We start from the raw sequence: 144,179 nt of genomic DNA on the forward strand, positions 1-144,179 counted from the left end.
CATTGTGAGGTACAGTTACAAACTTATGAACTTTCGTGTTTGCATTTCAGTCATACAGTGATCATTTTCCTATCCCTCCACCAGTGCCCATTCTCCTCCACCAATATTCCCAGTATCCTTCCCACCACCCCCACACTATCCCAAACACCCCACCCTGCCTATGTAGCAGGCCATTTCCTTTTGTTCTCTCTCTTTTTGGGTGTTGTAGTTTGTAATGGAGGTATTGAGTGGCCATGTTTTGTCTATAGCCTACTTTCAGCACACATCTTTCAACCTGAATGGGTCCTCCCAGCATCCTATACTTGGTGTTCCCTTCTCCATCTCACCTGCCTTTTCTCCTGGCATGTGAGTCCAGTTTCCAAGATGTGGGGCAGACCCCCTGGTCCTTATCTCTACTACTCTTGGGTGTTATTCTCCCATTCTGTTAGATTCCACAGATGAGTGCCATTTTTCTATGCCTGGCTCTCTCTGACTCATTTCACTTAACATGATACTTTCCATGTGGATCCACTAATATGCAAATTCCATGACTTCATCTTTCCTAACAGCTGCATAGTATTCCATTTGGTACATAAATGTACCAAAATTTCTTTAACCAGTCATTTGTTTTTGGGCATTCCATCTTTTTTCCCAGATTTTGGCTATTGTAAACAGTGCTGCGATGAACATACAAATGCAGATGTCATTTCTACTATACCTTTTTGCCTCTCTGGGATATATTGCCAGGAGTCGTATTGCTGGGTCAAATGAGAGCTCAATTTCTAATTTTTTGAAGATTGCCCATATTTTTTCTTAAAAGGGCTGAACCAATAGGCCTTCCCAACAACAGTGAAGGAGAGTCCCTTTCTCCCCACATCTGTGCAAGCACCAGTTGCTTTTGTTCTTTTAGATGTGGTCCAGTCTCTGTGGTATGAACTGATATCCTATAGTTGTTTTAATCTGCATCTCTCTGATGATTAGTGATGCAGAGCATTTTATCATGTGTTTTTTATCCATTTGGATTTCTTCTTTGAGAAAATTTCTGTTTATTTCCACCTCCATTTTCTTTTTTTAATTTTTAATTTATTTTATTAGTGAATCACCGTGAGGGTACAGTTATAGATTTACATATTTTCATGCTTGTGTTTTAGTCATACAATGTTTGAGAACCCATCCCTCCACCAGTGCCCATTCTCCACCACTGATGATCCCAGTATCCCTCCCATCCCCCAGCCCCATCTCCCCCACTCCACCCCGCCTCTGTGGCAGGGCATTCCCTTTTGTTCTCTCTCTCCTTTTGATTCACGTCTCATTTTCTGATGGGGTTGGATATTTTCTTCTTGTACAGTTCAACCAGTGCCTTGTATATCCTAATATCAACCCCTTATCAGATGGGTATTGAATGAATATCCTTTCCCATTCTGTAGACTGCCTTTGTATTTTGGTCACTGTTTCCTTTGAGGTAAGAAGCTTCTTAGTTAAAGATAGTCCCATTTGTTTATCTCTGTTTCCACTTGCTTGGCCAGTGTCGTGTCATCTTAGAAAATACTTTTAGCTACAATATCATGGAGGGTTTTGCCAATCTTGGATTCCTTGTACGTTATGGATTCTGGTCTGATGTTGAGATCATTAATCCACTTTGACATGACTTTTGTACATGGTATTAGGTAGCGATCTGAGCCCATTTTTTTCCATGTATCTGTCCAGTTTTGCCGGCACCATTTCTTAAAGAGGCTTTGCTTGCTCCACTTCACATTTCTTGCTCTCTTATCAAAGATTATATGATCATATATTTGAGGGTGTGTTTCAAGTTATTCAACCCTGTTCCATTGATCTGTGACTCTGCCTTTGTTCCAGTACCATGCTGTTTTAATTATTACCACTTTGTAGTAGAGATTGAGGTTGGGGAGGGTGATTCCTCCCATCTTTTTCCCAAGAATTGCTTTAGCTATTCATGAGGGCTTATTGTTCCATATGGACTTTAGGAGTGTTTGCTCCATTTCTTTGAAGAATGTCTGGGTATCCCTATAGGCATCACATTGGATTTGTACAATGCTTTGGGGAGTATTGCCATTTTGACAATGTTAATTCTCCCAATCCATGAGCAGGTGATATCTTTCCATTTCCTTGTGTCCTCTTTTATTTCTTGAAGTAGCGTTTTGTAGTTTTCCTTGTACAAGTCCTTTACCTCCTTAGTTAAGCTGATTCCAATGTACTTGATTTTCTGAGGCACGATTGTGAACAGGATTGCTTTTTTCATGTCACTTTCTTCTCTCTTATTTGCATATAGAAAAGCCATGGACTTTTGGGTATTGATTTTATAGTCTGCAACTTTACTACACATGTCTGTTGTTTTTAAGAGTTTCTTGGTAGGGGTTTTAGGGTTCTCTAAATATAGTATCATATAATCTGCATATAGTGAGAGCTTGATTTCTTTCTTTCCTACCTGAATGCCCTTAAGATCCTTTTCTTGCCTAACCGCTATTGCAAGTACTTCCAGTGCTATATTGAACCAAAGTGGTGAGAATGGGCATTCTTTTTGTCATCCCTGATCTTAGAAAGAAGGCTCTTAGTTTTTCCCCATTGAGGATGATACTGCCATAGGCTTGTGGTAGATGGATTTGACTATATTGAGGAAAGTCCCTCCTATACCCATTTTGACAAGAGTTTTCATTATAAACGGGTGCTGGATCTTGTCAAATACTTTCTCTCCATCTATTATATGGCCATATGGTTTTTATCTTTTCTTTTCCATAATATAAGCTTCTCATACAGACTTTCAAAGTAGTCTGATGATCTTTTGAATTTCTTTGGTTTCTGTTATAATATCCCCCTTTTAATTTCTGATTTGGTTTATTAGGGTTCTCTTTCTCTTTCTTTGTGAGCCTTGCTAGTGGTTTATCAATCTTGTTTATTTTCTCAAAGAACAGCTCTTGGTTTCATTGATCTTTCGGATTGTCTTTTGGGTTTCCATGTCATTGATTTCTGCTCTTAGTTTTATTATCTCTTTCCTTTTGCCTGGTTTGGGCTCCTTTTATTGGTACTTTTCTAAAATCTTGAGCTGTGAAGTCAAGTTATTTATGTGGGCCTTTTCTTCCTTCCTGAGAATTGGTTGCAGGGCTATAAATTTTCCCATAACATGGCTTTAGCTGCGTCCCGCAGGTTCTTGTAGCTTTTGCCTTCATTCTCATTTGTTTCCAGGTACCTTTGATTGCTTCCTTGATTTCCTTCCTGACCCACTCATTGTTCAACATTGAGTTGTTTAATTTCCAGGTGTTTCACTTGGTTTTCTGCATCTGTACATGATTAACTTCTATCTTCAGTGTATCATGGTCTGAAAGATAGCTGATACAATGTCTATCTTCCTGATTCTGTTGAGGAATGTTTTGTGGCCCAGCATGTGGTCTATTTTGAAAAATGCTCCATGCACTGGAAAAGAATGTGTATTCTTTGTTTGGGGGGTGTATATACAGTCCTGTATAGATCTATTAGCCCTTTCTCTTCTATTAGCCCTTTCTCTTCTATTTCTTCCTTCAAATTCAGTATTTCCTTGCTGGGTTTTAATCTTCTTGATCTATCCAAAGATGATAGGGTGGTGCTGAATTGTCCAACTACTATTGTTTTGCTTTCAATGTCCTTTTTAAGGTCTGTTAGCAGTTGTTGTAGGTATTTAGCTGGATTGGGTGCATACACATTTAGGAGTGTGATCTTCCTGCTCTACATATCCCTTCTTTAATAAAAAATGTCTTTCACTGTCCCTTCTAATCTCTTTCAACCTGAAAACTATGTTGTCAAATACTAGTAAGGGCACCCCTGCTTTTTTTGAGAGAGTTGTTTGCTTGCAGGATTGTTTTCCATCCTTTGACTTTGAGTCTGTGTTTGTTCTGACTGTTAAGATGTGTTTCTCGTAGGCAGCAGAATGTTGGACTTAGTCTCTGAATCTATATTGCCACTCTGTGTCTCTTAATTTGTGAATTTAGACCACTGGCATTGAGAGAGATTATTGTTATGGGGTTTTGCGCCATCTTTCTGTAAGGGTATGTTGTGCTTGTAGGTGTTTGTCTTATCTTACAGTAGCCCATTTAGTCCGTCCTTCTTTTAGGTTTGGTTTTGAGTCTATGAAGTTCCTGAGCTGTTGTTTATCCACAAAATAGTTATGGTTCCTTCGAGTTTGAATGAGAGTTTAGCCGGATAAACTATTCTTGGTCAAGTGTTCATTTCATTGAGTTTTTTCACTATATCCCGTCATTGCAATCGGGCTTGGAGGGTTTCCTCTGATAGATCTACTATCTACTATGAATCTAAGGGGTGCTCTTTTGTATGTAAATTTCCTTCTTTGACCTTGCTGCTTGTAGTATTGTGTCTCTATCTGTGACACCCATCATTCTATGATATGTCTTGGAGTTTTTTTTTTGTTAGGGTCTCTTTTAGCTGGCACCCTTCGGGCTTCTTGAATCTGGATGCCTGCATTCTCCAGCTCTGGGAACTTTACAGTAATGATTTCTTTGATGGTGGCTTTTTTATTGGGGTTGCTTCCCTGTCCTTCTGGTACTCTGATGATTCTAATGTTGATCCTCTTGAAATCATCCCCTGTAGGATGACATTACTTTGTCCTTTCCCTCCTTGCCACAAGTAGCTTGTCCCGGTTTTCCCTGGAGTTTAGGCTTACCCCAGTCACACCCATCAAGGTGTTCCCGAATCTCTCCCATCCCTTTGTTTAGCTATAATCACTTCTCCATGCTCTCTTCCCCAAAAGAGTTAATCTGCGGTTTTCCCTTAATCTGACTTTGCTAATTTGTAAGGTCAGAGCTTCCTAGGATACTGAATTTATATTATATAAGTTAATATTGCCTTTCTATTCTTCTTGTGCCTTTTGAATAATTTACTTTAAAGCTATGTCTGTTTTGTATAGACACAAGAAGACAATATTATGTTTTTATAACTTGGGAATTAATTGGCCTCGAATATTATTCCCTCCCGGTCATCTGCTTTCTCCACTTAAGCCTCAGTTGCCCTCAGTTCCTAGCACCCCAAAGTAGGGTCCCCGACGTGAGACGGGAAGGATCCAGGGCAAGCGGTGAGTTATGTGCTACCCTGGCATCGAGATGGGCCTGGCCAAAGTGCCTAATTCTTAACTATAAGTTAAGAGCTTGATCATAGACAAATGCTGTCATGATCCAATAGGAATTATGAGACTGGGACCCTGCCAGGGATAGGAAAGACTGATCTGGCCTGAGCACTGTAGTCTGAGATTGAGATGGCCCCAGGAGAGCAATTCTACAAGCTTTAATGCATCTCTTATTGTGTCCATACAAAATAATTAATATTATGAATTCTTATATGTTTGCTGGCTGAGGAGAAGAGAAACACATTCATGGGACTCCACTCTTGGGTGGATCCTCCTGCTGAAAAAGAATTAAGTCCTAGGAGAAGCATCCCCTAGGGAAAGGAACCTTACCCTATTGATGGTGACCACACCTATGCGTAAGCCCCAACCCCCTCATGCTGGGGAGATTTAATTAGGCTGTAAGAGTGGGTTGGGGAGCCAGATCCATGGGCCAGGTCCACGAGAGCCAGATCCACAGATCCAGAGAGAGACCGAGAGCCGGGAGAGAAGCAGGGAGAGAGAATGAAATAAACGGATCGAGCAACCAATTTGGCCTTCTTCCTTCTTCCTTCCGTCGCCTGCCTTTGACTGACAGCACACACAGTGGTTCCGGGGCACCAGACGTGGGCGGTGAGAGAGCCGCCTGGAGAGCCCGAGAGTGCTCGCACCCCTCTGTGAGCCTTAGCTTTTTACAATCCCCTAGGACTCTGATATGCCCTGAGCTATTTTGAGGTCTCTTTCCATTGTTTGTTGTTGCCTGTAAGCTTCCTCCAGCTCATCTTCAAGCTCACTGATTCTGTCTAATGCTGTAGCATTCTATTGTTGAGGGCACCCACTGAGTTCTTCTTTTTTTTTTTTTTTTTGCTTTTTGGGTCACACCCAGCGATGCTCAGGGGTTACTCCTGGCTTTGCACTCAGGAATTACTCCTGGCAGTGCTTGGGGGACCATATGGGATGCCGGGGATCGAACCTGGGTCGGCCGCATGCAAGGCAAACGCCCTACCCGCTGTGCTATTGCTCCGCCCCCCCCCACTGAGTTTTTTATTTCATCTAGCAACTCCTTTATTCATGACATTTCTTTTTGTAGCTTTTTTATTTCTGCTCATTTCTTCCTGTATTACTTGGCTGTCAGTTCCATTATTTCTTTCATGTTCTCCTTTAATTTAATGGATATCTGTTCCACTGTTTCTTTGAGTTCATTGAACATCTTCAGCACTTTATCTCTAAATTCTTTATTGGAGAGCTCAAGTTTGTGGAAAATGCCTATTGAGGCTCTGGACTCTTTTCATCATCCTCTCCTTGTAGTGGGGATTTGTGCTGTTTCTTCATGTTTTGGTGGTGGTATGGAGGAGTGACCCTCAAGTTCACTATCCCTATTCCCTCTTGTTTCGAACAAGGATTCTGAATGGGCTTGGTCAATGGTGGTTGCCTTTGTTTCTTTCCCCTTATAGAACATTTCCTTCTTCTCAGATGTTCCTCTGTTCCTTATGTGAGGCCTCCAGTGATGCTTTCGGAAAATGTGCTCTTTAATATTGGGCTTGTACAGCTGTTTGTATTGATTGGTATTTGGTGAAATTGGGATAGACTAGCAGCCTATTGGCCTTCTGTCTTTGGGATAGCGAGGATGTTACTCATGGACTTCGGTAATGAAGACTGAAATATAACAACAGATTGCTAGGTTTGAGGAAAATAAGTGCGGCTGTGTGAGCAGCCTGCGAACTCAAAAAGAGGCCATACCCACTTCAGCAGAGACCACGCCCCCTGCAACATAGGCTACGCCCCCTGCCGGGATGTAGCTGGGTTCCAGATGCTGGCCTGGACTTTGGAAGGTTGGGTTGGGGGAGGTCACAGACTTGGGCCAGAAGAGAAAACCATCATGGTACTGGGGAATGGTGTGTCACAGGCCAGGGTGGCAGTCTGGGCCCGGGTGCTGAGACAGTCTGGGTCCTAGACGCTGGCTGGTATGCGAAAGGGTGGATCGGGGGAGAATTTTTTTGTTGTTGTTGTTACTCTCACTTCTTAGTGGTCACCAGAGTGATTTGGAGTCAATTATGTTTCTCACATGTTTCTGAATTTTACTTTTAGGAATAGATAGAAGTGGAAGGATTGGGCTCCATTTTTTAAGAGCTAGTTATCATTAATTCTTTTTGACTTGTCTTCTTACAATTCAAGTTACATAAAACTGTTCCATGCTTCTCTTGAGTGTTTTAACTTTTTTCCATTTATCATTCTGGAGAATGTTCACTAGATGTGTTTTATTTCACAGAGGAAAATAATCCTTTAGGCTATTTTAAAAAATAACACATTCTCGTTCTCGTTTGACTCGAAGTCAGCTTTCTTCACCTGACTTATGCTGAAAACCCTTCTTTTAGAGTTCTCAGCACAAGGAATCAGCTATATCCTGATTGATTCCTTGCATAGCGGGTCAGTAACTGGACTCTCACCCAAAACTCCTCATTTCTAGGGCCTGAGGGATTACCCTGATTATTCAACACACTATTTTAATGCAGACAACAAGATAGAACTACTTTCTTTACTATGTTTTACAAGTTCTTTAGACAATATGCCTGAACTACCAGTGTACTTTAAACAGATGCATCATAAAGTTAGCTAAAAAGCAAACTCAGTCATCTTTAGGAGTTTTTGTGCCTTTTATCCTTATTATTGTCAGGTTAAAGACTGTGTCTCCTTTTCCCACCCACTTAAGATATTTTCATTTCCACAAAGATGCAAATGCAGGCTTTTGTGTATGTGCATATTTTTGAAGAGGGGGCATTGATGATATTGTTAGCTAGTGGTAACCAGTGACTCCTCTAAGAAAGGTTTCTCTTGGGATCAGAGTTCTAATACAGCTGATAAGACCTTTGCCTTGCACATGGCCATTCCAGGTTCAATCCCAGGCACCATATGCTCCCCTGAGCCACAGATCCAGTAGTAAGCCCTGAGCACCATCATATGCGGCCCCCAAACAAAACAAAATCAAACAAACAAAAACCAGACAGTTAAAACCAACAAACTAAGGTTTTCAGGACTGTGCACTATTTTCCCCAGTGTTTTTTTTTTTTTTTTTTTTTTTTTGCTTTTTGGGTCACACCTGGCGATGCACAAGGGGTTACTCCTGGCTCTGCACTCAGGAATTACTCCTGGCGGTGCTCAGGGGACCATATGGGATGCTGGGAATTGAACCTGGGTCAGCCTGGGTCGGCCACGTGCAAGGCAAGCGCCCTACCTGCTGTGCTATTGCTCCAGCCCCTTTCCCCAGTGTTTTATGAAAGGATCATGAGCTCATGTTCATGTGCCACACAGAATCACAGTCCAATATGTATCACCCACATCTAGGAACGTGATGTCCTGCTGACACTCCTTGGGCCAAAGGTGGGAATAAATTCAAATCAGTAGAAAAAAACATTTATGTATATTAGTTCTTTGGAATCAATGTGGCAGTGACAGGGACTACAAAAGTGTGATTCACTGAGTTCTATGGAAAAATCAATTGTGCCAAATAATTTTGTGGTGTGATGGAAAACATCACAAGCATAAGTCAATTCAGTGTTAGTTTAGTCATTTTTGACACTGCACTATCAGGACTTCTTGCCTCATGAAACAGGTATGATGAGCAATATTAAGCACTTCCTACAGATCTGTCTTCTACCACTCCCACCACCACCACCAACACCATAAACTGTTTCTACTACTTTTGGAGCTAGCAGGTAACTTTCAGTAAGGTGCTCAGTGTGTGACAGATTCTTTTCTGAGCATTTTCATTTAATGCTCACAACAGAGTTTTCCAATTAATAACATAAGATTCCGATTCTCTCTTTAGTATTCTCTTTGAGATCTTCCCTCCTTACTCTCTAGCTGTCCAGAAACAAAAACACTCATCTTAGTCCCAGAGGGTTCATCTTCCAAGTATCTGCTTGACAGTCGGGTTATCTGTTCAGTCAGTGCCCCTCCTGCTTACCTCTTGGTGCCAGCTGGGGATGCACTTACAACTGCTCCCATTATCCCATGGAGCTCATCTTCTGGTAATTACATTTACTGGTTCTTTTGTTCAGCACATGATTTCAGTGATCATAAATTATCATTGTGCTGTATTACCTACTATAATACAAAGATGATCGAGAGAGACAAATATCCTCCTTATGGAACTTAAATCTGTGAGACAGTTTGGCAATAAACAAGAATCCAATAACCAAGTAAAATAATCACAGATCATTATCATTTCTTTAAAAAGATAAGAAGATGGTCATGTAGACCTGTTAAATATAATTAGGATGTAATCTGTAAGGAGATGCCATTTATTTTTATTTGTTTTTATTTTTAGGACTTCCCAAACAGGGCTCTAGGGACCTGGGGGCCATTCCTGATGATACTGAGCCAACCAAACTTGTGTTTCAATGTGAGGGCTTTAGGATACAGAGGTGCTTGGACCACTGAGGTGCTGGGCCACCAGTAGGGCCACCTGAGTGGCATTCTGGTGGGTGGGGGTTGGGGAGAGCGCCCTATGGTACTGGAGCTCAAACACATCACTATGTGTCCCTGACCACTAACATATCTCTTCAGCCCCCAACAATGGTGTCCTACAGTTGTAAATGTGTACTTACGATTTATAAATTTATAAATTAGTGCATTATGTATTGTGTGTTGCTACAGCTTTTACTTTTTTTTATAAGAAGGAATGATAGCACAGCAGGTAGGGTATTTGCCTTGCACGCAGCTGACCTGGGCTCTATTCCTCCATCCCTCTTGGAGAGCCTGGAAAGCTACTGAGAATATATTGCCTGCATGGCAGAGCCTGGCAAGCTAACTGTGACATATTCGATATGCCAAAACAAGTAACAATAAGTCTCACGATGGAGACATTACTGATACCTGCTTGAGCAAATCGATGAGCAACGGGATGACAGTGACAGTGACAGGGATAAAAAGGAGCATATATTAACATGAAACATACTTGTGACCAAAAGGAGACTGTTCAATAATTTCTTCCTTGTGACTTTCAAGGATTTTATGTATACTTTTGGTAAATTCTTAGTTTTTTTCTATTAATTTGAAATTTGACTTTTCTTGAGCAGATTATCATTTTTTTCACCTGAGGCAAAATTTTCTTACTTAAAGCAGTGTTTTCTCTTTGTTGTTCCCTTATATCCTTAAAAATATTTTTGTTATGGTTTCAGTGAAGTTCTGCAGAAAGGAAAATTAGATGTGTTTATTCAGTCTGTAATCTTAGCTAAGATCTTTCATTGTATTTTCTCAATGGTTTATATATATACATATACACATACACATATGTATGTGTGTATGTGTGTATGTATATATATGTGTTTTGTAGATGGACCACATACTCTATTTTCTCATTACTCCTATCAGTATTTTAGTTTTCTTGGGTTTTGGGGAAAAGCACATATCATACCTGTGCCTATATATTGCAATTATTTGTTTTATTTCTCATGGCAATAGCAATGGCTAGTACGTTTAGAAAGAGTGAAGGAATAATTTTGATAGTAGGCATCTTTGATTTGATTTCCAGAATACGAATCGTAATGCTTTGCAGACTTCATCATAAATCGCGGTGATTTGGTTTGATAATCATCTTTACAGAATCAATATAATAGAAAATATGAATGATGGCTGGAGCAATAGCACAGCAGTTGGGTGTTCGCCTTTCACGTGGCCGACCTAAGTTCGATTCCTCTGCCCATTTTGGAGAGCCCGGCAAGCTACTGAGAATATCCAGCCCGTGCAGCAGAGCCTGGCAAACTACCCATGCGTATTGGATATGCAAAAAAACAGTAACTATAAGTCTCTCAATGAGAGATTTTACTGGTGCCCGCTCGAACAAATCGATGAGCAACGGGATGACAATGATAAATGATGGGTGAAGCCAGCCAAGAGGTTTGGGAAGATCCTTTATTTCAGGCTGCCCAGTCAGCCAGAGAAGAGAGGGCACTGCAGATATAGGCAAGCTCTCCCTAATAGTGATCAGTGGAACTCAAAATCCAGGTCAGCACTGCTGAAGGGATTGGTGTTGAAACAATATACATCTGAAATTCTGTGATAATGTCTTTGTAACTTGTAGTTCATGGCGATTCAATGAAAAAAAAAACAAGAAAATTAAAAAAATTAAAAATAAATTATAATAAAAGTGGAATTCTAGATCTATGGAGAAAAATATTATTTCATACATTTTAGTTAAGGAAACAAATATATTTAATTAATTTATTTAAATATGTTTTAAAATAAAGCTCCCGGAAGAGAGCGATTCAATACTTCCTGGAGCATGCGGCCACATTCGCAGCCACATGATATCATTATTTTTTTTTATAATAAATTTATTTATTTTTAATTAATGAATCACCATGAGGGTACAGTTACGGATTTATACACATCTGTGCTTATGCTTCCCCCATACAAAGTTCGGGAACCCATCCCTTCACCAGTGCCCATGCTCCACCACCAGTAAACCCAGCATCCCTCCCATCCTCCCCAATCTCATCTCCCCCCACCCCACACTGTCACTGTGGCAGGGCATTCCCTTCTGTTCTCTCCCTCTAATTAGCTATTGTGGTTTTCAATAAAGGTGTTGAGTGGCCACTGTGCTCAGTCTCTAGCCCTCATTCAGCCCGCAACTCTCTTCTCCTACATGGCCTTCGACTACATTATAGTTGGTGATCCCTTCTCTGAGTTGCCCTTTCCCCAGAATGTGAGGCCAGCCTCCTAGCCATGGAGTCAACCTCCTGGTAGTTGTTTCTACAATTCTTGGGAGTTAGTCTCCCACTCTGTTATTCTATATGTCATAGATGAGTGCAATCTTTCTATGTCTGTCTCTCTCTTTCTGACTCATTTCACTTAGCATGAAACTTTTCATGCCGATCCACTTACATAAAAAATTTGTGACCTCCTTTTTTTCTAACAGCTGCATAGTATTCCATTGTATAGATGTACCAAAGTTTCCTCAACCAGTCATCCGTTCTAGGGCATTCGGGTTTTTTCCAGATTGTGGCTATTGTAAACAGTGCTGCGATGAACATACATGTGCATATGCCATTTCGATTATACTTTTTTGCCTCTCTGGGATATATTCCCAGCAGTGGTATTGCTGGGTCAAATGGGAGCTCAATTTCTAATTTTTTGAGAATCGTCCATATTGTTTTCCAGAAGGGCTGAACCAGTCGGCATTCCCACCAGCAGTGTAGAAGGGTCCCTTTCTCGCCACATCCTCTCCAACAGCGGTTGCTTTTGTTCTTTTGGATGTGTGCTAGTCTCTGTGGTGTGAGGTGGTATCTTGTGGTTGTTTTGATCTGCATCTCTCTGATGATTAGTGATGTAGAGCACTTTTTCATGTGCCTTTTGGCCATTTGTATTTCTTCTTTGGTAAAGTTTCTGTTCATTTCTTTGCCCCATTTTTTGATGGGGTTGGATGTTTTCTTCTTGTAGAGTTCAACCAGTGCTTTATATACCATTGATATCAACCCCTTATCTGATGGGTATTGTGTAAATATCCTTTCCCATTCTGTGGATAGTCTTTGGATTCTGGTCACTGTATCTTTTGCGGTGCAGAAGCTTTTTAGTTTAATGTAGTCCCATTTGTTAATCTCTGTTTTTACTAGATTGCTTAGTTCTGTGTCATCTTTGAAGATACCTTTATCTTCAATATCGTGGAGGGTTTCGCCGACCTTGTCTTCAATGTACCTTATGGTTTGTGGTCTAATGTTGAGGTCTTTAATCCATTTTGATCTGACTTTTGTGCATGGTGTCAGGTCAAGGTATACGCCCATTTTTTTGCATGTGGTTGTCCAGTTGTGCCAGCACCATTTGTTAAAGAGGCTTTCCTTGCTCCACCTCACATCTCTTGCTCCCTTATCAAAGATTAGATGATCATACATTTGGGGTTGTGTGTAAGGGTATTCCACCCTGTTCCATTGGTCTACGGCTCTGCCTTTGTTCCAGTACCATGCTGTTTTAATTGTTACTGCTTCGTAGTAAAGATTGAGGTTGGGGAGGGTGATCCCTCCCATCGTCTTTTTCCCAAGAATTGTTTTAGCTATCCTTGGACGTTTGTTGTTCCATATGAATTTTAAGATTGCTTGATCCATTTCTTTGAAGAATGTCATGGGTATACTTATAGGGATCGCGTTGAATCTGTATAATGCTTTGGGGAGTATTGCCATTTTGACAACATTGATTCTCCCTATCCACGAGCAGGGTATATGTTTCCATTTCCTCATGTCCTCTTTGATTTCATGGAGTAGCGTTTTGTAGTTTTCTTTGTAGAGGTCTTTTACTTCCTTGGTTAAGCTGATTCCGAGGTACTTGATTTTCTGGGGCACGATTGTGAATGGGATTGCTTTTTTTATGTCCCTTTCCTCTGCCTCATTGTTTGCATATATGAAGGCCATGGATTTTTGGGTATTGATTTTGTAGCCTGCAACTTTTCTGTATAAGTCTATTGTTTCTAAGAGTTTCTTAGTAGAGGTTTTAGGCTTCTCTAGATATAGTATCATATCGTCTGCAAATAATGAGAGTTTGATTTCTTCCTTTCCTATCTGGATGCCCTTAATCTCTTTTTCTTGTCTAATAGCTATCGCAAGTACTTCCAGTACTATATTGAAGAGGAGTGGTGAGAGTGGGCATCCTTGTCTTGTGCCTGATCTCAGAGGAAAGGCCCTTAGTTTTTCCCCGTTGAGGATAATGCTTGCCGTAGGCTTGTGATAGATGGCTTCGGATGTCATTATTTTTAATTTAATTTAATTAATTTATTTTTTCCCTGCATAGCAGAGCCTGGCAAGCTACCTCTGATGTATTTGATATGCCAAAAACAGTAACAACAATGTGTTCTTTTTGTTTCTGAAGAGAGCAGATGTCACTGGGCTACACTAGCACGTGACAGGGACAAATGAAGACATTATTGGCGCCCTCTCAAGCAAATTGATGAACAACGGGATGACAGTGATACAGTGATACGATGAAATATGTTTTAGAACCCCTTAAAATAAATAGGTTAGGAAACTTGACAATTCCTTGTCATATCTGGTGTATAATATTAATTTGAACTTGGACTTATCACGTTTGCTTCTAACTTTCTGTTCTGCAATCTCTGTTGCTCATCACTGCTACCTGGATGGAATGGATTCTCTCCACAGTGGAATAGCCATAGGGTCATGAAGGGGGCAAGGCTATTTCTCTTGGAGATCTGCCTGTATTTTGGGGAGTGGGGGCTAACAAAGCAGTGCTCAAGAGGCCAGATAACCATTTTCAGCCAAAGAGATTGTAATTCAATGTAAAGACCAGAGGATAAAGTGCTATTCAGACCTTTCAGGGCTAGGGATTTACTGGGCCACACTTGGGGGACTCTGAGGATGCACCCATGATGCTCAGGGGACCTTGTGGTGCTGGATGTCAAAATTCTTTTGGCCACATGGAAGACATGCACCTTAAACACTGTACTACTTGTCAGTCTCTCAACGTGATCAGTCTATTGTACTTCGTTCTGCACTTCCCCAAGGCACTTGATGTTTCTTTAAGTTGTTCATCAGGGTGGAATACAAGTTCCTCTTAAAAACCAAGTGTTGTTTTTATTCCCCAGTATTTCTTCATTGTTTTGACATCACCATCCCAAATTTCCAACCTGGGTTGTTGACAATCCCTCTCCCTTTTGCTCTCATTACTTCAGGCCCCGACTTTTGTTCTAGTCAAGGAGGTCTCTTAGACCAGCAGCTCTGAAAACTTTTTTGTGAGTAAGGTGAATTAGGTGAAACAGTTCAGAGTCAAGGAGGTCCTGCAAATAGCAGAAAAGAGAGGAAATGAGCCCGGGCTGACTTTTGAGCCCGGGCTGACTTTTGAGATCGCCCCTATCTCTGAGTTTATTAAGTTAATACAGTTCCTAATCGCTTAAACTTATTGGAGACAGTATTTTATTTTCAAGCTCAGATCTTTTAGCTACATAAATGGGTAGGAAGGGGTAGTACAAATATTTGGGCCAGAGTTTGTTTATTGTTTGTTTTCAAGCCACATCTGGCATTGCTCAGGGGTTACTCTTGGCTTTGCAGTCAGTACTTTCATCACTGCTGGTGCTGCGCTGGAGACATATAGGACTTCTGAGATGGAACCTGGTTTGCCATGTGCAGGGCACATGTCTTACGCACTGTGCTGTCTCTCCTGCTCCCAGGCAAGACTATTTTCATCTCTCCCTGCATGAATTAGGAAGCTAGACAAGACAATTCTGGGGGGGAGGCCAGACTGGGGGGAGTACAGAATGGCCCAGGATCTCAAGTATTTTGCAATAGTCTGTTTGGTGTTTCATAGGTGTTTGGGGCGGGAAAAGGCAGATATATATTGTGCTTTGGTTATAAAATGGGAAGGACTTAGACTGTTATCACTGATTATCAGTTTAGATCATGAGCACATTTTTGCCTCTCAAGATTGAAATCCTTAGAACTAGAAACCCCAGTCTCAGTGCTATTAAGTAATATTCTCATGATTCCAATCCAAGGCCATCCACCACCTCAGGGTATTCAGAGTCCCCCACCATCTACATCCTGGCTTCAGGACATAAGAAGACAAGAAAGTAAAAAATCTAGATTTAAATGTGGCAGGTCGAAAGGAATGTTGTCGGGATGTTATTTATAGAAAATATGAATAGAAGAGGTCTGTCACCTCTAAGGAGCTGGTGCAAATAGAGTTAATTATTTTCTTATGGTTTTGTGTTATGCTAATTGCTTCCATGGTCTGAGAACAGAGTACTTTGGGCTTTTAAATACTTACTTTAGGACTGACAAAAAAGTCAGATACTTGAAAGATGGATAAATTCTAATGCCTGGAAACCACAGGAAGTCCTCTTATCTTTCTTATGCTGCTCCACATCCAATGCCAACCAGAAAATGTTCCTTGTGGCCTAATATTTTATCTGTTCCTCCAAATTTTGCTGAAATTACTGATAACAATGGGTGAAACAGGATGATTTGGACGATATTAATTACATTTTTCCTTAATGAAACTCTTGAGTTTCCTCATATATGGGAATGCACAAAAGGCATCTTTTAAATTTACATTTGTTTAAAGTTTTAGTTTCTTTCTTCTAAGAGCTTATGTTAAAGATCTAGATATTCTGGAGGTATAGTTTGACATGAAATTACTCCATTATTTATTAGATTTAACTTGATAGTTTAGAAAGAGACCCTATAAGTATCATAGTTATTAGGAACATTGGAAATAATGGGATTAAAAATATAAATGTCTTTTTTTTTGCTTTTGCTTTTGTGTTTTAGAAGGTAATTTGAGGTGAGTTGCTTGAAATTTACATTTGCATAAGTGAAAAAATTTTGTTTTCTATCCTTGTGTTCTATTTTGAAGAGCATCTTATTTTTTCTTTCAAAGATTTCATGGTGCAGTTGCATGATAAACTCACATAAAAAGTAAAATATTTAACTTTGATGTTATTTATAGGGAACATGAATATAATTAAACTTTGAATGCACTGCAAAATAGCCCAATTAAAGCAGAGTAAATATTTTATTGCTTGCATGTGGAAATACCTCTTTCTTTATTTAAAATTACGTTCTTGAACTCAACTAAAAGTAAATAACGTGGCCTATTAAGGGAGAAAAGGGGTACTATTTCAAAATAAAATAACTACAAACAAGATTTTAATTCTGAATGTAAACATGTTAACCTTACAATAATTGCTGAGAGTAGGTACATCATAAAAAAAAAAATCAGCCCTCCAGAAATATAGAACGTTTAATTGCACTCTAGCTTTTCAGAGGGCCAGCAAATACAAAGCACTTGGAATCAATAAGCTTTACTTACAATTTTGGTTCTTTGTAAGTACTTAAGGTTTAAGACATTACTATTCCTAATTACTATTCCCAATGATTAAAACAGATTTCATTATCACCCTGATATCGATTGGGTTGGTGAAAATAGCTAGAGTGTTTCCTAGGTTACTGAAAATGAGGCAGTAACAAGGAACACCTGCTCCCAAAGGTTACAGACCCTTGAACAGTCCCCCAGGCCTGCACTGTGTACATATTGATCTGTCAGAAGGCTGCTTCCACCCCGCCAGCATCTGGGTTTTTTCTGTTTGGGGCTTCTCTTTCATCTTCCCCTTGCAGATTCCTGGTCACTCCGTCTGGAGGGCACGTGCACTGCCGTGGACAGCATGCTAACAGGGCTATGTTGAGAACGCAGATTCAACTGTGAGGCTCCTTTGCTGTATTGCAAAGGCAGGTTCTAATAGCAGCCATCTTTTCATTTTCCTTTGTTCTCTTTTTATTTTTGTTTCTCTTCTTCTTCTTGCTTTTCCTAGTCCTTTTCCTTTATTTCACTTTCCCAAAACCCCTCCCTACTCCACCCTCAATACAAATTTACCTTTTTTAAAAAATTACTTGGTAAACAGGAATGTATTTTATAATAAAATAATATTATAAATGAGGACTCATTTCAGTGTAATTCTTAAACTTTCATTATTAGTGTTATAAAATATTGAACTTTTATTTTAATGTATTGGGTTTGGACTACACCTGGTAGCACTTGGAGCTACTCCCAACACTGTGCTCAGGAGACATCCCACCTGCTGGTGTCAGGGATCAAACTGGGGTTGACCACTGACCACTTGTAAGTAAACATCATAACCCCTGGACTATCTCTCTGGACATCACTAAAATTTTAAAGTAGCTTTTATTAATTTGTAATTAAACAAAATAGTAAATTTGAAGCAGGCATTTTGTTTATAAAGATAATTTTGAATTTCTGCCAAATCCTATATTATTTGTCTCATTTTAACTTAATTTTAGGTTCACCATGATTTCTCATTAAACTCAGATACTTTCTAATTTATTTAATCATGTCATGCACTTAATTTTTTTAACTTAATTTAGAGAAAATGTCCATAATCAAAATCTATTCAATTATCATTGATTAAGAAATGAAATTAAGTAGAGTAACTTTTTAATGTGATTCTCATCACTATTATTAATTAAATGAGGCAGAATTTTAAGCCATGGAGTTAGGAGTTAGGCCATGTGTTACCTGTCATCACTGGTATTATTACTTTTCTTCCATAGAGATTTCAGAAGCATTTTCTAATGATCTGCTGTTGCCACTCCTAAAACACACACAAGTAAGCAATAGTGATTTAACTTTTTTCCACAATTAAAAAAATTCTCTTTTGAGCAATTGTTTCATTTGTGTGGTGGGAAATTGTTCTGATTAACATTTCTGTCACTTTTTCTGCTGACTTGAATCTTCTGTGTAGAAGGCTTCCCTAATGTCATAGTACTAGAAGCAGAGTGCATCTCTCTGGCAAACTATACCATGTGGCAGTGATGGTCCCTGGTCACTGGAACAAGCAAATAACCTACCACACAGTCCCTTGCCTTGTCCACCACTTTTCTTTGCTACATCCCATGCTCTTTGCTCTTTGGGAGTCATTTAGCTCCTCTATCCTTGCTAAGTCAAGACGAATTTATGCAGCTGACTAAGGGCTTATTGAATCAGGCTATCATTTCTTCCTTTTTTTTTTTTTTGCTTTTTGAGTCACACCTGTCGATGCACAGAGGTCACTCCTGGCTCTGCACTCAGGAATTACCCCTGACAGTGCTCAGGGGACCATACGGGATGCGGGGAAACCCAGGTCGGCTGCATGCAAGGCAGATGCCCTACCCGCTGTGCTATCGCTCCAGCCCCTTGTTTCTTATCTGAGCAGTTTCTGCATTCTTCTGCCTGTTAAAGGATCTCTCAACTCCCAGCTCTGACAAAATTTCTGAATTCTGAGGATAGTCACAGTGCAGAGGCCCATTTCTCAATCACTAGTCAGTGCCAGGGTTGATGAATATACTAAACTTCTCCTGTTCTGACTAAGGGTGATTTGGTGTTTTTGTATCAGAAAATACAGTCATATTGTGGTTCTATCCTGCTACCCTCATTCTGATTTTCTGATTTATTCCAAATGGATTTCATTTTCTTACCAAAGACTTGGGAAAAGAATAACTTGGCTTAACGAGGAGGTTAAAGATACAAAAGGATTAAGAGAGGATCGAAAATGAGGCAGAGACCAACATTTATTCAAAAAGTATTACACCTTGTTTCATTAATTCTTTTGTCTCACTAACTATATCTAGTCAAGAGCCAGTCTCACATATCATACAGAATGAACTCTTACATTTCTCAGAATAACATTTAGATATCTCCAAAATGGAATCTCAATGATGAATTTCTTTTTTCTCCACTTGCTACCCACCCATTCTATTTATTTTTTTGAAATGTCATTCAGATTTCCATCTGTTTATCTTTAGTGATGCTAATCTCTTTATCTAGAATCTCATTTTCTTCCTTTTGAAAGACTTTTCATTTTTATTTCTCAGGACCTGTGTGTTTCCTCAAACACCCCCCTCCATGCACACACACACACACACACACACACGCAATTATATACAAACACTTGTTTTTAGACCCCCTCTCAGCAGCTTTCTTTTAACATTTCCATTGGTTATTTTACGTTTAAGTTTTTTTTTAACATGTCCAAAGTCTTGCTAGTTTTTAGATATCTTGGAAAAAATAGTGATTTTATTCTAAAATGCTAGTAACATCTTGGATTATATTCCATTACTTTTGTATTGTTTTCCACTTTTTTTTTTGGTTTTTGGGTCACACCCGGCGATGCACAGGGGTTACTCCTGGCCCTTCACTCAGGAAGAACCCCTGGCGGTGCTCAGGGGACCATATGGGATGCTGGGATTAGAACCCGGGTCGGCCGCGTTCAAGGCAAACGCCCTACGCTGAGCTATCGCTCCAGCCCGTTTTCCACTTTAGCTACTAACAAAGCTCCAAATAGCAGTGACTTCTTCTGTTTTGTAGGTCACCCTCGATGCATTTTCCTCAGAATTATCTGAGGTTAGAATAGACTCAAGAATCTGGGATAATAAGAGTGAATGTGAGTGTACTGGGTAAGGCAGGTCACCTTATCTGTGCTGGCTGCTCTCTTTAAAGGGAAGAGAGGGAGGGAGGAATGGAATGGGCAAAAGAGGATAAAATTACCCTAAGTTACCACATTTTAATTTTTTCTTTTTAAAGTAATTTTAATGTTCACTTATCACTTGTCATCCCATTGATCTTTGATTTGCTCAAGCGGGCGCCAGTAACGTCTCCATTCGTTCCTTGTAGAGTGCTGGTGTAGCCCAATGTATCTGCTTGCTCCAGGAACACGAAGAGCCTCAAATCATTTGATCAGGGCTTTGACGAATAAGTCTGACCATCTCATAGGTGGGTGGCCATTCGGTCTTTTGACATCTTGCGGAATCCAGTCGGTAACAGCTCTAGTCCAGCGGTCGTCTCTAAATCGCATTACACGTCCGCCCATCTGATTTTCGACGCCTTGGCAAACGAGACAGTGTCCCTGATTCTTGATCATCAATGGAGGTCGGAAATTTTAATGTTAACACAATTATTTACCAAGTTGTTCATTATACAGTTGTTTGAGGCCTTAAATGTAGCAACATCAGTCTTATCTCCAGTGTGCCCTTCTCTCCACCAACGTCCTCAGTTTTCCACCCACCACCTCTGCCTTTTCCCTTACAGCCACAAACGGATTTACTTCATTTTATTTGTTGCAACACAAACACACATGAAATTATTAAACCTTAGATCAATAGTAATCACCTTGTGACAATATATCGCATACTAAGTAGATGTGACTAAAGTCATGTTCTGAAGATCTACTGTGCTTGTTGGTGCTAGTTGAGCCTTCTGTGTTAGGCTCATTGAACTCAGTGGTCCTCTATGCAACTTTCCCATCAGATTTTCTGTGATCCCACTGGATTGACTATGAAATTATTATGAAATTTTGTTGTGTTGTGTGACCATGTATGAAGCGGTATTGTACAAGATCTAGAGATCTGGAATAATTTGGTGGCTTGGCAGTGTGATGAAGTTTAGTTGGGTCATTCATGCAAACTGCTGTGTTTTCAGGCAGAAAGAAAATCTGCCTGCCCCTAATCAGGAAAGGCCCCCAAGTCTTCAGCCCAGAGTAGTCTACCTGGGAAGATTTTTGGTATCATACTCTTTTGTACACATGGCACTGGGTTGTTTCTTTGCTTGAAAGATGGTGAACATGCATGGGGGCTGCTGGCTTTTCCAGTGGTGGGGTGAGGGTGGGGTGTACTCATTTTCCTGATGTACAGAAGAAAGACCACAGTCATCATAACTGAAAAGGAAGTTGGGAATGGGGTTGGGCGTTGTATTCCCTGTTAAACTCAGTTAATCAGAAAAGACTTCAAATAGTTTCTATCACACACACTGAAGACGAACTTTCCCCTTTAAGTCATATAGAATGATTAGTGAAATTTGTATGTCGTTTTGGAGATAATTATCTTCTTGTAGAGAGTTGGGAAATATAGGGATTTATCTCTACCGGTTAGTAAGTAGAGTCAGTCTCTCTCGAGACAAGTATGTAATAAAAATCTCTGGGGAAATATTTTTTAAGAGCAGACCAAGAAATGCAGCACATATCTTTCATATTTTTTTGTTGATCATTTTGGTTTGTTTGCTTGTTTTTTTTTTTAATGGGATTAACTGTAAGTAAATGCTCAATAAGCTGTTCTAGCAAATATAGTGTAGAGGGTAATTACCATCTTAGTCTTTCTACTCTGTTCTGCTTTGGGTAGTTTGTAATTTCCTCCTGGCTTTACATACAGTGAGATTGGGTCTTTTGCTTCATTTCCCAGTTAAACATACCATCCTGTGGGCAAAACCCATTTAGAGGGATTTTTACCATGGGCACCCCGGTGTGTCCACAGCATGAAAGGGTAGGTCAGTGCATCTCCAAGTGGTTTCTGTGAGAATTCCAGAGGAGGTTGAAAGGCTCCCTTGCAGAGATATTATTGTGACCTCAATATGTCACCCTACATTTTTTAAAGGAATCAGATTTGCAACTACTCTTCCTTAAATTTGAATGTATATTTTCTTCTCTCTCACTTCAACCCCCAATTTTGCTATCAGTCATGGTTGCTAATATCCCTTCTGTCTTCAGCCTAGCTGCCAACTCTGTCAGTTACTAAAATATTGTTTATGCAGGAGCAATTTATTTTTTAGAGAGATGAATAGCAGATTGCAAAAACAGGCTATTGCCAACTTGTTGGAATATATTCCAGTTCAGAACACTGCAGTGTAATTTCTGAGCTATTATTTATTTTATGTTGATCAGTAGAGTGGTTCTCAAATAATTGATTCATAAGAAATTTATGCTGTGCTTGAAATAATTGCCAGTGTCTCATTATTTGTGTTTGTATGATATTTAATTACATATTCTAAAATATATTGGATATTGAAGGACATTTCAATGTGATATCTTTTTCTCATATAAATGTTCTATCTGCTTATTAATCATATTTAATTTTTTATATTACCAAGAAAAAGTTTATATAGATTATAACACACATTTGCCATTTTTTCTCAATAGCATTTTATTTTTTTTGTAATTTTAAAATAAGGCTCTGAGAAGTCACATATGGCAGAATACCTTTTGTATTATTCAGTGGTCTCATGTCTTTGGAAATAGAATAAATATTTCTACTTAAGGAATATGTAATTTATAGCAAGAAATGGCATTTTCTGCATATCATTTAATTACATTTCATTTTCTTTGTTTTCCGCCATCTTTTATATTGCTTTCTATTTTCTTTCTTTTTTGCTTTTTGGGTCACACCTGGCGAAGCACAGGGGTTGCTCTTGGCTCATGCACTCAGGAATTACTCCTGGCGGTGCTTGGTGGACCATATGGGATGCTGGGAATGGAACCGGGTCAGCCCTATGCAAGGCAAAATGCTCTACCCACTGTGCTATGGCTCCAGCCCCTATTGTTTTCTTTTCAATCTCTGTCCCTTTCATCCTTCTCAACCTTTTGATCATTTTTCTCTCTTTTTATGTACTCCTTGGGGGTAGGGACCTTCTTCTCTTATTTGTATTTGTCTCTTTATGTAGGATTTGGGAGGTTCGAAATTTTAACACATTACTATATCTCCCTGGATTTAGTAAATACAATGTTTTATTTTTATTCAGGAAGAATACTGAAAAGGGCGACTTTCTAGCTCTTTAATTTCTGTTTTTGTGTTCCACATTTTTTCTTTTAATAATATTTTATATTTCTCTGAATATTATTCAGATTATTATTAAGTTTTTAAAAAGATAATAAGGACAATTTATTGTATTTCATAGCATTCAGAATCTTGTCCTTTTTAATAGCATTTTTTATGCTTCCAGTAACGATTGTTCAGTTTGACTATATGTAGTTCTGGGAATTAATGGGATCAACTAGAAACAATGCAAGTGTCTTAACCTTCTATTATCTTTCCTGCCCTTATCGTTTATTTTTCCATCTCATATATCATGCTTAACATGAGGGAACAGTTATCTTTAGAATTAGAAGAAAATCTTTTGGGATGATTTATCATTTATAATTAGTTATTTATTTATTCCCCTTTCCATTGTTACTCTTGCTGCAGTACCAGGTCATACATGGTTGTGATGTTTGCTCACACTTTTCAGTTGCTCCACACTTGAGCACACTTTTGTTATAGTGCTAGCTGAGGGTCAAAACCTTGGGTGTGATGCTTGTGCACTTTAGTTGTGATAACACACATTTGTTTGTAGTGTGCTGGAGGTATCACACTTTTGTTGAGGCCTCAGGCATCACAAATGACAGAGCCTCTGAGATCACATTTGGCATGTGGGGTGATGCCAGGAATTGAACTTGTGGCCTTATGTTCGCAGGGCAGACAGTCAACCCCTGAGCCATCCCTGAACCCCAGAAACACTTTGAAAAATTGTTTTGAGAATAATAACTAAAAGAATGAAATAGTTTCCTAAATGAAAAGTATAATAAATATTTCAGAAGCTCAGTTATCAAATTTAGTGTTTGCTGCACATTTTTCCAGCATTTTATGGCAGTTACACATTTGGAACCTAGGCTATGATAGGCTCTATGTGGTTGTAATTTTTATGGTTGTTTAACATCATTATAATATTATTTCTCATGTATACTGAGAAATTTATGTGCTACATAAAAAGCTATCTTGTACTGTTTACTATTTAACTTTTATTGCTTTAAAATATCTCATATTAGGAAGAAATACCTACATCAATGGTATGCAGATTGCCACATTAGATAGCCTATAGTATAGTTTACTCTGAATTGTTTAGGAATCAAGTAAATGCTTTAAAAGCTATTAAAGAAATTGTATGATTTTCCTGACAATGTGTAAGTTTGCAAATCATGATTTGGAGTATTTGAAAATTGATAATATCTTCTGCTAAATAGAGCTAAACAATCTTAGCATTATATATGTATATTTACATACATATATTACACACAGACACACAGATACATATTCCCTCAAATAGTGCATCTTTATTTCTAGTAATAATAATAACAATCTATTATTATTAATAATAATCATCTATTACTACTCTGAAATAATATTTTGGGTGGATGATAATAAGATTGCAATAAAATGTATATTAGAGTGGTGAACATGCTTTTGTGAAGGTGAAACTTATTTCAGCTTAAAACTTGATTTTGTGCATATATATATCTCAGCTACTGGGTATATTTAGGTGTCTGGATATCTCAGAACACAGAAATCACATGGTGCCATAAGTATATTTGGTCAGATAGCTTTGTCAATCCTCCTAGACAAGGGAGAGAAGAAATTACGGAGAAATCCTACAAATGAAATGTGATAACACTTTTTTTTTTATATTAACTACGTGTTTGCAGGGGATATTGGCTGAGGTCCTCAGGTACATATGGTCATAATATGCCCTAATTTAGCATCCTTTATTGGTGAATTTCACCCATGGGATAGTCTATGCTCTTCAGTTCGGTACTCAAAGTCTGGTCCTGGTTAACATTATCTTCAGTGTGGCTTTTAATGCATCTCTTCTTCCACCGCAAACTCTGCCATGGCACTTACTGGACTTAGCTCAGTAGCAGCATTTCTGGGAATTTATCCATAATACTTAACATTTGAATTTCTAGGCTAGAGCATCCTCAACCTTTCTATAAGCTTTTTGAATGTTATCTTCTCACACATCTACTTAGACATTTCATTACTAGTTTGTTTAACTGAATATATGTAATAACTGTCATCAAAAAGCACTTTAAGACTGCAGTGAAATGAGCTTCTTTCTCCAAATGCCTGGTAGCTCTCTGTTTTTCCTAGTCTCTGAGACCTTCACCTGGCTGTATTTTAGTATGCGAGTGGGTTACCAACATTTCTCTGAATCACCCTTTCAGTCATTTCAAGGAAAAACTATAGATATTTTCACATACATATATTTTATTCTATTTCATGTAGAAAGAAGTAACAGCTACAAACTGGTCAAAGAAAACATTTATTCTCTTTATAACAAAAGAACGAGGAAGTACTTGACTCTCATCATTAGGGATTTATAAAAATTGCATTAATTCAAATAGCCAATCCTCTGAGAAACATATTCATTTGGACTTGAACATATAAAGATTAAGGTCAGTTGTAGCGATACTTTTAAAGTTGATTCAATAATTTAGTTAATTTTATTCGTTTGTCATGCATTCATTAGTTGCTTGCTATAGCCTGGTAGCTGTGTTAAGTGACAAATCATGACCCCTGTACTTGTAGTTTTTAGACCATGTAGAATGTTCTACAAACTACAAGTTTGTAGAGCTTGTAGTTATAATTCAGGAAGCCACTTTATTACCCCTTCAGAGGACTCAAATATAATTCAAATAGATCTGATGAGGCTCTGAAAAAGTGTTTTAAACATTTTTTTTTCTGTAAAAAATCCAACTCTGCAAAGACATTAAATGAAATTAAAAGGAAAAGTTAATAAATCCAATTTTAAAACAAAATTCAGGGTAATAAGTCATCGATGCATAATTTAGTGCACTCATTTTCATTACTTGATGGCAAAAGTATTCTATTGATCATTGAAAATAACACCTTGAAATAGAGGACTTCTGTGAAATAAAAACAAAGTTTCTCACTTGATTATTTGTTAATAGCTTCATATTTCACTTCATGCTAGAGGATATTACTGTGGTGACATTCAGCAAATCTAAGGCAGCAATAGAAATAATTAATAATCTATTCATAGAAATAATGATAAAATATCTGGAAAAAAATCTGATCGTGGTAGTAATAGAAAATAATGTGTCACAGTATTAAAACAGTGACAAAAGGAATAAATAGTTATATATGCCTTTGTGCCTCCATTGTTTATTTTAAAGTAGCTAATCTTTGAATGGTTGGCTTTAGTTTTAGAAAAAAATATTTATAAGATTTTAAAGTCTTGGTTAAAAACATCTGGCTTTCTGTTCATCAAATTTTAGAGTATGAATGCCTTATAATGAACTCTGTTCACTATGCAAAGTTTCTACACTTTGGATTAGAATTTAGGACTCATCTTTAAAATATGGGCTTTATTCGCATGGTATTAGTTATCTTGTAATTTGGCAAAATATTTTTAGCTTGCATGTTTTTGTTTCTCCACTTTTATATGGTGATAGCCCTGTTTTGAAACTACAGGAAGGATGGGGAGGTGGGGGCGGTGGGAACAAGAGGGCACAGAGTGGGAAGAGGTTGGAACTGGGGTTAAGGGCATGATTCAGGGATCCGAGTGTTTTCTCATTCCCTGCTTAACAAGAACTCAAGAAGGACATTGTGTTATTTTGGCAAAAAGTGCAGATTGATGTCTTCCTGTGAATGCTGGGCTTTGTAATGGGTCTTGATGGTCAGTAAAAGGTATGTGGGTTTCTGGAGAGACCCTTTGATTTGAGGCCAGCTTAGCCATGGGAGTGGATGGTAGTCGCCACCTCTTCTGTATAGGCTGGGAAGAAACTTGGTTCCCAGGATTCTGCAGCCTGACTTGGTTGCCTGTGAAAAATTTCCTGAGTACATTCAAATGGTCTCTGTCAAAGGAATTGGGCCCTGTGGATCTGTTAACAGAAAACTGCACAGTTGTGTGGTGATTTGGGTAGATGGATATATAAAGGAAAGTGAAAAGAATCACAGGCACTTCTAAGAACAAGATTATTATACAATCTTTGTTTCCACAGCTGTGTCAGCTGACATCAGGTTTCTTATTATCTCTGACGCTAAGGAGCCTCCCAAGAGGATTGTGGAACAATCTGTTCTGCAAGTAGCTTCTCTTCTGTAAAGGAAGAAAAATCTCATAGAGAAATGTGTGGAAGCTATATACCAAACCTTTCTCACTAATTACTTTGTGAGTAGGGTGATATAGTGGGAATAAAAAGTGAGAGTGTGATGACAGAAAGATCCTAAACTTTTATTCCTACATTTCTTATTGTTTAAATACCACAAATTCAATTACAGTAAAGTAAATTTAATAGCAGACTTAAATTGTCTTCCAGGAAGTTTAGTTACTATGTTTATTTTTAATATCCTAGTACATAAACTCTCTTAACTTGAAAAAAGTTGAACAGCGAAATGTGTGAACACAAAATTACAATTTAAAAAAATCTGAAGAGTGACAATCATTTCAAGGAACGGACAGAGTCATCTCCACATGCTTGCCTTCCAGCATTTAATAAGTGTTTTATTGTCTTATCTGTGGGGTGGCTGTTACATTTTTACATTTTTCAGCAGAGAGAATGGGATGGGTAAACTTGTCTCCACGTCAACTCTATTTCTTTGGCCATCCCAGCAATGCTCAAGGCTTACTCCTGGCTCTCACTCAGGTATTACTCCTGGCAGTGGTTCTTGGGGGACCATATGGAATGATGAGGGTTCAGCCATGCAAGGCAAACTGCATGAAAGACAAGTACCCTACCTGTTGTACTATCTCTCCAGCCCCTTCTTTCCACTTCATAAGGAGTGACATTTTAGGATGGAATTTACCAATGGAGAATAGTTAAATAAATTGGGAAACGTTTGTACAATGCATCAAAAGAGGGGGGTATAGTTTAACTTTGGAAAATGTCCACAATATGTTGCTAAATCAGAAAAGTAAAGTGAGAACTGTCAAAAATTTCACATAAAACACCAACATACATAGAAGCACTGTGGGTTAAGAGTATACATTATTTTTATTTTTTGTTTGAATTTTTTTGTGAAATATAAACATAAAAGTAACAAAAGTATAATATACACAGATGATCACCTAGTTACATATGAACAGATGTTCATATTTTATATGTACATGTATACATAGCTATATAAGCACATAGACTTATCATATATGTATATTTACCCTACATATACCTATATTGTAACAGAGAACAGTTGCTCACTCAGACTACCAGAACTTTATTCTTTTTTTTTTTTTAATTGAATCACCATGTGGAAAGTTACAAAGCATTCAGGCTTAAGTCTTAGTTATACAATGATCAAACACCCATCCCTTCACCAGTGCACATATTCCACCACCAAGAACCCTAGTATACTTCCCCTCCCACCCTCGCTCCCTGCCTGTATAGCTGATAACTTTCAATTTACTTTCTCTTTACTTTGATTACATTCACTATTTCCACAAAAACTCACTATTATTGCTTGGAGTTTCCCCCCAAAATCAGACCTGCAGAAAAGGAAGCATTTAATAATTTGTTTTCCATTGCTGAGAATGAAGAGATATGAGGTCATCGTGGCCACGTGGTTTTGGATTTCTGCATTTTTGTATTTTAGTAACTAAGTCCAGGGAAATTTCTGCCTGAAATTGCATCATTGCAAGCTTGTACCTATCTTTAGTGGTCCTTATAAGATGGTGGTCGCCATGCCTTCTCCCCTGGAAAGGAAAAGCCGAGAGAGAGAAACCTTTCCCCCTCCTGGGATGGCATGGGGCCGTGGCTTAGTTCAGTCTAGAGACATTTCTGCAAGGAGCTGCTGGTACCAAAAGTAGTTTAGCTGGCCTCCGGGATCATGGTCGTCCAGCAATGAAGGGGCCGCACATGTGCGGCCACTCGGGTCACATCTCGGCGGAGAGCCAAACTTTATTCTTTGATCACACACTGGCATACACATTTGTGGTATTGGAGATATGTGTAAGGCAAGTTTCCTGCTGCTGAGCAGCGTCTCTAATGCTGTCCTTTCTTGTATTCTACTTTAAGTGCATGTTCTCATTTTTCCATTTCTTTTCCAGTAAGCCACTGTTTGTCTTTGCCTGACTCACTACCTTGTTTTAAAAGAAGATTTAGGGGAGAAATGGAGTAAGAGAGGGCTTTACTTCTGTTGCTGGGGAGATAGTTCAGAGGATTGTAGTGCATGCATGAAACCCTGAGCTCGATTGTCACATACCTCTAGTATCAGCACTACTGGATGTAGGTCCCGGCTGTTTCCAGAAATAAGCACTTGCACCAAGAACCACTGGAAAAGCACTTCAAAAATTTTTCTTTTTATATATTTTCTCTAATCAATACATTGCCTCATTTTACGTATATTTTTTCTAATTAATACATTGCCTGGTTTTAAAAAGCTGAATAGCATACTTAAATCTGTTATATTTGAATGAAGACTCCTGGAGAAGATAAACCATCTGTTTAATTGAATTTACATCCATTTTGTTTTTTTCGGGGGAGCCACATCTGGTGGCACTCAAGGTTTACCTCTTGCTCTGAGTTCAGGGATCAGTTCAAGTTGGGCTTTCAGGACCAGGTTGTGCCAGGTCAGCTGTGTGCAATGCAAGCAGCTTACCAACAGGAGCTGGACTTACCAACTTATCCTTCTGGACTTTACTTCATTTTTATATTTTCCAAAAATTCTAAGAAACAAAATTCCTCAAAGTTCTGATGGAATCTTGAAGACAATGCACCTCCCACACTAATTTAGATATCTTATAGAACTAAATACTGAGTACCCAACAAAAAAGCAAGTGCTTTGATTGCTACAGGGTTTGGAGTATATAGAGGAAAAAACAAAAGCATGAGGTTTGGCAGCACAGTCAAGATGAACATAACATACAAGTTCTCTGTACCTGCCTTCCTGTCATCAGGTGAATAGAGCAATGTGACTAAAGCAATTAACGACACATGTTTGAACAGAAGATACTGCAGTCAGGCCTGGGGGCCATCTGCCATTTGTGCACAACGTTCTGAGAATCTCTGTCTCGTCCTGAGGAATCCTTTTGCCTCTTTACCTTTCCTCGAGGTTGGGTCCCTTAATTTCCTTTAGCATGCCTTTCTTTTCTTGTTTTATTAACATGTCTCACTTTTGATGTAGGGAGCAAGAGGCATTTTATATATACAGTGGAATACTATATAATCATAGGGAAAAAAGTTATGAAGCTTTCATGAATTTGGATGGAATTGAGGGTCTTAAGTTGAAAAAAATAACCAGAGGCCAAGTGATATGATGATGATATTTCTTATCTATGATATATAGAGAAACAAGTCAGGGTATGGATAATATGAATTAATAATAAATCCTGGGAATTGTATTACAGATCTGATAATACCAAGTTTGGAGGGTGAGGGTCAAGAGCACAGTGAGGGAGATTGGAAGTAACACAAGGATATGGGTGGAGGGTCTAGAGCACATTGGTTAGCATGTAAAAGTTAGAGAAGAGTATGCACCAAAACCACACTCTTCAATCAATAAACACTGCAAGGATATGAGTACGGGGATGAAGACCAGACTAGAGGTCATATCAGGACAGAAGTGGAGGGTCACAAAAACTTTGGTGGTGGTGGTGTACATCAATGTTATAAAACTTTGGGCATTAATATTATAAATATTAATATTATAAATGTAAACATTGTCAAAACAATATTACATAAACTATAATAATTCATACTAAAATTCACAATTATAACTGAAAGTAAAGTCTTTCTTTTTTTTTAATCACACTCGGCAATGCTCAGGGGCTAATCCTGGCTCTGCATTCAGGAATTATTCCTGGCACTACTCGGAGGAACAAATGGGATGCCAGGGATCTCGAACCCAGGTTGACTGCATGCAAGAAAAATGTCCTCTCAATTCTACTATCTCTCTGGTCCAAGTAAAGTCTTTTTTTTATCATCAGACTTGCTTGATAATTTATTTGGGTATAGAATTGTTTTGCCAGCCATTTTTTTTTCAGAATTTGGAGGCACTTCTTCACTGTCTTCTTCTTCCAGGGTTGCTCTTGAAAAATGCAAAGTCATTTATTTCCTCCTACTATCTATTGCTATATTACATATTGGTTTTACCTAAGTTATCCAGAAATATGGAGAATTTTTTTGCTGCCAGTTTTCTGAAAATTCAAGTTATGACTTGTTATAACTAATCTTTGGTCTTTAGTGGTAAGCACTCAATTGTAGTATAGTAATTCAAGTTGATTGCATTTAATGATAATTTTTCTTCATGTTCTTTATTATATTTTGGAATACCTATTATTTGGAAGCTATTTTATGTTTTAACTTTTAATATATTGGTCTTTCATTGTTCTTGAAAGTCACAGGCAAACTAATAATGTGGTAAGATAGTCATTCACAGAGCTTGCCTTTATTTTTTAATATTAATAAAACTTGTGTGGATAATTTCAAACATTCCCAGAAGTAGATCCCATGGTAAATACATCATGTAAACATATTATGCTATCTCAGCAATGATTATAATTGGCCAACCTTATTTATCTCTACTAACATTCACTACAACCCAGTTCCACCAGATAATGAAAAGTGAAACCTAGTTTATAACAATTCCATTTTGAACTGTTTTATCCTATCTTTTAAAGATATGATACTCTAAAAATATAGAAGATAGAGTAATGGTTGTAGCAAAGACAAGTTTGATTTGTGTTCAATATTTTTCTGTTACATTCATCACGTAAAATTTGAAAATATTTCTTTTGTCTTAATGTTTCCATTTTACCGTGAATCAGAATAATGCATTTGTCTTGTTTTTGTTTTTTGGTAGAGGGGCAGATTGGGCCACACCTGGTGATACAGCAGGTAGGGCGCTTGACTTGCACACAGCTTACCTGTGTTTAAGCCTCAGAAACCCGTGTGTTACTCTGAGGGGTGCCAGAGGTGCCAGAGGGATCCTTGAGGCCAAAGCCAGGAGTAAGCCCTGAGCACTTGGATCTGCAGAACCAGGCTGATGAGTAAACTTTGCAGCTGCTTATTGGGTGTGGGATGTGGGCATGGCTGTCAGGTCTTCTGGAAATATAGGGAGTTGGGGAGAGGCTGTTCACCCCCACTCCAAAAAGACCTAAAGTTCTCAGGCTGAAAATGAGAATCAAAGTGGAAAATTCTGGTGTTTTCATTGATTTTGTATATCTGCAGAGATTAGTTGTGAAGCCGTGGAGTTGGGCTGTTGACATGCTGGCAGCTGGGAGTATGGGTGCGGCTGCTGGGGTTGCAGGCAGGGCGAACTCAGTTATTCCCCTCCAGAGGGCTCCCCACAGTTTTCAGTCTGGAGATTTGTGTAACCATTAATTTTTGTGGCTTGGATTCCATCTTCTCAGAGATTTAGTCTCTGGATGAGTTTACATGGCAGTGACTTGGGATGTAGGTCAGCAATACCAGTTTTTGGCATCTAATCCCCAAAGACAATAACATTAACTTGAAAGGATATGTGCATACTCGTGTTCATCACAGCAGTTAGTACAATTAGCCAAGCCATGGAAATAACCCAAATGCCCAACTATAGATAAATAGATCAAGAAGTTGTGGTAAATATATACTTAGTGGAATACTATGCAGCTCTAAGGAAGAGCAAAACCAGCGAAACAGCCGTTTTCTGAAACATAGATGAAACTAGAGGATATCATGCTGAGAGATATCAGAAGAAAGGCGCCAGATACAGATACTGAAAGGGGCCACTCCTATATGGGACTTAAAGACACACTGAAAGGTAGTAATAAAGGGGTGAAGACAACACAATGGAAGAACTGAGACATGTGACTGAGTTGTTGTTGGTGGTGGCTGTGAGATTTGACAAGAATAGGCTCTAGAAATCTTAGAGGAGAGACACTGGTGGTGGGTGTGATTCTGGGATTATGTGTACTGAAACCATTATAGCAATATTGTAAATCACAGAACCTCGATCAATTAAAAATAAAAGAATCAAAAATTATAATAAAAAATCACAATCTTAGAGATTTATTTTTGTTTTTATTGTTTGCACAAAATTTACTGAAGGTCAAGGCATCACTGTGGAGTAAGTTGTACCCTTCATATGTTGGTAGAATTACATTTGGTCCTATTTTTTTTTGTTTGTTTTGTTTTGGAGCCAAACCTGTCTGTGCCCAGGGCTTTACTTCTGGCTCTGCACCCAGAAATTATTCTGGCCATGCTCTGTGGATCATATAGGATGCAAGGAATCTGACCCGGTTGACCATGTGCAAGGCAAGTCTCTTAGTTGCTGTACTATCTCTCCAGCCCACAGACCTATATTTCACTATTACTGAAGTCTATGGTAATTGTTTTTATAAAGAGACAAAAAAAATGCCTATCATTTTCTGTTTCCTTCTTTTTCCCTCAAATCTCTCAAACTCCATGTCAGCACTCACTGTTTATACAAACCTTAGTAACAGAAGGAAAAACACAGAGAATGGGCAATGGTCCCCTCTTCCTAAATGTTAACCTCTGAAAGAGGCCTGTATTATCTCCACTCACATTTCATTGTCCAGTACTGACCTCTGGTCACACCCAAATGTAAGGAGGCATGGAGAGGTAGTCCTTCCATGTACCTAGGAGAGAACTGGAAATCCAAATGGACCTCACAGATCTTTTTCACCCTATACTTTTTATGGCTTTTTTGAGCGTTACTAGAACTCATCATTTGGTTGAGACAAAAATCAGGACACCATAAAGTTTTTAGGAATTTATATTGAGATTCTCTGGTTTATAATATTATTATGATTCCAACACCACACCTATCGTCAGTAAACTCATCCCTCCTTCAAGGACCCCAACACCTCTTTCTTTCCTCCATAACTCCACTGTGTGAAACAGTTTTTCCATTATGTTGCCTTTGCCCCTTTGTTGCTACATTTCTGCCTATCTTTAAGCTCCACATATGAGACAGATCATTCTGTATTTGCTCCTTTCCTTCTGACTGACTTCATCCAGCATGATATCCTCTAGTACCACCCATGTTTCAGCATATTGAATGCTTTTGTTTTTCTCTTATAGCTGCGTAGTACTCTACAGTGTATATGTGCTACAACTTCTTAGTCTACTCATTTATAGTTGGACATTTGGGTTGTTTCTATATCTTGGCTACTAAACTAAGTGCAGTGATGAACACAGGTGTTCATTTTTTTTAATTCAACTATTAACTAGAAAGATCTTTTCCCAGAGCCATATTATTACTATGGATACTCTGGTGGCTTTAGATAAATATTTATCAAGTTTTAAAGAGCATAAAAAATTTCTAGGACATTGCTGAAGTAGGTCTTGCGTGCTACCCCCAATTCTGCAGTATTAAAGATTCCTACCTACAATGTGGCTGACCTACCAAGCACATCTTGAATATACAGCAAGTATGTCAGTCCATTTAGAGAGGAAGAATTGGAAGCAAAAAATTTTCTCCTTTTTACATCCAAAATTAAGGGCAATATCTCAGTGATAGTTATCAAACATGCATGAAGACTGTCAATACCACTTCAAAGCATACTTCTAATAGATGATTGGCTTTGTGTTAATTAATATTAAAATAGGGCTTCTAGGAAGCAAACAGACCTAATTGAAGACTCAAAGCATCCCACTAAGATTCAGCTTATAATGATAGTGGGGTCCACATAGAAAGGATTTTGAAGGAAAGAGGAGATACCAGAAACACTTTGCTCTAAAGAACACTGCCTAAGATCAAATGCAATTTGTGCTAAGGAGGGAGTGACTGACAAGTTTTTTCATCCCCAGCAAGCATCTCAGAGACAGACACTTGAGCATTTGTCATCATGCTCCCATCTTGCCTAATTATTAATAGAAACTTTTTTCTTTTCTAAAATAGTTCATTTAGTAATTGAGACTCTTGCATGATTTAAACCTTTCATTCAGCACTCAGGATTCCAGATGAGTTGCCATTTGGCTCCAAGATGCAGATCAGCTTCTGAGGGCCGGGATTAGAATCCTGTGGGTGTGCATGCACTTGAGTGGAAATGAGACTGAATGGGAGAGAACACTCATAGGCATTTATTTTATCCAGAGGCTGGTTGGCTTTATTCTTCTGCTTTGCTCATTTGTATTGCTAGCCCACCATGGTGGAATGGGTGTGTTGCTGTAAATTAACAACCACGTCTCATACTTCTTATTCTGAAAATGTAATTCAAAGAACTGTCACAAGGAATCGTGAAGCTATATATTCTTCTTTATAGCAACTATCATAAAAAATCTCAATTACTTTAAATTGCCACAAATGACTTTAAAACCCATGCTATGTGTCTTACCTTTGATTTCCTTGCAATTAGTTCAAGGGGCAGGAAATAGGAGTAGTAAGTTTTGGGATGTGTGTAGCATTACATTTTTTATGTTTAAGGAACTTTTGATTTATAGTCTTTGTCCTTTGAAGTAATTCATTGAAGGAGACAATAATTCTAGATCCACTTTCTTATCCTGCTGACACTCAATTTTAGAAAGTTGGGCATATTTCACTTTCCTTTTAACATTCAAATATTCAAAACTATAATTTAAAATCTTAACCTATAATTTTTTTGTTATAAAAGGAAGCTCATTGGTATTAGCTCAAAGAATTCAATAAAACCCATATCATGTCTGGACAAAGCCATTTACTTAAGAAAGCCCTGGTGAAGGTGGATGCACAATGGACAATTGCAAAGTAAAATTTCTCAGTGAGAAATATTTTGACACTCTTATTGCATGTGGGGTGCACGGTTCCCATATATTTTTGTACCTTTAGAGAAAATTGAATTATGCTCTGTACAATGCTCTTTATTACTTACTAATTACAAGTGAAGATTTTCCAAGTTCTGGTACAAAGGCAGACATTTTATCCGTGGGTCCATTGATTATACCATCACTCCCCTTTCCAAACACGCATTTACTCATTCACCCATTCATCATTGCATTGATCTATCCATCCATCGATCCATCCATCCACCTATCCGTTTTCCAGAAAATGTCAGGAAATGAAAGTGTCTTTTTTTTCCCTTGGCTGAAGTCTCCATTCTAGTATATTTTCCAATACTCTTGTGTATCAATTGCAATAGCAATTAAAATGAGTACTTTAAATATATTATAGTGGGAGACAGGATAGTTATTTTGATAAAGAGTAGTGAGTTACATAAATACACTCAAAGGCCAGGTATCCCCAAGCTTCAAATTATTTTATTTCTTCCAATATTTAGAACTTGGGGTATATTTCTTATGGATCTAATTATTATTATTTTTTAAATTTATTTTATTGAATCACCATGTGGAAAGTTACAAAGTTTTCAGGCTTATGTCTCAGTTATACAATGCTCAAACACCCGTCCTTTCACCAGTACCCATATTCCACCACCAAAAAAACCCCAGTATACCTCCCACCCCTCGCCCCCCCACCTCCACCTGCATAACTGATAAATTTCACTTCATTTTCTCTTTACCTTGTGGATCTAATTATTAATAGTCATTTTCACTTTTTATTACTCTCTATACATGGAATAAAAACTTGTGGACGTTATAAAAAATTAAGGCATTTTCCTTATTAATGCAACAATTTTAGAGAAACTTAAAGGTGTTAGGTGTTATAGGATACCTAACTAATACAAGTTTTTCTTAGAATAGGTAGCTTTTTGCTACCACTTTTTGGGGGTTTCCTTGGTCATTTTGTTAGCCACCATTTTGTGTCTCAAAGCATTTTAAAAAACCTCCTTCTGTGAGAATAGTTTTAACACTGACATTACTCAGAGCTGACTTTTTCAGGAAACTTTCATGTTTGATTATATCTTTTCTCAATGGCAGGTAGCTTCTCCTTTTCAACTGAATGCTTCTCTTTTGTCTATGTCACTTCTCCATTATTCCCATCTAGGCACCGTGCTATTTTTCATTTCCACTTTCCTGTATGCAATACTTCCACTTATCATTTACTGCTCACTTAATTTTACCTGGTTTCTGCGTCTAGCACTCTACTCAAAGTTTCTAAACTCACTAAAAATTTTATGTTCCTAAATGTTGTGGGTATATTTCTGTTATTTTTGCACCAGACTTTTCAGTTGCATTTACTCAATCATAGTTTTCCTACTTCTAGTATTTCCCATGATACATAACTTTCATTTTTGCATCTATGTTTCTCCTCTTCATGCTTTTTGTGTATGCCTATGTGTGTGTGATTATAGAGCTTCTCTAAATTTGGTCCTACATCTGTTCACTTCTTATCTACTGTCTTTTAGAACACTATTGCACTGTTTTTGTGGAGGGTTTTCATGACTTACTTTTGGCTCTCTGCTCAGGAATCACTCTAGTGGGGCTCAGGAGATTTGAACCTTGGCTGTCTATATGCAGGGCAAGCACCCTAACCACTATACTCTCTCGCTAACACCTCTGTTTTCTCTTCATCAGCATTTGTACCTAAGATTTATATCACCTTCTATAAATAAGACAAATTTTTATATCTGTGGATAAGACTGCTTCTCTTAAATCCAGGTTGTTCAATATTCTTGCTTTCTTGAATTTTCTGAGATGTTTTACAATCATCTAAAAACAAATCAGATGAAATATAAACTCATGCTTACCAACAACTTGGCTTTCATGTGTGTTCTCTGCATGGCATTACCATTCAACTAGCAAATGCCATCGAGAATCTTAGTAAACATCATTGACAACTCATTTCTCTCATGATTGTATATAGTCATTCAGCATTTATTCTCCAATTAATTATTTGGTACATTTTGTATTATGCACTGCTTTTAGTTCCATATCTATCTATCTATCTATCTATCTATCTATCTATCTATCTATCTATCTATCTATCTATCTATCTCTCTCTCTATCTATCTCTCTGTCTCTGTCTGTCTGTCTGTCTGTCTATCTATATCTATCATCTATCTGTAGCACTGTAGCACTGTTGTCCCATTGTTCATTTATTTGCTTGAGTGGGCACCAGTAATATCTCCATTGTGAGAATTGTTAGTAATGTCTCCATTGTGAGACTGTTTTTAGCATATCGAATATGCCACAGGTAGCTTGCCAGGCTCTGCCGTGTAGGTGGGATACTGTTGGTAGCTTGCCGGGCTCTCCAAGTGGGATAGAGGTTGGCTGCATGCAAGGCAAACACCCTACCCGCTGTGCTATTGCTCCAGTCCTGTCATCTGTCTATCTATACTAAATAAGTACACATGCAGTTTTTCACACAGTCCTACAACTTTAGCTCTTTTTTTTCAAACTTTTTTTTATTGAATCACTGTGAGATAGACCTTTACAAAGCTATTCATGATTGGCTTTCAGTCACACAGTATTCCAACACTCATCCCTCCACCAGTGTACATTTCCCAGCACCAGTGTCCCAGGTTCCCTCCCATCACCCCCACCCCACCCCCTGCCTGCCTCTATAGCAGGCACTTCATCTCTCTGTCTCTGTCTGTCTGTCTGTCTGTCTCTCCCTCTCTCTCTCTCTTTCTCTAGTTCACTGTGGCTGCCTGCTCAGCTCACTGCCCTGGAGAAAGGTTTACATCTTTTATTAATATTTAATTTTTATAAAGTACTTCATAATATTTGATAGTATATTTAATATTCAAAAACTAATCCTACCACCATACACCTTCCCACCACCATATCTAATATGTTTCCATCCTGACCCCCAACTCCTGCCCCAAAGCAGAACCAAAATAATTCATTTTGTATTGTTTCTTATGAATAAACCACTGAAAGTGATCCAAAAAGTTTCCTTAGAGGGAAGTTTAATATTCCAAGAGTAGTGCATCATATTTGGTGGGACTTAAAGTTGAAAGCTTTTCCTCTTATATAAAGCTTTCCCCTCTATTTCATCCTGTTTACTCTCAGTTGTCATCACCTCTCATTCACTTGGCTTTTAAAAATCTATCTACTCTGTCTACCCACTTGCTGAACAAATTTTCCAAAGGCTGATAATGTCATCTCCCACCCCTACCTCCTGTTCTTATTTAAAATCCCTAATGCTTTTGAAATAAAAAAAATCATTAGAGTTGGCCATATCAATCATTGGACAATAGATGCTCCTATTTCTGCTCTCTCTAATTCATGTCATTACGTTTCCACTTCCACCTTGTATTCAAAATACTTCCTCTCTCATTGTTGAATGTTCTTTAAATATTGATTTCTTCAGTTTTTGCATAATTTCATTTCATAGCTAAGAATAATATTAATTTCAGTGTATTCTTCAGATATACGCTGCCTTCAGACTGGATCAAATGCTATTATTATACATCTAATGGAGTAGAACCAAAGTCTTCATTTTTTTCTCCAAGGAGTCTGCAATATTTAGTATAGTTCCTGGTACAGAGAAAAGATTCATTAATTTTTATAAACAAATAATAACCACCTTTCTAATTTTTATGAAAAGAGTTTCTTAGGCTTGCTCACTTATTACTCATCAAAATGAAACTATTTGGACTGTCTGATACTTTGCTGACATTTTTCTTAGGCTCTACTTAGACTATTTGTCTCTGTCCTTAAGTAACCTTCTACCTGGTTCCAAGTAGGCACTTTATCGTATCTGATTATTTAAGATGAGGCAGACAGCTTCAGACTGTTTACCCTAAACCAAAGATAATCATTGGGGAATATGTAAATTAACATCAATTACTTTGCATACATAAAAATTTTCATTTAAACTCATAGTTGAGCTGTACATAGTTGCATAAATTATTTTAAAAACATATTCATAGAAGAAAACTTGTAATTATGCTGGAGTGGAAAGATGACTGACAGAAAGGAAGATGGAACTATTTATGCTCCATAAAGTTATTTAGAAAAGTGCCCAGCTACTTCAGTTATAGTCTTGTGACTCTGCCAAAGTCAGATGCTGAAACTTGGCACGTTTGAATTCATATTTCATCTATTTTTCCTTATCCTGCCTGTTCCCTGCAGTGCCTGTGAGAAGAGGAGAAAAATAGTGGGTTGAGCAAGAGTGATAAGAGGACATCAAATTAAAAAATGTACCTGAGTAGCCAGAGAAATTGTACAGTTGATAAAACACTTGTTTTTCAAGTGGTCCCCTGAGTCTCTTCAGGAGTGATCCCTGAGTGCAAACCCAGAAGTAATCCCTGAGCAATGCGTGGTATTGCTCTCAAATAAAAAAGAGCAAAAACTAAAAATGTATTTGAAAATTGATAAAAAATGGAGCACTAACAACATTGTGGCTGTTGTGAAAGTAGGTGGGGTTTATGTGTGACAAGATTTGCCTATGATATACTGGGACATCCTCTTCATCATAAAATGGAATCTACTACATGTTTTCAGAAGGATTAAATGGTTGGTCTGAAAGATTTTCAGGAAATACATATGAATGTCCTACAGTTATGCTCCACAAATGTTTTATATTATTATTATTTTTTTGTTAATGACCAGGACTCCTTACTCCTTCTTAGGATTCTTTTTCATTTTTAACTTTTTATATGAAAATATAGATATATGCATACTTATTTGTGTATTTTGTTGAGATTTTTCAGTAGTACACAAAATTTAGCAGCACACACTCACCTCTCTTGAAAGGTATGTTACTATAGCCATGTCCTGACCTTCTACAATACTTTAGATTCCCCCAGTCCTTTGCTTTTACTCTTGTTATCTCCTCACCTCCTAGTATTTTTTTAATTTTTTATATTGAATCATAGTAATAAACACATTTACAAAGTTGTTCATGATTGGATTTCAGTCATATAATGTCTTAACACCCACCCCTTTGCCAGTGTATGTTTCTGTCTACCAATAGTCCCCATATCCCTCCTGCCCTCCGCCACCTCTGCCTGCCACTAAGGCAGGCACTTTTCTCCTCTTTCTCTCTTTACTTTTCTGCCTATGGTTTGCAGTACAGGTAATTAAAGATAATCATGTATATCCCTTAACCTATTTTCAACACTCAGATGCTGTTCAAAACGATCATTTCTAACTATTATTGTCATGCTGATCCCTTCTCTAGTCTAACTGCCCTTTACCCCCCAACCACACCCTCTTGTGGCAAGCTTCCAACCATTGACAAGTCCTCCTGGCCCCTGTTTACACTCACCTTGGATATTAGTCATGTATATATATAAATTTATACCCCACAAATGAATGCAGTCATTCTATACCTGTCCCTCTCCTTCGACTCACTTCACTCAGCATGATGCTATTCATGTCTAGCCATTTATAATCAAATTTCATGACTTCATTCTTCCTAACAGTTTTGTAATATTCCATTGTGTACATGTATAATAATTTCTTTATCCAGTCATCTGTCCTCGGGCACTTGGGTTGTTTCTAGATTCTGGCTATTGTGAATAGTGCTGCAATGAACATTTCTATGTTTTGGGGATAGCAAGCTTGCCAAAAGTGCAGCTGGTGTTTCTGCTGTTTTTTTTTTGAGCCCCCAGAGTATATTCCCAGAACCCACCTAGTTATGTTGTTGAATTTAAGTGTTTCTTTTGGCTTTGTCTCTTCCTTCGCTTTGTTTATTCATAGTCCATTATGAGTGAGATCATCTAATATTAGTCTTCTCCTTCTGACTTGTCTCACTCAACTTAACATCCTCAACTTCATTCATGGTTTGCAAGTGACAATATTTAATTTTTTAAAAAATAGTTTTGTAGTATTGCATTGATATACTACATCTTCTTTATCTACACATCATCATTGTGTACTTAGATTTTTTCCATATCTAATGTATTGTAAATAGTTCTGCAGGGAACATAATAGTGCAGACACTTCTGAATTAACATTTCCATATTTTTGGATAAAAGTCTAAATCTCAAATTTTTGGGTCATATGCTAGTTCAATTTTTAACCTTTTTGAAGAGTCTCCCTACTATTTTCAAAAATGATAAAACAGTTTACATTCCAACCAACTATGTAGCCTGTTTCAGGATTCCTGTTGGACAGCTGTATGTCTTTAAAGATTCAAATTTTCTGCCCATTTTTATTGATGCTATTTTTAAACTTTTGAGTTGTAGAATTATCATATATTTTAATAGTAACACCTTGTTTAATGTGATATGTTGTGTACATCATATCCCATTCAGTGGGGTCCTTTTATTTTCAAGATAATTTCTTTCACTGTGTTTTTTATGTCCAAGACTTCTTGGGATAGCAAAAATTATTTAGTGTATTCTGTGCGACAGACACGAATCTAAGCATGTTATAAATATTCATTCAATTCTTATCATGTTTATTAAGAAATAAATTATTGGTACCATTACTTATTGATTGAAAAACAGAGGCAAAGAAAGTAACTGCCAGTAGGTTTTGTGTTTTGTGACTGAGACTGAGATTTTCTAAAAGAGATTATCTTTTTTCCCCTTTAACTTGAGGGTTTCCTTAGCTTTGCTTCATATCTCAGGTTTTTAAGTCAAGACGGGATTTACTGTTTTACTCTTATTTTTCTTTCAGTATTCCATGCTAGCATGCTTTCGCAAGTTTGTTATTGTCTGCATCAGTGATTTGTCCTTTGAAATAGAGAAATAGCATTTGTTATCCTGGCATGTGGGGATCTAGATGGTGCCTTTGTCCCTTAGACTTGTTATTGTTAGTAAATTAGGTAAGGTTTTGGGGTTCCTTGCTTGAAGGCGAGATTTTTTAAAGAGTTGTTTGGTATCTGTATATCGTGCGTACCAGATTGGGGAATGTTTTATTTGGGAGAGGAAGACAAGGGCTTCCAAACAGTCTTCAGGACTTCTAAGGAACCCTCCCAGGGATTCTTACCCACTAGGACCAACATTGCAGTGCTAGGACTTAAGAATATACTGGTGTTTAAGTTCTGTGGCTCTAAGATTATCTTGATGGTTCTTAAGGGCTTCCAGAGCCACATTCACTCATGGCATCATGTGTTATTAAGGAGAAAATTGAAATTTGCTGCATGCAAAGCATTAATCTCACTGGCCCCAAATTTTCAATTTTTTAGAACATTTTACTTTATGCAAAAATATTTTCCTTCCATAATTAAAATTTTCTCTTTTCTTCCTTTTTGCTTTTTTCTTTATTATATATAATTATATATAATTTATATATATCCCTTTCCCTCTCTGTGTATCTTTCTCTGTATGTCTCTCACATTCTCTCTCTCTCTCTAACTTCCTTTTTCTTGTAGATGGTAAGGGGTTCAGCTTTGCTGTTAGAGGACTTTCCTTTCTGACCTGAAATCCAGAGTATCTGTTTTTATTAATATCCAATAAATCCATTAAATTGTTTTGGAACATACAAGTCTTAGAATTAATATTTTGATCTTAATTTTAGAATGGTTAAGTTAAGCTTTTTAAAAAATTTAATCTGTGCTGTATAGAACATAGAATATTTTGCATGTTTATATATAATCACTTAAGCTCTAGTAAATATTTAAAGAATCTCTCAAATTTAAAATATTTTCAATATACAAAGTGAAATCCTACAAGACCAAGAGAATGTAAATTATAATTTTTAAATGTTAATTTTGATTTATTAAAGAACATTTCTACTTATATAGGAAGAATGGTTAAATATGAAATGTCTAACTTGGTTTAATTTTCAAGTTCTCTTTTGTGCTTCTCTTCTGCATTAAATTATGTTTGACACAATTAGTAAATATAATAGAAGGGTGTTCTTACGTGATTTAGTTATAAAATGAGTGGGTAATAATGAGGGGAAACTGGATAGTGGGTTTGAGCCCTAAACTCAATTTGTCATATAAATCAAAGATGTCCAATTACATTTAAATTCCAAATAAAGTGAATCATTTTTAAAAATACAAACATATGTCATGTATTAAATCAGTCATATTTATGCTTAGGAGCACAAAATGATCTTTTAAATATTTGTAACAAAGAGTTCTGTTATTATTTGTTGATTCTGGCATTGCTATCCTAGTTCTTCTAGTACTACCATTGCTCCTTATTGGACACTGATTTTCTACCCAGGCCTCTGTCCAGAGCAAACAATTTGATCATTCCTAAAGGTCAAATCAACCCCCAAATTTGATTTTAAGCCATAATGAAGATGACTAGATCAATAAATAGATATGTAAATGAAGGCCTGTATGTGTTTTGGTTAATTTGTTTTTGTGCATCTAAGACCCAAAAGGAAGAATAATAAACTTCCCTTTCCCATTCCACCATGCAAGATATGTCATAGAGATAGACAAGCAGGCAAGAGAGAGCCCATTAAACCTTTAGCTAATGGCGTGGCAACCTCATCCATCAGTTGCATCAATTGGAGTCTTCAGAACAGATTAACCTTTTGTTAGACTGACAGTAGTGGATTCACTGGATTGGAAACCGATATGAACACTTCTCAAAAACTAAGAATTGAGCTTCCATATGACTGAGCAATTCACTTCTTGGCATCTACCGCAAGGTTCCCAAAACTCTATTCAGAAAATACATTTGACTCCTATGTTCATTGTGGTACTACTCACAGTAGCCAACAACTAGAAACAACTCTAGTGTCTAAGAGCAGATGACTGGATACAGAGACTATGGTACATAAACACAATGGGATGCTACTAGGCAATAAGAAAACAAGAAATCCTGCAGTTTGCTGCTGCATGGACCTGGAGAGGAGTGTCATCCTTAAGTGAAATTGTCAGAGGAGAGGAGGGGCAGACACAGAACAATATTCTTATATCTAGGATAGAAAAGAAACATAATAGGGAAATGACATGCTCAAATGCAACATAAACTTAAATATGGTCTTAAGTAGAAATATTGTCACAGGAATAGGTGGCAGGAGAGGGAATAGGATGGGGTTGGTACTTTGGGTCAATGGTGGAGGGAAAAAGAGGACACTTTGGTGGTGGTTGTGGTGCTGGAATTTCTTATGCATGAAAATCTACCATTGACATTTATTGTAAATTTATGGAGCCTAGAATAAAAATTATATTAAAAAGACAGAGAAAGAGAGGCTGGGGCGATAGCACAGCGGGTAGGGTGTTTGTCTTGCATGTGTCGGACCTGGGTTTCATTCCCAGCATCCCATGTGGTCCCCTGAGCAAAACCAGGAGTAATTCCTGAGTGCAAAGCCAGGAGTAACCCCTGTGCATCGCTGGATGTGGCCCAAAAAGGAAAAAGAGAGAGAGAAAGAAAGAGAGAGAGAGAGAAGGGTACTCAGCAACAAGCACTGTGTTATCCAATACTGCTGAGAGTGAGATCTCTGTTCTTTATAATTCCTCCATTCTCACCTCCAATACTCAGCACAGTGTTTTGTACTTTCTAGATATCAAAACGTTCTATACAGATTAAAATGCTGTAATCCTATAAAAACAAAGGTCAGCAAAAATAATTTAGTTCTATTTAGGATGTTGAATTAAAATGATTACTTTAGAGAATTCTACTTGAAATCCATTAACTGAGCTTCTAAGGCTGGTAGTGTTAAAGTCTCCATAGGAATGGGCCTTTCCTCTGAGCTTCTATTAGCATTCTGATACCATGCTAATTTATGTAGACAATAGGGTTATTAAAACCATAATAAATGATATTCTTTAAACACAAATTATTGAGAGTGAAAGTGCTTTCATCAGGAGTAAGAAATAAAGCCCACTTGGCTCAATTCACTTTGTATTTTTTATTTACATGTAATACTTTCCTTATACATTTTTAAAACTTTATCTTTAATTTTCCTGGTCATTTACCTTCTATGTCAATTAGTATTGACATGAATGAAAGATCATTTTATTTGATGGATATTATTGCACTCTTTTGGGGGGGCAGGTGCATAGTACAGTAGCTAAAGAGCTAAAGCTCAAGTTTCAATATAAATATGAATTTTTGATTTGTTTTTTGGAAGTCACACCCAAAAGCTTTTCTTAGGGCTTACTCCTGACTCTGTGCTCACAGGTCATATGGGGAGCTGGGAATTGAATCCAGCTCAGAAGGTGCGAGAAAAGCACTCTACCCACTGTATTATCACTTCTGACCTAAACATGCATTTTTAAACTCTCATATTATAAATTACACTTAAAGACAGTTAACTAGAGAGACTTTATTCTGCCTCTTATTGTTACTATCTTTAGGAATGTGATTAATCAGCTATTTGAATCATCTCTAATTTGTGTTGAAAAATAAAAGATTGTTGGTACAAAAAAAACTTGATAATCTTATCTCTTTTAACCCATCAAATTATTAACCATGTTTGAAAACACTTGAGCAGAGAAAAATACATTCAAAGCACAGAGAGTTCAGTCAGGATTGTTCTTCTAGCAGAAAATTATTTGGACTCTAGGCAAAGGCTTTGACCCTCTGCTCTTTTCCCCAAAGGGGCTCTTTGGCTGTCAGATAACTTTTTCCATTGCGTGACAGCTTCTGTGTTTGAAGTTGATGGTCTGTCTATTGGAGGACAATGTGTGTAGCATAGGTAACCATCACTGTTTTTCCAAGGCTCTCCTATGTGTCTTTTAAGTAATAATGAGAATAAGGTCTAGTCAGGGACGGGGCACTATATTATGGGTAGCCCATAATACAGTGACTGAAGCAAAATATTGTTTGTTCAAGTTTCAATGTAAATATGAATTTTTGATTTGTTTTTTGAGAGCCACATCCAGCTTTTCTCAGGGCTTACCCCTGGCTCTGTGCTCAGGGATTGTATGGGGAACTGGGAACTGAATCCAGGTCAGCTGGATTGAAACATTTTTATTCCAATCAGTTGTGGTAATGAACAGCAGATGTTTCTTTGATTTTCAGTTATTCTTAAATTCCTTCTCCTCACCAGGGTACCTTGAACTGGTCTGCTGGATGAGTAGCATTTGCAATTTAGTACTTCATAGAACAAAGCTCTAGGAAAGTTGTTTATTCCAGGAAGATGAAGGAATCATGTGTGAGTTGCTGAAAGGTGCATGATCATGGCCCTATACTACCAGTTCCATTTTTGCGTAGACATGTGCCTCTATTCATGTGTTTTGTGATCCTCTCGTTCTTCAGGATAGTGTATGTAACAGTTTGCTTGAAATCAGCCACATCATCAATATGTTTCTTTGAGTGACGATTTTACACAAAACACAGTTTTAGTTTTGTAATGAAACTCCCAATTTTTACTTGCACTATCCTGAATGACCCAAAATGCAAGTAAACTAGCCTGAGCTATCTGTTGATTCTGACTGAACTACAGAGAGCAGGGAAAAGACAGAAAGAACACTTACAACTAGACAGTGGTTTCATAATCTGAGCTTGGGCTCTGGTAGTTCTGCCATGCACATCATATTTAATGAAACTTAACTCTGACAATGAATTTTCTCATCATTGAAAAGCAAGAGGGAGTTAACTAAATGTTTCTGAAAGAGTCCCTCCACTAGAAATTACTGATATTCTTTTTGTACAAAGGGTTTCTTGTGATTGGGAGAGGTACTTAACTTTCCCCTTAGACCCTTAAGTTGTGTTACTCTAGACTTGGTATATGTGTGTATATATATAAACTTATATATAACTATATATAAGTTTATAAATTTATATACACTTATAAGTTTATATGAATTTATAAATGTATAAACTTTAGTTTTACAGGGATGGTATTGTGTCTGTACAGCATATTCTTTCAAAATATATGTTCACAGAGGCTAGTTTAAGTCTAAAAACACTACTTTTCCAGGCTTGGTTTGCTGTCCTCAAATTGTACTATGACTCAGAATGTTCTATTCATAAGTTGGTAGGATTCAAAACACAAACTTTATTTTTATAGGTTATAGTTAATCTGGTTTCATGCATCTCTGAAATGTTTGTTCATTGGTTCCATTTTTTCCTCCCCAAATATCCTTACTCTACTTTTCTCTGTTTTTAATATCAACATATTGATTAGAGTGCTTTATCTGTGGAGGAAGGAGGGGACAGAGAGAAAGGGAAGGATGAGGGTGGGTGTGTTAGTATGTGGTGGGGGAGGTTCTGGGAGGAATATCATTTGCCAAATGTTTTCCTGAAGGAGCAGTTTAAAATTGGTTTTGGTGTAAATTGAACCAGAAGGTTGAAAATGAGAAGAGACCTCATAAACACTTGCTCTCTGTATAACCACCTTGTTAAATAAATGCAGCATTTGGACTAATTCTGCTTTCCTAATTCCATTGTACACTTGGGAAGGCAAAAGGCATTTTGCATTATGCAGAATCTGGTATTTGGTTATTTGGAGAAGACTGCTTCCCCCACTAGATCACCATGTAAATGGCTACAGATGCGAAGAATATGTTTATGGTGTCAGCAATGAAATCTTTGCCACACAGATTGTGAAAAATTATAGGAGGGCAGAAAATCATTTCTTAGTTAGCAGTTTATTTCCCATTGGCAATTTGTACCTGTTGAAGCTGAAAGTGGTCTCCTGTTCTGAGCCTGGCCTGGTCTTCCCCCTGCGTAGTCTCACTTTTCTCTGACAGATCAGCAAGACAAAAAGCTGTAAGTTCAGACTAGAATTATTCACATTATTCACATCAGCCTTTAAAATCCACTGGGGATTCATTTTAAGAATTTTGTGTGTGTGTGTGTGTGTGTATATGTGTTCAATAGTTCCATCATGCTGGGAGGCAGATGTAGTTCTTGTCAAAAATAGTTGAGACAGGTTGATTCATTTAGCTCCCCAGTAGGACTTGATTGTGTATTTTTTTAAAATTAAATTTTGGAAATGAAAATCTCATATCTAATCCCATCCACATACAACACATAATACGTAAATACATATGTACAGAGTAGAAGTTAAGGTCCTGAACTATATGAGAAATGCTTTCTTATATGAAAATTGATGGGATATTCATGAAAAAATATTTTTATGAGATGAGGTTGCAGTTCAGCAGTAGACATTTTGCTTCATGGTGAGACCCTTTGTTCAATTCAAAGAAACACACATACATAAACGTATTTGTATTACTCTAGCTTCCTTTTATATTATATATGTATTAGCTACATATTAAATTAATATTTATATGACCTTGTTATTATTGAATCTTTGCTTTTCAGTAATTGAACTGTCCAAATACTAGTAGAAATAAAGCATTTGTTTTCTTTATAAGGTGGGGTATATTTTATTTTACTTGCTTGATTGTAGCTGACAGAGCTAGAAAACTCTTGTCCTTTTTTTCCCCTAGCTGCATGGTAACTTCATTTCAATGCTGAATAGGTAGATAGAACTGTAAATTATGGGGGTTATATGTTTGCTAATAACAATTTATTCTTTTCTTATGGCCTTTCCCAGAAATTATTCTGGAACCGAGGCAGCGGGAAGTATTTCTTGCTGTTTTCAGAGCACACAGAGAGTGACTGATACCTAGAAAAAAAATGAAAATGTTTAATTTTTATACTTTCATCAAGTTTGAAATGTAGATGAAAGTTGCATTTTTATTTATAGCTTGAAGAATTGCAGGGCTAGATAACAAATTATAAAGATGGAAGCCTCAATAACAAATTTCATGCTGAAAATTTCATCATTTGTCACATAACCATTGCTTTAAAAAAAAGAAAAAGAAAGAAAAAGAAAAACCTTGAATTTGTGCATTGCTTCAGTCTGCAGGTATACATGGAGATGCAGTGTGTGTTAGACTGTTTGCTGAGCTTCGTCAAGGTTGGATCTCTGTCTTAGAGCACATGGTAGAATAATGAGTGGCCTGGATAATTTTTTTGTAGAAAAGATACATGTTTTCTATGTAAAGACCTGGTCAGAAGATTTTCACTAATACCAAAGCCTTCAGTCACTTAAGGATTCACACTATCCAAAAAAATGAAGGTCAGCAGTTAACAGGGGACATTGAATTAGTGCATTTGATGGTGTGGCGGTCAGAAGGTAAGCCAATTCAAGATTTCATGGTCACCTAATAGTGGTAATGCACTGTCAAACTGGCTTGATTTAGAGCGGCTGGAGTCCATGCAAATAGTAAAGTAGGGGCCTTTTACTCTGTTCTAATGCCTCATTCTTTTTTCCTTCCTTCTTTATCTAAACTATCTACTCTTTATTTTGCCCATTAACCACAAACACACTAAACCTAAAACAAGAGAGACCTCACCCCTATTTCTGTTTACACTTGGAGCTCTCTGTAGGTTTGCTAGCTGATTGTTACTATCTTCCTCTCTAAAAGGTTGCCTCTCACTGTTAGATGTATGTTTCATTTATTATGGTGGTCCAGTGACACAAGATGCATATCATATATGCATATCATATAACAGACAATGAAGGAAATATTTTGAGTCATAGGTCTTCTCAAATAAGTAACTTTCTCTATTTGAAAGAAAGACAATATCTTGACAATCAAAAATTGATGGAGTTATGAAAGGCATGGGGTAGACAGAGTTTCTTTTTAAAACACAGAATTTTAGGGGGGCAAAGCAATAGTGCAGTGCTTAGAGTATTTGCCTTACAGGTAGCAATACTGGGTTTAATTGCTGCCATCACATATGGCCCCCCGAGCTTGCCAGGTCTGATTCCTGAGTTTAGAGTGAGGCGTAACCACTGAACACTACCAGGTGTGGCACCAAAACAAATCTGAAAAAATAGCATTTACTTCTAAAAATATTTTAGGTAGCCTGGCAAGCTACCTGTAACATATTCTATATGCCAAAAACAGTAACAACAAGTCTCACAATGGAGACACACTGGTGCCCGATCAAGCAGATCGATGAGCAATGGGATGACAGTAACAGTGACAGTTCTTGACTGAGGTTGACAGCTTCACAGTAAGACTTTCATGATGATGAGCTATGATGGTGGCTGTTGGTTCCGCTTCTGGTTACTGGAGTGGAGAATGTGTGAAGTATAGCACAGCGGGTAGGGCATTTGCCTTGCATGTGGCCAACCCAGGTTCAATTCCTCCGTCCCTCTCAGAGAGCTCGGCAAGCTTCTGAGAGTATCCCGCCTGCACGGCAGAACCTGGAAAGCTACCGTGTTGTATTCGATATGCCAAAAACATAAGTACAAGTCTCACTTGGAGATGTTACTGTTGCCCGCTCAAGCAAATCGATGAAGGATGGGATGAAGTGATACAGTGATCTATCTATCTATCTATCTATCTATCTATCTATCTATCTATCTATCTATCTATCTATCTATCTATCTATCTATCTGTTAGAACTTTTGTTTTGTCTTGTTTTTGTTTTGGGGGGGTTCATACCTGGTGGCGCTCAGAGCTTACTCCAGCTTTGCATTCCTAGTGGCATTGCAATTATTGAGATAATTGCAATTATTGAGGTAATTCCTAGTGGTACTTGGGGGGAACATATAGGGTGCTGGGGAATCAAACTCTGGCTGGCCACATGCAAGGTGAGTAGTCTGCCCACTGCACTGTCTCTCCAGTCCTCTGCTTTCCTTTGCTTTTTACAATTTGTTTTTTTGGCCACACCCATTGATTCTTAGGGGCTATTCCTGATTCTGTGCTCAGGGATCACTCCTCGAAGTGCTCAGGGTCCCATATGAGATGCCAAGGATTCAACCCAGGTCTGCCATGTACAAGGCAAATACCCTATCCACTTTATCACCTCTCCCACCCCTCTCTGGACCCTAACTACTTAAAACTCTTTTAAGTGTTTGTACATTAGCACCCTAAATTATTTAAATATATTAAAATATTAAATGTAAATGCAATGAATTGTGAGACTGCTCCTTTATCTCAATGAGCTACCTTTTATTAGTTGAATAATCTTGGGCAAGCCATTGTGTGATTTTTGTAATATTATCCTCTTTGATAATAATATAGAAATAGTTGCCAGTGGTTCCTAATGAAGCAGTGCAAGTGCAAATTTATATAAACATGGAGAGCGCAGCAAGCTACCAAGAGTATCTTGCCCACATGGCAGAGGCTGGAAGCTACCCATGGCATATTTGATATGCCAAAAACAGTAACAACAAGTCTCACAATGGAGACATTACTGGTGCCCGCTCGAGCAAATCGATGAGCAATGGGATGACAGTGATACAGTGACAGTGATGGAAGATTATATGAATGTGTTAGCTATCATTAATAACAAACAATTTCCTACCCTTTTTGGAACATTGCCTGCTTAATCAAAAGCCAATTAACTATGACATGTGTAGCGGAAAAAGTGAGCAGGGAATGACAATGCAGACTTCCAGAAGATTTGGATGATTATGGAAATAGCTTGAATTTATTGATTTGCTGCTAATTATTTTTAGTTTGAGTGAGTTTATCAGACATACAATGTTACATTAATATATCTTAATTAGTTGGATTGGTTTAACTTTTCATGTAATTTCCAAGATAGTATTGAACAGCCAATAGTTACCACATGGAATATTAGAGAACATAGTAAGTAGATTTTAGCAGTTACTTTACACAAAAAGTTATCTTTTACAATGGGTTTAGTGAAATGGATAATAACAATGCATTTTAAAATATTTATCTTATTTATTTATTCTTACATGAGATACTTAACATTTATCCATTCCACTGAAAGAGATTCAAAAGTAAAGAAATGTCAGTGACCTCACCGAAGTCAGTTTTCTTTAAATGATTTACACATCTATTGTTTTTAGCACTGTAATAAAGCAAGGACAGTAGAATTGCCTTTCTGCTAAAGAAGACTTAAAATTTCCTTAATTAAAAGAGAAGAGCTCATCATTTTTAACACTGGTTCCAGAACATGTTTTGTCAGTGTTAATGAAAACTAGTGACCAAAATTTCTTGCTAGAACATGTGACTTTTATTTTATTTTATTATTTCAGTTATTCAGATGATTTAAACCTGTCTTATGATTTTAAAGTGTGCATTTACCACTGAATCACACGCTGACACCAGAAATCTGAATTCTTAATAAAATATCTGGAGATTTCGGTGCTTCAGGGTAGTATGTACGGTGTAGGACAACTAAGTAGAAAACTTAAACTATTTCTTTTGCTCTTTATCACAAGGACTTTTAGGGAATTCCATAAAAGGCTGTAAGTCATCACAAGACACAAGTGAGCGGCACCTGGGAAATTGCTCCAACGACCTCCATGGGACATTCTTTTCACCTTTACTGTGTTTACCTTTTTATTCTTTCCAATTATATGTCCTGGCATATGGCTGGATTTCTTTAAGGAAGGTGAAAGGAAAAATTCCTTAAACTTTACACTCAGAGTAAAGAAATTCAGGGGCATTAAGATTTGTTTAGGCTTCTTGATTAGTGGATAGGGTAAATGAAATCAAGATAGTTGTTCTATGGGAAAAATGAAGAAATTATATATATTATTATCATCTTTCAGAATATCTGTACCACAAAACTACACTTACCTATTATGACTTTTTCACAGATGAGAAAAATATTTTTTATCAATTTTATTTGATGACAGCGTATAGTATTTGAACCCAAATTGATGTCAGCCTATTACTATGACCCTATCTCCTCAGGAATGGAATTAATTCTAACAAAATGTACCTTTATCTTAATACAGTGGCTTCTTTCTCGTTGCTGCTACACTACTGAATCTATTTAGACAGGCTAGAAGAAATAATCTGAGAGGGGAGAATGGAAAGAAAATTTTTATGAAGATGAAGAAATACCAGTGCAGGATAAGGAAATTAGTGATTAAATGAATGTGGCAGTGGTAGAATAGTAAATTTACTGCTTTGAGAGCTGTGGAAAAATCTGAGAACATATGAAGTTAAACTTTACCTTAACCAGAAGAAACAAAAACCTAGCTACATAAAACTGTAGTAATGCAAGAGATATATTGATGTTCATAAGTAGGATAAAAACAACAATAAATCCCAAGAATTGATGAAGGCTAATGCCTTTTAACTGAAGAATCCAGACAAAGGGTCAATTGCTATGCTTATCAGAAACCAAATTGTTTTCAGGGCACATGAGTCTAAGTCATATATGAGACCTGCTTATACTCATTAACCCCACTAATCATTTACTCCATCTAGGATTGAAGGAATGGGAAAAAAATTGCTCCTATACCATGTTCCAAAAGAAACATTCTCTAAAGAAAATATTAAGCTGAAATTGCTCAAGCAACTTCACATGGTAAATCTTTGCTTTTACAGTCTTAGGAAAGGAGCTTAGAATACTTTAAATAAACCAGAATTTTCCAAAAGTACTTGACCATTAGAACTTCTATAGTGATATAGAAATATTTATTAATGTATAAAATAAAAATTTTCAGCATGTGGAAAGAGGACTGCATGATACCCATTGACTAGTTAAGTATTTTGATATTTACAAGAAATGAAAGATATATATATATATATGTATATATATATATTTTACATGGAATGTTTCAGCTTGAAAATCAATTAATTATATTTTCAGATATTTTGTATTCACTTGTAATCTTACATGGGCCACATATACTAGATTGATATATTCATCTTGGCTCCAACTTACTTCACAGGGAATAATAATAGTAACTGTGTTCTGGTGAAAGTCTTTGTATATCTTTCTTATTGCTTAACCTATACTCACATTTTATTTTTGGTTGTTTTGCATTTTATCTCCAATTCATGAAATATTGATTAGGATATTTTATAATATCATAAATGCAGTGATAAAAATGTTAAGTAAATGGACAATTTTAGAATAATGTAAGTATAAGGATATAAATCTGTATTTTCTAGAAAAATGGTCAAGTGGAATAATTTCACAGAAGCAGTCAAAAAAGAAAACTGCAGGATAGAGATACAATGAATATTAGGGTAGACATGTGAAAATGTGGTTTAACAGGATTGAGTTGGGAAGAGAGCTCAAGTAGTAGAACACATGCCTTAAATGAGAGGTCTTGAGTTTTCGCACTGTGTGGAGCTGCATGCTACAAGTACCCAACCAATCAGGTCTGCACTGCAAGCATTGCTGGTAATGGTCCTGGGGCTTCTGTACACTTTGGCTTGGCCCCTGTAAGAGTATATAGGATCTTAGGTCTAAGTGTACATAGTTCAGTAGTCAAACATTTGAGATGTGTGAAGCCTTGGGTTGCAATTCTCTGAACTGATCTCCCTCCTTCCCACTTTCGTATATATGTTTTTGTCTATGCTTGGCATACATATTTATGTCTATATTTGACATATATGATATATATTTATTTATTTATTATATTTATTTCTAGAAATTTGTCAAATATAGAGAAAACATTTCTTGTGCCACTTCCTTTCTTCCTCCGTCCCTTCCTCCAACCTTTGTCCCTCTCTCCTTTCCTTCTTTTCCTTTCTTTTTTCCCTTCCTTTCTTCTCTTCTCTTTTTTATTTTTATTTTTATTTTTTTGAAATTTTTTATTAGAGAATCACTGTGATGTACAGCTACAAACTTACAAACTTTTGTATTTGCATTTTACTCATATGGTGATGGTTTACCCATCCCTCCACCAGTGCCCATTCACCTCCACCAATGATTCCAGTATCCCTCTCACTATCCCACCCCATCCCCCACAATCCCACCCTGCTTCTGTGCCAGGGCATTCCCCTTTGTTCTCTCTCCTTTTGGGTGTTGTAGTTTGCAATAGAGGTATTGAGTGACCATCATGTTCAGTCTATAGTCTACTTTCAGTTCGCATCTTCCAAAATGAACGGGTCCTCCCGACATCCTCTACTTTGTGTTCCCATCTCTATCTGAGCTGCCTTTCCTCCTAGCATGTGAGACCAGTTTCCCTTCCCTTTTTCATTGCCTTTCTGTTTCCCTTTCCCTTTCTGTCTGCCTTTCCCTCCTTCCCTTCCTCTCTTTCTTCCCAGGACTTAACACATACAAGTCAAGTGCTCTACAAGCTCTACCACTAAATTTTATCTCTATCCCCTTTGAAACTATTTTCAAAGGATTAGTAAATCATTATTACCAATCCAGATTATTTTACAGTAAGATTATAGTTACATTTATTCAGAATACTACTGGCATCTCCAATTTGTCAAAACATAGCAACCTCAAGTTTTGTGAATAAGAAAGGGAAAGAAAAGGAAATAGATGAAACTAAAATAGCACTGTGGCGCTGTAGCACTGTGGTCCCATTGTTCATCAATTTGCTCAAACGGGCACTAGTAATGTCTCGATTGTGAGACTTTTTGTTACTGTCTTTTGACATATCAAATACTCCATGGGTAGTTTGCCAGGCTCTGCTGTGTGGCGGGATACTCTCTGTAGCTTGCCGGGCTCTCCAAGAGAGATGGAGGAATCAAACCTGGGTCTGCCACAAGCAAGGCAAATGCCCTACCCACTGTGCTATTGAAACTAAAATAATAAAAAAATACCAATCTTCTAAATATTTGATAGCTACTTAGCTTTTCTGCTTTGTATAGAAATTATTGATACAGTGTGATAGAACTTATTGAACTTCATTGAGAAATCAAAGACAATACAAAATGACAGTAGCAGTTTTTAATACTAGATTCTTCAAAAAATAGCCCGATAGTTCCAGAAATATAGTGTTGCACAGTTAACTTTGAGAAATAAATTGGGAAATGGGAGACATTGGTGGCAGGAAATGTACACAGGTGAAGGGTCAGATGTTGGAGCAATGTATGATTGAAACCCAATTATGAACAACATTGTAACTGTGAATCTTCTGGTGATTCAATAAAAATGCATTGCACTATAGCACTGTAGCACTGTTGTCCTGTTGTTCATCGATTTGCTCAATCAGGCACCAGTACTATCTCCATTGTGAGGCTTGTTGTTACAGTTTTTGGCATATTGAATATGCCATGGGTAGCTTGCCAGGCTCTGCCATGCAGGTGAGATACTCTAGATAGCTTGTTGGGCTCTCCAAGAGGGATGGAAGAATTGAGCCTGGGTCGGCCATGTGCAAGGCAAATGCCCTACCCATGGTGTTATCACTCCAGCCCAAACTGTATATAAATTTCTCACAAAAGTAAAAACAGAAACACTGTATGTCCCAGCAATTCCACTCCTTGGTTCTATCCCCAAGACATAAAGGCATTATTTAAAAGCTTATATGCTTTTAAATAATGCACACCACTATCCATTGCAACAGTACAATAGCTAGAATGTGATCAACCCAGATGTCCAATGATATGTGAGTTGCTATTGAAGGTATGGTGCATATATACATATATATATATATACACATATATACATATATATGTCACTTGTGTCACTTGTCATCCTGTTGTTCATTGATTTGTTTGACCGGGCACCAGCAATGTTCCCATTCATCCATGTTGCGTGATGTTGTAGACTAATAACATCAGCTCGCTCCAGCAACACGAAGAGCCTCAAACCATTCATTCAGGGTCTTGACAAAGAAGTCTGACCATCTCGTAGGTGGGCAGCCATGCGGTCTGTTGACATCCCATGGAATCCAGTCGGTAACAGCTCTAGAACAGCGGTCTTCTCTAAATCGCATTACGTGTCCAGCCCATTTGATTTTTGACGCCTTGGCAAACAAGACAGCGTCCCTCATTCTTGATCATCAATGGGGGTTGGAACTCCGGATGCCTTCTCTCATTTGAGTGAAACATGGTACTCCAAGCATAGCTCTTTTGATTCCTCTTTCAGATACCTGAATCGCATTCTTATCCTTTTTTCATAGGGCCCAGGTCTCTGAGGCATATGTTAGTGCAGGAAGAATGGTGGAGTCAAAAAGATGTGCCCAAGAGCCAGAGGTTCTTTGTCCTCTTAACCACTTCTTTGATGCTCTGAAGGTGTTCCACACTACTCTCTTCCTCCTGTGCAGTTCAGGTGCCAGGTCATTTGTCATGTTGAGTTCTTGACCTAGGTACACACAACTGCTGCATTTGGAGATGTTCGTTCCATTGAGGGCAAGTAAAACATTAGGACTAGTCCATTTCTCATGAACATTGTCTTTTTAAGATTCAGCTGCAGTTCGACCATTCCACACTCACTGTTGAAGCTGGCAAGCATTTGTGCCGCTTGGCTGATATCTGGTGTTATGAGAACGATGTCATCAGCGAAGTGGAGGTGGTGTAGTTGCTGACCGTCTATCTTAATTCCCATTCCTTCCCATTCCAGTGATCGCATGACGTTCTTGAGGGTGGCACTGAAGAGTTTCGGTGAAATGGTGTTGCCCTGCCGAACCCCTGTCTTTATTTCGATGATCACTTCTTTATAGAATGGTGAGATCCTGGTGGTGAATGCATAATACAGCTCATGGAGTATCTTGATGTATTGAGTTTGAACACACTGTTTGGCTAGGGCTTCAATGACTGCTTCAGTCTCAACAGAATCAAAGGCCTTCTTTAAATCAATGAGTGTCAGACAGAGTGGCATCTTGAACTCTTGCAAAACCTCAATGAGCTTGGTCACTCTGTGGATATGGTCGATCATGCTGAATCCTTTTCGGAACCTGGCTTGCTTGCATGATTGTCCCTTATCTAGTCTTCTGCCAATCCTATTCAGGATGACTCAAGTGAATAACTTGTAGACAGTGGACAACAGGCAGATCAGACGATAGTTACCGAAGTCGTGGATGTCTCCCTTCTTGTACAATAGGACGGTCCTGCTGTTTTTTCTACTGGAACGGAATCTTACATTCAGACAGGTAGCATGTGAAGATCTGAGCCAGTGTATTGACGGGTACTGTTGGCAGATTCTTCAGGTCTTTGGGTCTGATCTTGTCTGGACCAGGTGCTATACGCTTCTTTACCGACAAAATGGTGTGTTGGATTTCAGAAGTTAGAATGCTGGGAATGACATATCCATCCTGTGGAATTTGGTATGTGGGCAGGTGGATGTGGCTATCAAAGCTATCCAAGTAGAAGTTGTGGATAACCTTTTTTTTATTGCTTCTCTGGAAGATGTGATAGATCCATCAGGACATCTGAGGGCAGTCATCTCGGTCTTATAGTTGGCAAAGGCAGGTGGGTGTTGCGAATACTTTTCCCAGCTTCTGCCGCATTGGCCAACACTGCTGCTCTTCTTTCTTTGAGGTTTTCCTTTATCACTTCTCTGCACATCTTTGCAAATTCGGATATTAGCTTGTGATTGCCTTGAGGCTCACACCAGACCATGTTGGTGAATGAGCTAGAGAGTTTCCAAAGACAGGTGACTTTTTGTGGCTTTCTCTCTCTGCATTCCTCGCACAATCATGGAGGTGATGAATAAGTCAATTGTATTCCTTGTCGATGTTGTCAATGACAGCACCTTCCTATATTGCTGCAATAGTGCCAAAGAGCCCCCAGTTGGTGGTCGTTCTGGAAGTTCTCTTCTTAAAATTTGCAGCCCTTTCTCCCTGCTCTGTGAAGTAGAATTTCACATGAAGGATAAAGTGGTCTGATCCCATTTGAAATTTTGGGATGACAGTGACATCAGTCAGGGAAAACTGTCCATTGAATATGATATAGTCAGTTTCCTTGTGAAACTGTCCTCCAGAAGACTCCCAAGTCCAGTGTTTTGATTCTGCCTTCTGGAACTGTGAGTTACCATGGATAGTTTTGGTCAAGATGATGAACTCAGATAGTCTCTCACCCTGTTCATTCCATTCTAGGTCATAGTTCCCTATGTGGAGTTCTTCAGGTGACCTAGTTCCTATATTGGTGTTAAAATCACCAACAATGACCATGTAGAAGCTTTGGTCTTCTTTATAGAACTTCTCCAGCTCCATGTAGAATTTCTTCATTTCTTCTTCATAGTAGTTAGATGATGAAGATAAAAACTGCTGGCAATGAGCCACATCTATTCAAATGTAAGCATCTAATTTGGGTTGTTAGGTATTCAAATGAATCAATTCTCATGGTTAAGTTTGTGTTGACAAGGACACTGACACCACCGATGCCACTACTTTCACATGTTCTAAGGTACAGTTATTCTCCAGTGTCAAAAATGGTATGATATGTTTGATGCCCTCTCATCTCAGTCAATCCAATGATGTGTTACTTGATCTTCTGTGTTTGCACCATCAAGTCCTCGATGGATGTTTCCAATGCCAGCATACGTGCATTAAAAGTGCAAACAGTTATGTCAGTTCCTCTTCGTTTTGGCAGTCTAGGTCAGCCCTGAGATTTTTATCAGCCTCTCCTTGTACATCCTTCTTAACGCAACCATTTTGGGGGCTCTTTCAGGGTCAGGGGAATGAGGCCAATTGTTGTTACTATTTTTGGCATATTGAATATGCCACAGGCAGCTTGCCAAGCTCTGCCATGAAGGCAGGATACTCTGCTGGGTTCTCCGAGAGGGATGGAGGCCATTATAGGTGTTCTGGTGGATCACACCATATTTTAACCCCATCAAATATCGCACATTAATGATGGAAAAATGAGTACAAAGTGTATATGATGTGTCGCACAGCCGCTTTGCAGCCATGCATTTCGGAAAGAGGCCTGCAGCTTGGCGGCAGTTGGGTAGTGCAGGTCGGCTGATGAGTAATTTGTCTGGCACCAGCAGGATGGGTCTCATGGGTATGACCCTTGGGTTGCCAGATATTGGTGGAAGCAGGCAGAGGATTTCTGTTTCCGGGTCCCATTGAGCCTAGAGTCCATGGTCCGTATTATCTGGTTCTGTGAGACTTCACTCATATGTGAGTGAGGCTCAACCCGAACATATATATGCTGGAATACTATGCAACTGCAAAGAAGGGTGAAATCATGAAATTTGTATTAACTTGGATAGAACTGGAGAATATTATGTTAAATGAAGTAAGCCAGAATAAGAAAGACAAATACCAGATGATATCATTTTATCTGTCATACATAGGATAACAAGGAATGCGGATGTCGAAGGGGGGAATATATAGATTACCCTGTACCGTAGATTATAGAACTGAGGATAAGAAAGGCAAGAAATTGAGAAGTAAAGCAAAAGGAGGCAGATGGATGGTAACAGGGACAGCCTTGGACACATTGGTGGTGTAGTGCTGTGGTATAGTTACATATCTGAACAATAGAATCAACAAAGGTGAAAACATGAGATCCAAACTACAGAACCAGACTTAAAGATGTGCCTATCAGGGCCAAAGAGGTAGTAGAGAAGGTGCATCATTTGCCCTACAAGATGTTGATGCAGGTTCATATGGCACTCTATGTCTTTCCTTGAGCACTGCTGGGAGTAATCCCAGAGAGGAGAACCAGGAGTAACCCTGAACACTCCTAGATATGGCCTTGAAGCAAAAGAAACCAAGGAACCAAGTGCTTCTCAAGGAGAAAAGGGAACTAGGGACGTTAGTAGAAGTTGACACAGGTGATAGGACTGGTGTTGCAGTACTGTGTGCCGAAATTCAACCATAAATAACTTTGTAGATTATGGGGTATTAGTAAAAATTTATTTATATGTATATACATGTATATGTATATATAAAAACAGGTTTTATTTGGAAGTTCTGAGGCAGAGACAAAAGGGAAGAGATTGAGAGAGAGAGATTGAGAGAGAGAGAGAGAGAGAGAGAGCATGGGCTCTTGAGAGTGGAGAAAGAAACCCAATACACATCCCAATACTGAAGTATGAAAATACACATCTCAAGAAGGGAAATGCAGGTAACACATATGCTCAGGCATTGTATGTGTGTAGCAGCAACACATATGTTTTGGAAGCATTTGCATCCACATTTTTTAAGGTAGTTGTGATTATTTATTTATTTATTAAGCAAATTAGATTGAACAAATCAGTGTGAGGTTGGCTATGAATACACTCCTCATAAATTCATAGTGAATTTTTTCAAGAAACGTGCTCAATGATTCTATTTTGCTTATCAGAAATCTTAATGCCATGAAAGATTATTTTTTAAAAAAAACTATAAGGATGGAAAGAAGATAGCTAATAGGACTAGAGCACATGATGTACCTATACAGGGGCCCTGGGTTCAATATCTAGCATCGCATTTTACCAGAGCACAGCCATGTGTGGACCAAAAACAAACAACCAAAATCAGTTATAATTATATTTGAGCTGTGCCATATAATGTAAAAGGTCTTCTGAGATAGGCATGGCTGGATGGGAAGCATTTGTACAGGAAGAAGTAACATTGCTTTGTATATAAATGATTGCCTTCTACACCAAGGAATATACCAGCTTCATTTATATCCAGTAAGCATCTTATTGGAAATTATTTTGTTGTATTTTTTCAATAAAATAAAACCTGAAAATTACTAACATAATGACATTATTGTTAATATTTTGTAATTCTATTTAGGGGTTTGAGTAGAAGCAGACAGAATTTATGTGACTGATTTTTGATTGGAATATTATATCTCTCAGCAAGATGCAGGCATTCCAATTTTTGAAATGGAATTTTATGAAATATTTATTATTAATCATTATGCCAATACTTTTAATAACTTGTTGAAATTATTATTTGTGATATGTTTGAACTTTGCAAAGGCTAAGCTTAGTGCTTAAAAGTGAAATATTATGACTTCAGGATTTGAGTTAAATATGGTTAAGTTATGGAGCAAATGGCTCAAGTCATGAGTTTGATTCTCACAGTGCCTGAGGATTTCCTTTACTTATCAATGGAAAAGACTGATAAATACATCATGGTTAGATTTCACATATGTAAATGCCACCACAAAGTTTCTTCCCAAAGCAAAATACAGTATAACAACTGAAAATAAAATGATTTATACAACCTTCTAAGCTAAATTTAATATCTCATGGTTTCTAATTTGTGTTCTGAAAGAACATTGGAAATAGCCTTTAATATGAAATTTCTTACTAATTTTTGGAACAGATTTTAATGTTTCTATACAGGCTTCTAAGTTTGCTGTAATCCTGGTTTATTGATTAAATTAAAAAATAAGTCAGCCATATGTGTAGAAATTCTATGTCCATTTTACTATTTATAACTAGCATTATACAGAGATCTTAGTGAATTAGAAATAATATTATCCCTATTATTCATAGTTACTGAAAACATTAATTTTAATGCTCATATTTGCTTTAAATCTAATTTTTGTATTTTATCTTTATAACTTAGAATGTTAAATAAAGCTCACTAAAAATAGTTGCATGCACAACTAGTGCTTTGATAGACATTGATTTAGAGGAACATTTTGGAAAATGTTAGATATATAGCTCAAAGGGTTGGTTGGAGGCATGGAACAGCAAGATCACCAGCAATGAAGATCTCATGATTTTTGTTTTAAAAATGTTTACTTTTTTCTTAATTTAAAAACCATGCTTTACAAAGTTGTTCATGATACATTTTCTTATAGATATTCAATATTCTAACACCAATCCCACCACGAGTGTGATCTTCCATCCACTATTGTTCCCATTTTCCCAACCCCTCCACACCCCCAAGACTTCCCCCTTAGTAGGAACAAAATAATTTACTTTTTATTGCTATTAAAACTAGATGGCTAATGGAATTATAAAATGTACTTCAGTAAAAAATATTTGTAAAAAAATGTTACATCTCACCATGAGGTCATTAAGTCCTTGTCTGGGGGTTTACTAAAATGTTTGTTGTTAGCTATTTCTGTTTATTGGGTTTAGTTAGCTTCTGCTTTCCTTGCCCATTTGTTTTATTTTATTTTATTTTTTAAAATTTTATTGAATCACTGTGAGATAGTTACAAGCTTTCATGTTTGGGTTACAATCACACAATGATCAAACACCTGCCCCTCCACCAGTGCGCATTCCCCACCACTAGTATCCCTGGTATTCCTCCCCTTTCCCACCCTCCCCCTGCCTCCATGGCATAAATATTTCTCATACTCTCCCTCTACTTTTGAGCATTATGGCTTGCAACACAGACACTGAGAGGTCATCATGTTTGGTCCATTATCTACTTGCCCATTTACTTTAGGAGCACATTTGATGTGCTCCTAGTGGGATGTCAGTGTTGTAGAATCTGGAGGTGTCACGTCAGGATATTTAACTTGTCCATGAGTTTACATGGGTGATAGTTGTGGGATGTGGGTGTGACTGCTGGGACTTCCAGCAGTTTTGGGAATGAGGGTTGGCTGCCTCCCCAACTCTGAAAAGATCCCAAAGTTCTCAGATCAAAGATTTGTGTAGCTGGAATTTTCAGCAGTCTGGCATCTCTGCAGAGATGAATCATGAGCCCTTGGAGTTGGGCTGTTGGCATAGAAGCAGCTATGGGGATCTGAGGGAAGCTCCTGGGGACTTGGCAGAGTGGACACTTGGCCTGCCCCTCTCCAGGGGGTACTCCAGAGTTCTCCTCCAGGAGATTGATGTAGCAGTGAATTTTGTAGTTTTCTTCATCTCTTCTGAGATTTTAGGGTTCAGTCTGTGAAGCTGGACACATGGATGAGCTTACATTGTGACAGTTGTGGAATGTGGGTGTAAGATCCCATGATTTCTAATTGAAATAGCAGAAAATTCCATGACTGACTTAAAACTGGAAGGTACTGTTGAGGTTCATCAATTAGGTTGAATACCTAGAGTGAAGCAGAAATATGGGTCCTGAAAAAGACATACAGTTAGTAAATGCAAATTTAGAGTCTGAATTCTATCGGAAATTGTCCATGGCATCTAGATTTGGTTAGGCCTAGATGAAATTTGTTTTGTTTCCTGAACGCTTTGTTGTCCTTCATTTAGGAGTGATTGGAGTGTGGGAGTTTTGTGGAGTATTCAACACTATGAAATCAAATACATTGAGTCTGCAGATAAATTCAATCAAGGTCAGTTCACTCTTTGTTACTCTTCTCTTTGGTTTCCTTTTAGAGGTTACTCTGTCCTGAAAATCATTTTTCATTTATTTTTTAAATTTTTATTTTATTTTTTAAATTTTTATTAGTGATTCACCATGAGGTACAGTTACAGACTTACAAACTTTCATGCTTGTGTTTTATTTATTTATTTTTTTAATTAATAGTTTATTTTTAATTAGTGAGTCAACGTGAGGGTACAGTTATAGATTTATACATTTTTGTGCTCATGTTTCTCCCTTACAAAGTTTGATAACCCATCCCTTCACCAGTGCCCATTCTCCACCACCAGTAAACCCAACATCCCTATGCTTGTGTTTTAGTCATACAATGGTCGAGTGCCCATCCCTCCACCAGTGCCATTTTCCACCACCAATGGTCCCAATATCCCTCCCCGTCTACTCCCCACCCTACCCTATCTCTGTGGCAGGGCATTCCTTTTTGTTCTATCTCTCCTTTTGGGTATTGTGGTTTGCAGTAGACATATTAAGTGGCTATCATGTTCCATCTATAGTCTACTTTCAGCCGCACCTCCTATCCCTAACTGGCCCTCCTAGCACTCTTTACTTGGCGGTCCCTTCTCTATCTGAGCTCCCTTTCCCCCAGCATTCGAGGTTGGCTTCTAAGCTGTGGAGTAATCCTCCTGGTACTTATCTCTACTGTTCTTGGGTGTTCGCCTCCCTTTCTGTTACTTTATATTCCACAAATGAGAATATAAAGAATATAAAATTTTGATATCTATCCCTCTCTTTCTGACTCATTTCACTTAACATGATACTATCCATGTTGATCCACCTATATGCAAATTTCATAACTTCATCTTTTCTAATAGCTGCATAGTATTCCATTGTGTAGATGTACTAAAGTTTCTTTAACCAGTCATCTGTTCTTGGGCACTCGGGTTTTTTCCAGATTCTGGCTATTGTAAACAGTGCTGCAATGAACATAGAAGTGCAGATGTCATTTCTACTATACTTTTTTTTGCACCTCTGAGATATATTCCCAGAAGTGATATTGCTGGGTCAGTTTCTAATTTTTTGAGAAGAGTCCATGCAGCTTTCCATAAGGGCTTAATCAGTCGGCATTCCCACCAGCAGTGAAGGAGAGTCCCTTTCTCCCCACATCTGCTACAACACGGTTGCTTTTGTTCTTTTGGATGTGAGACAGTCTCTGTGGTGAGAGATGGTGTCTCATTGTTGGTTTGATCTGCATCTCCCTGATGATTAGTGATGAAAAGTATTTTTTCATGTCTCTTTTACCATTTGGACCTATCTTTGAGAAAGTTTCTGTTCATTTCATTGTCCCATTTTCAGATAGGGTTGGATGTTTTCTTTTTGTGGTATTCAACCAGTGCCGTGTAAATTCTTGATATTTACCCCTTTATCAGATGAGTGTTGGGTGAATATCCTTTCCCATTCTGTAGACTGTCTTTGTATTTTGGTCTTTGTATCTTTTGAGGTGCAGAAGCTTCTAAGTTTAAGGCAATCGCATTTTTTATCTCTGTTTCCACTTGCTTGGCCAGTGGTGTGTCACCTTTAAAGATAGCTTTAGCTTCAATGTTGTGGAGGTTTTGCCAACCTTGTCTTCAATGTACCTGATGGATTGTGGTCTGATGTTGAGGTCTTTAATCCATTTTGATCTGACTTTTGTGCATGGTGTTAGGTAGAGGTCTGAACCCATTTTTTTGCATGTAGCTGTCCAGTTTTGCCAGCACCATTTGTTAAAGAGGTTTTCTTGCTCCACTTCACATTTCTTGCTCCCTTATCAAAGATTAGATGGTCATATATTTGAGGGTGTGTGTCAGATTATTCGACCCTGTTCCATTGGTCTGCAGCTCTACCTTTATTCCAGAACCATGCTGTTTTAATTATTACCACTTTGTATTAGAGCTTGAGGTTGGGGAAGGTTATGCCTTCCATCTTCTTTTTCCCAATAATTGCTTTAACTATTCATGGGGCTTTATTGTTCCATATGAATTGCAGGACTGTTTGCTCCATTTCTTTGAAAAATGTCATGAGTATCCTTATAGGGGTCACATTGAATTGCACAATGCTTTGGGGAGTATTGTCATTTTGATAATGTTAATTATCCCAATCCATGGGCAGGGAATAATTTTCCATTTCTTTGTGTCTTCTTTTATTTCTTGAAGTAGTGTTTTGTAGCTTTCGTTGTACAGATCCTTTATCTCCTTAGTTAAGCTGATTCCAAGGAACTTGATTTTCTGAGGCATTATTGTGAAGGGAATTGCTTTTTTTATGTCACTTTCTTCTCTCTCATTATTTTTGTATAGGAAAGCCATGGACTTTTGGGTATTGATTTTATAGCCTGCAACTTTACTACACAAGTCTATTGCTTCTAGGAGTTTCTTGGTTTTAGAGTTCTCTTAATATAGTATCATATCATCTTCATATAGTGAGAGCTTGGTTTCTTTCTTTCCTACCTGAATGCCCTTAATATCTTTTTCTTGCCTAACTGCTATTGCAAGTACTTCCAGTGCTATATTGAACCGAAGTGGTGAGAGTGGGCATCCTTGTGTCATCCCTGATCTTAGAAGTAAGGCTCTTAGTTTTCCCCCATTGGGGATGGTACTTGCCATAGGCTTGTGGTAGATGGATTTGACTATATTGAGGGAAGTCCCTTCTATACCCATTTTGGCGAGAGTTTTCATTATAAATGGGCGCGGTTCTGGATCTTGTCAAATGCTTTCTCTGCATCTATTGATGGATGGTTTTTACCTTTTCCTTTGTCGATATGATTAATTATGCTGATTAATTTCCAAATGTTAAATAATCCTTGCATCCCCGGGATGAATCCCACTTGGTCATGGTGTATGATCTTTTTGATGAGTTGTTGAATTCTATTTGCTAATATTTTGTTGAGGATCTTTGCATCCATTTTCATCAGGGATTCAGCCTGTAGTTTTCTTTGTTAGTGGTGTCTTTGTTTGGTTTTGGTATTACGGGGATATGCGCCTCATAAAAACTGTTTGGGAGTTTCTGTTTCTTCAATTTCCTGGAAAAGCTTGAGAAGAACTGGCAATAGGTCCTCTTAAAATGTTTGGAAAAATTCGCTAGTGAATCCGTCTGGGCCTGGGCTTTTGTTTTTGGGAAGACTTTTGATTACAGTTTCAATTTCTTTGATATTATAGGTTATTCAGGTATTCCAGATCTTCTTGTTTTAACTTTGGGAGATTATAGGAATCCAGGAATTTATCCATTTCTTGTGGGTTCTCTTGTTTCGTGGCATACAGACTTTCAAAGTAGTCTCTGATGATCTTTTGAATTTTTTTGGTTTCTGTTGTGATGCCTCCCTTTTCATTTCTGATTTGGTTTATTAGGGTTCTATCGCTCTCTTTCTTTGTGAGCCTTGCTAGTGGTTTATCAATCTTGTTTATTCTATCAAAGAACCAGCTCTTGTTTTCATTGATCTTTTGGATTGTTTTCTGGGTTTCCATGTCGTTAATTTCTTCTCTAACTTTTGTTATTTCTTTCCTTCTGGTTTGGGCTCCTTTTATTGGTCCTTTTCTAATATCTTGAACTGGGAAGTGAAGTTATCTATGTAGGCCCTTTCTTCCTTCCTGAGGAGTGCTTGCAGAGCTATAATTTTTCCCCTTTCCATGGCTTTAGCTGCGTCCCATAGATTCTGGTAACTCGTGTCTTCATTCTCATTTGTTTCCAGATGTCTTTTGATTTCTTCCTTGATTTCTTTCCTGACCCATTCATCGTTCAACATTGAGTTATTTAATTTCCAGGTGTTTGATTTGATTCTCTATGTCTGTGCGTGATTAACTTCTATCTTCAGTTCATCGTGTCCTGAAAAGATAGTTGATACAATTTCATTCTTCCTGATTCTATAGAGGTAAGTTTTGTGACTAAGCACTTGGTCTATTTTGGAAAATTTTCCGTGTGCACTGGAAAATATTGTGTTTTTTTTCTTTTTGGGATGTAGATCCCTGTATAGATCTATTAACCCTCTCTCTTCTATCTCTTCCTTCAAAGCCAGTGTTTCCTTGCTGAGTTTTAATCTTATTGATATTTCCAGAGGTGATAGGGGAGTGTTGAAGTCTCCAACTACTATTACTACTATTGTATTTCTAGCAATGTCCTTGTTAAAAATCTGTTAGCAGTTGTTTTAAGTATTTAGCTGGTGCCTTATTAGGTGCGTACACATTTAAGAATGTGATTTCTTACTGCATATGCTCTGCATATCCCTTGATTAGTAAAAAAATGGCCTTCACTGTCCCTTCTAATCTTTTCCAACCTGAAATCTTGTTGTCGGATACTAGTATGGCCACCCCAGCTTTATTGAGGGAGTTGTTTGCTGCAGGATTGTTTTCCATCCTTTGACTTTCTGTCTGTGTTTGCTCTGACTGTTCAGATGTGTTTCTTGTAGGCAGCAGAATGTTAGGTGTAGTTTCTGAATCCATTTTGCCACTCTGTGTCTCTTACTTGGTGCTTTTAGACCATTGACATTGAGAGAGATTACTGTTATGGGCTTTTTTTGCCATTTTCACTAGGGGTTTGTTGTGCTTGTAGGGTTTTTCCTTGTCTTACAGTAGCCCCTTTAGTCCTTCTTTTAAGTTTGGTATGAGTCTATGAAGTTCCTGAGCTGTTGTTTATCCATGATATAGTGTATAGTTCTTTTGAATTTGAGTGAGAGTTTAGCCGGATAAAGTATTCTCGGTGAGGTGTTCATTTCATTGAGTTTTTTCACTATATCCCCCATTGTCTTCAGGCTTGGAGGATTTCCTCTGATAGATCTGCTGTGAATCCTAGGGGTGCTCCTTTGTATGTGATTTCCTTCTTTGATCTTGCTGCTGGCAGTATTGTGTGTCCATCCGTGGCATCTATCATTCTGACTATGATATGTTTTAGTGTCTTTTTGCTAGGGTCTCTTTTAGCAGGCACTCTTCGGGCTGCTTGGATCTGGATTCCTGCATTCTCCAGCTCTGGGAACTTTTCAGCAATGATATTTTTACTGTTGCTTTTTCATTGGGGTTGTCTCCCTGTCCTTTTGATACTCCAATGATTCTAATGTTGTTCCTCTTGATATCATCTCCTAAGTCTCTGATTTGCTTACGAGCTCCTTTGAGGTCTTTTCCCATTGCTTGTTGTTGCCTGTAAGCTTCCTACAGCTCATATTCAAGCTTGCTGATTCTGTCTTTGGCTGTGGCCATTCTACTATTGAGGGCACCCACTAAGTTTTTAATTTCATCTACAGAATTCTTTAATCATGACACTTCTTTTTGTAGCTTTTTTATTTCTGCTCTTATTTCTTCCTGTATTTTCTTGGCTGTCCGTGCCATTGTTACTTTCATGCCCTCCTTTAATTTACTGGATGTCTCTTGAAACTTTCCTTTGAATTCATTGAACATTTTCAACATTTCATCTATGAATTCTTTATCAGAGTGATTGTACTTGTGGGTAATGCTTGTTGAGGTGTTCTGGACCCTTTTCATCATCTTCTCCTTGTGGTAGGGATTTTCTCTGTTTCTTCATGTTTTTGTATCAGTATGGTGGTGCAACCTTCCAGTTTACTATCAGTATTCTCCTCTTGTTGCAATAGTGGATTCTGGATGAGCTCGGTCTATGGTGGTTACCTTTTCCCCTTACAGAGTTTCACCTAACAGGTGCTCCTCAGTGGCTTAGGTGAGGTTTCTTGTGAAGCTTTGGAGGATGTGTTCATTTATGATGGACTTGTAGAGCTTCTTGTGATGCTAGGATTATGGTGCAATTGGGATACACTACTGGACTATTGGCTTAATGTGTTTGAGATGGCCAGGATATTCTCCACGGAATTAGGTGATGGGAATGAAGATGTGGACCCATTGTCAGGAAAGGGGAAAATAACTGCAGCCTCATGAGCAGCTGCTGGCCTCAAAAGAGGCTACACCCCCTTTTGAGTGGGTTGGGTATCAGGTGCTGGGCACAAACCTGGGAGAGGGAGAAAACCGGGAGTGGTGATGGAGAATGGTGCAGGGGCGGACGACAGGATTCACTGAGGGAATTTGGGTGGCTCAGGGTCCGGAGGGGCACCGGGGGTGCAGGCGCAGGGGAGATGGCTTCCTGGGTCCAATGACTAACCTGGGAGAGGGAGAAATCCAGGAGCATCAATGGAGGATGGCGTGGGGATGGTTATTTTTCATTTCTAGAGAAAGGTTGTTTTCACATGTGTATGGTGTATGATATATATGTATATGTATATGTGTGTATGATATATATGTATATGTATATGTGTGTATGATATATATGTGTGTGTATGGTGTGTTTGTATGTGTGTGTGATATGTGTGTGTGTTTAGGTATAGTTCAGGGGACCATGAGATAGTTTCTATATTGACTGTGGAATTAGGCAATAAGCATATCCAAACTATTCTGTGGGCCAGTGTAAGGCAAATTGGGTTTGAAAGCAAAGTTTGAAAGTATTGTCACAGATAAATGCATGCTTTGTGACTTTAGGAGAAACGCCTGTCTTGCACCCTCTCACCCTCAAAGTTATAAGCAACTGGGGGCCTGTTTCTTGTCTTTTGAGTGATAGAGCATGTATTGATGTGAGATCTTGTGTTGGATTCCTGACACTGTGTGTCCCTTCCATGTCTGCCTCCTCTCCCCCAGCATCGCTGGGTGTGTCTCTAGAACTTCAAGGTCACTACTGTGTGCGGCCCCTACAAATACATATTATCTATATCTATACTTATATTTTATAAAGATAGTTTATAAATGCCTGTATAAAATTAGAGCTTGATGTTTATTATATACATATACACACACCTACAAATATAAATATATCAAGCTCTAGTTTTATAAAAGTATTGTTTAGTAAAACAATTGCTAAATACCATATATATGCATACATATGGAAGTACCACTCAAAACCATTATTTTTATATTATTTTGCTATATATATGCATAAGCATTTATGCAATGCCATGTTATATTATGTAAGATGGAATTAATATTCCAGAAGAAAAAAGTGGGGGAATGACCTATTCTAAGTTATAAGGCTATTTTTTGCCTTTCATTAATGGTCTTGACTTCCTTATAAACAATGCTTTTGAAGCGTATAGTTTACATCACATAAGTGTGTTGTTAAAATTGAGTTTGTTTTGTTTGGATTTTTTAATGACTGCATCTGCTTAATATATGGACTTTTAAATAGATAGACTTTTAAAATGTCTGCTTTATTTTTAATGTGGTGGACAAGATATGGTTTTAAATGATATTTGTATCTAGCTATTGAATATACTAAGTACATTAGTTATAACTATGACATCAGTTTGGTGAAACTTAAATGGGAAAGATATTTGCTTGAAAGAATTAATTTATGCACAGAGTTTCTGCCATGAACTGAGCCTGGGAATGAAGTGAAGTCCTACTCTCAGGAAGCTCATATTTCTACTAGTTAAGACAGCCATTAAACAGGAAATGCACTGAATGGTGAAAATTGCTAGAAAGATAAATAAATCAGGATTTTGAAGTTGGAGTGGATAAGAAGTATATCAGTTTGGCTTAGAAAAGTAGGAGCCATGGGAAGCTGTGCAGCCTTGGCCACAGTCAAAAGAGTCTGGGAAGGATGTCCCTAGCTCTGCCCTGGAAGCTGTGAGCTCTATAACCCTAACTATGCACCTCATTTCAGAGGGACTGAACGGGCTCCTCTGATGAAAGCTTAGTTCACTTTGTTTTCTGAAGATTGGTAGAGAGCATTTGTTCTCCTATGTCATTTCTTGTGGAAACACAACTTAGTCACCCACCGATTAATTGTGTTTTCCGCAAACTGTGAGACGTCAGATAGAATATAAAGTAACCAGTTCAGTTTTAATTTGGGATGGTTGATAATCTTTAAGTATGTCTATCATTAACTGAATGTCTTGTATTTGTTTTTGCTAAATCTGATAGCCTGTCTTAAATAGGAAAGGTGTTTGTGTACTGAGCAGTTCCATATGAGAAGTGTTTATTTAAATTAGTTAAATGAGTAGATTCAGGAGAAGAAGAGAGGAAAAGACTATCAGGAGAGAAACCCGGACCAGGGCTGAGAGTCAAAAAGTGGTGTTTATTAATTTGGGGTGTTTTGAATGAAGCGTTTCCTTGTGGATGGAAGAAGTGACAAAACCGGTTAAGAAGTTTTGAATGAAGTTGAGAAACATTTGGTGTATTGGAAGAAATGAATCTTTTGAATCTTTTGAGTGAGATGAGAACTTGAGTAAGCTACAGAGCTGCTGTGCATGAACTTGATTTTGGTTTTATGTGTTCTTTAAGCACCTTAAGTCTCCCAGAGTAAAAGAGTTACCCTAAATCATGCAATTATTACTCACGATGTCATTGTTGTGAAGAGATTCTGAGTATCTGATTTGATGGAGTTCGGAAGTGGTGGTATCAAACCAGCACAAGTGGTAAGGCAGGGAGGGAATCACAGTGTTCTCTGTCAATACTTGATGAACATCAGTGAAGCTACCACTATCCCTGGCGTGTGATGCCCAGAAATGGCAGTCAGTCTGCATGAGAATTAATGTGGGTCAAAAGGGAACCTCTGTGGTGATGGGAAAGGTGAATCCAATGTGTGGCAGGTGGATTAATTTGTAATTGAATGAACAAAATGGCTTTCTAGAGATTATCTTCAATAGCACAACTTGAAACCCAATTGAACTCTCAAAATTAAAAATAAGGAGAATGTGTGTGGCAGCAGAACGCACAGTAACCATTTAATTACCCACAGTTTTCAGTTAGACTGCATGCACCCATGGACAATATTTATATGTGGGTTTTCAGGTGAAATCTGTAGACTTTACAATAGATTTGTATGCCAAGACAAATTCACTTGTCACTGAATCAAAGATTAAGTATAATCTCAATGTTATCCTTTAATTTTCATCACAGCAGTTTTTGTCTCATTCACTTGTTCTGTCATTGGATTTTGGATGTGTCTCATACTCTTTGTGTCATACCATTTATGAAGAGTTATTTACACCTAATTAAGCCCTTTTCTGACTTTATGGAAATAATTTTTCATGTTCTGCATTTTTAGGTTATATTTGTCTAATTAGACTTCTCCCCTAGTAATATTAGTATATTAGAGGAAGAAAAGCCAGAGACAAAACAGTATGTGTTTTAGGTGGGATTTAAAGAATTGAAAAATTATACTTGGTATTATGTAAATCACATCGTATATTTTTACATGCCACTGTCTTTTATATTAATATGAATAATGATGAATTTTCCCCACCAGTGTTCTGAGTAGTCCCTTTGGAATATGGAACAGATACATGCCGTTGTAGGAGATAAATACATGGCATACATACATAAACACACACAATTTCATCAGGTAGGCATCCTTCCTTATAAGGAACCAGTAGTTTGTGCAGGGCTCAAATAACGGAGGTATGCATAAGCTAGGTTTCTACTGGTCCGTGTGCCTTGTGCATGGAGATAAGAGAGAGTTTAGTAGCATTTAACTAAAAAGGAACTGATCACAGCAGGAGGAATTATTGAGAGAAATGATTTGGTCTACAATGACTTAATTGGGCTTGTGAGAAAAGATTTTCTTTCAGAGGAAAACCACAGGAGCTAGGGAATGACTAGGGGAAATAGAATGCCCTGAAGTGGAGACAGGAAGGCGGTTTCTGCGTGATGTGAAAACCTGCATTCTAGAACCTCACAGTGGTACAGTGTTCTGACAGAAGACAGCCAGCTGGTGCTAGGTGAAACTAGATTCATTTAAGTAAAGCCCTTTAATTTCCCTAAGGAGATCCTGAATGTCTTTTGATACAACTATTCTTTGGTGCTTCATACTCTTTGATGCTGTTGCAAAAGAATGTTCTTTGCTTTTAATGGAGTTCTAGTATTTTACTGTTCTGTTATAGAAAAATAACAGACTTGTGTATCTAGTCAGTTTGAAAAAATATCCAGTAGTTTTGATTTTTTAAAAAAAAACTGCAATTGATTAGACCATTTTAAAATAGTAACAACTTTATTTCTTCCTGTCTTTTTTGGGGGCATAGGGTGGGAGGCAGGATGCACATACAACTGTGCTCAGAATTTATTCCTGACTCTGTGCTCAGGGAATCACTCTGCATGTAGTAGCCTTACTCCCTGTTCTGTCTTTCCAGCCCCTTTCTGTTTAATCTTTATAGATATATATATTTTCAAATCTCACTCTTTTATGCTAGTTAGGACCTCTGCTTCAGCATTTGACACAGAATAAAAGAACCTGTGTGCTATTCTCATTCCTGACTTACTTAAACCATTTTTTTTTGCTCTTCTTTTTATGTTTACCATTTTCTTCTTTTATTTATTTATTTATTTATTTATTTATTTTATCACCATGTGGAAAGTTACAGAGTTCTCAGGTTTATGTATCAGCTATACCGTATTCAAACACCATCCCTTCACCAGTGCCCATATTCCACCACCGAAATCCCCGGTATACCCTCCGCCCCCCACCCCAACTGTATAACTGATGAATTTCACTTCATTTTCTCTTCACCTTGATTACGTTCCATATTTCAATACAAAACTCACTATTGTTGTGGGAGTTATACCCCCAAACAAGATAACCCTATCAAGGAAGCATTTGATAATTAGTTTTCCATTAAAAGATTGTATGTTTTCAGGTTTTACAAAAGGCTTGGATGTGTCCCAGTCCCGAATCCTGGAGCCGTGTTAGTTGCTGCTCAGTGTCGCCAGGGCTCCATCTGGAGAAGGTGTGCTGGCTGCACCTCCTCCTTCTGGCTCCCTGGTGTTGCTGGCCCCAATTCGGGTCCGGAGCATTTTCCAGGCCGAGTTGCTCACCAGAATGCCTGCCGCTTCTCTGCTGATTGTGGAAAGATGGCGCCGAGGGTGGGTCAAGGGCATGACTTCCGGAGGCCGGGACCACTTGGAGTTTTGGGCTGGCGCCGCCCCACTCCAGTGCCCCCCTGTGGCTCGGATGTGTCCCAGTCCCGAATCCTGGAGCCGTGTTAGTTGCTGCTCAGTGGTGCCAGGGCTCCATCTGGAGAAGGTGTGCTGGCTGCACCTCCTCCTTCTGGCTCTCTGATGTTGCTGGCCCCAATTCGGGTCCGGAGCATTTTCCAGGCCGCGTTGCTCACCAGAATGCCTGCCGCTTCTCTGCTGATTGTGGAAAGATCCATTTTTTTCTTTTAGTCACCAATATTTTCAGTTTTACAGTGTTGTCAATGATGAGGTTTATAAAACCAATTAAGCATCTTTATTGATTGAGATTCTGTGGTTCACAGTATTTGTTATAATAGTTCCGCATGTACATTAATTCTACTTCATAAAAAATTTTAAGTGCCATAGATCTGGAAACTCTAGGAACAATGCTATATGGGAGATCACTAGAGCTTACATTACATAAATATATCCCTTTATTAACAACTTTGTATTTTTTCCCTCATCTATCTCTGAGAAAAGACCTTTCCACTATCTGTGTTTTGTTTAATTCAGATAGGTCATATAAATGTACTCCCATGGTACTTGCCCTACTATGAGAATATGATTTCTCTTAGTATAATGTCTTCTAGATTCATGCATCTAATTGTATACTGCATATTTTTGTTTTCCAAAGTCAGTGTTATTTCACTTATGTCATTGTTGTTTTTCATTCATTGTATGTCTTCACACATTTCTTTTATCCATTCATCCATGAACAGTCTTTAATGCTGTTTCTTCATCTTGGCTGTTGTGAATAGTGCTACAATAAACGTACTTCAATAGTCTCTCTTGGAATTCCTATTTTCAACACTATTTTGTTTGCTTTGAGGTCACACCCAGTTGGTGCTCACGGGTTATTTTTGGCTCTGTGCTCAGAGAACACTGTGGTGGTGCTCAAGATCATATGTAGTTTGAACTTGGGTTGACCAAATGCAAGGCAAGTGCCTTACCCACTGTACTATCCTCTGGCAACTAGCACTTTTGAATAAATATCTAGAAGTGGATAAAGCTGAATTATATGGTAGTTGTAATTTTTTAATAGGAACTACCATACTGTAGTTTCTTATAACATTGCATAATTTTGCATACCCACCAACAAAGTAGAGGGGTTCCAGTTTCTCCACATTCCTGCCAGTATTTGTCTTCTTTGAGTATAATAGTCGTATGTGTGAGGTAATAGCTTAATAATTTAAATGGCATACCTTTAATGATTAGTGATGTTGAACATCTTTTTAAGTATTTTTCTATCATTTGTATGTCTTCAGGAAAGTTTTTCAATATCTAAATAGTCTGTAAATAAGTTATTAGGTTTTATTTATTATTGAAGTTTCTTATATATTTTTGAAATGCACTTTGTATTAGACATATTATTTGAAAACATTTTCTCCTATTCTAATTCTACATGCTGATATTTTATTCTGTCAATTCTTTCTTCTGTATTCAGAAACTTCTTAAAGTCCTACTCTTCTGCTTTTGGTTTTTTTCATATAATATGAAAACATCATCTAAGGCCATTGCCTTGAAATTTTCCACCATTTTTTAAATTGTCATTATTGTTCTTGTTGTGGTGAGTTTAAGCTTCAGGTCTTATTTTAAGTCTTTAAGTCATTTTATTTGTGTGTGTAATATGAAAAAGTTGTCCAGTTTATTGTTTTCGTTTTTGCTTGTACTTATTGAGGTTTCCTTACTCCATTTGTTAAAGAAACGACTTCTTCTACATTGTATTTTTTGTTTCTTTTTCAAAAATCAACAATTTATTTATGAGACATTGACTCTGTTCTCCTGACCTATGTGTTCGTTTTATCCCAATTTGTTTATCCCGTATTGTTTTGATTACTGTAGCTTTGCACAATTTTTTGAAATCAGAAAATGTGATGTCTTCAGTTTTGCACTTTTAAATCAAAGGTTGATCTTGTTGGCCACTCGAGAATCATTTGTGGTTTTATATGAATTTCAGAACTGGTTTTGTTTATTGTATAAGAAATGCTTTTGTTATTTTGAAGGAAATTACACCAAAACTGTAGACTGCTTTGATAGTTAAAGGTCTAGGAAGAAATAAATACATAAGTATTTTTGAAGTCCTGTTGTGAGATTTTATCTATAATTTTCTTTTCACGTAGATTTTTGTAGTGTATAGAAATGTAATTGGTCTTTGTGTATTACTTTTGTTCCCTGCAATTTTACTAAATTATATTATTATTTATTTGCAATAGTTTTCAATGGAATCTGTGATTTCATATCTCACAGATCATATCTTTGGTGAATGGACCAAATTAATTTACCTTTATTATGTCTCATATTTTCTTTTTCTTGACTAATTGTTCTTATTAGGCATTCCACTGTTATATTTAATACAAATGGGGGGAGTGAGTATCCTTTCACCTTTCTTTATTACTATCTTAGAATAAAGCTTTCCATTTTTTACTGTTCAGTATTTTACTGTGGGATTTTCAAGTATTGTGTTTATTATGTTTAGATAATTTTTATCCATTTTCAGTTCTGTTGAGAGCTTTTATCATAAGAGTGTTGAATTTACAACATTCGCATGCTCTTTTTACGTCTATTTCCTCAATCTCATATCAGTTTTATCCTCTATTCAGGGCAATATGGTATATCTTTGGATGTCAACAGTAAATTCCACTTGTCATGAGGCTTCTAACTAATTTATAGAAAATATAAAACATGAAAATATTGGGCACAAATGAACTCTTACAGCAGTATTAGCATAAACAAAACTGGCATAACAATATTTAATATTAAATAGAGTTAAAGGGAAATGAATTTTTAAGAATGGAGAGGATAATTACATAATAATAAGAGCTTCTATATGTCAAACAGAGAGAACAATTTAAAACATGTACAGATTAGTGAATCTGAAATCTCCTTTTCTAAATTTTTTTTTTTTTTTTGGTTTTTGGGTCACATCTAGTGATGCGCAGGGGTTACTCCTGGCTCTGCACTCAGGAATTTCTTCTGGTGATGCTTGAAGGGAAATATGGAATGCCAGGGATCAAACCCGGGTTGGATATGTACAAGGCAAATGCATTACCCCCTTACCCTCTGTATTATCTCTCCGGCCCCGAATATGAAATTTCTTGAACTCCTCCCATGGGCATAAGTAAATTGTTAGTGAAAAATATTTAGTAAATATTATAATTATAAATTTAAGACATTATAGTAGAAATGATACCTATCAAGCTTTGATGGCAGAACACATGAGGCTCCAAAATTACCAATAGATAAAATATTTATTTTTATTTAAAAAATGGATTTTCTGGGCCAGAGCGGAGTACAGTGGGTAGGGTGCTTGCCTCACTCATAGCTGACCTGAGTTAGATCTCAAACATTCCATATCGTTCCCAGAAACTGTTGGGAATAATTCCTGAATGTATAGCCAGGAGTATGCCCTGTGCATTGTCAGGTGTGTCCCCAAAACAAAAAATAAAAAAAATAAAAATGAGCTTTCTTTCTGCATCTAAATTTGGTAGTGGAACAAAATGTGAAGCAACCAAAATGACTTTTCCTCGGAGTGAGTGAAATGGGATTAAAGAAACATATTTTGGAATTTCATATAATGAACAATTTCTGAGAGGAGTAAAATAGAGACAGGTACCTCTGATTTGCAGTTTCTCAAGAGCTTGTTTTGAAGATCGACAAAACAGGACAGAAGAAACAAGTAGCACTTCACTCCGTCACAACGCTGATGAAGCAAAACAGTCTAGACAATGCCAGGAAATTGCTAGAACTCCTGTAAGTTCTTCTGAGTGTTAAACATAAGCTAGACTTTCTGAACCTCAATTCTTTTTACACTCTCTGCTGATGCTTTATCATGAACCATGTTCTTTAAAATTCTATTTAAATGTAATCTGTTGGTCAAAATCTAACTAAAGATTGGAGGTCCTTCAGTGTGGGAATGAACTGATAATGAGCCTATCCTGCACACAATACAGAGATTGAATCTCAGTAAAATTTAATTTTATTTCTAGAGAATTTTGTGAGGTGGAAAAATGGGAGTATATGTCATTAACCATTCTCCAGATAACATGGATTTTGTTTCTCATCATGAAAGTTGTTTTGGGGCAAAAAATATTAGTTTTGGGGCAAAAATATTAGTTTCCAATCACTACGTCACTGTCATCCTGTTATATACATATGTGCTACTGTTATCCTATATTGGTGTCTAACTCTGGTCTGACCAGAAGGAAAATATACATATTAGCTTTACTTCTCTAAGAAATATAAGGTTGAGTTAAAAAAGATGAACCACTTATTTTCTTCTGAGTTACTTGCATTCTATTTGTTTCTTCATTTCCCTAATTTCTTTGAGGACACAGGAAGCTGAATTAGCATTTGTGATATATGCAATCAAGAAGCACAACTGGACAACCACATGCAAAAAAATGGGTTTAGACCTTGACCTGACATCATGCACAAAAGTCAGATAAAAATGGATTAAAGACCTCAACATTAGACCACAAACCATAAGGTACATTGAAGACAAGGTCGGCGAAACCCTCCACGATATTGAAGATAAAGGTATCTTCAAAGGTGACACAGAACTAAGCAATCTAGTAAAAACAGAGATCAACAAATGGGACTACATTAAACTAAAAAGCTTCTGCACTGCAAGAGATACAGTGACCAGAATACAAAGACTATCCACAGAATGGGAAAGGATATTTACACAATACCCATCAGATAAGGGGTTGATATCAATGGTATATAAAGCACTGGTTGAACTCTACAAGAAGAAAACATCCAACCCCATCAAAAAATGGGGCGAAGAAATGAACAGAAACTTTACCAAGGAAGAAATACGAATGGCCAAAAGGCACATGAAAAAGTGCTCTGCATCACTAATCATCAGAGAGATGCAGATCAAAACAACCATGAGATACCACCTCACACCACAGAGACTAGCACACATCCAAAAGAACAAAAGCAACCGCTGTTGGAGAGGATGCGGGGAGAAAGGGACCCTTCTTCACTGCTGGTGGGAATGCCGACTGGTTCAGCCCTTCTGGAAAACAATTTGGACGACTCTCAAAAAATTAGATATTGAATTCCCATTTGACCCAGCAATACCACTGCTGGGAATATATCCCAGAGAGGCAAAAAAGTACAATCGAAACAACATCTGCACATGTATGTTCATCGCAGCACTGTTTACAATAGCCAGAATCTGGAAAAAACCCGAATGCCCCAGAACGGATGACTGGTTGAGGAAACTTTGGTACATCTATACAATGGAATACTATGCAGCTGTTAGAAAAAAGGAGGTCAAGAATTTTGTAGTTAAGTGGATGGGCATGAAAAGTTTCATGCTGAGTGAAATGAGTCAGAAAGAGAGAGACAGACATAGAAAGATTGCACTCATCTATGGTATATAGAATAACAGAGTGGGAGACTAACACCCAAGAACTGTAGAAATAAGTACCAGGAGGTTGACTCCATGGCTTCGAGGCTGGCCTCACGTTCCGGGGAAAGGTCAACTCAGAGAAGCGATCACCAATTACATTGTAGTCGAAGGCCATGTGGGGGAAGGGAGTTGCGGGCTGAATGAGGGCTAGAGACTGAGCACAGCGGCCACTCAACACCTTTATTGCAAACCACAACAGCTAATTAGAGAGAGAGAACAGAAGGGAATGCCTTGCCACAGTGGCAGGGTGGGGTGGGGGGGAGATGGGATTGGGGAGGGTGGGAGGGACGCTGGGTTTACGGGTGGTGGAGAATGGGCACTGGTGAAGGGATGGGTTCCCGAACTTTGTATGAGGGAAGTATAAGCACAAAAGTGTATAAATCTGTAACTGTACCCTCACGGTGATTCTCTAATTAAAAATAAATAAATTTAAAAAATAAATAAATAAATATACTAGAAACCAAAAAAAAAAAAAAGAAGCATAGATGTGCCTTTTGTTTGGGACCAATAAAGATGCATATACTAGAGCAGCAATCAGCCTAGAGTCAAATACTATGGTACTTTAAACATATTTAATAATTAAAAAATCTTTATATACTTGAATAGTCTAGCCAATTCTTCCTATTTTAGTTTTTTTTTGGGGGGGGTATTTAACAATCAACCCCAGTTTGCCTAAGACTTAATATACTATGCACTAGTAAGCCTGTAGCTATAGGCAACTATATTTACTTGAGAGCTGGCTCCTATTGTCAGTATTTTACTTATAAAGCAATCAGGGAGAAATAGCATCATAGAAACATTAGTTTCTATGAATTTTTCAAAAATATTTTGTTATGTATTAGATTACAGGAAGCAAAATAGGTGATCAATTTAAGTTCTGTTTCTATAGTTTTGAAAACAATACTAAAAAATTTGAGTAAAATTGTAGAAAATTTTCAATGTGGCTGGTATTTTCTTTGTTTTCAGTATTAGAAAATGTACCAGGATGAGGTAGATGCACACTTTTTCACATGACAATTACTTTTATTGTTTATCATCTTTTGAGTAAATATTTTGAAAATTTAAAAAGAAATTCTGTCAGAGAATTGGTATGTGAAAGAAGTTCATGGTCAATAACATTCAAAGAGAAATAAATCTAGCAATATTGAATGGATTGCTGAGGAAAATTGTTTTAGTCTCATATAGATGAATCTTTGGACAATGCTCTGTGGTAGAAATTATAGATAAGGTAAAAACCTAAAGTTATCAAAATAAGATAGCAACAATGAGGTTATTTACAACATAAAATAGAATAATTTTTTGAAAAGTAAATATTCTAACTTTACTTAGTGGAGGACAGTTTTTATTTGGTTTCAGTTTCTCAAAATTTTCATTTTATATCAGAATTCCATCATTGTTTAACAGGATAACAGGATTTTCACTCTAGTGGCATAGTACTTTTTTTTTTTTTTTTTAAGAAAAGCATGTCAAGTAATGATTTATAAGAGGAACTATACTAAAATGGTTTTCTGGTTCTTAACTTGTTAGTTTTAGTTATATTATTTCCTCCTTCCTTGTTTGCTATCATTGTTATGATGTTTCTTGCTAGCATACTTAGGTGAACATTATTCCTGGATGCAGTTTCTGCTGTGATCCACTTGAGTTGAAGTCTCAAGGGGATTGGCAGCTTATTGTGATGCTGTGACAGAGCCAGGGATTGCATTTGGTAATGTGGACATGTGTACTGTGTGGGAACTTCAACTCATAACCTCATGTACGCATGGCAGCCATTCTAAAACCGAGCCACATCCCCAGTTCCCACTCTCAAATTGTTTTATAATCAACTTTTTGACTCTTCTAACTACCCAAACTTTTACTAATTTTTATTCCATCTTTGAATCATAATTAATATTTGCTTGGTGCTTGCTATAAGCCATCTAGTGTTTTATAGTATAAATGTCTTTAATCACATCTAATTCTCATTTGTAATCACATACGTTTGAGTGAAGTAGGGAATTTAATGAGTTTCACAATACTGTAAATACGATTGATTACACAGTGAGTTTAATGGGTCACTTTAGCAGTGAATCCTCTTACATTTTCATAGACTTTATGCCTACGTATTTGGTAATGCAAACTGCTAACTGCTATTGAGTTCAGAAGTTCGAAGCAAGTTTTATATCATCTCTATTCATCTGTGTTCATTTTAGCTCAAGAAATCTAGTAAATCTTACTGACTAGTCTTGGCAGATCCGAAAATCCTAACTGGAGAGCAGGTCTGTCATATGATGCAGAGACTTGGGATTCTATAAAACTGAACAAAAGTTATGCTTTTCTCCTTTTCTAGTACCTTAGTTCCCTCTTGGAATTTCCCTAGTTCTTATTTCTATTTATGTGGACACTTTAGTCAATTGATTTTTCTGTATTAGCCAATTAGCGGTTCAGTTTTCATTGCCCATAAGCTAGTTATACCTTGGTGATTGTTAATCTGTGGGCACAGTAAGAATGTAGGGCTGATGATACAATTGACATAGTAAATGTATGACATCATTTTGGGTGTATAGTCATGTGATCATTTGTAAGTCATGAAGTTTTTATTAAACTCAGTTCTGATCTCTGCACATACCTGTCCTGGGTACTTAAAAGTGAACAAACACTATATTTTTGAAACAGATTGAATTCACCATGTATATAGCTTATTTTCTTCAGATGTTTCGTGATATAACAATAAAGAAGGAATGGTCATAATAACCTGAAAGTGCAGATTTTGTCTGTATAGACTGTCTCTTTCAAGCCATATTTTATCATTTTACCATTTGCCTTGAATTGCTAAATATATAAGACAGAATGTGAAGTGTATTTATGCAGCTGTAATTGTGATTATTATTATTTTCATCAAATCCTGCTGGGCAATCAATCTTCTTTGAAGAAATATGATCACCTCCTGTTTTTTGATCAGAAAACTGCATAATCTTATTTTAAGTTAACAAAGCAGATGCACTGACTCAGTTTAATCACAAAGGAATATGGTCTTCTGGATTTGATGAAGATGCATTCAGAAGTTAAAAATAATCTCAAAATAAGGATAGAAGCCATGATATATTTTCAAGCTAGAGAGCTGTCTTCCTTTATGAATGCTGGCCAGTAATAGTTCAATTTCTGTCAAGTCTAACCACATGCTATCACATTTAATCAAAACCAATAAGTGCAGTTCAGTGACACAGATAATGGAGTGAAAATGACAGGGTTCAGATGTACTTTTGCTTATATGCTTTGGATGTCTGGATAATTTTTAAATTTTTCCAAAAAGACATTATGACAGTGAAAGAGTTTGTGGTCTGGTTTTAAAAATTATATTTTATATATCTGAGGCAGTTTGAAGACAAATGGAGTCTTTGAATTCCTGGCAGACAATTTCTATCACAGCCGTCACGTTTTGAGTGAGGATTGAATGATATGAATGAGTAGCAGTTCAGGAAGTTGCAGAACTAAAATATAAAGCATACAACATACACATACAGGAATGTTTTTTAACAACCTATAGTGAAAGAGTTTCTTCTTTTGAGACACTGAAGATGTTTTTCAGAAAAAATAGTTTTATTAGACTTTTGGGTTTGACAAATGTGGGATCAACCTAGCAGCAATATACTAGTATATTATATATGTATCTATGTATATATCACTGTATCACCATTATCCCATTGTTCATCAATTTACTCGAGCGGGCGCCAGTAATGTCTCCATTCATCCCAGCCCTGAGATTTTAGCAGCCTCTCCTTACTTGTCTTTCCCAATGATTGGAGGATCTTTCAGGGTCAGGGGAATAAGACCTGGTATTGTTACATTTTTGGCATATCAAATATGCCATGGGGAGCTTGCCAGGCTCTGCTGCATGGGCAGGATACTCTCTGTAGCTTGCCGGGCTCTCCAAGAGGCATATATGTGTATATATATATGTGTATATATATATACATATATCCCTCTATGATTTTATGGAAGATGCATAGGTAGTGTCTTATGATGTGTCACACGGTTCAGAAATATGTTCATTCATGCGTGAGACTTGGCCCGAGCATGTGGAAAGTGGCCTGGAGCATGGCAGCAGTTGGGTAGTGAAGGTCAGCTGTCAGGGCTGGGTCCCTTGGGGTGGGGAGGGCTCTCACTCGCCCCTCTCTGGGGCACCCCGAGTGGAAATAGCCTCTGGCACGGAGTTCGGTGGAATGGTTATAGGAACCTCAAATTATGCTCCCTCCTGGGAGAAGCAGCCATGAGTTCTGGAGGGTGGCCCATGAGGATATTATCTGGCACTGGCAGGAGGTGGCTTATGGGTGTGACCCTTGGTATATATAAACATATATATATATATAAATTCACATGTTATTAACATAACCACAATCTAGAGCAGATCATATATTTGACCTTCATTTATGGGGGTTGTTTTGGTCTGGAAAATGGGAATAATAAAGACAGCTTTAGAGTTGCTAAGGGTTACATGTAGTAAAGCACTCTGCAGAGTATAAGGTTGATGATTGATTAAATTAGTTAGTTGTTGGTTTTGTTCCTGTGAACTGAACCAGCTATTTATAGGGAAAGCTCTGTCATTTTTAAGCCCACTAGATAATTATTTTACTGAACTCATATAAAAAGTACATTAAAAGTAATCTCAAAGATATTCAGTTATATTATTTTATTTTTATTTATTAATTTTTTTAGAAAAAATATTTTACTTTTACTGTTTTGGGGCCACACCTAGTAGTGTTCAGGACTTCCTCTTCCTCGTAACTTGGCACTCAGGGATTATTCCTGGCAGTGCTTAGGGGACCATATATGATGTCAGTGATCGAACTCAGGTTTCCTGCATTCACATTCAACGAAGTGCCCTTCCTGATGTATTATCTCTCTGGTCCTTAGTTCTATTATTTTCTTTAGTTCCAGGTCCTGTTATTGAGATCACAGGAATTTCTAACACTGGGTCATGAGTTTATTTAGTTGTGGCCAGGTAGCAAAGAAACAAGATAAAGATTTAGCTTATATTTGAACTGCATATCCGTGAGGATAAAGTAAATCTAGACAACCATCTGTTTTGTTTCAAGCCTTCCCTAAGGTATTTTGCTTTTATTTTTTTTTCATGCTATACTTATGACAAGGTTACAGGATAAGAATCTGAAGCTATTGCGAGGCCCAAAAGGGAGAAAGGGACAAAGACAGAGAGAGAGAGAAAGAAAGAGAGAGTGAGAGAGAGAGGGGGACGGGGGAGAGAAAGTGGAGGGAGGGAAGAAAGGAGGGCGTAGGGAGGGAGAGAAATAGAGATTAGGGTGTAGGAGGAAAATTGGGGACATTGGTAGTGGGAAATGTGCACTGGTGGAGGGATGGGTGTTGGATCATTAATAACAAACCCAATAATGAACAATGATGAATGAATAATGCCGAACAATAATGAATAATGAACAATGAAATAATGAATAATGAAAAATGAACAATAATGAAAAATGAACAACCTTTATAACTGTATATTTCACTGTGATTCAAAAAAAATTCATTAAAGATACAAAATAAAAGAATCTGAAGCTTAAAGGTAAAAATAATTCCTAGGAGTTCAAACACATCCATCAGTGAAGCCTACACTCAAATCTGGATCTTAATATTTTCTGCAGCCCACGTTCTTGGCAGTATAGTTCCCTGACTATGGCATTACATCTCTAAGATGTAATGGCTCTATTAATATTAATTATGCCATTATCATTCACTAAAATTATAAACCTATGTACTGTTTTAGAAATGTAAGTTTTCTTACACAAAGGCAACTGTGTTACCGTGTGAAAGGATCTGAAAACCTGTTTAGATATTTAAATTTAAAATAGAGTCATGACTCCTGGCACTGCCAGCATTAGCTCTAGTGATTCTTTCTTTGAGAATGCCACCCGGCCCCCTCCCTATCCAGCATGACTGAGACTGAGAGGAAAAGTAAATTGTGGGGAGTTAACAGAACCAACTGGAAAACTTAGACATGAAAGTTCTATTTCTGTTGGAGAAAAATGAATTGCTTTATGTGCAGGCAATAGACAATATTACAAGTCTCAAAAGAATCTAAATTTACTTTAAATTAATCATTTATTATACTGTAATTTGTTTTTTAATAGGAAGGGGATACAATAGTTTCCATTTAATTTATTTATTTAGTTTGGTGTTGGTGCCACAGTTTGCTACTTAAGGTTAACTCCTGGTCCTGTGTTCCAGGAAAGCTCCACCACTCTTGGTGGCACTGGGTCCCATCTAAGCTGCTGAGAATCAAACTGGGGTCTTCCACGTGCAAGGCAAGAGTCCTGCCCACTGTACTATCACTCTAGCCTCCAAGTTGATTATTTAAACAATTATCACATTATTTATTTAAACACATTTAAGTTGTTAAAGTACTAGTAATGTTTTGAAAGAAACATATTTAAAGGTTGGTACAATTTATTTTTATACCACAAACGTTCTGAATATTTTTAGTGAAAATAGTATTTCTCATTAAATGAATGTGAGCTGTACAAAGTATTATATATCTTAAGAGCCCTATATATGATACAAATTTCACTTCTTTATTTTGCTTTTAAGGGGTGGAGCAATAGAACAGCAGGTTGCCTTGCATGCAGCTGACCCATGTTCAATTCCATGTGGTCTCTCAAGCATTTCCAGGATTAATTACTGAATTAATGCAGACTAGGAGAACCTGAATTAATGTAGACTAGGAGAACCCCCTGAACATCACTGGATATGCCTTCCCCCACCCTTCACAGAAAAACCAAACAAAACCTGTTTTGCTTTTAAGTTAAAAGTAAACAAAAAATAAATAAAAGTTTAACATTAACTCTACTATTCAGAAATCTCAATTTTGTTTGAAAAGTTACTGTGTCTTGCGAAGGGGAGTCACAAACCACAGAATGAATGCTTTATTTAGCCCTTTGAAGAAATGATGTAGTCCCAGGAGGAGTCAGTTCTGATTCAGAGCATTATTTCAGTGATGGAAACCCCGTTCTTTCACTCTAGTTGCAATTAGCAATGTTGCCTAGTTTTATATCTGACAAATAACTTTGCAGTCTCTTTGCCTGGCAGGTTTAAGTATCAAGGGGAGTGTGAAATAAATAAGTATATTATCTTGAGTTGATACTGGCCATATTGCCATATGGTCACTATTTGGTATTTTTCCTGCCTTATTTCTTATGAAGAAATCTTGCTCTATTCTTATGAGCGCTTGAATAATTGGAGCTATTTGTAGATGGCGATAGTATTTAAATGATTTAAGAAGCCAAGTAATGTAGCAATAGGGTGCCTTTATAAGGAAAATTTAGAAACTCTGAAAGAAAAAATTTTAATTATATTTAAATGATATTTTTGAGTTTTACTTTTGATGTTAGAGTGGTGAGATTAAACTGCTTCCAGAAGTTAAAATAAGTATCTAAAGGTTATAATAATACCAATAGAAAAATAGCTCAGAGAAAGAGGTAGAAGCTTCATTCAAATATATAAATGATTTGTAGCTATGTAATAGCCCTATTAATATTAATTATGCCATGATCATTCATTGCTCCTTAAATGGAAACTTGTCATTCTATGTGATACTGGCAGAGGTACTAAAATGTAAATAGAAATTTACAGTCTAGTTTCTTTGTATATATGCCCATCATTCTAGTTCAATATAGTCTAGCCAAACTATTGAATTGAAAAAAAAAAGTCTAGGTTTGTTAGGAAGAGATGCTTTTGACGGCATCCTGAGATTTTTTTTTTTTTTTAAGCTACAGAGCGTCGTGAATCTGGGCTCTGACTTAACATTCACCGATCTGCTTTGTCCCTTGGTTAAAGTGAATTGGCTCTTGATAACAAAAATAAAACCCGAAAGAAATCTGTTTCTGGTTGCTGGGATAGAGAGACTTGTTTCAGAAGCCACTTCTTAAACCTAGAGTTTGTACTTGGGGGGAATGGGTGAATGTGGAGATAAAGAATTTTAAGCCTGAAAAGCTGAAAAGCTATCCCATCAGGGAGAAACATTGTTTCTTTCTGTTTTTCCTTGAAGCAATTGACATTTAATGGGAAAGAAAGCAACATTTTGAAGATTGTACATATTTATTTTTTTAATAGTGTGACTATCCTAGTGTTTGGAAGAGAATGTTTTTATGTAAGATTTAAAATGTTGGATTTTAACATTTGAGGTCCTATGCAGATACATTTCACTACATTTTCAAGACATTGGTTTTCACCCCATTGAGTTTCATTATCAAAATTACCATGTGAGATCTCATAGGCTTAAAAGTTATATCTCTAATAGTTGCACAGATCTCTTCTGATTTGTTTTAAAACATAAAATGTTATTTCAGTTGATTAAACTAGTGTGTTTAGCTTGCAAATTCAAGTCCTGACATCTGGGAAAAGTGCCAAGAGTATACATTTTCTGTCTGGAGGGAACCACCCCTAGTGTTGAGCAGCACCAGCAGTGATTTGGTGCCACAATAAGAGGAGGGACCCCAAATAAGTTCCTGTGATAAAATATGGGAAACAGCTCCCAAACTATGGAGCATACTCCTAGCCCTTGTCTCTGTTGTCCTTGGGTGTTAAGTTTGCCTCATGTGCTGGGAGATTTCGCAGTTGGGATGGAGAAGGGACCACTAAATCAGTGATGGTTGGAGGAATTGCTTGGGATGAGAGATGTGTGCTGAAAGAAGAACTAAGGACCAAACACGATGGCCTTCAGTATCTGTATTGCAAACCACGATGCTTACAAGTAGAGGCGGAGTATGAAGGAAGGTGCCTGCCACAGAGGCACGGGGTAGAATGAGGTGGGGTGGATAATAGAGACAATGGTAGTGGAAAATGTGCACTGGTGGAGGGCTGGGTGTTCTATTATTGTGTGACTGAAACTCAATCAAAAAAGCTTTGTAACTTCATTTCCTGGTGATTCGATAAAATAAAATATGATAAAAACAACAATAATAAAAAAAAGAAAAAATATGGGAAACAAGGATATGGATTCTCGGTTCCTAACATATGAAAATAATTAAATTCCAAACTTTATTTTTTTTCTCTTTTTATTTTATTTTATTTTATTTTATTTTGCTTTTTGGGTCACATCTGGCAACGCAGAGGGGTTACTTCTGGCTCATGCACTCAGGAATTACTCCTGGCAGTGCTCAGGGGACAATATGGGATGCTGGGAATCGAGCCTGGGTCGGCCGTGTGCAAGGCAAACGCCCTCCCCACTGTGCTATCACTCCAGCCCCTCTTTTCTCTTTTTAACTATGCTTTTATTGAAAACAAAAAGAAGAAAACATAAAGAGAAAGAAATAAATATAGGCAGAGGGGCATGGCAGCACAAAAAAGAATTGTGGAAACTGTCCTAAGAAAGCAGGGTAGGTTTCTCTCTCTGTTTAGAAACCGTATGTGAGTGCAGCATGGAAGACACTTCCTTCACCTTGATTCAAATGTCTCTGTCTTTTGACCTTGGGGGGCAGAGGGGAGATATGGTGAGCCCTGGGTAGGGTTGAAGCCCCTTATTGCAGAGGGATAGAACTATTTTTGAAGCAAGAGAAATTCTGAAGGATAAAGATGTGTAATGGAAGAATCCTCATCATCCTTTAGAGGTAAGCCTGTTTTTGGCATAGGACCACCATGGGAGTTGTTGAGAGAATATTTAGGAGTCATGTTACTGCCTCAGGGGCTTGATCCTTGGGGAAGGACAGTTTGTGTTCTGAAAGGCAATGGGCACACTGACTTTTTAATAAAGACACAAGAATTAATTGACTAAATGAGGAAGCAATGGGTATACAGGGAAGTTTGTAAAATGTCATTGGCTGTTGGTGTGTCCTTTTTCTTTTTTTTAGTTTTACTAAGACAATTTGATTTGCAAAGTTGTTAATAGCACTGTACCAGTGTCATCCCATTGTTCATCTATTTGCTCGAGCGGGCACCAGTAACGTTTCCATTGTGAAACTTGTCGTTACTGTTTTTGGCATATCGAATATGCCACAGGTAGCTTGCCAGGCTCTGCTGTGTGGGCAGGATACTCTTGGTAGCTTGCCAGACTCTCCAAGAGGGTTGGAGGAATCAAACCCAGGTCGGCCACGTGCAAGACAAATGCCCTACCCCCTGTGCTTAAAGAAATACAGGGTTCCAATACCAAACCCTTCACCAGTGTCCCCTTCCCTCCACCAATGTCCCTAGGTTCTCTCCCACCCCCAGTCTGCTCCTTCGCAGGCATATAGCTATTTTATTTTACTTGCTCCAACAAAACTTAAAGAAATGGAATTAATGGAATTATCAGAAAATAAATCAATAAAATTCAATTTGTGATGATTGATTAAGATTTGAACCAATATAAATAAGATATATTAATTCATTATTGAGATGTACAAAATTCCTGAGTAAGCTAGGAGTATACATACCTTTCTTAATGTAGCAGAGGGCAATCATATGCACCACGGGTCCATACTCAGTTCCACATACTGGGGACTTCATCCTGGCCTTTAGAAAGACTCTTTTAAGACCTCTTGGAAAACTTGTTTCAAGGCTATGAATTTCCCAAGCTGTTGCCTGTCCATGAATCTCTGTATAATTTCTTCAAATTTGAATGACAGTCTAGCTGGGTGGAGTATTCTCAGTGAGGTGTTTATTTCACTGAGTTTTTTACTATATTCCTTTGCTATTCTTCTGGCTCACAGAATTTCATTAGGTAGATCTGTCTGCTGTACATCTTATGGGCTTTCCTTTGTATGTAAATTTATTTTTTTTAATCTTGATGTTTTCAGTATTCTCTCCATATCTTTGCATTTTGTCATTTTGAGCATAGCCCGACTTGGAGTTTTTTCAGTTGAGTCTATCTTCACTGGAACCCTTCAGGCCTCTTTGATTTAAGTGCCTGTAATCCTTAAATCTGAGAATGTTCTTATCAGTGATTTCCTTAAATATTGTTTTGTCATCAATTTGCCTTCCTGTTCTTCAGGGACCCCGAAGACTCTTATAGTATTCCTCTTGAACTCATCCCAAACTTCTCTGGTATGCTGTTCATTTCTTTTCAGACTGTTTTCTACCTGCTTATTGTCTACCTCCCTCTCATGTTGAAGCTCCTTGATATTTTTCTCAGCTTCTATTCTGTTATTCATAACTTCTATTGACTTTTCAATATCACCTACCACATTCTACTTGTCTTTTTTATTGTGGTCACTGTTCTTTTCAGTCTTACAATTTTTTGTGCTTTGCTGACTATGCATGCTGTAATTTCTTTGAATTCACTGAAAATCCTCATCATGGTGTCACTAAAGACATTGCATGAAGATTTATTGTTGTTTATGTCTTCAGTGATATTATTTCTGCTTATTGAGCTTGGTGGGCTGCTACGTGTACCCATAGGTTTTCCAGTGTCCTTCTAGACCATCTAGAAGATGCTAAGGGATTACGCTGTGGTCACTCTCTTTCTTCTCTGCCCATCTCCACCAAATGACAGAAAGAATAATTGTGAGCAGCATGTAATTGATTGATTAATTTGTTGCATGCCTATTTATATCTCCCATTCTGGATTAAGCACAGTGATACTTTGGAGGCCAGCCTCACCTGCAATGGCTGAATATCAAACAGAAGAATCTGGCGAGCTTTTGACTCTTAACCTTTTGAATGGACGCTTTCCTTTATGAAAGGGCCTATAACTGTAATTGTTCCTTGCTGACTTCCATCTCAACAATTCCTTTGACCTTTCACTTTATGTTACCCCATTTAGCTTATTTAAAACATACATATTGCTTTAAGGCAAGGAGCATTGTGCCATCTGTGGAACAAGATACGCAATGTATAAGATAGGTACATAAAATTTTATTGAGAATGCTATATGTATCTTAGGAAAGAAAGCCCCAAGCAATATGTGTTAGAAAAAATTAGTACAAAAAAAGAAATTTGTAGAGGTCTAGGAATACACCTGGCATTCAGTTGTAATAAAGAGGCCAGAAGCCAGGCAGAGGGTAAAAGGTAAAGGGGGTAAAAAAGTCACAAAATTTTATTTATAAAATAAGTCATGGGGATGTAATACATAGAAACCATATTTAACTACTTTTCGAAATTTTTTTTAAAAATTAATTTTTTAACCGTATTTAGCTACTTTTAAATTTTTTAATTGAAAGTTTCTTACAAAGTAAATCTTCCTTCTTGTTATTTTTATTTTGGGGCCTCACCCAGCAATACTCTATGGTTAGTCCTGGCTCTGCACTCGGGAATTACTCCTGGTGCTGCACAGGGGACTATATGGGAAACAGAGCTTAAATTCGGGCAGGCTGTGGACAAGACAAACAGTCTACCTGCTGCATTATTTCCTTAGCCCTTACAGACTAATTTTTTTAAAGTTCACATGAAAGAAATAGAATTGAAGATTTTAGTTTGACATCTATTTGGTCATGGATTCTAACCAGACAGTGTGATTATACACATACACAATGTATACAATGGACTCATATGTTGTACTTATGCAGCTATAGATGCTGTATTTTTAGTAAGTGGATGTCAATTTTAAATTACAGAAAATTTCCCAGGAAAAACTGCGGAGACAAAACTTAAATATTAAAAAGCAATCTAAATTAATTCTGTATTCCAGTTTCAGCACTCTGCTCAAGACCACAGATTTTCATTTAAAGTAATTGTTGAGTTCAGTAGTTGGTGAAAGCTTTAAAAACTGGAGTTAATGGATCACTCATTAATACAATAAACATTTTTGAATATCTTTTTTTTTTTTTGCTTTTTGGGTCACAACCCAGTGATGCTCAGGGGTTACTCCTGGCTTTACACTCAGGAATTACTCCTGGCAGTGCTTGGGGGACCATATGGGATGCCGGGGATTGAACCCGGGTCAGCCGCATGCAAGGCAAACACCCTACCCGCTGTGCTATCGCTCTGGCCCCCATTTTTGAATATCTAATACAGGTTAGGATATCAGTTTGGCATAGTGGTTTTTAGTGTGGTCTCACCATAGTGCAGTATTATTTTATTCTAAAAGAATAAAAACAGTTATTATTCAGTTTTATTAATTAAAATTACCAAGGCAGTTAGCTACTTTTGAGGTTTGTAATGTTCAGTTTTCAAACTCTTGATATCATTGATATAATAATAGAGTTTTTATTATTTTAATAATATTATTAAAGGCCAGGCACCTGACAACTTAACTCTATATAAGTTTTTAATGGGTTGAATTTTAAAATATATGCATATACTCACACAGAGACCTAAGTGGATGCCCATAGCTCTGAAAATCCATTTTCGTGTTCAAATACAACCTAACTGCTTGAAAATGGACTATTTAAAAATATTAGATCAAAATGGCTTTAAAATATCTGCAGTGTAAAATATTAATTACTGAATAGCCACTTGCTGTTGTTTTGGGTGACGGGCGGGGGGCACATGTGGTAGTGCTTACTTACTTCTGACTCTGTGCTCAAGGATCACTCCTGTTAGGGCTCCAGGGACACACCTGGATAGGTGTGCTGGGGATAGACTCCAGGTTGGGTGCATGCAAGACAAGTGCTGTAACCTCTGTTCAATTACTGTGGCCCTGAATGCCCATTTTTATTTGCAAATTTATTCCATAATTTCTAATACAGTTGTGAACCTCCTCGCATCTAAGCCTAAGCTAACTCTCTGCTTGCTGGGAGTACTGAGTTCCCTCAGCTGTAACTCCCAGGAAGCTGTGGGCTGGGGTCACAGCAGTGCACCTTCAGTGCCCACAGACCGTCTTTCTGTTCCCATTTGGTTTAAATTCCTACTAAAAGTCACAAGTTGTTGCCGCCAAAGTAGTTCCACAGCTAACTGATCAATAGTTCATTTGATTTGCTCTTAAAATCCATGAACAGTTCGTGTTCTAAGTGGCTGGCCCCATTTACATGTCAACACAAATCAGCACAGGCCACACAAATGAACCAAAGCTATGAAGGGAAACATCTGTATTGTTCATCTCAGAAGTTATTGGAACAGACTTGCCCTTTCGTAGGAAGCTATCGGGGTGGAATAATGCATCTCTTGCCTAAAGACATGCACTCAAATGATGTCAGCCGTATGTGAAGAGGACATGAAAACATTTTCTATTTATATAAATAGAGCCAAAAAAAGTCTTTAATCGCTCAGCAAACTTACTTTCTGACTCCAATGTGTGTTGTTGAGGGATGTTTTCTAGTTTACTTCCCTTCAGATTTACTAATATGTCTTTCAGTCTGACCTGAAGATGTTTCCTGCTGATTAGTTGATTTTTGAATTAATGCACTTTTCAGATTAATTTTATTTCAGGAAAAACAACAGAATACTATAAAGAACTCTTTACGTTGCCCAACTGTGGAAGGCCTTTGACATTAAAATTATATACTCAGTGTTTTTTCTAAGTCACTGGAGGGACAATTCATGGGTGAATAATAATGGTGAATAACTCATGGGTAAACAGTTCTTGGTGATAAGCTGTCAGCTTACATATATTAATAAAGCAGTGTAGTACAGGTGAAATGCAGCTTGACTACAGGTTTTGCCTCTGACAATATCATTTGTATCACTTGACTTTGGGGATTTTAGCTGACAGTTGTTTTTATTGCTAAGTAGTTAAAAGAAGGATATGCATTTCTCAAGCCCTGCCTATGTATTAATTTTTTTGGTAATGGACCAATCGACGTCTCTACTGCTTTATAAAGTTATGTTCACTTGTCTAAACTTATTAGCATCTCGGTTGCAACTGAAGGAGACTGCGACTTGACTAGATTTCAGTTATTCTAGAAATGTGTAACAGTTAAAAATACTAGTTTATAAAGAGAAAAAACTGCAGGTGTTAGAAATGATACAGTACAAAAGATATACAAGCTCATTAAGATATATTTACTTTCTGCATCTTGTTCCTTAATGACATGTTGCTCTCATATTGTGACTATGTTTACCCTTTTATTGGAAAAAGAAAAGACCTTAAGGATCTTTTTTTAAATTATTTTCTTGGAAGTCACTTAATATGTGCTTAATTGCTTCATCCTCAAAGTTGTATACTTACACACAACCCACAGGTATCAACACATTTATGCCTATTGCAAATTTTCACTGAATTTTTTTTTTATTGAATCACCATGTGGAAAGTTACAAAGCTTTCAGGTTTAACTCTCAGTTATACAATGCTCGAACACCCATCTCTTCACCAGTGCACATATTCCACCACCAAGAATCACAGTATACCTCCCCCACCCCCCACATCCCCAACCCCCACCCCGCCTGTGTAACTGATAAATTTCACTTTACTTTCACTATACTTTGACTACATTCAATATTTTTTAAAAAACTCACTATTATTGTTTGAATTCTTAAAAGAAATAAGTCTTATGTTTTCTTTCTCCACTTCCAGACAGTTCACCTTTGTTAGTGGAAGGAGAATGGAAGCATAGTTAAGGCTAGGACACTGATTTTTCCTTAGGTACAGAGACTGTTTCCTCTCTGTCATAACTGACAGCTAACTGAGAAATCTGAATGGTGGAAAATGTTTATTGATACGTAATTAATGAAGTAGTTTTATTGTCTTGAAATAAATGTGAGCTCATTTTAGTGCTTTTCCTCTTTGTGAGGAATATGCCACGGAATTATTGAGTGTATATTAAACTTCGAATCTTTTATCAATTAATCTGATACTTCTCCAGGTTCCCTTTCTGGAGTAAATATGACTTCTGTTAAACTAGTTTCCTAAACCCAAAACATGGGAGTGATCTAGGACAGCCTTGGTATTCCCCAATACATTTTTAGTCTACTGACTTCTCATTATCCCCACATTACAGCTAGTTATAGCCACTCTCACTTTTTATTGTCTTTAAATATTTATTGAAATATTTCAGTGGTCTTGTAACTTATCACTCCAGCTTGCTCTTAATTCCTTACAATTCATTTGTTATGAAGTAGCCAGTATGGTTATTCTTTTTAAAGCAATTTAGAAGCTTATTACTCCCCAATGATTTTCTGTTGTGTTTGAGATAAACATAAAGTAGAATATCCTTAACAAGACTTTTTAGGCTCTGTGCAATTGGGTTCCTGTCTACTTTTCTGTGTTTAGATGGAATGATTCTCCCTTTGATGAATTTCCGTCTTTGCCCTAGTAAAGCTGTTCAATAATGCAGGGACTTTCCCATTTCAGATCTCACATTTGAATCTCTCTAGTGGAAATTCTTTTCACTACTTTTGGTCCTCTTATTTCGTCTCATAGTAAAATCTACTTCCTCAGGAGTGGAATCTCTGAAAAGCCAGTTTAAACTAGATATACGCCATTATTTTTTTCAATGTGCCATAAAGGTTTTCTTCAGCATAAAAGATATTAAAACCTTGAACGTTCCATTGAAAGACCTACCTAAAGAGCTAGATACTAGAGGATAAATAAGGAGTCTTTGGAATTTTCTGTCCAATATCAGATTTTTGTATGGTTGAAGCCATGTGATTTGAGCTGAATGAATGATGTTCTTTCTGTGAGGGCCTAGTGTCTGAGAAGTTGAGGCAGTCTTACAGAAGATATATGTGCCTGAATTAAAATTTGGGAACAGCAGAACTGATTAGCTTCTCCAGCTAACTATGCTTCAGATGTGTAGTCAACACCATTACTGGGAGAATTACATGCATTCCTTTCTAACAACTTCAGAGGAAAACTTATGGATGATTGTGTTTATTTTTTTTTGGACTTTGCCTCTTTTGCCTTTTTCATTTGCTGATTGTAAACTATGTTTCCTTCCTGCTCCCCCCCCCCCCATTAAATTGTAAATAAGAGTGCAACTGCTGGGATTGGAGCAATAGTTCTGGAGCTGGAGACTGGAGCACTGGTGCAATAGGTAGGGTGCTTGCCTTGAACACGACTGACCTTGGCACCATGTATGGTTTTTCAAATCCTGCTAGGTGTTACCCTGAGTGCAGAGCCAGAAGTAAGCCCTGAGCACCGCTGTGTTTGCCTCCCGCGCCCCACCCAAAAGCAACTGCTCCAGAGTATCATTTGTCCTAGTAAATTGTATAGACTGAGAATGATCTTAAGGGCCCATATTTCCCTTTCGGGGGTGGAGTTGGGGCACGCACAGCAGTGCTCAGGGCTTGCTCCTGGCTCTGCATTCAAGGATCAATCCTACTGGGGCTGCTCGGAGACCGTACGTGGTGCCAGGAACCAAACTCAGGTTGGTCATGTGCAAGGCAAGTGCTTTATCCACTGTACTGTCTCTGCAGCCTCTGCCTGGACGTGAAATAATATAGAAATTTGTTCTTTCAATAAAATTGTCCAGCGTTATCATAATATATATTTATTTATACTCTTTCTCTTTTGTTTGACTTCAACACACACTAGATAGAGTGAGACAATGCTTTGCTTTCTGTGTCTTTTGTACTCAACACCTGGCATAGCACATTAGTTAATTAGCAAATATTTGGGAAGTTAAAAATTAAGTGCATATTAATTTAACTCATTTTAAATTGATGGTGTAATAATAGATTTTTCTTCCTTTTCTCTTTCAGAAATGCATTTGTAGCCCTTTTAGGTGATTTATTTAATTTTTACGTTAGTCCTAAAATTATAGGTTTATACTTGCAGTACTGCTAAACCATGCCCATTAAAGAATGACTGCATCCCTCTACCTTCATCCCTAAATTCCTCCCCTCTCCAGCACACTAAGATCACAGTTCTATTGACTAATTTAACTCTTTTGAATATGGAATTTCAGTTTCTCTAATTCCATTTACTGAACAGAAGATCCCTGTTCAGTGTGTTATTCCTTTCTTTTTTTGGCAGTGGAGAGAAGAGAAGTATTTTTCCCACACCTGGAAGTGCTCAGGGCATCCTCTGGAATTTGTGCTCAGAGATCTCTCTTGGCAGTGCTTGAGGACCGTATTCAGTACTGGGGATCGAGCCAAGGTCAACAGCTGCTATATGTGAAGCCACCACCTTGACCTCTGTACCATGTCTCTGCCTCTCATTGTGTGTTTTTAGGTTTCTTTTCAAAAATTAGTTGATTGTAGATATGTTTGTTATTTCCTGTACACTACTTCTGTTCCATTAATCCATATATCTATATATATATGTCAATATCACACTCTTTTCAATTTTTAAAGTTTCATTGTAGTTTAGGAAGTCTCAGTAGTGTTAAAAAGTATCATATTAGTTTTATTATGTTAACTTTGAAATCAGAAAACAAGATGCTTCCAACTTTACCTTTCTTACTCAATATTGCTCTGAAAATTTGATTTATTTTATGATAGCACCAGAATTTTACAACTTTTTAAATAATCTCTTTCTATATACCTCTCTCTGTGGATTGGAGATGCTCAGAGGACCTGAGGGCCACTCTTAGTGATACTCAGTCAATCAGATTATACAATTCCATTCTTAGGTCTGAGGATGTGATGCTGCTTGGACCCCTGGGCACTGGGGCCCACCAGAGCCGCAACCAACAGGACCCAGAGATACACTTTGCAATTATGGGGGTGAGCCATGAGGTGGTGGGATGGACCCAGGGTTGCACATGTGTAAAGCATGCACCTATGACCCTGTGCCCTAAGAAATTTCTTTACTTTTTCAAAAAGTTTTATGAGTCAAGGGTGTGGCTCTGTGGTAAAAGTCACTTCTTGCATATGTGAGTCCCTGGGTTTGGTTCCCAGTGTTATAAGAAGCAAACAAAATAGGTTTAAAAAGGTGCCATTGAAAGTTTGATGGAGATTCCATTAAAAACGAATGCAATACATTTCAAAACGTTTCAATATAAGTACAACACATTTCAATTTGTTTTGTATTGTGTACTGGAAATTTTTGTTTCTTTTTTTGGATGTTGGGGGGGATTGGGACCACATTCAGTGGTGCTCATGACTTCCTCCTGGTTCTGTTCTCAGGATCACTCTTGGCAGAACTAGGGGGACCATATTCGGTTTTGGAGATTGAATGCAGGCCAGCTGTATACAAGGCAAATGCCCTTCTCACTGTACTATCTTTCCACCTTCAATATGCTGGAAATTTTCTGAATAACTTTTCTATATTATTAAATCTTTAAAAATGTGTATAATATGTTTTATCATGTACATAAAATATATATAGCCATGTGAGGTGATGGTATGCTTGTTAGTTTGATTATTATTACTTCTCAGTATAGATATGTATTAAATCAAGAACTTTTAAATCTTTCTATACATAATTTTAAACTTTCACCAGTGCCTCAGTAAATCTGGGAGAAAGAGAAAGAGAGAGAGAGTGAGAGAGAAGAAAATGAGGCATTAAGAAATGAGCTGTCACAAGAATTAAGGAGAATTCTTAAGCTGTGAAGAGCATAATTAATTAAAGGACTTGTCACTTACTCTTGACCCACTTTTTTAGATTGCAGAGAGCTGGTAAACCAGTACTAGAAACCTCTAAAGAATGATGAAATAGACAAAGGCTTGGCTTATAAATAAAGAGAGTGGGGGTAATGAAAAATTAATTTGAAAGTTCAAAAATGTATCTGTTGTAGTGACTAATAAGAAATAGGCCACACTTTTCTACATGTTCTTGATTTTTTCTGTTTCCTTGAGTTATTCTCTGCTTGTACTATAGCACTGTCTGCATTTAGTGTAAATGGAGGTGGAAAGAAGTAGTTATCTGTTAGATTCCAATCATGATCTGGAAGAGTCTGGTAATTGTCAGTGAAAAGCACACATTTCCAAAGAGTTTTAGAATAGACTATTAAATAAAAATAAAAGTGATAATAAGAGTTATTATCACTCATTGTCATTATCAAACACACTTTGTTGCATGAGTTGGAACACTCATTTTTTTGTCTATAAAGAAAAGGGTACTAAGCTGTACTGTTTCATTTTGCCTGCATGACCTGGCATACATTCCTCCTCTTAGAAATCCTCTAGGTTTCTTTTCTTTCTTTCTTTTTATTTTCTTTTTGGGTCACACCTGGCGATGCACAGGGGTTACTCCTGGCTCTGCACTGAGGAATCACCCCTGGCGGTGCTCAGGGGACCATATGGGATGCTGGGAATCGAACCCGGGTTGGCCATGTACAAGGCAAACGCCCTACCCACTGTGCTATTGCTCCTGTCCCCAGGTTTCTTTTTTAGGAGCTTGCCTTCTTTACTTTGGTTCTAGGTATGAAAATTTTTCTGGCCCAATCATATTTTACCAGGAAATTAAAATCCAGACTAGAAATATCATTCAGAAACTTTATTTTTCTGCTGTACTGTAAAGTCCCTAGAACACTCACTCTCATTATTAGAAATGCCAAAATTCTTGATCATTTTTCAAGCAAATGAATTTCTTTCCATCTATGATACCAAACCCAGCAAAGTTGGTGCTCCATGGCTAGGTGTGTCATTGTGTCAAAATCAAGAAGTTCCATCTGAATTCAGTGCAATAGGACAGTGAGTAGGGAAATTGCCTGCACAATGCTGACCAGAGTTCGATTCCTGGAACCACACATGTTCCCCCAAGCCCTGCCAGGAGTGATCCCTGAGTGCAGACCCAGGAGTTAGTCCTGAGAACAGCTGGGTATGGCCCCAAGCCCAAATCAAAAGAAAAGAATAGCACCTGAGACCTAGCTCTAAAAGTGTTTATGGGCTGATGGACATGTATTCAAGCAGCTTATGGCCTTGCATATCCTTAGAGTTGATAGCACTTTTATTCTATGTAGCACACATATAGATTACAAGAGCAAGTATGCCTAAGTAAGCCTTCCCACTGAAGGATGGAATCTATTCACTCTTACTCTACAGTAGAATAAATTAAGTTAAATTAGCCACTGGATATTGACTACCAAATTACCCTTTTTTCTTTTCATTCATAAACATCCACAGAAGTTATACATATACAACATAATGTCCTACAGGTTAATGGGGTTTCTTTCTACAACATTTTATTTGACTAAAATATCAGGTGTGCTAGAGATAAACTTAATAGACTTGGGAAAAATTGTTCTTTCAGAGAGATAAGAGTCCAGAAAGCTTTAAAAGACTCAGGACATTGTGGTTGTTTAAAGCAACTGCCCATGTTCCTAAATACAATCTAGTATTTAGCCTCTTAAGATTCTAAAGATACTTACTACTAGACCTTAATTATTCCAAAAATCCATTTATGCCTTCCCTCATATCATTGTGTCTCTGTAAGAGTTGATTCCTTATAATAATCCTCATTTAGTTAATAGTGTTAATGAAAAATCCTTTTTATCGTTAAGGCAGTTACTAAGTCACTTTTCAGCCATTTTCTTCTTCTGGCTAAGTAATCCAATTATGTCAACCTTTACACCATAATTACACTAAAGATTGCTTTAGAGAGTTTAAGCACATTACTGAAATATCCCCTAATCAAACCAGGTGCCTTGTGGGGAGAACTGTTCTTAGAGGTTTTGTAAAAGTTAAAATTATTTCATATTATGTGCAACTTGTGCTGTGAACTTCCATGGGGTGGAAACCTGGAGGAAACAAAGAACCATTGTCATGGTCACACAATCTTAGTTGAGTTTGACTTGACTCAAGTGGACGGCCTCTAAGGATAGAGAAGCCTCAATGACTTTTAAAAAATCCTGAGTAAAGGGTAATAGTGTTTCTAGTAATGTGCTAAAAAAATCAATTTCCAGGCTGAGATCTCTCAGACCTGAGATAATGACTGGTTAAGTAATCTCATGTGTAGGTCACTATCCTGTATTCTCTGTCATCAGCCCAGATACATGGGCAGAGGGGGCATCCGGTTGCTATATTACTACTGTTTTCTGTTGCAAATCAGTTAGCCATACTTACTCTGTATCTTTGTAAACTTTCAAACTAATATACTTAAATAAACCCCATAGATTTTAACATATTTTAGCTCAGTAGTCTTTAACTACCAGTTCATGGACTGCTGCCAGTCTGCGGATATAGTTGGTAAATTTATATGTTGGTATATGTTGGTAAATTTAGCTGTAGATGTCTTATATTAAATATCTTCCTAATAACTTGTACTTCAGTTCTCTTTCACCATGATTTTATGAACTCTTCTGACTATTATCTAAATCTTAAAATAAGAAGAATGATTCTGGTGGTCCCATATTCTCCTACATTTTGACAACATGAAGTTGTCCTGAAACTTGTGTCAGAAGATCTATGTCTTCTCAGTCTCTGCTATTTTCAGTCTCCTATATAAAGTTGTATTTCCTGAGAATTAAGAGGATAAGCATACTTTGGGTGGACCAAGAGGGCTGTGCAGGATAAAATATTTAAGAGTGTACTCACCTCAGAAATCTACAAGGACCAACACAGAAAGACTCTCCACCTGGGTCCTTCTAACCTTTTCCTATATTTACAGTTGATGGAAAGACATAATAGGATGTGATTAAAAGAGTATTTCTCACGTTCTTTAAAATTCTGGGACAGTTTGAACCATGGATTGTAGAATGGGATGAACTTGGACCCAGAAAAATGATCCTGACTATCAGTTCTCTTTGACTCTATCAAGATCTCTCGATTTTTGTTCTTTTGACTTTTTTCTTCTCTTTGGGCTTGTATTCATGTTATGGGCTGAATTATGTTCCACCCGTATCCATCAGTGGAAGCCCTAACCTCTACCACATCATGATGTTATAGTTAAGGGGCAGTTACTTAAGATGAAATAATGTTTTATAGGCCTTAGTCCAGTGGGACTAGTGTCCTTGTTAGGAGAGAGACAGACCCTAGGAGTGACACAGAGGAAAGCCCATCTGACTCCAATGAGCAAAGCTGGCCACCTGCCAGCTCAGGAGAGAGGCAACAGGGGGAAAGTTGCTGCCTCTAGATCTCAGATTTCTAATCTTCTAATCGTGAGAAAGAGATTTCTCTTGTTGAAACCCCAGTTCGTGGGATTTTGCTATAATAACACTAGCAATGATGAAATGCAATGATTTTATAGCCAGTACTACTCCAGGAAAACCCTATAATATGAAAATTTCCCTTAGTTCTGGCCATGACCTTCCGGGGGAGTCATACATGAACACTTTTTAAAAATCATTATATTCTTGCTCTTTAACTTCAAAGGAGTTATTCTTGGATTAAGAACTCCCTTTATAAGTTATAATTAGAATTTGAGGCCAAGCCAAGAAAGACCTCTAGTGGCTTTCTTTGCTTTAGGAATGGGATTGTAAATTTAAATGAATCAGAGTCAGTAGTCTTTTCTTTCTTTCCTTCTTTTTTAGTTCAAGGCCATGAACTATCTTTTCTGTTATTACCTATAGCAAAAAAAAATTTGACCTGATGTAATTCTTGAATTATGGACTATGCCTTTATTTAAAACAAAATGCTGACCAATTTCAATAATGTAAATTTAATGATTTGAAGCATTTATTTGTCTTTGCAATTCTTTCACTTCATTTAAGGTTAAACCACATATATTCTCTTCTCTCTTAAAGACACATCTGAACATGTGTATACCAACAATATATACCTTAATTACAATGGTGGAACTCTTTTAAAATGGACTAAAAACACATTATCATGGGGACAAAGATAATACTTAATGATCTTTCAGATGTTTGGGGTTTTGGAAGGCAGTCAAATGTGAGAAAAATCTAATTAGTTTAGTGGACTCCCATCACTAAAACCAACGGTCCAGTTGAATTTCTTTGTCAAAGGTCTCAGGTATCCATATATGTGAAGAGAGTATATTGGACTAGTTAAGATATAATTCAATCATTATAGGAAAGGCAATGAGAAAATAATTGGGAAACATAAATTACCTGCTCAAATTCAGTTTAGTTCACCACAATTTCTGAACCTCTACTTTTTCCTAGCTGAGTGGAAAGATTCAAAGTGGAACTCTGTCTGCCCTTTCTGATCACACCTCTACCTCTAGGTGATCTATTTTCAACATTTGAAACCTGTTCTCCACCCAATCTTAAAGAGGTTAGTACCTAATGACCAGGAAGAGGTCTGGTAGTGAGCTGAAGAGTAGGACACAGACGTTTTCAGGGTGTTTCATGCCTTTGTAGTGCAAAATTTTCTTGTCACATACTGTGATATGATCATTGTTGCTGATTTCAGATTTCCTCCAAGAAGCCAGGTATTGACAATTTAATCAATTTTCCTTATTTTCAAAGGTTAACAACCTGCAATTATTTTTAGCTTCATGTAGGGAAGATAACCAGATTTTCCACCATTCTTTATACTTCCATGGTTACCAAAGTTGGAGCTATGCAAGTATTAATCAATGGTCTTTGGTGGCCTCCTTTGTAGAAGAAAATCTGCAGCTTTGTTTTATAGAGCTCAGAGGATTCTTAGGCTTTTTATGCAATTTTTCCCCTTCCTTCTTTCTTTTCTTTCTTTCTTCCCTTCTTTCTTTCTTTCTCTCTCTCTTTCTTTCTTTCTTTCTTTCTTTCTTTCTTTCTTTCTTTCTTTCTTTCTTTCTTTCTTTCTTTCTTTCTTTCTTTCTTTCTTTCTTTCTTTCTTTCTCTTTCTTTCTTTCTCTCTCTTTCTCTTTCTTTCTTTCTCTCTCTTTCTCTTTCTTTCTCTCTCTCTTTTTCTCTTTCTTTCTTTCTTTCCTTTCTTTCTTTCTTTCTTTCTTTCTTTCTTTCTTTCTTTCTTTCTTTCTTTCTTTCTTTCTTTCTTTCTTTCTTTCTTTCCTTCTTTCTTTCTAAGAGTTTAAACCTAATTTGAACAAAAAGTTGATTGGGTTTAAAATCATGTCAGGCACGTAATGGGAAATACTTAAATGTTGGCTGCTAGTCTTCAATTGCGTCACTTTAACCTCTTTGCCCAAAACCATGCAGATGTGCTAATATGAAGAAATTAACTTCATATATATATTATATTGGGTATAAATGGGGAGGGACATTCCTATTTCACAGATTTTACATTGACTTAAGTGTCAGTTAATTCAAGTGAGTAACTCAAGTGAGTAACTAGCTGACAATTTGGGGGAGGATTACATACTACAACAATATTGCACAATGAGAAAAATAACCTGAATAAATGTAATATTGGTAGCCACCTGGTATTAGCAACCTAACAGATCTGTCCTCAAGTAATTGGGGATCTAATCCTCCACCATTAGCATCCACAAAACTTGAGTTACAATGGAGAAACTAAGGAACCTAACTGCAGTCACAGATAAGGATAGAAACCCTGGCAAGTCCCCAAGCCCACCAAAATGCTTGAACCTCTTTGATGAGTACCTAAAATCAACACTCATTGCCCTGGCAACAGAGATTAAGTGAGCACCCATGAAATTAAGCAATTATTAGATGAGAAATTCAACCAAATTAAAGAAGAACTTTTTCAGTAGATAAGAGTCCATGTGAATGGAAATTAAGGCACTAAATAGCACACTAGCATGCCACAGTAACAGAATTTCACAGGGCAAGAATCATTTAGACTAACATGAAGACAAAAATACAAACCCAGACCCAAATTGATTAATTGAAAAGGAAAAGAGAAACAAAAGAATTTAAATAAAGGTTCTAAATGAATAAAGACAGGAAGAATAATCTGAATTATACAAATACAGAAGGTGAAGAAAAAGGGAAATGGGGAAAAACAAGTGATGAAAGAGATAATTGCTGAGAACTTCTCTACTCTCTGCAGGGAGGCAGCTGTGCAGATTCAGGAGGCCAAGAGTGCTTAACAATGGGACTGGAGTGATAGCACAGCAGGTAGGGCATTTGCCTTGCATACAGTAGACCCGGGTTCCATTCCCAGCATCCCATATGGTCCTCCGAACACTGCCAGGAGTAATTCCTGAGTGCATGAGCCAGGAGTAATCCCTGTACATCACGGGGTGTGACCCAAAACAGAAAAAAAAGAGTACCAAGCAAAATAAACCCAAACAGAACAACACCAAGCACATAGTAATCCAAAAACCAAAGAGAAAGATGAATTTCTTAAAGCAGCAAGATAGCAGAAAAATCTTAAAATAAGGGAAATAACATAAGAAACACAACATACCTTTCATATAAATTGGTATAAGTGAGAAGACCAGAATAACATATTCAAATTACTGAATGAGAGAAACTTTCAACGTAGAGTCGATTACCCAGCACAGCTCTCATTTACATGGGACGAGGGGTAAAAACATTCTTAAACAAGAGCTGGTTACATTTGTCATAGCAAAATGCATCCTGAATGAACTGCCTTAGAGCAATTTGTATAAACCAAGTAACCAATTGTAGAATCCAAAACCCTACACAGTAAAAATGGCAACACAGCCTTTTGTTTGAATAATATCCCCGAAGGTCAATGGGTTAAACTCTCCCATCAAAAAGCACAGAGTGGTGGGTTGGATCAGGAAACAAAATCCATCCATTTGCTGCTTACAGCAAACACATCTGAAATCACAGGATAGACACAGGATCCAAGAAGAAGTATGGAAAACAATTATATAGGTCAATGGAAAACAACAAGAATTTAAAAAAAGCTGGAACAGCTATACTCTTATCAGACAAAATTGTATTCAATGTAAAGAAAGTAATTGGAGACAGGGATGGACACTACTTATTGATCAAGGGAACAATAGACCAAGAAATACTAAATCTAATAAGTATAATGTCAGATCAGCAAAGTTTGTAAGTTTGTAAGCTCACAAACCTAGAGAAACACATGGATGGAAAAAATAGTATTGGAAGACTTCAACACTAGATAGATCCACTAGACAGGATATTAGTAAAGACACCAGAGCCCTAAATGAAGAACTAGAAGAACTGGGACTAAAGGATTTATACAGGGCTTTGTATTCTCAAAAAGCCAAATACACATTATTCTCAAGTGTATATGGAGCGATAGCACAGTGGTAGGGTGTTTGCCTTTTACGAGGCTGACCCGAGTTCGATTCCTATGCCCCTCTTGGAGAGCCCTGCAAGCTACCGAGAGTATTGAGCCTGAGTGGCAGAGCCTGGCAAGTTACCCGTGCGTATTGGATATGCCAAAAACAGTAACAATAAGTCTCTCTCAATGAGAGATGTTACTGGTTCCCGCTCAAACAAATCGATGAGCAACGGGATGACAGTGACAGTGACAGTATATGGTATATTCTCCAGGATAGATCACATTTTAGGACATATGTCTAACTTACATAAATTCACAAACATAAGAATCATGCAAAGCATATGATCAGACTACAGGGCTATGAATATAGAAATTAATCATAAAAAGAAAGTGGGAAAAAACTGTAACATCTAGAGACAGAACTAAATGCTGCAGTATAATAGCTGTATTAAAGAGGAAATCAAGGAAGAAATAGAAGAGATTACTGAGACAAATGATAATGAAGAAACCAAAAATTATAAGACATCACAAAAGCAGTACTTGGAGGGAAACCTATAGCAGTACAGGCCTACATAAGGAAAAATAAAACGATAAAATCAACCTAAATGAGTACCTTAAATATCTGGAGAACCAATATCAAATGAATCCAGAGACTAGTAGAAGAAAAGAAGTAATACATATCAGAGCAGAAATTAACAACAAAGAAACCAAGACAGCAATATAAAGAATCAATGAAAACGGGGGCTTGTTCTTTGAAATAATTAATAAACAAGATAGACAGACTATTGGCTTGACTCATGATGTAAAAAAATCAGAAAGTGCTCAAGTAAATGGGATCAGAAATGAAAAGGGAGAAACTATAGCATAACCCCCCAGAAATCCAGGACATCATCAGTTTTTTTTTCATTACCATGAAAAACTATGCTCTGTTAAGCTAGAGAATCTAGAAGAAATTAACAGATTTATACAAACATGTAATCCCCCAAAACTGATTGAAGAGGGAGTAAACATCCTTAACAGACTAATCACAAGCAAGGAACTTGAAACAGGAATTAACCGTCTCCCCAAGAATTAAAGTGATGGCCCAGATGAGTTTACAAGTTAGTTTTATCAAATTGTCAGAGAAAACTTACTGCCATTGATCCTAAAGCTCTTCTAAAATATTGAAGACACAAGAATCCTTCCTAACACCCTCTATGAAGCTAACATTATATTGATACCTGAAACTGACAGAGATATCACAAATTGACTTAATAACCATCAATGCAAAATTCCTCAAAAAATGTTAGAAAGCTAAATTTAACAGCATATCAACAAAATCCTATACCATGATCAAGTAGGATTCATTCCAAGGATGCAAGAATAGTTCAATATATGCAAATACACCACATCAGTAAAAGGAAAGATGCACTGCACTGCACTGCACTGTAGCACTGTTGTCCCCTTGTTCATCGATTTGCTTGAGCAGGCACCGGTAACATCTCATTGTGAGACTTGTTACTGTTTTTGGTATATCACATATGCCACGAGTAGCTTGTCAGGCTCTGCCGTGTGGGCAGGATAAAAATCATAATATCAATTGGTGTAGAAAACATTTTTGACAAGACCCAACACCCATTCATGATAAAGAAAAATATTATGTAAGATAGTAAGAGCTATCTATAAAAGTCCCAGAGCTAATATTATCCTTAATGGTGAAAAGAATGAAAGAATTCCTTCTAAAATCAGGAACAAGATAAAGATATCCACTGTCACCACTCTTATTCAACATTGTATTAGAAGTCTTGGCAACAGCAATCAGGCAAGTAAAGAAAATCAAAGGGATACAAGTTGGAAAAGAGGAAGTCAAATTATCTCTATTTGCAGATGATGTGATGATATTTACTGAGGACCCTAAAGAGTCCATACCAAAGCTTTTAGAAACAATGAACCAATACAGCAAAGGGACTGGCTACAAAATCAATATGAAAAGTGAGTTGCATTCCTATATTCAAATAATGAATCAAAGGAGAAAGAGATTGAATGATCTATCCCATTTAAAATAGTGTCCAAAAACATCAAGTACTTTGGAATCAACTTAACAAAAGAAGTGATAAACCTTTATCATGGAAACATTAAAACACTCAATAATGATATTGAACACTTTAGGAAATGGAAAAACGTTCCATGTTCATGGTTTGAAAGAGTCAAGATTGTCAAAATGACCATCTTCCCTAAACTACTATATCAATGCAATTCCTATCCAAATTCAGACAACATTCTTCAAGAACTTAGAACAGTCAATTACAAAGTTTGTATGGATCAATAGAAGACTCCATATAGCCAAAACCACACTGAAAAACAGGAAACTGGGAGGCATCTCACTGCCTAATTTGAGTCTATACTGTAAAGCCTTAGTAATCTAAACAATGTGGTATTGGAGTAAAGAAAGACTCTCTGACCAATGGATCAGAACATAATACTATGGACAACCACTTATATATAAGGTCAGTTAATTTTTGACAAAGAATATGAGAGCATGAAATGTAATAAATACAGCCTTTTCCCAAAAATGTGTTGGGAGACTAGGATAACCACTTGCAAGAAAGGTGGATTTAAGACCTTGAAATCAGACCTGAGTCTATAAAGTACATTAAGAACAGTACAGGTAAATGTTCTAAGACCTAGACCTCAAAGGAGTCTTCAACATTATAATGCCGTTAGCAAAGGCTACAGAATCAAAACTAAACACATGAAACAACATCAAATTTAAGTTTCTCTGTGGCAAATAAAACAAGGGCTAAACAACAGTTAATGGAGTGAGAGAAAATATTTGTACTCAACATACCAGATAAAAGATTTATACACCGCATATATAAACTACTCACAATGATCAACAAAAAATATCTAAAAGCCCCATCAAAAAATGGGGAAAGAAAATGAACAGATAATTCTCTGAGAAAGACAAATGGATGGCCAACAGACACATGAATAAATGATCACCATCACTCATTATTAGGGTAATACAAATCAAAACAACAATGAGATACCATCTTACACCAGTCATAATGGCACTTATCAAATATACTAAGAATAGTTTTTGTTGGCAGGGATGTGGTGAAAAAGGAACCCTCATCCACTGCTAATGGGAAAGTTGTTTGATCCAACCCCTATGGAAAACAGTATGGAGGATACTCAGCAAACTCAAAATTGAGCTCCCATATGACCTACCAATTCCATTTTGGGATATCTACCCCCAGGACAGGAAAAAAATTCATTCAAAAGAATGTATGCACACCATTATTCATTGTAGTATTTGGTTCAATAGCTAAGATTTGGAATCAATCTAGATGTTCAACGACAGATGAATGGATCATGAAGATGTTATATATACATACAATGTAATACTACATAGCTTTAAGGAATGATGGAATCATGCAGTTTGCTGCAACATGGATACAACTGGAAGCTATTGTGTTAAATGAAGTAAACCAGAGGAAGAAGAATAAACACAAGATGATATCACTTATATGTGATATTTAAAATAACTGAATGAGGGAACATAGTTTTTAAAGAAGATGCCCTGATCACCTTGACCTTAGTGTATAGGAAGGAGAAGGAAAGAAAGAGTGGAGGAGTGGGGAAGAAGAGACAGATGAGAAGTAACAGTGGCTAGGTCAGGGGATTAAGGAAAAAAAAGTGTTGTTAAGGCATTATAGAGCCAAATATCAAAATTAGTCAGCAACACTGAAATCAAGAGACCCAAACTTTAACATTGGAACTTACAAATGTACCTGTCAAGAGGGAACCTACCAGTCAGCTAGAGTTGGGGATGGAGGATGGATATGGAAGGAAACCTTGGAACATTGGTAGAGGGAAGTTGGCATTGATGGTGGGATTAATGCTGCAATATTGTGTGTATAAAACCCAACTATGAATAAGCTCATACATCACGGTGCTTTAATAAAATACAATGTTTAAAATGTTCCCCATAATGTTTGCCAAATATTTGCCAGTAAGTGTTAATAAAATAATTATGTAGGAATCTTGAGTTAATGTCATAATCATTCTGCCTTGCTATTCCAAAGGATAACTACCTTTCATTTTAAAGTATTTAAGAGCATTTTAAAGCACCTTTAAGATTTTTATGATACTCAGAAAGAGCTCTACTTTATGTATACTTTAATATGGAAAATTCCAAAGAAAACCATTGCTAGTTTGCCACCTCACTTTTTGTTACTATTGTCTTAGCCTAAAAATAATTATAGTTTTATTTATTTTTGCTTTTGTTATCTTAATTATTAAGTCAAAGTCATTTGCAAAGTTGTTCATAATAAAGTTTCAGACACACAGTGATCCAACACCAATCCCAACACCACCTGTGTCAATTTTCCACCACCAATGTCCATGAGTGTTCTGATTTGAGGTATTTTACCTGTGTGTGTGTGTGTGTGTGTGTGTGAGAGAGAGAGAGAGAGAGAGAGAGAGAAAGAGAGAAAGAGAGAGAGATGCCTCTGCTGGGTGGCCCCACTCCCAGTCTTCCTTTCACCCACTGACAAGTTTCAGCAGCCAAGGAATAGGGTCTGATCCCTGTGCCAATACCTGTGTTCACTTAGTCTCATCTATGCGCATGTGTTCATAAATGTGCAGTTTATAAACTGCATACAGCTGCACAGCTCTGTATGTGGACCTGGGAGGAAGTCCAAAGATAGTTATGGTACGAACCCTCCCAGAAGAGTTGTACAAGAAAAGTACAAGTTATTTCTTCCATGGTCAGGAGAGTCAGAAGGGGCAGACCTTGCTAAATGCTAAGAGGCTACTGGGACGGAAGTGCTGGACTAGTTTTGCTCTCTGAATCCCGGCAGACCTTGTTATCCCTGAGGACAGAAAAAAGAACTGATGGTTTTAGTGAATGACCTTGATTACACACCGTTTTGTGGCCATGGGCAAGAAATGTTGAAGTGGTTAGACATGAGAAAAGCCAGTCTGTCCTTGTGTGTGCTCATACTGCAGCTGGGATACTGCTCTCAGTACCACAGCACCCTTGCTTCTGGTGAGAGGGTTAATGAGGCTAGACCTGAGCTCTCTTCAGCGGGAGACTTCAGGTTCGTTTTGAAGTATTTAGCCACATTAATATCTAAGAGAGTGGTCAAAGACGATGCAGCATTGCCAGGATCTGTGTCTTGTTTATTGGCAGGGAGTTAATACTCTAATGCCTAAAACAGAGGCCAGGACTGCCCCCAACTGATCAAGTCACATGTGTTAAGGCAGAAGCCACAGTAGCTACCCCTGGTGGCTGTGAGATTTCTACTTGTGAGACATGAATCCACCCATGAGACACTACTGTCTTGCAGATACTTGGTTCTGAGTCTGTTCTGTCTCAAGACATTCTAAAAGAGAAAAAACAACATGAGAAAACACAATACCAGAGTAGGAGTTCAGTTTTGCCTCAAATGAAGTGGGAGACTGTCAAAAAGTCATGGAAGGACAGTTCTCCCATCTGCAAGGGTTCAGTTGCCTTTAAATTGCTTGGATGGTCTTAAAATGCTTTTTGCAGACTGAGATTTTAAATGGTCATTAAAATGTTAGAATGCCTGAGACCTGGAAGAAGCAGATATGCCCACCATCCTATCTACTGGATTTTCTGAGTATGGTGCTGCACTCAAGTTCCTCACCCCCACCCCCACCAACACGCTGCCTCCTGCTCTGCCTGGGCTACCCAGGGAGAAATAGAACATGGGTTTGTGACACTCAAAAGTATGAATGTGGCAGCTGACCACTTAGGAGAAATGATCTTGCATCTAAGCAGCTTTGTATAAAAATTATAAAAAGTTATGCTTTTCCTTCTTCCTCTATGCCAAGCCTATGTTCTTCAGTAGGCAGGTAAGTGTCCCCAAACTCCACTCCACTCCTTCTAAAAGAACCCTGACTAAGGAAAAAAGAAGCCCTAAAAAGAGATTCCAACTAGCAGCCATTTACTGATCATCAGTAGATCTTGCCCTGAGCAGGGATGGAGTCCAATAACTTGGGTTGGAATCTGTCCCCAAGGTGGGGAGAAAGAGTTGAGGCCAGTTTTACTGCTGAGAGTCAGACCCATGAAAGATGGCATGGCTGCAGAGAACACAGAGCAGTTGCTTTGTTGTAGATGGTATTTGTTGATGCAAAGAGTCTATTGTAGAAACTCAGTCACCTGATGGACAAATGAAGCAGAAGTTTCAGCACAGCTAGAATCAATGTGTTTCTGGAATAGTAGCTGGCAGAGTAAGAGCCAGACTTCAATTTGGGGAACTGTTTTGTTCTCTTGTTGTGGTTTGGGGGCCACTCCTAGTGGTGTTCAGAGCGTATTCCTGGCTGTGCATTCAGGAACCACTTCTAGAGGGGTTTGGAGGACCATATGGGGATCCAGGAATTATCACAAGTACCGTACCCACAGTTCTATCACTCTGGCCCTAATTTCTTCCTTTGTAGGTGCCTTCTGCTCCAACTTGGCTACTGTCAGGGCAACTGCATTGCTTTATCTTCCTTTTCCAAATTCCATAATTTTGTTCCTGAGCCTCACAGCTTGATGCTTCTCAGCTTCTCCTTCCAGTCTTGCTGGCTTCTAACCAGTTGACCTTCACAGGCAGTAACATCTCACTGCCATATTGTTTCATACTGCTTCTCATCCAAGAAATTGCCTGCCACCTTAGCCAGGACAGGATCCAGGAATTTTTCACTGAGAAAAACTGTGATGCAGTGTGGAAAGTTTAAGCACGTGAATCTCCACTTGGAGGTTGACCAGATGACTCTTGTGTGGGTTTTGATATAGTTGACTCTTACTCAGCTTCAGTTTCACCAGGTCATAGAAACCCAAGAGTAGGCTAGTCAGTTTGTTATAGGATAGATACACTAAGATGGCCTTTGGAAACTTGATTGTCTTATAATTATAGATTCCTTTGCTTGGGCTAAATTTAGATTACATGACACATGATGACACATGAGTAATTTCCCCAGACCCAGGGTACCTGGCTTGGTGAGCAAGATCTTATCTTTCTCACCACCCAAGTGCTCCATTATTTATATTTGTCTGAAAATGGTAACTCTTCACTCACAGAAGTGTCTCAACTTAGATAATAAATAATAATCTGTCTCTAATTATAAGAACCCTCTATTAGAGAATTTCAGAAGTACAGGTTGGAAGCCTGTGTATTAGAGAGAGAAAAGGAACTATGTTAGAATGAAAACTTATTGCTTAGAATTATTAACGTTTACTTCCTGCATTCAGTGTATTTTATAAGGTTCAGAAAATAGAGTAAACCTTACCTTCACAAGACAAACCTGATGGCTATGTGTGTATGTGTGTGTGTGTGTGTGTGTGTGTGTGTGTGTGTGTGTGCGCGCGCGCACGCATTTAACCACTGTAATAGATAAGGGAGCCAAAGACTTTGCTAGCCAACTTTAGTGATAGTGGAACATGCCTGAATTCATAATGATGACAAAGGAGGCATCTTTATAAGTTTCTTTAGGTAGATCCCTAAATGCAGTTACCATAAATGCAATTAGACCATCTATCTGGGTGTTACTCTTTAAGTAAATTCACAAGTTGGCCCTGTTCTGATTACCTTATAAACAAAGGAATTTACAAACTCCATATTTTTTTCTGAACCCTACAGTATAAAATAGAAAGATCACTTATGATTCCTATCCCTTTATGAATTAGAACCTCATCTTCAAGATTTGGAAATCATGCCCTTTCTCTTGGTCATGCTGTGACAGTGATGTGCAGGTAGAACTGGAGATTCAAGTTTGATTTAAAAAAAGACAGAATTTACAGTGAAGGGGAAAAAAATAAATGTCAGAATACTTACGTTGAGTTTGTCTACAAAAGCGCTTAAGCCAGTCAAACTTTCTTAGGTTTCTTAGTTTTATTCCCGACTCCTGCCTTCACTGTCAATTGCAGAGCAGGTCCTCAGATCTGTTACCCAGCTGATATGGTTGGTGAACTTTGGAACATGATAACTGGATATTATTTGAGGACCAACAGAAAGATTCAAGAAATCAATTATATTTCTTAAATTTTGTGAATAAATTCTGCTGTGTAGTAGTTAAAACATGCTGTAATTAGGCCACAGAAGGTCAAATATCTACTGTCCATATATTTGTGGTTTGTACCATATTCCTTTCTTATCTAAATCTCAGACTTACCAGATTTAGAAATGATGATGATTATGATTATAATAGTTATTTTACAAGGTTGTTTTACATATATAATAAATATACATGCATAAAACTATATATATGTATATATGTACTGTTGGGCATATAGGAAATACCAGGTATTTATACTAATACTGTGTTTCTGATGTTTTAACATGTGAGAACTTGTTAGCCCTGGAGAAATCGCTTCTATGCTTCTCTTAGGACAATTCAATTCCTTGATATAGAAATGAGGCAAGACATCTTTTCTGTATCACAGTTGACTAACTCAAAGCTCAAAATCTCCACCATATCCTCTTCTGGGGTCTTGCACTCAGAGTCACTATTCTCTGGTTTCAATCATTGTTACTATCAGACAACTCAGGATATTCCTGTGTCTCTGAATTAGCCAGTTCTACACCTGTTTGCCTTACCTTGTCCATTCCCTCCTAGATGAGCCTCAGTAAAGGCTCTTGCCCACATTTCCCTCCCTCTATCTCTAGACAGATTCTGATAATTCCCTGGGTGGCTCCAGTGTGGAACTGGGGAGGTGCCTCTCAACTTTGGAATTATCAAACACCAAACTGTGTTTTCAATAGGAATAATTTCCTGATCTGTTGACCTGCCATACCTGAATAATAATAAAATATAAATTTTAAGATACTACTTATAATCATCATCATATTATTACTATGTTAATGGAGGGGATTTAAAATGAAGTAATAAAACACAATAGCCAAATGATTATACATGCTTTGGTATAGATAATAACTTAAGGCAGGGGAAAAACTCAAATTTTATAATTTTCCTCAGAAAATTTCAGAATTTAAAAATCAAGAGATTTCAATTCTAGGTTTAAATTTCAAAGCTTTCTTCAGGCTCTTGATGTTATAGACTCTGTAGTTAAAATAATAAAATAATGTAGGCTGATAAAACACAACTTAACTAGCAGGATAAAATGAAAATATATAATAAAAAAGTGTTTTGAAAACACAAGATGGAAAATATTATGTTATCTAGAAAAACCAGTGATCCAATTTGAAGAAAAGAATAGTCCTATTTCCATTGATAAAGAAATATTGCATATTTAAACCATTTTCTGCAAGAAAAATAATGAGGCAAGACTAATATAGATACCACATCTAGGGAAATACATGTTAAACTATAAATGAACAATACTTGTGATGAATTATGCATGATTTAAATTACTTAATGAAATAGATTCATATTAAATGATAATGAAGTATTTCTGGTTCCAGTTTTGAATTTGATATTGAAGTAAATCACTGTGCTGGAATTCCTCTTGACAACTATGGCAGTGTAAATCTCTCCATGTGGCTTGTTAAATATATCTACCCTAATGAGGAAGGAAGAAGGGAGGAGGACATGCAGAATGTTATAGCAATACAGTGTGGAATGTGGCTCTGAATGGGTAAAAGACAGAGAAAGGGCATAGCATGTAGACACTGGCTCGCTTATGGACATTAATCAGCAGCTCTTTACAATCCAATCTCTAAATGGTCTTCAAGTGGAAACTTTTTCCATTGACTGAATAGACTTCTGCTAACCAGTTTTCCCATTTATTCTATGTCTATTGATGTTTTTAAAGTCAAGAAAATATGCCTGGCATGTTTCCTATTTTCCTTACTTGTGATCAGTTACCAGAGCTGGTGGTAACAAGGTCATCTGTCAATTCTGAAGGCAGCCAGAAGGATCATTTATCATTAGACAATGGGTTTTCCACAGTTGAAGTTAGCTTCCAGGCTTATTTACAATAATGGTGACTGTGTGTCCTATAATTTTTGACTATCTACTAAAGAATTGAGAACCTCCAGAACCCAGCCATGGCCATGCTCAGGGACACTATCCACACTTTCAGATGAGCCTCATGCATGGAGGAGCCGGCGAAGGAACCTAGGTGTGTGGGAACAGGGTCAAGATCTCCAAGGCTGCTTGGATCAGGACTAGGCCTCTTCCACCCAGACTCCCATTTTCCAGTAGCTAGATGGTCACACCCAGAGACTACCCCAGCATCGTGTAATCCCATCAACGGACAACATTCAGAGACTATAAACCTAAGCTCCCAGAAGCGCCTAGTTCTCCCTCTTGGAGAACCTGAAAGCTACCAAGAGTCTATTGCCCACTTGGGAGAGTCTGGCAAGCTTCCCATGGAGAATTCATATCCAAAATACAGTAACAGATATATACATACCTCTCGGAGAGCCTGGCAAGCTACCGAGAGTATCCTGCCCTCACAGCAGAGCCTCACAAGCTACCTGTGGCGTATTCGATATGCCCAAAACAGTAACAATAGGTCTCATTCCCCTGACCCTGAAAGAGCCTCCAATCGTTGGGAAATATGAATAAAGAGAGGCTGCTAAAATCTCAGAGCTGAGTGTAATAGAGATGTTATTGGTGCCCACTTGAGTAAATCGACGAACAATGGGATGACAGTGATACAGTGATACTAAGGATTATGGTGATTTGCATGCAGTCTTCATTACATTTTCATAATTATCCTTTAAACTGAGTATTGTTTCTTTACATCTATTAATCAAAAAGTCTGGGCTTATGCAGAATAAATGATTTTTCTAAGAACTCATACTTACAAACTCACAGGTGACATTAGAGCTTTCTTAAGGTTCGTGCTCTTAACCAAATACTCATATGTTAACAGGGGCCTTGGGAAATATTATGACTCCTTGCTTCAGGAACATTTGTCACCTATGGGAAAAACTCTCAGTATAATGCCTATGTCTGGCTTCATTTTTAAACGTGGAAAATGACACTTTCCCCCCTTTTATTCTGGCTCTTTGGACCTGGATCTCTTTGTTGACCTCTTAGAGGTTGAAAGTGAATAGTGACAAACTGCACATCCCAGTGAGCTGTAAGCAACCTCTCTGTGAGGTGACTGAAACCCTGAAATGCATCACCATTCCTTTTGTTACTGTTGAAGTAGTGCTTTCTCCATCTGGAACTTGGATGTAGCTCATAGACTGTAACTCCATGATTGTTAATTTAGATGTTCTGATTCTGATTTCAATATTTAAAGCAAATTAATTCTCTTGATCTTCTGACTGTTGTGGTTGCCTATGTGGAAGTTAATGTGACCCAATTTTCTGAACTACTCATTTAACAATTAGCATTTAAGGGAGGGAATTTTTGGCTCACCAATCTTTTCTAACTCTGGTTCCCTTACCTTCAAGGAATGGGAACATGCCATCTTCTTAATGTATTTCTAACACCTTTTCTCACTCCTGGTGCATATGAGATACTCATTAAATACCAGTTCCTTCCGTTCACTTGACATACATAGGGGAAGCCGAGAGACTGCTGGAAGTTCCTCAAAGATGTGTGTGTAAGTACTAATTTAACATAGACAACAAATTTTAGGTATGGTAAATTGAAGTGATTTTATAGCAACATTTCATGAGTAACTCAGACTGCAGAAGCTGCTATATTTGAAGCTTAATGAACTACAGTATACTTTACTCCAATCAAAGAAACTGTTCAAAACTAAATGGAAGCATAATGATGATTTGTGACTTCTATGGTTATGAAACCTCAACCTGCTTTTCTTCCTCTATTGGTTTTTTTCAGTACTTTTTTCCCCACTCATGTCCCCCATATTTAATTGGAATTTTAAGACAAGTATATTTATTTGCATGTGCTTGGAAGCTAGATGATCTCAAAATCCATGTTAAATAATCCTCTTAGTTCTTTATTGTTTATACATACACAGGTATGAGTAAAAATGTAGCTTACCTAATGAGTAAACGATTTGCTTGGTTTTCCACATATACCTTTTTGACATGAAAAATCTTGCACAAACATTTTGAAGATTATACTAGTAGCTAAATAAGTGTCTAGCAACCACCTGAAAAATTGCAGTAATCCAAATTATCATCACCACCAAGTACATTTCTGCTCAGCCAGTGAATTCAGGGAAAGGTTTGTCTTGAATGTTCATCTTGTTATACCTTTTCTTAAATTCAGCATGTAGAGGTAGACTAATTTTCATGGGTTTTGCTGAACAAGAATTGATGGGAAATAAACTAGCTCTTCCATAAGTGGTTACTTATGGTGTGTGTATATTTCCCCCCCTCAATTCTGCGTAAAAGGCCTCTAACTGAGTTCTATTATACTCTGGCAAAAGTATATAATTGAAGTAATTTAAAAAACTTAATGGCACAGAAACACTGAATGTACTTCAGTTGTTTGTTACCTCCTCATACCCCTCAGTTATAAATCTATTTCCCGTGCACTGTTACTAGAATCAGACATTGTGAACATTATGACTTCATTTTAGAATGATTTCTTTATATTATATTCTATTAGAAACTCATGAAAATATGCCTGCAAACATATTTTCACACAGCATGTATATTATTAATTTTTGAAAATGTAACTTCCAAAACCTATTACATTTGTCATACTGTGATGAAAACATTTATTCCTAGATATGGTGTTAAGGCTATAAAGGCAAGCGGCCTCAGCAGTTTTACCTTTATCTTTTGTATCTGGATGTTCACTCCTGCCAGCCACTAGCTCTCAATGGGTTGGCAGGGACCCTGTGAGGCAATGACAGCATTAAAGTTTTCAGAGACTTCTTTTGGAAGTTAGCATATTGTTTAAGTCCTTCCTTACCTGTTGTAATAACTTAGGCTTCCAGAACAAATACCTTAGACTGGAGAATTTGAAAATAGCAATGATGTTTCATAGCTCTAGATTCTGGGAAGTCCCAAGATTACAATGCAGTTGATCTAGTTTAACAGTCAACTCTGTACCAGGCTTGCAGATGAAGGGGGGTGTTGAAAAAGAGGGGTAGAGAAACACACACACAGATATTCTTCTGTCTCTTCTTTCTTGTAAATGAGTTCTTATATGACACCCTCACATAAATTTGATTCTTTCCTCAAAGCCACATCTCTAAGAGTCCTTCTGCAGCTGCTTGAAACTTTAACAGAAGAAAAATTCAGTCCATAGAAACTACTACTCCTAACTAGTAGAGCTATTTTTTAGGGGCTAATATTTCAGGAAATATTATGTGAAATGAATGTGAATTCAGCTCTGATATTTCCTCCAGAACTTGCCTCCTCAATTAAGCCTCCAGCTTCCTGTCGATCCTGCTCTCCTCCACCTATGCTCAGTGCCATCCTCCTGCTGGATACATCAGACTGAATCTATCCAAATGCTGCCTCTGCTCAACACCTATATCAAATACCATACTTTCAAGAACCATTATTTTTTCATTTCTCACAGTCATTAATCACTGTCATCCTGTTGCTCATAGATTTGCTTGAGTAACGTCTCCATCGTGAGACTTGTTACTGTTTTTGGCATATCGAATACTCCACGGGTAGCTATCCAAGAAGACAGACAGACAGACAGACGGGCATTAATCAGGTATTCATATCTTATTGTCCCTCATCTTTTCCATCTATCCCCTTGAGGCATCCACCACTCTGAAGCATATTTGCACTGCTGTTATTCATATGAGAATCATGCGTTCCATTTCAAAAGGACCTGCATTTGTTGTGATGTGACTAGACACATAGACACAGAAATGATAATATGGGGAGAGAAAGAGAGTGGAGAGGGGAAATGGTCTGCCATAGAGGCAAGCTGTGGAGGGGGGGATGGGAGGGAAACTGGGACATTGGTGGTGGGAAATGTACACTGATGAAGGGATAGGTGTTGGAAACATGGTATGACTGAAACTCAATCGTTAACAACTTTGTAACTTTGTATTTCACCAAGATTCAATTAAAAATATATATATTATTATGAAGATAGAGACTATATGACTGCTTCAGACCCTGTGACAGGTGGCATAGCCCAGCATGCAGGGCTGAGATTAGCAAGCAGAGGGACAATGGAGTAGTGACTAATCCTGTACATGGTTCTGTGAACAGCAATGGCAGAGCAAAGCACACAGGTGTAAATTTGTCCTACTGGTCTGGTACTGGCCCTGGGATTATTAAGACAAGGAAGCACGGCCCAGGATAAGACTCTAAAAGAGGTGGTTGTAGGTTTTTTGTTGTTGTTGGATGCTTTATGTATCTAAGGAATGTTACTAGGTTCTTTCTTTTTATAATCTCTAGGAATTAGTCCTGGGTGGGAATTCTCCTTGATTCTTTAAATTCCACGTGCTAGGGCATCAAAATAGAAAAAAGAAGAAATTGTAGTTAATAGAGCTCTCTGTGTTTGAAATAACAGAAGCCCCATTTATTGGGGTGTCATTGGGAAAACAGAGAATGAGTTCCCAGTTTCTGAAGCACTTAAATACAATCAGTCTCAAGCATCGCCCAGTGGAGGATGCTAAAGGCTAGAATGGGGAGTGTGATGAAAGCTAGATCCAGAGCCTCATTATTTTTTCATTTTCATTATTTTTCATTTTCAAGTTCACAACTTTCTCTATCTCTGACACTTCTGTGTTCCCAATTCTCATGGACTTCCTTGGCCTCTATTCTGTAGTCCCTCTTCCATGTAGCCTTTCCCCACTATGTCTCGTCCTATAATTTTCATACATTCTCACTTAGCTTCTTCATGGAACTAGTTCTTTATCTTTTTTAATATATTAATTCAGTATCAGCTGACAAACAGATTCTCTCCATATCACATGATCTCTATTCCTAAGAGAGAATTTATTTGGAATTCATAACCCAGTAGAGCAAATCAATAATGCTTAGGTGGAACATACAGATTTCCTCAGAAAAGTTGGTAGGTAAGAGGACCTCATGATTATGTTTAGACTGGTGGTGTTTATGAGGAGAAAAATTAATGGATTTTAACCCTCAAGGAAGTCCCAATCTAGATGAGAGGAAAGAGTCCATCTGAAGAGTGTATTTTATAGGAAAAAAACTCCATGCTAAAAGCCAACTTGGTATATGAGGGCATAGCTTTATTTATTTAGTTATTTTTTTCAAACCACACTTAGTGATACTCAGGGCTTACTCCTGGTCTGTACTCATGAATTACTCCTGTCAGTGCGTGGGGTACTGTATGGGATGTTGGGTCTAATTGGATGTATTTGGATCTAATCCAGCTCAGCTCTGTGCCCTACCTACTGTACTATTTCATAGCTCTGTTTTTTTGAGATACATAACAAGTTTATTTTTAATTTTTCCCCCACCTTATTTAAACACTGCATTGCAAAGTTGTCCATGAAGATTTGTTAGGGGCATTCATTATTCCAACACCAATCCCACACCAGTCACCTTCCCTCCTCTTTTGTCTCCATTACCCAACATGCCTGCCCCCAAAGCAGACCCACAATAATTCATTTTATATTACTTGCTGCCATTACATGACTAATGGCCCACAATAATTTATTTTATATTGCTTGTTACCATTGCATGACTAACAAATTGATCAAAAAATATTTTCTTTTTTTTTTTTTTTTTTTTTTTTTTGCTTTTTGGGTCACACCTGGCGATGCACAAGGGTCACTCCTGGCTCTGCACTCAGGAATTACCCCTGGCGGTGCTCAGGGGACCATATGGGATGCTGGGAATCGAACCCGGGTCGGCCGCGTGCAAGGCAAACGCCCTACCCGCTGTGCTATCACTCCAGCCCCCTTCAAAAAATATTTTCATGGAAGAAAATTTGTGAAAATTATTGTATCTCACCATGGACCTTCAGTCCTTATCTGAGAGTTTACTAAACTTTTGCAGGTTAAGTCTTCTGTGATAACATTTTTGTTAGTTGATATTGGTTGGCTTCTGCATTACATTGCCATCCAATCTGGTGTTCTTCTGACATTGGTGTGCTCTCAGCAGTGGCATTTGTGAGGTGGGGAGAGAGATAGTCACTTTCTGTTATGTACCTCTGCCACCACAGGACCCAGGGTTACCAGGTTCTTGTCTTGTCTCTCAGAAAAGAATTTCAAGACTAGATGAGCAGTGTAGTAAAACATTTTATTTTATTTTTTTTTATTAGTGAATCACCGTGAGGTATAGTTACAGACTTACAAACTTTCGTGCTTGCATTACAGTCATACAATGATTAAGTACCCATCCCTCTACCAGTGCCCATTCTTCACTACCAATGATCCCAGTATCTCTCCCACCACCCCCACTTGAGGCCCCCAACCCCACTCCACCTCTGTGGCATGGCATTCCCCTTTGTTCTCTCTCGCCTTTGGAGTGTTGTGGTTTGCAATATAGGTATTGAGTGACCATCATGTTCAGTCTATAGAATACTTTTGGCACACCAAGCAGGTCCTCCAAACAAACACCCTCTACTTGGTGTTCCCTTCTCTATCTGAGCTTCCTTTTCCCCCAGCATGTGAGGCTGGCTTCTAAGCCGTGGAGCAAACCGCCTGGTACTTATCTCTACTATGCTTGGGTGTTAGTCTCCCATTCTCTTACTTTATATTTCACAAATGAGTGCAATCTTTCTATGTCTATCCCTCTCTTTCTGACTCATTTCACTTAACATAATACTTTCCATGTTGATTAAATGCAAATTTCATGACTTCATCTTTTCTAACAGCTGCATAGTATTCTATTGTGTAGATGTACCAAGTTTCTTTAACCAGTTATCTGTTCTAGGGCTCTTGGTTTTTTTTCCAGATTTTGGTTATTGTAAACAGTGCAGCAATGAACATACAAGTGCAGGTGTCATTTCTACTATGTTTTTTTGCATCTCTGAGATATATTCCCAGAAGTGGTATTGCTGGGTCAAATGAGAGCTCAATTTTAATTTTTTTGAGAAATGTCCATACAGTTTTCCAAAAGGGCTGAAGCAGTTGGCATTCCCACCAGCAGTGAAGGAGAGTCTCTTCCTCCCAACATATGTGCCAACACTGGTTCACTGGTTGTTTTTGTTCTTTTGGATGTGGGCCAGTCATTGTGGTGTGAGATGATATCTCATTGTTGTTTTGATCTGCATCTCCCTGATGATTAGTGATGAAGAACATTTTTTCATGTGCCTTTTTGGCCACTTGGATATCTTCTTTGAGAAAGTTTCTGTTCATTTCATTGCCCCATTTGCTGATGGGGTTGGATGTTTTCTTCTTGTAGAGTTCAACCAATGCCTTGTATATCCTCGATCCTTTCCCATTTTATACACTGTCTTTGTGTTCTGGTCAATGTTTTTTTTTGGGGGGTGCAGAAGCTTCTTTAGTTTAAGATAGTCCCATTTGTTTATCTCTGTTTCCACTTGCTTGGCCAGTGGCATGTCATCTTTGAAGATACCTTTAACTTCAATGTTGTGGAGGGAGTAGAACATATTTTACTTGGAGGGTTTTAGGAAGTCGATGGTGGGAAAGGAAATGAGACAGAGTGACATACTCAAGAGAACTCAGGCTTCTTCAAAGGCAAAGAGAGCACCTACATATACCCCAGCATTAGATATAGAAGCATGAAAGTAGACATCTCGAGAGGGAAGATGCAGGTGATACGTGTGCTCAGGTGCCACATGTGCTTGCCTTGATAAACTTAAGGTTAGGTGGTTTTTTTGCACCTAAGGTGCAAAAAAAAAGGTTAGGTGGTTTTTTTGTGGTTTTTTAGAAATTGAGTTTCCATGGGCCCTTCTCTGTCTGCTTGCCTGTCATGATCTACCACATCCCTATCACTACTATTGGGATTGGAAGTGTTGTAGAATTTGGAGTGGCTGCAACATGCCAGAAATTCCAGGATATTTAACTGGGAAGTCTGATCAAAGGCATGGCAGCAGCTTTGGGATGTGGAAGAAGCTACTGGGGCTTTGTTTGGTCAGGAGCATGTTCAACCCCTCTGCTCATAGCTCATTTTTTATGGCGACAAAAGCAATGCTAAAACTTAGCATATATTCTTATTGTGTGTTAAATGCCAGGAAGAGTTTTACATGTATATTCCATATGTTTGCATATGTAGTCTCATTTAATTCTCAATGACAGGGTTAGGGAGATTTTGTTAATATAATCATTCCACAGAGAATAAAACTGAGGCACAGAGAGTTTAAGTAATTTGCTCAGGGACACACAGATAGTGATAGAGCTGAAGTTCAAACCCAGGAATTCTGACAGGATTGATTTTACTGAGTACCACTATGAAATTCTTCCTTTATCCCTGGACTGTACAGTTTAATATTTCTCATAAAACAAAGCAGAGTCTATGAAGATATCTATAGACCTGTATATCAAGCATCAAGAAACTCAGTAGGACTTGCAAACCACTTCACTTGGTATGTAAATTATCTGGATAGTTGTTTTGACTGCCAATAAACAACTTGAAGAAACATTTTCTGGTGTATAAGAGTAAAAGAACTATAGAGTTCATGTGGTTGACATTTCCAGCCACAGTTATAGTCTTTAGAGAACGAATGTGTGGGGAAACACACAGTGTTATCCCTGGAGGCTGCAGAATTTTAGTCTCCAGAAAGACTAAAGACTGACATGTAGATTGTATTTCCTTGCCTCTTGCTGGGTAATGGCATTAGTTTCTGTGAAGAAAATATTACTTTAGCAGGCAATTGAAAATTTTATTTGGTAAAATTTTGCAGAACCACTCATAATCTCAACCTTGCTTCATTCAAACAAAAAACTCTTTTTAGCTTTCACCCAGACAACCAGATGGTGAACTAGTACGTTCTGTGCACGTTGCTACTCAAGTATGCTTTCCAAGATCTTGGCTGCCAGGGAATGCCATTGCTAGTGTAAATATGTCATTGATAATTTGTCAGTTTGCCCTACTAATGACAGAAACTGTGACTATCAAAATGATTAAAAATTGTCTTAGCAATAGCTGTCAACCTAGAAATTGTGAAAAGTATCTTTGTAGTGAAAGCAGCTTGAGAATGCCAATTGGAGCATGAATTTTTTTTTGGTCTTAATAGGCTCACCTTCAGCTACATTTAGGTCCTATAATTCCAACTTATGGGTTCTAAAATCCCCATAACTCATTATCTTTCTTCTGTGGTCACATGGCAGAGTGGGGATGGTCATGAGAACCAAAAGCAAACCTTTTTATCAGTGTTCAGTGATAAAGAAGATATCTGTATGCTTTTTACATCAAATCTAATATACAGAGAGCAGTTTTTCTTTCAGGGGAGAATTATTTTATTGAACCAGGTATAATGTCAACTCTTAGAAGAAAGGTATTTTATTATGTCTTGTTTTATTTGTTCTCTTCATGTGCAAAGTGTATGTAGTTTTATATCTTGAAGAAAGTAAGAGGCATGTATAGTCAATACAAATAAATGCATAGAATTGAAAGATTTATTGACAGATAGAACCTGTACATCCCCCCCCAAATGATAAAATTTTGCTTGTGCAGTTTCAGAGGCTGGGTCAAGAAAGACTGAGTAAAGGAAAAAGAATAAAATTTATAGTAGGAAACAAAATTTCCCATAAAGAAAACAGAGAAATTGATAGATAGTCCATTTGCTGTAACCTTCCAATTTGGAAGCAGGAATGGGGACTGTCCACATGGGTCTAGCCTAGTCTGCTTGCAGTCTAGTTTCTGGAGTCAGGTAGTCAGACAGCCTGTGGTTTTCTGGCAGAACTTCTATTACATTTTCCATAGCCCTGGCATTATCCATTTTATGACAGTATTTTGCTGTGTTCCTGAGAAGTCCTTGCAAACTACTAATATACAATTTTTCTTCAGCTTCCTAAAAGCCCCAATTCACCAATTTATTTGTGAATTTGTTAAGAATGTTAACACAAACCACTAGTAATACCAAATAATGTCCTGGTCTGGGAATGAGACAGGCAAACCACAAATCAGTGTATTTATTAAAGATGTTATCCTTGCATTAGAATGCACGTTAAAATATACTGCTTTTGTTACTTTATTTATTTATTGAATTACTGTGAGAACAGTTACAAAGCTTTCAAGTTTAAGTCTTGGTCATACAATGATCAAGCACCCATCCCTTCACCAGTCCACATTTTCCACCACCAAGAACCCCAGTGTACCCCCCATTCCACCCCTCCTCCTGCCTATGTGGCAGATGATTTTCACTTTACTCTCTCTACTTTGATTACATTCAATATTTCAACAAAATACCCACCGTTATTATTTGGAATTTTCACCAACAATCCGACCTGCCAAAAAGGCATCATTAGATAATTTGCCTTCTATTGCTGATTATGAAGAGCGTATGATGTCGCTTTGGATTTCTGATATTTTAGTAATAAGTCTGGAGGGATTTCTAACAAAAGCCACTGCTTCTGAGATTGGTTTGTGTGCTTCTGGGATCATGGCCATTCAAGATAGCTTTTGTTACTTTATCTGTTGATTATAGGCCATATTATATTTGGACAGTTTAATAGTGAAAGTGTATTTTGATGATGCTTAGAACAGTAGAGTGGTGCTAACTTTGTAGATAATAGAATAAAACAGCTTGGGAAACAACTTAAACATGATGTTTAAGTCAAGTATGGTTGGTCCAGTTTGGCTTAGATTCTACTTTGCCTTAAAGGGCAATAGTACAATTCTAAGAAAGACAAGTTAAAAGTATTGCTTTTACATTTTAGAGAGAATGTGTGACGGGTTGTAAGAGAAATCACAGTTTGGACAACTCCTACATAAAAAAAATTATGGATGTGAGCAGATAGGGCTGCAGCTCCTCTTGCTTTTGTTTTTCTCAGGCTTCCTACCAAGGCCCCAGCACTATATAGTGGTTTGTTCCTTCCTTTCAGATCCCAGAAATCTGAAACCAGAGGTTGTCCCACAAGGAGTCTATTATTTAATGCCTTAAGGGAGTCTCACATCTGGTAGACTATGAAGAAAGAATGTGGGACTTGATGACTTGTAGTGCCACCTCTCTTTCTATTCTACTATTCTTTTCTTTCCATAATGTTCTCATGAAGTTAATATTTGGGTTCTTCTTCCCAATATTTGGGTCTTTGATGTCATGAACAAATGAAATTATTCCTCTGAGTTCTTATTTCTGTTCTCACTTCTCAAACCTGTTTATAATGTGTGATGGCAGAATCCCAGTTTTTGCCTGAATATGAAGTAAAAGTTTCTCATTGGTGTATAAAAATTCTTGTCCCTTACTCTAAAAGTTTTCCTGTCTTGGTATTAATCTCTTGCTCTTAAAGTTAATAACTTCACAATTTTCATGAACTTGTGAAAGCTTATATGTTACCACTTGCTAACAAGCAGTGTGATTATAAGTTGAAATTAGTTTAACTATAAATTTATTTGTCAGTGAACATAAATGTAATATGAGTGATTGAATTTGATGATAATTATTTTGATTTTTGAAAACATTGAAATTCTTTTGAAAGACTATTAAGAGAAGTGATAACAAGATCAGAAAATAAACTTATAATATTTACTTTGGAAATTTTCTATTTTTTTTTTTTATAATTTATTTATTTTTAATTAGAGAATCACCGTGAGGGTACAGTTACAGATTTATACACTTTTGTGCTTATACTTCCCTCATACAAAGTTCGGGAACCCATCCCTTCACCAGTGCCCATTCTCCACCACCCGTAAACCCGGCGTCCCTCCCACCCTCCCCACTCCCATCTCCCCCCCACCCCACCCTGCCACTGTGGCAGGGCATTCCCTTCTGTTCTCTCTCTCTAATTAGCTGTTGTGGTTTGCAATAAAGGTGTTGAGTGGCCGCTGTGCTCAGTCTCTAGCCCTCATTCAGCCCGCAACTCCTTTCCCCCACATGGCCTTCAACTACAATGTAGTTGGTGATCGCTTCTCTGAGTTGCCCTTTCCCCGGAACGTGAGGCCAGCCGAGAAGCCATGGGGTCAACCTCCTGGTACTTATTTCTACGGTTCTTGGGTATTAGTCTCCCACTCTGATATTCTATATACCATAGATGAGTGCAGTCTTTCTATGTCTGTCTCTCTCTTTCTGACTCATTTCACTCAGCATGAAACTTTTCATGCCCATCCACTTAACTACAAAATTCTTGACTTCCTTTTTTCTAACAGCTGCATAGTATTCCATTGTATAGATGTACCAAAGTTTCCTCAACCAGTCATCCGTTTTGGGGCATTCGGGTTTTTTCCAGATTCTGGCTATTGTAAACAGTGCTGCGATGAACATACATGTGCAGATGTTGTTTCGATTGTACTTTTTTGCCTCTCTGGGATATATTCCCAGCAGTGGTATTGCTGGGTCAAATGGGAGCTCAACCTCTAGTTTTCTGAGAGTCGTCCATACTGTTTTCCAAAAGGGCTGAACTAGCCGGCATTCCCACCAGCAGTGTAGAAGGGTCCCTTTCTCCCCACATCCTCTCCAACAGCGGTTGCTTTTGTTCTTTTGGATGTGTGCCAGTCTCTGTGGTGTGAGGTGGTGGAAATTTTCTATTTTTGAGAACTTATCCAGAGTATCAGTGCTTTGAAAAGTGGCACATGAATTAAAGTAATTTTCTTTGGCAAGAACATAAATAAAAGTCTTCAATAATAAAATATGAAAAAAGTTTCAAAAATATGACTATTTAGGTAACAGATATATTTGACTTTTTCTGGCTGTCTTGGCCACTAGTATCCCTACATAGAAAGATCTATAATAATTTTGAATTTGGAAGATATTTATGGTAAGGCTATATTATAATTGTATTGGGGATATTTTTTCTTAGATGTATGGTTTACCTGGTTGAAACCTTAATAATTTTTACAATGGCAAGATGATATTGAAAGACATTTGATAATTGAAAGGGTACAGGGAAAGGAACTTATGGCTAGCTTAACATATCTAAGTGTAGTGAATTTCATAATCATCAGTACTGGTAAAGCAAATGCTCTCATACAGAACTATAGAGAAATTACCTCAGATCTTTCTTGATGGTCAGTGCATAGACAGATCTAATAGCAAACAATTAGGGTTCATGGTGGGCAAAAAGTGAAGAAATGAAGCTTATGCAAGGCTAGTAGACTTTTTGAGAACATTCTTGTGCTCTTGGCTGCTCAAAAGGAGAATAAAGTTATGGGCAAAGCAGCAGAGAAATATAATAAATAAGAAAAGGTAGTAACTTGCAGCTTCAGCTATCATACTGGAAAAAGTCATGAGATCATCCACAAAAACTATATCATGGTATTCCACAAAAAGAAATTTACCCAAGTGTGTAATTCACCAGTGGAAAACTTGAGCACCTTCAGTTTTGAAATGAAAAAAATAGTCTATTTTCTCCTTTACAGTGCAGTGATTGCCTGTCATTGTGGGTCCAAACTCTACTCTCTTCTTTAACCATGAGTTGAAGTCTGGGCACAATTTTGATAGCTGTGTTTTTCTTTAGCCCAAGAAACTAAGGAGAAAGTCCAATGCTGATATAAAAGTGGCTTGGGGACTTCCTGAATACACAGGCTTCTCTCATCCTATGGAAGAGGGCTTTTAGATTTGGGATAAACACACCGATACTTCATCTTCTTTTGGCAGTGTAGCTATGGGACAGTTTGGAGCCCAGACCCTGGAGGCTGGGCCGATTCCTGGCCAGCCTGAGCAAATAGTTAGAGGCCATCCCACTGAGAATAGTGATCATGGGCGCTTAGCAGAGCTAAGCTTATATACCTGGAACTTCTGAGTGAGTTGAGAGCAAGACCCGCAGGCCAAGGGACCCAGGAGAGAACAGGAGGTGTGGAGAAAGCAATAGCATCCTGCTTGATTGTGAAATCACATAGGTATATCCTTGGACTCACAAAGGCTTCAGCAAAGAGCATGCATAATTGGAAGCTAGTAAGTAAAATCATTGTCATTGTCACTGTCATCCCGTTGCTCATCGATTTGCTCGAGTGAGCACCATTAACGTCTCCTTTTTGAGACTTGTTGTTACTGTTTTTGGCATATAAAATACACCACAGGTAGTTTGCCAGGCTCTGCCATGTTGGTAGCTTGCTGGGCTCTCCAAGAGGGGTGGAGGAATCGAACCTGGGTCAGCTACGTGCAAGGCAAATGCCCTACCGCTGTGCTATCACTCCAGCCCAGTAAGTAAAATAAGTAAAATAGTTAAGTTAAAGCATATTAGAGTAAAAAAGAATAAGAAACAGACTTTTTAAATAAAATGAAGTGTTTATAGTATCATGTGTTAGGACTGGAGATATAATTCAGCAGTAGTGTACTTCTTTGTATGTGTGAGATCATGGTTTTGATTCTTGACAGTATACAGAGAGAGAGAAAGATATATATATATATGTATATATACATCTATCTATCTATCTATCTATCTATCTATCTATCTATCTATCTATCTATCTATCTATCGAGAAAATCAGGTGGCCTGAGAGGGAGCTGTCAGTTGCATATCACTTAAGAGCATTTAGAACTAAAGTGACAAGTGGCAGGTGCTTGACCTTTTTAGGAAAAAAAATGTACCCCAAAGATCTCACAGTAAAGAGTGTTGCTAATCAAGATCTCTATGAAAAATTTTCCTCCCCAGAGAGATAGTACAGAGGTTCTTGTTTTGCTTGACCTGACTCTGAGAGTGAGTGACGCTACTCAGTCCTGAGTACCACACACGGTCTTCCGAGCACCACCAGGAGTGATTCCTAAGTACAGATCCAAGAGTAAGCCCTGAGCACCACTGGATGTGGCTTCCTAAACCTTTTACCCCCCTCCCTGGGAAATACAAAAGAACATATTGAAACTATTAAGTTTCTCTTGTTCAAATCTAATGGTTATTAACCTATTGGCATATTTACTTTCTCTATTTTTTCAAAGCATATCTTAATATTTTTCTTTATATCCTATTACGCAAATCATTTTCTATTCAACCCTTCTCACTTATATGACATGCTTTTCTTATATTAATATCTAAAATTTTTATAGTTATTTATTATGATTATATCACATATTTATTATATGTTATATCACATCATATGAATGTTTAAGACTTAGTTATAGACCTATTGATGTTTACATTATTTATCTTTAGTATTTTTATCATTAATACCTATATCTTTGCACATTAAGACTATATTTAAAAACTATTATCTTGGGGATACTGGGGAGACATATATTAGGTAGGGCACTTGCCTTGCACAAATCCAACCTTGTTCAATTTCTGGGACCCCATATGGTCCCCTGAACCTTCCATGAGCACAGAGCCAGGAGTAAGCCCTGAATACCTTGGGGTGTGATCTAAAAATTTAACAAACAAATTAAAACCCACATTAAAAAAAACTATCTTGGGTACTATTGCTTAGTATAGAATATTAAACCAGGAAATTCATTAGAAAAGCACCTGGTCCACAGCTCCTTGGGAGCATCTCTCTTTCCTTGTGCACCATAACACTGAACATTTAAATTTCATAGTCTTGGTACTTGAGAAAACAAAAATGATATTTCCGTTAAAGTATTTTCTTTGAATACTCATAAGATGGAATATTCTTTTCATGTATTCTATTCTATATGTTCAGCATATATTTATGAATATCTATTATGTTTCAGTATCCCACCTGCATAGCAGAGCCTGGCAATCTATCTGTGGTATACTCGATATGCCATAAAACAGTAACAAGTCTCACAGTGGACATGTTACTGGTGCCCACTTGAGCAAATCGATGAGTAATGGGATGACAGTGACAGTTACAATTTATCTAAGGAGTGGATTTATTTTTAAGTCTTTGGTTTAGAAAGTAGTATTTTCTAAAATTCCATTGAAATTGACAGTTAATTTGTTTTCCAGTGGATAATCCCAATGTATTGTTTATTGTTGTGTGTAATGGACTTAAACTGTTGGATAAATACTTGGTCAATCACTTACTACTGGTCTTCTTAAAAAATTGAAACTTTATTATTGTATAGTTTTTTAAATTGTACTCATATCATAGGTTTCCTATATGCAAAGGTTAAGTTAGGTAGTATATATAATGTAGTCAAACCAGCAGGCATTTATTGATGCCTCCAGTAGACATTGTTGATAATATTTTTATTAGTATTAGTATTTCATACTAGTAGTGTTACTTTGCTTATATATAATTATCTGAAGCTCTAAATATGTGTTTTCTAGTTATCTTTTTTAAAAATGGATTTGTAGTTTAAATGTATTCTGTTCAGAAGTCATTCCATTTGTGATTTTTGTTCCTTTGGAATTTGTTGAATAAACCAAATAATGACAATTTAAAATCTTACACATGTTTATATAGTTGTCTGTTTTGCAAGGCTATTTAATACTTGTTCAGTAATTTCTTCTCTTATACCCTTAGTTTGTGTTGTCTTTTCCTATTATCTTCTGATAACTATGTATAAAAATACCCACTATGGTTATGGATTTTGTTATTTTTCTTTATAATTGTCAATTTTACTTCATTTTTGCGGCTCTATTCAGAGCCTGAAAATAACTGCATCTATAATTAGAACTGGCAATAACTGGCAATAACTGCATTTATAATTAGAATATTTTCCTGATAGATTGAACTTTTATAGTGATTAATACAATTTTTAAGATCTGGTTTATTAATCTTTGTTATTTTATTTGTCTTTGTCTTGGGGGCCACAACCAGTTGTTCTCTGTTCTTATTGCAGGGAGCACTTCTGGTGGGGCTCAGGGGACCATATGTGGTACTGTGGATTGAAACATAGTCAGCTGCATGCAAGAAAAACACCTTACCCCTAGCCTCTCTCTCTTGCTCTTGGTCTTTGTTATTGATCTAGCACATTTCGAACATTTGTATTAAATATGATTACAGGATATATAAGAATTATGTCTCAAATATTATTTTTTGCTTTCCAGGAGTGTGTGTGTATCTGTCTGTCTTCTGTCTGTGTGTATGTGTGTGTGTGCGTGTGTGTGTGTGAATTGCTTGCCTGTGCATATACTGATTGCATATCATGTTACTTTTCTTCCTCTTTGGTATTTCAGATGTTATAGAGATTTTATTATTTTTGCAGTTGCCCTAAATTTGCAGTATGTATTCTTAACAAAGTGTTTGCCTTGCATGCAGCCGACCCGGGTTTGATTCCTCCATCCCTCTGGGAGAGCCTGGCAAGTTACTGAGAGTATCCCGCCTGCATGGCAGAACCTGGCAAGCTACCCGTCACATATTCGATATGCCAAAAACAGTGACAGCAAGTCTCACAATGGAGACATTACTGGTGCCCGCTCAAGCAAATCAATGAACAGGCCCACAGTGTAGTGTGCTCTCTATAATTGTATCTTTATCTTCCTTAGGGATATAATAATATAGGGGCCATTTTTTCCTTTGAGAATTCCAATTTGAGACACAGTAGATATTCTGTGACATTCTTATCTTGAGCAGATTCTTGGTCTTTATTTGAGCCCTTGTAACTTGCTAGAGCTTCCTAACCCAGCCCACATTGGGATTTATGCAGATGACCTCAGGGCAAAAGCTTCTAGGTTCTCTTAGGATTCTGTTCACTGCTCTGGACTTATATTTGGTCCCAGAATTTGGCCTGACAGTTTGCAGCTCTCTGAGCAGCTTTCCATTGTTGTTAAGGTATATTTAAAAATGCATTATTTAGCTATTTTAGTTGACTGGAGGGAAAAAGTTGGTACAAATAATACAGTTGGAATGGAAAAAGGAGATTAAAGTTTTAGCATATATGTTAAAGATAAAACCTTTCCCTGCTAAATTTATGACTATTTTAATTTTTAAAAAACTTTTTAAGGATTCTGCCTTTCGACATGGTTAATTTCAAATTATAATCAGATTAATGTTTATTTACATTCTCTTAGTTTGTTACATTTTACTTTTGTAATTTTATCTTTAACATACCTTTATTCTTTGAAGAGCACAGTATATTCTTTTCCTGAAACATCTATAAAATATTGCTAGAATATTTTGATGAATTTTTTTTCATTAAGCACTGTACTATAGCACTGTTGTCCCATTGTTAATCAGTTTGCTTGAGCAGGCACCAGAAATATCACCATTGTGAGACTTGTTACTGTTTTTGGCATATCAAATACACCAACGGTAGCTTGCCAGGCTCTGCCGTGTGGGCAGGATACTCTCGGTAGCTTGCTGGGCTCTCAGAGAGGGGCAGAGGAATCCAACCCGGGTTGGCCACATGCATGGCAAACACACTACCTGCTGTGCTATCACTCCAGCTTTATTTAAAAGAATGAAAAATTGTAAACAATCAAGTTATCCTTGTAATCAAGTTATCAAGTAGGGGAATGGACAGACTGGTAAACCCAGGCAATGAAATATTACTAACTGCTACATAGTTGTGGTAAGACAAAGCTTACATATGTATTACTAAGCCGAAGTCAATCTGAATGGAATATATATGATTCCAAATGTATGAAAATCTGTGAAATATAAAACTATAGAGATAATGAGCAATTGTGTAGTAATCTGGGGAAAGATTAATGAAAAAACTGGTAAAATGAATGATTAAACTTTCTCTGTGATGAAATGGTAGTTGTGTCATTACATACATCTGCATTAGCTGCGTATATATTGATCTAACCTTGGTATATACAATTAACTTTGGACAATAATAACACCCTAGTGTAGGTTATTATCAACTACACCTCTACAATATGGACAGTGATAATCAGTCAATTATATGGGTCAAAGGGAGAGGCCGTGCATTTGTTCAGACAGAGGTTATAAGAGAATTCTTGTTCAATTTCATTGTGAATAACTGCTTTTTTTTTTTTTTTTTTTTTTTTTTTTTTTTTTTTTTTGCTTTTTGGGTTACACCCGGTGATGCACAGCGGTTAACTCCTGGCTCTGCACTCAGGAATAACTCCTGGCGGTGCTTGCTGGATCATGTGGGATGCTGGGAATCAAACTTGGGTCGGCCGCGTGTAAGGCAAATGCCCTTCCTGATGTGCTATCGCTCCAGCCCCCTGCTTCATTAAGAAAACTACAAAATGCTACTTCAAGAAATAAAAGAGGACATGAGGAAATGGAAAGATATCCCCTGCTCGCTCATGGATTGGGAGAATTAACATTGTCAAAATGGCAATACTCCCCAAAGCATTGTACACATTCAATGCGATCCCTATAAGGATACCCATGACATTCTTCAAAGAAATGAAGCAAAAACACCTATAACTTATATGGAACAATAAGGCCCCACGAATAGCTAAAGCAACTCTTGGGAAAAAGAATATGGGAGGAATCACCCTCCCCAACCTCAATCTCTACTACAAAGCGGTAATAATTAAAAGAGCATGGTACTGAAACAAAGCCAGAGCCATAGACCAATGGAACAGGGTTGAATATCCTGACACACACCCTCAAATATATGATCATCTAATCTTTGATAAGGGAGAAAAAAATGTGAAGTGGAGCAAGAAAACCTCTTCAACAAATGGCGCTGGCAAAACTGGACAGCTACATGCAAAAAAAAAAAAACAAAAACAGGCTCAGATCTCTACCTAACACCATGTACAAAAGACAGGCCAAAGTGGATTAAAGATCTCAACAGCAGACCAGAATCCATAAGGTACATGGAAGACAAAGTTGGCAAAATCCTCCACGACATTGCAGCTAAAGGTATTTTCAAAGATGACACACCACTGGCCAAGCAAGTGAAAACAGAGATAAACAAATGGGACTATCTTAAACGAAGAAGCTTCTGCACCTCAAAAGAAACAGTGACCTGAATACAAAGACAGTCTACAGAATGGAAAAGGATATTCACCCAATACTCATCTGATAAGGGGTTGATATCAAGGATATACAAGGCACTGGTTGAACTCTACAAGAAGAAAACATCCAAAACCATCAGAAAATGGGCGGTAGAAATAAATAGAAATTTTCTCAAAGAAGAAATCTGAATGGCTAAAAGACACATGGGAAAATACTCTACATCACTACTTATCAGGGAGATGCAGATTAAAACAACTATGAGATATCATTTCACACCACAGAGACTGGCCCACATCCAAAAGAACAAAAACAACCGGTGTTGGCATGGATGTGGGGAGAAAGGGACTCTCCTTCACTGCTGGTGGGAGTGCTGACTGGTTCAGCTCTTTTGGAAGACAATATGGACGATTCTCAAAAATTTGAGCTCTCATTTGACCCAGCAATACCCCTCTTGGAATATATCCTGGAGAGGCAAAAAGGTATAGTACAAATATCATCTGCATTTTTATGTTCTTTGCAGCACTGTTTGCAATAGCCAAAATATGAAAAAAAACCTGAGTGCCCAAAAACAGATGACTGGTTAAAGAAACTTGCTACATCTACACTGTTGAATACTATGCAGATGTTAGAAAAGATGAAGTCATGAAATTTGCATACAAATGTATCAACATGGAAACTATTATGTTAAGTGAAATGAGTCAGAAAGAGAGAGACAGACATAGAAATATTGTACTCATCTGTGGAATAAAAAGTAACAGAGTGGGAGACTAAAACCCAAGAATAGTAGAGAGAAGGACCAGGAGGTCTGTCTGCCCCCTAGATTGGAAACTGGCTTCACATGCTGGGAGAAAAGGCAGCTCAGATAGAGAAGGTAACACCAAGTAGAGGATGTTGGGAGGACCCATTTGGGTTGAAAGATGCGTGCCAAAAGTATACTATAGACCAAACATGATTGTAAAAAACTAAAGCACGCCGAGGGGCACGTGCACTCGTGGGCTCTCCAGGCGGCTCTGTCTCAACACCCGAGTTCCGTTCTTTGGAACCGGCAGTGTGTGGACTGGATCGGATGGCCGGAGGTCAAGGAAAGGCGAAGGAAGAACGAGGACCAAGCTGATTGCTGATTAGTTACCGTTTATTCAATCTTCCATCTTTCTCATCTCCCGCCCTCCCAGCTCCAGCCTCTCTCTGGATCTACTGCCACCTCTCTCTGCTTCTCTCATCTCTCCTCCTCTTCTCTCTCCCACCTTGCCCTCTAGGCTACACCCAGCCAGGTCGCAAAATCAACATAAGAAAACCCTTCCTGAGGGCAGGGCATTCCAAAGCCCTTCCTGACTCTTTTAAGGTTTTTTTCTTTTCCTTAGTCCAAACACTTATTAACATCTTAATACTAGTTGTTTTTGTATGGATATAGCAAGAGATACATTGAGGCTTGCAAGGCAGCTCTCCTGGCAACATCTTGCCACAGACTCAGACCACAGCACTCAGGCCAGATTAATCATTCCTCACCCTAGCAGGGTCCGAATCTAGTTATCACTGTTTGGATCATGACAACATTTGTCCATGATCAAGCTCTTAACTTATAGTTAAGAATGAGGCACTTTGGCCAGGCCCATCTCGATGCCAGGGTAGCACATAACTTACCTCTTGCCCTGGGTCCGTCTTGTCCCACTTCGGACCCTGCTTTGGGGATGCTAAAAAGTAAGGGCAGCTGAGGCTTAGGTCTAGATAACAGATGCCCAGGAGGAAAATATCATGTAGAGTCAAATGACTCCCAGGTTACAAAAGCATAGCATTTGCTAAGTCTTCCTGTGTCCATACAAAAAGGACATTGCTCTGAATAAACTATGCAAAGGACTCAAGGAGAAGAGAAAAACAATATTTGCAAGTAAACAGAACACTAAGAAAGAAGTTACAAATAAACACAGAGGAGTGGGAGCACTGTAACGGGAGTAACCCAATAAACCTAAACTGCCTGAAGCTATGTTATCCTACACATGATGGCCACTCAATACCTCTATTGCAAACTACAACAGCCAAAAGGAGAGAGAACAAAAGGGAATGCCCTGCCACAGAGGCAGGGTGGGGTGGTGGGGTTTGGGGTGGTGGGAGGGATACTGGGAACATTGGTGGAGAAAAACAGGCACTGGTGGAGGGATGGGTAAATGATCATTGTATGACTGAAATGCAAACATGAAAGTTTCTAAGTTTGTAATTGTACTTCATGGTGATTCACTAATTTTTTTTAAAAAAGAAGCCTAATACATATTGTAAAAACAATGAGAATGAAATTTAAACAGGATCATTGCATGTGATTAACCCTCAAGCCTACTTATCCTTTAACCAATTAACCAACATGCCAGACACTTTCAAATCACAGAGCCTTCAAGCATTCACTTGGTCAGACAAACCCTGTAGCTGTCCTGCAGCCACAGACGTGAAGACAATCCCATCCCTTGAATCTAGGGCAGCAGGTGCTCAAAACTTCATGCGACCAACATGACCGCATCAAAATCACCCCCATGGGCCATAACCCCAGTCACAGGCAGTGGTTAAGCAGAGGTTGAAGAAATGTGCCCAGTACACTAACTGTGCCCAGTACAGTAACAGTAGCCATACCTAACTGGGTATGGCTAGGAAGAAGCTGCTGGAGCACTGCCTTGAAGATCTACGGCAGAGGCAAGGTTGAAATATTGCTGACAACCAAAGATGTCTGCTTCCCATGTCCCAAGCCATCAGTCGCCATAAATTATAAGTCCTATTAATCTACGCTATTCTCTAAAAATGTAAGGTTACCCCAGCAACAGCCAAGTTCCCAGAAAAGACAGGTTTTTCATTAAAAGTTTTTTCATTGAGTATTCGTGACATAGTGCATAACAAAGCAGTTCATGATTGTGTTTCAGTTATACAATGATCCAACACCCATCCCTCCATCAGTGTACATTTGCCAACACCAATTACCTCCGTTTCCCTACCACCATCAAACAACTCCCCCCAACTCCGCCCCCGCCCCAGCCTTCCTCTATGGCAGGCACTTTTCTTCTTTTTCTCCTTCCTTTTGTGCATTATAGTTTGCAATACAGATACCAAAGGGGTACTTGTGTTTGTTCAGGGTGTTCAGTATCTGTATTGGTAAGGTAAGGATGGAATAGCTGTTTTAATTGGGTGGCAGGTTTGGGGTGTGGATGTGACTGCTGAGGCTTCTGGGAGTACAGGGAGCTGGCGGGGAGATAGCCGATCCTGACCCTGAGAAAACTTGGAGATTTCAGTCACCAAACTTGCATAGCCAAATTTTCAGCAGATTATAACTCTGTCCTAAAACAGTGGAGTCTGACTGGGGGCCTGCTAGCAATTTTGGATTGTGGAAGCAAGTGGCTATCAGGGGCTCTGCTTGGATGGGCACGAGGCTCGCCCTCCATCCCCCACCCGCCCACCTTAGATTTACCTCAGTCTGTTCTGCCTTGCACGGGTCTGAGATTAACTACAGCTTTTGATCTCTTTTAAGATTTATTTATGGGAAGCAAGACTAATAAATGAACTTTTACAGCTGAGCCAGAGGTGGTTTGTAGGTGTGGCTCCCACATACCTAACTTTTGGCTCTTCAGTGTCTTGGGAAACTTGGTATCAAGTTGTTGGGTTCCAGACAGAGGTAGAGCAGCAATTTGGGAGTATCAGGAAGCCTGAAATCACCATCAGGCTGCTGATATACTTGTCCCAAAGGTACACATTGACCTGCTGGCAGCACCACACCCCCACTTGGATGCAATCATATTATAGTATTTTGTTAACTAATAGTGCTTTCTCAATTTAATTTATCATATTCTCTTTTTTGATGGAAATAGCCTACATTTGTATTCACAGCATACTAACTTAATTGTATTTATAGCATATTATAATATCTTTAGGTTAGTCTCCATTTATTGCTCTTGTAAAAATAATGAATAATTAAAATTGCAACAAATATATTAATTTTGTGAAATATGAGAAGAGCATATTTATTTTATAATTAGGGTACGAAATAATGTCATTGACTTATGTACACTTCCAGAAAGTCAAAACTTGGACAATATTTTTCAATAACTATAGTTTAGGGTATATTATTAACTATGTCTATAAATATTATTAACCAAGGCATACTGGAAGCACATATTGACTCATACACATTTACAAGATATGTACATGTCACTCATTTGTTCTGAGCATATTAATATGAAAATATGCCAAAATTTTTTTATGTATATATAGATAATTTTATTTAGACAATTTTTAGACAATTGTTATTATTTAGATAATTTTATGTAACTATTGGCAGTTCTAAAGGAGTCTTCTATAATCTAGCCTTATTCCAACAATGCCATTTTTGGATTCTTGGTTACTTGTAGAAATGGTGATAGACCACGTAGAGAACATATTTATTTTGCAATGATCAATAAAGACTGTCAATGAAATAAAATCTAATATAGATAACTTTTCAAATCCATCCACTGATTTTTGACAGGTGGTCAGTTAAGAAGTCTTGGTCATATGATTTAATGGGCTGAATTGTTTTAATTCAGTTTGACAAATAAATAATTATTTCAGTTGTACTAAAACATAGCATAGAGTCTACCCTTAGCAATAATCTTTAGTCCAAGAGCATTGTATTTCAGTTTGCTTCAGATGTTTTATGATCAAACCAGGATTCTGAAAAAAATCTTAATGAATATGTAGCCAAGCTTACCTCATCATTTTAAAAATTCCTCCATTAAGTTATTTGTCTACCTCTAGTCTCATATTTTTAATCATCTTAAGAGCTTTATTAGGTAGGTCAGAAATACTTTTGTTGATATGAAATTTATCTGCAGAATTTTAAGTGAGTTCTTTAAATTTGCTCATGGATCATGTACTGAATGTGCTATGAATTCTGTGGAGATTGAGACACTAATCTAAGGAAGAAGTTTCCTTCAAGGATTTGTGCATCCATTATTTATGAAAAGCATAATTTTAAGAAAATATGTTTCAGCATATAACGTGTGGGCCAAAGTTATGTATTGAAAATGAGATATGCAGATTTTTCTAATTGGAAGGCACATTTATTAGTTATTATTATGAGGTATAGTAGTGACACTTTATTAAAAACCCTGAAGTACATATTACTATGACAGTTTCTGAAGCATGGAAGCCAAATGATAGTTCAAAGTGCAAGCGGAAAGACAGTTCTGTGAAATTTGTAAAACAAATACAAAACTTGAAAGCAATTTTGCAATCAGTTACCTTAAATTTTACATCTAGGATAAAGCACACATTTAGGGGAATGATCTACTGTCTCATTCCTTGTATATCTGAGGCAATGAACAATGAATCAAAACCTGTCAAGAGAATATGACAGAAGTTAAAAATTAAGAAAATATATAGTAACCATTTTTAGTCAGGAATCTCTTGAATGAAACTCTTTTGAACAATATTTATCTGTGCTTTTCTGGAGTATGTTTGAAAAGTCTCTTTTTGGGGGGTGGGAATTTCCCAAATAATATTCAGGAACCTAAGTGAGGTCCCTCCAAGTGATTCTCAGTCTGTTGACCCACGCCTGTGATTCAAAGCAAGGGCCCAAAGATGCTGTACTTTTTGGGTTCTGCAGTGCTGGGCTGACTCACAACCACTCCTGTATATTCAAGACCTCCAGGCCACCCCTAGCAATCTCAGGAGACCATGTGGTCCCCCAAATTGAACTGCAGCTGACCACACGCAAGGCACATACCTTACCCCTCTACTATCTGCCCTCTCCCCCAAAACTTGCTCTTGATTTTTAAGTTATTTCAATACTTGGTATAGAATAGAAAGGTTCAGTATGCAGATATATCTAGGAAGCATCCTTAGGCCTATAGGGTTTTCAGGAAAGTCATTTATAAGGCAGAGAAAATAATTTTATCATCTGATCCTTGTACTTATTTCTTTATTCCTTTTATGGGAGCTACATGTGGTGGTACTCTCAGTTTTTATTTCTGGCTCTGTACTCAGGAATCACTCTAGGCAGTGCTCAGAATATCAGGCATTGAACCCCGGTCAGCTGCATGCAAGGCAAATGCCCTATCTGCTATACTATTATGCAGGCCTCTTATCTCTTCCTTTTGATTCTGTATTTCTTGATTCTTGATTCTTTACCTTGTCCAGATATTATGAAAATCTGCTTGATTTCAACGGAAGGTGTCAAACTCTCAGAGTGAAAGCATACGTGTAAATCATCTGTTGTAAATCCAAAAGAGACTCTTTTAAAGTAGTGAAAACAAGGTGATATTAATGGAAATGCTATAGGATCATAAAATAATGAATAAAGGGAAAGAATTGGGGTTTAGGCTGCCAATCCTTTATCTTAGCATAATTATGACCTATGGTGATAATTTTGAAACAAAATAACATAGAGAGGCACGACCTGAGATGACATGATACAGAGTGACAGGAAGAATACATTCATGTTATAATATGGCATGCTTTTAGGGATATTTTAATTTTATTTTTTATTGATGGGCAGCCACACCTGGCTGTTCTGAGGGCCACAGTTTGTCATGCTGAGTGGGAGAGGGCACGTCATGTTAGGAATCAAACCCAGGATATCTCATATAAAAGGCCACACTTGGGCCTTATTCTGAGCTGCCATATTGCTTTATATGGGAAATAAATGAAACCTGATAATTGTTTAACATAAAAGCTTTATTTGAAAACCAGCACTTTTTCTGATTAAAGATATAAAGTCAATGTATGAAAAATTATTGGCTAGAATTTTATATAATGTCATGCCTATTTTCAAAATATCAAAGTAATTGCTCAAGAGCATATTCACACTTATTGTAAGCTCTACAAATCAATGAACTGCCTTGACTTCCCTGATTGTCTTTGGACCCCAAAGGTTTCACTGCGTTCCCTGCTCTCACCAGATCTGTCCCACATCAACTAG

The sequence above is a fragment of the Sorex araneus genome, chromosome 6 (genome assembly GCF_027595985.1).
Source record: "Sorex araneus isolate mSorAra2 chromosome 6, mSorAra2.pri, whole genome shotgun sequence".
NCBI classification, from domain to species: domain Eukaryota; kingdom Metazoa; phylum Chordata; class Mammalia; order Eulipotyphla; family Soricidae; genus Sorex; species Sorex araneus.